General features: G+C 31.1%; 9 protein-coding genes across 12 annotated transcripts in view; 6 read left to right on the forward strand and 3 right to left on the reverse strand.

The window, feature by feature from the left end:
• Nucleotides 1-306: 306 nt before the first annotated feature.
• On the forward strand, nucleotides 307-40,569 carry LOC147807225 (fatty acid synthase-like). 3 transcript variants are annotated; one of them, XM_087168015.1, is made up of 9 exons: nucleotides 307-425; nucleotides 8,524-8,700; nucleotides 11,305-11,460; nucleotides 14,296-14,460; nucleotides 20,572-20,773; nucleotides 22,071-22,193; nucleotides 24,632-24,865; nucleotides 32,164-32,603; nucleotides 40,333-40,569. In XM_087168015.1, the coding sequence occupies exons 1-5, from the start codon at nucleotides 410-412 to the stop codon at nucleotides 20,634-20,636; spliced, it is 579 nt and encodes a 192-aa protein (XP_087024141.1). In that variant the 5' UTR covers nucleotides 307-409; the 3' UTR covers nucleotides 20,637-20,773; nucleotides 22,071-22,193; nucleotides 24,632-24,865; nucleotides 32,164-32,603; nucleotides 40,333-40,569. The 3 variants fall into 3 exon arrangements, with proteins under 3 accessions (XP_087024141.1, XP_087024142.1, XP_087024140.1); XM_087168016.1 differs by lacking the exon at nucleotides 40,333-40,569 and having other exon boundaries at nucleotides 32,164-32,638; XM_087168014.1 differs by lacking the exons at nucleotides 307-425; nucleotides 8,524-8,700; nucleotides 11,305-11,460; nucleotides 14,296-14,460; nucleotides 40,333-40,569 and having other exon boundaries at nucleotides 20,578-20,773; nucleotides 32,164-32,874.
• On the forward strand, nucleotides 26,573-27,832 carry LOC147807226 (protein GVQW3-like). The gene is made up of 2 exons (XM_087168668.1): nucleotides 26,573-27,484; nucleotides 27,522-27,832. The coding sequence occupies exons 1-2, from the start codon at nucleotides 26,783-26,785 to the stop codon at nucleotides 27,570-27,572; spliced, it is 753 nt and encodes a 250-aa protein (XP_087024794.1). The 5' UTR covers nucleotides 26,573-26,782; the 3' UTR covers nucleotides 27,573-27,832.
• Nucleotides 32,959-33,912, reverse strand: LOC147807227 (uncharacterized). The gene has a single exon (XM_087168834.1). The coding sequence runs from the start codon at nucleotides 33,910-33,912 to the stop codon at nucleotides 32,959-32,961; it is 954 nt and encodes a 317-aa protein (XP_087024960.1).
• Nucleotides 34,087-36,570, reverse strand: LOC147807228 (uncharacterized). The gene has a single exon (XM_087168835.1). The coding sequence runs from the start codon at nucleotides 36,568-36,570 to the stop codon at nucleotides 34,087-34,089; it is 2,484 nt and encodes an 827-aa protein (XP_087024961.1).
• Nucleotides 40,457-75,661, forward strand: LOC147807229 (fatty acid synthase-like). The gene is made up of 7 exons (XM_087168836.1): nucleotides 40,457-40,569; nucleotides 42,310-42,507; nucleotides 42,600-42,823; nucleotides 45,577-45,881; nucleotides 68,513-68,868; nucleotides 73,614-73,856; nucleotides 75,588-75,661. Exons 2-7 carry the CDS (start codon nucleotides 42,429-42,431, stop codon nucleotides 75,659-75,661), a joined length of 1,281 nt encoding a protein of 426 aa, XP_087024962.1. The 5' UTR covers nucleotides 40,457-40,569; nucleotides 42,310-42,428.
• A 9,041-nt stretch (nucleotides 75,662-84,702) lies between these two features.
• LOC147807230 (fatty acid synthase-like) lies at nucleotides 84,703-87,513 on the forward strand. Its single transcript, XM_087168837.1, has 2 exons — nucleotides 84,703-84,706; nucleotides 86,309-87,513. Exons 1-2 carry the CDS (start codon nucleotides 84,703-84,705, stop codon nucleotides 87,511-87,513), a joined length of 1,209 nt encoding a protein of 402 aa, XP_087024963.1.
• A 4,745-nt stretch (nucleotides 87,514-92,258) lies between these two features.
• On the forward strand, nucleotides 92,259-121,741 carry LOC122268367 (fatty acid synthase). Its single transcript, XM_087168013.1, has 8 exons — nucleotides 92,259-92,589; nucleotides 94,879-94,998; nucleotides 103,025-103,147; nucleotides 104,878-105,095; nucleotides 110,572-110,922; nucleotides 112,193-112,436; nucleotides 115,104-115,337; nucleotides 118,803-121,741. The coding sequence occupies exons 1-8, from the start codon at nucleotides 92,355-92,357 to the stop codon at nucleotides 119,051-119,053; spliced, it is 1,776 nt and encodes a 591-aa protein (XP_087024139.1). The 5' UTR covers nucleotides 92,259-92,354; the 3' UTR covers nucleotides 119,054-121,741.
• Nucleotides 120,633-140,872, reverse strand: LOC107447202 (uncharacterized). The gene is made up of 9 exons (XM_043049115.3): nucleotides 140,723-140,872; nucleotides 137,569-137,700; nucleotides 136,882-137,004; nucleotides 135,874-136,001; nucleotides 133,655-133,847; nucleotides 128,480-128,863; nucleotides 125,329-125,426; nucleotides 122,336-122,430; nucleotides 120,633-120,805 (listed from the first exon to the last, which is right to left on the reverse strand). The coding sequence occupies exons 1-9, from the start codon at nucleotides 140,870-140,872 to the stop codon at nucleotides 120,723-120,725; spliced, it is 1,386 nt and encodes a 461-aa protein (XP_042905049.2). The 3' UTR covers nucleotides 120,633-120,722.
• Nucleotides 140,873-141,077: 205 nt separating this feature from the next.
• LOC107447217 (uncharacterized) overlaps nucleotides 141,078-144,179 on the forward strand; it is a 19,013-nt gene continuing 15,911 nt past the window's right edge. Inside the window, exon 1 of one of the 2 annotated variants that reach the window (XM_043049117.3) lies at nucleotides 141,078-141,218. The gene's annotated coding sequence lies outside the window, so the exon portion shown is untranslated. Of the gene's footprint in view, nucleotides 141,219-141,328; nucleotides 141,620-144,179 lie in introns of those variants that run through there. The other variant, XM_087168017.1, reaches the window with a different exon arrangement.

The raw sequence follows: 144,179 nt of genomic DNA on the forward strand, positions 1-144,179 counted from the left end.
TTATATAAGTTCCATCTTTTATTCAAATTTAATCCGAAAATCTTCCATACAAGAATAAAATTTTAAATTAAATAAAAAAAAGGGGAGCGGAAGTTGTGATTTTCTGAGGCGAACATGTCACGCGACATTTTGTGTTTTTCACTCGCTTATTTTTTGTTTTGACTAGGGAGGATGGGTACAATTGAACAGTTTCAGAAAGAACATCATATATACTTTTTTTTATTCAAGGTTTCAGCTAAATGTGATCTAATGAGTAGATCTAATTAACCCTAAATTCAATAACATGCTCTAATGGATACACGTAAGAGGAAAAATCCGTAAAAATGATATAAGCACAGCATATATAAGAGTAGCTTATATAATATTTTTAGGCTTTGAAGCACATCTATGTGCTAGAATTATTTTCAATATGTTCCGCAATTTAGGTAAGCACCGTTTACATTACATTTTGAAAATTTTAACGACGGATATTTTAAAATAATATTTCAATGATTTAATTAATATGCTTTATATATTATATAATTATACTTTTACAGGTTAAAAATTACTGAATATAGTTCTTTCCTTTGTTTTTCATTCTTTGGAATTCCTAAGGTTACAGGATTGTCCATAAGGAATAATCTGAAAGGCCGAAATGAAGTCTGTCAGACTGGCTTTCTCATCCTGCGAATATGATCGCTTTTCGAATCAACTGCTAGAGATGATATCAGCTCAGCCCGAGCCCGTTTCTGAAAGTTTTCAGGCTCGAGCGGTCTCGGGCTCGACTCACGCTAAGCGAAGCGGGCTCGGACTCACGCTAAAATGTTCATAATTTTTTTACTGTTTTTAAACAAACATTTTTTACAGTTATTAAGTATAAAAAATATAAAATTTATTAATTAAGTGCGATAAAAATATTTTAATTACTAATTTCCTTGTTTAGGCAACAAGTGCCTAATATTGAAACTGCAAAATTTGGCCTTTACCCGAAGTATATCTCGGGCAGGCTCGATCATAAAGTAATCCTTCGTATATTGGGCTCGGTTAGGCTCGGATTAAAATTCTTCCGTCTAGGTCGGGTTCTAACCTCCAAACGCGGACACGAGCTCAACACTCTCAACTGCGTTGCGATTGCACTCCTATAAAATTATTTTAAACTTAATTATTAAAGAATTATTATAAATCATTAAAGAATTCAGTGTTTTAAGACATTTTTATATCAATTTCCAAATATTTGCACTATCAAATGAGTTCATGGTTCAGTTTTCGAGCTCATCTCTATCAACTGCGCTGCGATTGCACTCCTATAAAATTATTTTAAAATTAATTATTAATGAATTATTATAAATTATTAAAGAATGCAGTGTTTTAAGACATTTTTATATCAATTTCCAAATATTTGCACTATCAAATGAGTTCATGGTTCAGTTTTCGAGCTCATCTCTATCAACTGCGCTGCGATTGCACTCCTTTAAAATTATTTTAAAATTAATTATTAAAGAATTATTATGAATTATTAAAGAATGTAGTGTTTTAAGACATTTTTATATCAATTTCCAAATATTTGCAGTATGAAATGAGTTTATGGTTCAGTTTTATTTATGATAGAAGAACATCAGGAATTCCTCTCAAGTTTGCTCTACGACTCTTATTTTTTTATTATACAGTCATACTAAATTTAATTTTTTTCCAACATTACTATTTATACAGTGCGCAACGAAGAAGAATATCGACCTGAATAACTTTTGTCTAATTATTGGATTTTTCACAAAATAAATGCGAATCTTAACGGTGCAAAGGGGTGACATCAAAAATGCTAATTAATTAACGTAAGTGATACTTTAAGCTACAAACTCAAACACAAAAGCGTACATTTTATGTGCATATAAACAATTTTTTCAACGAATTCGGATTATTGAACATTGAAATGTGATAAGTAGCTGCAATCTGAAAAGTATGGTACCAAAATAGTTTAGTCAGGAGAGCGGTTAAAAGTTAGGACACCTTAGTATTAGCTGTACAGTCGGCAAAAAAAAATATATATATATATATCAACCTGAATAACTTTTGTTCTAATCATCGGATTTTCACGTACTAAGCGTCAATCTTAATGATTCCTGGGGGTGACCTCAAATATGCGAATTGTTGAGTGCTAACCATTAATTAAGTTACGAAATCGGACACAAAAACGTACTTTCTCTGAATAGACATATATAGATATTTTACATATTTGGATTTTTAATCTTCAATATATAAGGGGCAGCCGCAATCTGGGAAATATGGTCCCCATAGTTTGATCAGGAGAACGATTCAAAGTTTGGACCTCTTAATGTTAATTTCACTTTTTGCATTTTTTGCCATATTTTTAAAACTTAAGCAATTTAAAAAAAAATTGCACCCACTCATAATTTACCAAAGATAATTTCCTCCAAAAAATTATTTTTAATGATTATTTATTATTTTTTATTATTTAATTAAATTGAGGATGAAAAAATGTTTAATTATAAGGTATGAATTTTTTTATCATATTAATCTACTTATCTCTCTATTGAGAAATTTAAAGTTCAAACTATTCTTATTTAGTAGAAGCTGAGAAAAATTAAAATTAATTATTTAAAAAAATAATTTGGTGAAAATGAAGAAATATTTTAATTGGGCGATTGATATTAAAATGTGGTTAACTTACGAGGAACTTGACTTACTCGCGCATTGTGTAAAATTTCAATTAAAATATTTTTCGCTAACAGTCGATTGCTAAACTTTTTTTTTATTTCTTCAAATTATAAAATATGAGGTTTCTTTTTTAGTCGACTAAAATTTTATTTGTAATTTAGTAAAGAAGTTTCAATAAAACATTTTATTGAATAAAAACATTTTATTCAACGAATTTCGAGTTTTATAAAAGCATGCTTCTGATAGAATATGAATATACATCAGATTGTGCTTGGATTTAACGTGATTATATTTTATTTTTCAGTTTTTTTCAATATTTGATATAATTTCAATAATATACATACGTATGCTTAGATTTCGAATAATATATTTATCAATTTCTTCAATATATGTTTTATTATCATTTACGAATGCGTAGTCAACTTTTATAAGCATCTTAAAATTTCTCAACATCTTATATGTCGTCTTAATCTTAAAATAAATTTTTTAATCACCTGTCCGCGTGCTTGTTTCGCAGAACTATTTTACCAACTATTTAATTAAATTTTAACATTTTTAAAAATCTTATATTTTTTACGCTACCACGTGTATTATTTTTTCATTAATATACTAATCATTTTTTTACTACAGTAATTATTCAGATTTTCCTTAAAAGTAAAGTTCCTTTTTTAAATTATTGTCAATTTTTTATTAAAAGAAAACTTAGAATTATTGCCTGCTAGCTAAAAGCAAGACCTTGTTAAGAAATTAAAAAATTCTGCTGTTTAAAATTGTTTGATTCAAAACAGCTGATTATTTACTAAGCATACTATTTTTTCGAAAAATAGAGATAAATTATTGATTGTCTTTTTTTTTCGTGTGACTTTAACATAGATGATCTAAAATAGTGTTGATGTTTTACAAGTAACTGCACGGAGTATAAAGATATCGAACATAAAGAGCTTTCGAATACGTTAGCCAAAATTTTTAAGCTGCTTAAAATATTTCAGTATCTTAAATGTCGTCTTAACAACTTAATTGTGAAATTAAACTTTTAATTACCTACCCACGTGTGATTCACAGAACTATCCAACTAATTATTTCATTATATATTTAAATCTCCCTTTATGCTACTACGTATATTTCCCCCCCCCCCCCCGACAATAAATTATTTTGTTTAATTTTTATTGGTACTTAAGTTTTCCTTAAATTAACACTCGCTGTAAGTAATTGCTAATTTTTTTTCGTGTCTCAAAACTATGGCCAGTTAGCGGATAAGATTTTTTAAAAAAAAATTTCTATGTAAAAATTACTCAGTGCTAAGTGTTTCAATGATCGTAGTAAATAACTGCACACTTTTTCTCTAAGATTGAACAAATAAATAATTTATTTATTTGCTTTATTAATTCTTATTTGCTTAGTTTTGTGAAAAGTAAATACATATTAGAGCAACTCAAAAAACGGCAACTGTTTGCTTTGTTTTTTAAATGAACAAATTCTAACCGCGTAAATAACTGCACACCTTTTCTCTAAGATTAAACAAATAAATAATTTATTTATTTGCTTTATCATTTATTATTTGCTTAGTTTCGTGAAAAGTAAATGCATATTAGAGCAACTCAAAAAACCGCAACTGTTTGCTTTGTTTTTTAAATGAACAAATTCTAACCGCGATTTTATTCTGACATTTAAAATTACATATTACGCAGTTAATTTTAAGAAAAAGATCTATTTTTTTTAAAAAAGAAACATGTTGAAAAAATTTACTTTTGTTAAAATTATTTTTCAACTTTAGTATGATTCCCAAGATATTATTATAGCGTAATTTGTTAATAGGAAAATCACTTATTTTTTTAAACAGCAATTACTAAGATTTAATATTTATAAAAAAAAATCCGAAGCCGTGCCAATTTAGGAATCATCATCTGATTTTTTAAAAAAATGCAATAAAAAATACGCAATTTTTGAACTTATTTTGATTAAAAAAAAAAAAAAAATACGTGACAAGAAGGTTAACATACTTTTTACAGAAACTGTGAAAACCAATTTTTCCTTTATTCCGTCATAAAAGAATAAGAATTATATTGCTCCAAAGAACCTACTCAATAATTTCGTTATTTCTAGAATTGTCCTTAAAGCAAAAACGAGAAAAATTTAACTATTATTATTTATCTGAGCTTATTCCATTTCTATAATGATAGCGGTATCAAAGTTAAGGATATACGATGGAAGCCCCATTTACTATTATACTATAAATGCATTAAATCATATAGCTTGAATAATTTATTTTAAGCAAGTTATTTAATAATTTAAAACAAATAAGGGTGTAAAAATAAACTCAATCGAAATATGCCTGAAGTATACCCCAAAATGTATGTAGAATAAACTTTGGAAACGATAAATAAAAAATACCTTTTTAAACAACTTCGAGTAAGACGGAAGCGTTAACTTGTTTAAAATAGTTGTCTTTGAACAATTTCATTTCGATTCCTGGTGCTAGGGGACATTCCATTTTCACATTCTACTTTCGAAATTTCAATCGTAAACATAAACACTTAACACTCAACAATTCCATGAGTTATAGAAAAAAGAAATATTGTAAATTATATAAAACCTTGTAAATGTGCATTAAAATTACTATATCTATATTTTATTTTCCTGGCTCCTTTTTTTTTGTTTCTTCAAACTTTCTTGCCCAGAAGACTCGATTAAAGCTGTAAAAGTGATTATCCTTAAAATTTTGTTTATAACAAATGTAATTTTGTTTGTAATAAATTTTGTTTTTGTTTTTCCTTATAATTTTCGAAATTTTATCTATACAGTAAATTGGATGGACTAACTGCTGCCGGTTATTTTACCATAACTTTAGTGTAATTCTAACAGTGCACATGAAACCCTTATTACTTCTTAACTATTAGTTCTATCAAAACAATATTAATTCTATTCATTTCATTCGAATCAGCATAAAAAAAACTTCAAAACAACACCAAAATTTTCCAAATATCCTTTTATCCCTGTCCTCGCTTCCGCATAACTTTCGGATATAGAATATAAAGTACCCCATTAACTCGAAATTGTGTTCATATCATGTACTCACAAAAGTGAAGATTTTATTGTTTTTGTGAAAAATTATGATACATTTTTACTTTATATCGCTCCACTATTTTAAGTACGTCAAAGTAATTTCATGCTGATGACAAAAATCGCATTTAATTAGATATTTAAAAAATGAGAAGCATTATTCACATATAAAAATATAAAAGATAGTGAATTTCATTAATGTTTTAGTTTCTTTCATATTTGCATTTATACCTGTTATATAAACCAAGAGATCGATATTCTAAAAATAATGTAATAATATTAGAAATAAAACTAAATTATGTGCCCTGACTCTAATCTATGTATTAACAACTTGTCGCTGATACGTTAACAAAAATAAATAGTTGCTTGTGCTCTGCAACAAAATAAAGGTTTTGCAAACTTTTATTTTTACTTATCAATAAATCTAATCACTTGTTTTTTATTTACCCCGATTTAATATTTCGTTCGATATTTTTTTATCCATATTTCTTTTCTTCAACCCTACCGATGAAACGACCCAAAAAAATGACTTAGTCGACAAAATCAATGAATCGGCAAAACTACCCAGTACACTAAAAAAAAAAAAAAAAAATTCACAAAATAACCATGTCGACAAAAGGACTCATTATGCTTAATTATCATCTGAGGATAATCCTTGTTCATTAATGAGCATTGCTTTATTAAAAGCTAGATATCCGTTATAAGCTCCCACTCTAATTGTCAGTTTATTAAACAAAAAAAGAATTAAAAATACAATTTTCAGTTCTAAAATGATTTCTGTATCCAACAATATCGGATTGATGTTTCGTTGATTTATTAATTCAGTATATGTTTCCCCTTGTTTATCTCTTCCTTTACTTGCTATATAAAGATTTGGTTACTGCATTTTTTTATGCCATGCTAATCTATAAAAACCTGTAATAAAATTAAATCAAAACAATCAAACTCAGAAATAAATATGCTTAAGCGGCAACTTGAATACCAAATGTGCAAGTATTCCATTTCTGTAACGTGATGTCTGCAAAAGGAGTAGGATATTTAAAATTTAAAAGAAAAAATGCTTCTTCTCTGGTAATTGCAACATAGGATACTTATTTCGCTTTAGACTAAGTTTTAGAAATTTAGACACGAAAATATTTACTAAATTATGAAGAAAAAGAAATGACGTAAAACCTAACAAACCTAAAAATAGTTTCAGAATTGTGCATGGCAATGAAATAACCCTATCGACGAAATGACAAGTTAATGAAATGTCACTGTCGGCGAAACAACCCTGCCGACAAACAGCTCTGTTGACCTATAGACTTGTCGATAAAATTAACCTGCCGACGAAATGACCCAGTGGATGAAACTACCCTGTCAACGAAATGTCCCTGTCGACGACACAATCATGTGATCGAAACGACCCAGTCGATGGAGCGACAATGTCAACGAAATGACCCTGTCGATGAAACGGCAATGTTGAGGAAACGACCCTGTCGACGAAACAACCTTGACGAAGAAACGACCTTTTCAACGAAATGACCCTGTCAACGAAACGATCCTGTCGACGAAATGACCTTGTCGACGAAACAACCCTGTCGACAAAATGGCCTTTCGGCGAAATGACCTAGTCGGTGAAATGATGTGTCGATGAAGTGGTGTCGTTGAAACGACATGTGGAGGAAATGATTGTCGATGAAAGGAACCAGACTAAAAAAAAATATGTTTATTCAGAGAGAGTGCGTTTTCGTGTATGATTTCGTAACTAAATTAATAGTTAGCGCTAATTAATTATCATATTTGAGGTCACCCCCAGGAATAATTTAGATTGACAGTTTGTTCGTGAAAATCCGATCATTAGAGCGAAAGTTATTCAGAGTGATATCTTTTTTCTGCCAGCTGTACACAGCCAAGTTGCTTCCTAAATTTTGGAAGTGCGTTATCTCAGTTTTTCAAGCTCAAAGTAAACATTTCTATTCACTGAAAACAAGAAACCTTGGAAAATACTTCTCATTAAACGTTATATAAGCATTTGAAAATCCTATAATGCAGAATCGGCAATCTTAATATTCGCAAAGACACTTTTGATCCAGTTTACAATCAAGTCTTACAAAAGCAGCTTAATCGCTATTTGTTGATTAGTTGTTATCGTGTTTTCACTTGTGGTGACTGTGCCAACAGCACTTCTGATTGAGTTCCATGTTTGTTTTGACTGTGAAGAAATTCGTTAAAACAGTGTCTCATACTAATGAGTCAACAGGAAAAGTGAATCAGCACGATGAAAAATACACGAAACCAGAAAGTCGGTTGGAAATCAAAGACAGAAAGTCGGTTGTTTGGAGCAAGATAGTATTGATAAGTTTGAAGCAGTCACATCGAATACTTGGATAAGTTACCAGGAGCTCGATGTGTCCAAAATTTGCAAGACATTTTAGGACCCCAAATCGAGATATTTATTCAGGATACGCAAAAACATACTTTCTCTGAATTAACATACCTTTTTTTTAACGGATTCAAAATATGGGGCTGTAGCCGGGATCTAAAAAATTTAAGTCCAATAGTTAAGGAGCATTCATTAGATTGGATCAGTGTTTCCATTCAAGTTGATGTAGAGGAGCTTTTTTCGATTCATGTTAAAGTTTTGATACGTACTATTTAATAAAGTTTAAGAATAATATTTTTCTAAAGTTGTTATTTGGATGGGATTGACTGGTAGATGGTAAATGAATGAAAAAATAGATGGTGGATGGATGCTGCCATTAAAAAAAGTTAAGGCATTGTGGTAAAAGACACATTCAAACAAATGTAAGTTTTTTCTTCTTCTTGTAGTTCAAGAATGTAAAGAGGATTACCATGAATATTGCGTGGGAGACTTTTATCCTGATGACATTGTCATCAGTGGTATGGCAGGCCGGTTTCCTTGCTGTGATAATATAAAGGAACTCAAAGAAGGCCTTCATACTGGAAAAGAACTTTTACTTTGTGACAATGAAAGAATTCCAATTGGTAAGTTTTAGTTCATAGATTTTCGACCAGGATAACTCACACCGCGATTTCAAATTATTTACTTATTGAATTATAAAATAAATTACGGAACGTAGGCGAATCTCGAAAAACGTAATGGAAAATAATAGTCGATAAAAAAAATTACACAAGTAAATATAATTACGAATTTTTTTTTTAATTACCTACTGATAACATCAAGTTTTGAAAGAATTTCAAATCTTAGTGGTTAATCCGAGGAAGGATTTTTTCTTTTTTTTTTTTCTAGGACTACCTTTCTTTCTTTTCAAAGAAACATTTGTGTTCGTCAAAAGTAAGTCTTCTTATAAATTAAGGCATTATCAATACTGAATTTTTATTGTTTTAAAATACCAAAAATGAATTCATTTTTTGAGACCAGTTATGTTTAGGAATCGGACAGGCTTGGATAGCTGAGTTTTAGATTTCGAAAAATCCTGTCCCTTCATTCTTTAATTGCTTTAAAGCAAGTATTATTGTGTTCTTCGTGAACTGACTCAGCAAACGACTAATTTCTATGTCTATTTCTGCGATTTTGTAGAAATTTTCAGTATATGTGCTTCAAGTATAGTTGGAAAACGAAATCGTATCACCCTTATAACTTTTGAACTATTAGTTGTATTTTCATTCAGTAAAATGTTATAGCTAAAGCTATACCTCGAATAAATGTCCTACAAATATATATAAAACAATTAATGGTAACCACGGTCAAGTATTCTTATTTTTATTCCGAAACATACCGTTTTACCCACTAAATGGGTTAACCCACTCCGAACAAACCCACTAAAATGGGCCACTTTTTAAAAAGGTGACTTTTATAGTATTACCACCGTAACTGTAGAAAGTTTTTTTTTTTAATATTACATTAGGGTGAGCGTTTTTACATTAAAAGGCATTAAATTAAAATAATTTTTTTGAAGAAAGTTATAAATCCGCAATCTAAGGACAAACTTTAAATAATATGAGATATTTAGATAAAATAAATAATTTTCATTAAGTAAATTGTTAGTGATCAAAATATTTTGGAATTGTAAGGTATGAAAATTTTTTATAGATTTGGAATCATCAGATTCTCTTAAAAATCTCAATTCTAATTTTTTATGTTATTTAGTCGATAAAAAATGCTTAAAAAGAATTTAGAAATGAATAATTTCTGAAAAGTTAAAAAAAAAAGTAAAATGGTGCAGCATTTGTGTAGCCAAATAGCATTACTTTAAATTCCACACTATTCGAATTGGCCTCTTGATGAAAATGTTCAATTCTTTTCTTTATTTGTGTAATTAAGAAATTTCCTTTTTTTCTGGAATTTAAAAAAAAATGCAGCTCTGTATTTTATTTTGAAAGTTTGTTTTCTTTAAATTAAGTGATTTAGTGTAAAAATATCGCATCACAATGTGTTTATATCAATTATATAGAGAAAATGTTTCTATTTGAAGACTTTTTAAATATTTTAAGCTCTATAGCGGTGTGGAATGTTTGAAAATACAATTCTTAATGATAAAAGCAATAATATAGAGAATGGCATTTTTACTGGGTGTTTACGTAATTACCAACCTTAACGTCAATTTTTAGATTCCTGGTCAAGACATGCATACAATTGGAATCACAAATCAAAACTAGTGTGGGAAATATAATCATTACAAATTTAATATTAAAAGACCTACAATTGGAATCACAAATCAAAACTAATATGGGAAATATAATCAATACAAACTTAATATTAAAAGACCCACAATTGGAATCACAAATCAAAACTAATATGGGAAATATAATCATTACAAATTTAATATTAAAAGACCTACAATTGGAATCACAAATCAAAACTAATATGGGAAATATAATCATTTCAAATTTAATATTAAAAGACCTACAATTATGACCACCCTCCATCTATAACAATGGGCTCGCCCAGGTTTTCATGGTTTCTAGCCCAGAAACAATGTTTCCATGGGGCACATTAGTACCCATAATCCTCATAGAACAATCCCTGACGTCTGTTAAGCTACTTGAACATAGTTGCAGACCAGGTTCACCCATTCATGGCAACAGTTTTTCCTGCCGGGGATGGTGTTTACCAACAGGATAATGCACCATGTCATAAGGGTCGAATCGTCATGGATTGGTTCGAGGAACATTCCAGTGACTTTCTTGGCCCCCAAATTCACCTGACCTTATTCCAATAGAGCATTTGTGGTCCTGCTTGGAAAACCAAATTCGTGCTGCCGCGCTACCCCCTCGCAATGTGAGGGAATTGAAGGACCAGTTGGTGAGCGCTTGGTAGCAGATACCTCAGACTACCTATCAGCACCTTGTGGAATCAATGCCACGGTGGGTGCTAGCCGTTTTGAGGGCTAAAGGTGGTCCTTCATGTTATTAGCAGGGTGGTCATAATGTAATGGCTCTTCGGTGTAAGTATGCTAGGTAGTTGCTACAGAAAGAAGTAACAAATGACGTTGACAAAAGGTCCAATCAATGGGGTCAAAATCTTCAGTTTGAATAGAAGTAAGGAGTATTTTTATGCCGTTCGGAGATGGGTTGCTTATGTTATTCCAAACTGTTTCTTATTTTTCTCGTATAAATTATTCACAGGTCCATATGAGAATAAAATTGGAGGAACAGGATGTATTAAAAACGTAGATAAATTCGAAGTTGATTTCTTCAGTATGGCACACAATTTAATCAATTCTATGGATCCGGGGAGTAGAAAATTGATGGAAGTAAGTTATGAGGCAATCGCAGATGCTGGTAAGTATATTTTCATTTTAAACTATTACTTCAAACCGTTTAATACTTTTAATTTAGTCAGTAAGCTCCACTATTAAACTAATAGTTTACTTAATTATATTGTTTATCGGTGCGGATTGAGAAAATATTGGTCTAATATCTAAGATATATAATTCTCTTACGTGGCTTCCAAATTTTGGCTGTATTTCTTTTCCGCCGGTGGCAACGTTTGCTTTGTTTTGTTTACGTTACTATTTCTCTTACACGGCGAATCGACCAATGATTGCCGCTAAAAAATGTCACTTGCCAAATCTAGCTGAGGTGGCTCAACATATAGCGCTTTTAAAAACGGAAACTGAAATAACCAGAGGGCATCAGCTGCGACAATCTCATACTATTAAGCTAGGCAGAAGTGGGTAGTCTTTGTCGATAGATCTCTATTTTAGCATTTTGTCGAAAGCGCTTTTTTTTCACGAATTTATATATTACGAATTTATTTGAGGATTTTTGATTTATAAAACGAATTATACTACAGCACATTTCTAATAGGTTTAACGAATTACATGTCATTTATTTGAATTCAAGTTTATTTTAATGACGTAGTATTTACTAAAAAGATGTAAATGTTTTTTAAAAAAAAAGTTTCTATATGGATTTGAATGATTGTTTTGAATTCTTAGAATTTTGTGCATTTTCAATGTACCTAAGTTAGTGGTGAGCGAAGCGAGCTTGGTTTGCGAAGCAAAACATATAAGATTGCGAGCAATTTCCGGGGGTTGGCGAGCGGTAGCGAGCAGGGGGCGCAGCCCACTAGTTTAAGATATTTAGGTTAGAAGAGGTTCGATCAAATTAGTCGAAGAATTGGTTTTTGGTAGAGCCTGAAGATTTAATCAATGAAGAAAATAAATATTTAAATCATTCGCATTTCATTCTGCATTCATTCTCAAATCGTCCGCATTTCAGTGATGAATGAAAAAAATATAAGTATATTCCAAAAATGATTTGATAAGTTATCTGATTGTTTATAAGGTTTTACCTTTATTTTGTTGTTGTTTGTTGCTTATAACCTAAATCAAGGTCTTTATTCTAAGGTTATTCCGTGGGTTTTGAATGGAGTTTATATATTCTCGGTTATTTTCCAGGTATTATTTTCGTTTTGTGTAAAATCTATCCTAAAATGTGTTGTAAAAAGTCGCCGCTGCATATTTGTTAGAAATTTTTTTAAGGAAAGCAGATGAAAAGTTGGTAGTTTTCGAATAACAAAAAACAAACAAAAAAAATCCAAATACTTTTCCAAACAATCCTTTTCCTTTGTTTTCTTTAAAAAAAAATTTGTTAGAAATTCTTGAAACACATTTAAAGATAAACTTAATATAAAATGAACATAATATCTGGAAAATTAACCTGGGATATATAAAATCAATTTTTATAAGTTGCATACAAGATTTTATTTATTAATTTTTTCATGCAGACCCACAGAAAAAAATATGATTTTTAAAATTATTTTATTGTTTGCTATTTATCATTTTTTAATGACCATTTCCCCACGGTTTTATAAATCCTGATATTTTTTACAAGAATGAATACTTAGATTTGGCAAAAATATATTGTTTTAAATAGGCTTCTTTTAATGAAATTAGCTACCAGGTTTATGAAAATAGTGCTTTATAGCTGGTTTTTTTTTGTTCGAAAAATAGTTGCCAGAGTCGCCACGATTTTAGTAGCAAATAGTCACCAGTGGAGACCTTGTATTTGTTTACCCTATTTTCTATTCTTAATTTCCATCCTTCATTATGCGGCATGTAAAAGATCCCTGCAGTGCCTTATTGGCTCTTGGCATTTCCGGCAAAATAAATTATTAGTGCACTTTAGCATCCAAATAGAGTCTCTGTGCTGCCATCTAGTGTGGCAGAAACTAGACGTCCAAATTAACTTGTCCAACGGTAACTCACCCATTGTGGTGGTCCTGAAAGAGTGGATACCACCTCTGGAGAACGCACTAGGTCTGCTCATCGGCAAGACCGATTGTGCAGTTCATTGGAAATAAAATTTCCATCCTTCTGATGCTTTTTATCATCACCCCTTCGAATTTCATATTATATTTTAAAGTAGGTGTTGAACAGCGGATCCAATTCAGAGTTTACGATTATCAATGTTCAACTTCGTAACCTTGTAAATCTGAATCCAATTCAGAAGATAAGGGAACTCTTGAATTAAGCATTGGGAGAAACAAGCAATCTTGGACGACTTTTTGATGGAACTATTACGCGTTTGCGTTGAAGGGGGAGGAAAACCTTGGAAACCTTCCATGGTTAGCCACAAGGCAAAATAATTATAACCCATGACCCATCTACCATGAAGGATATTTTATGTTAACACTGGGGTTTAAGTGAACCGAGAGCAGGATTCGTATAAACCAGCCAACGCTGAGATTCGAACTTGAGTCACTTCAATAGGAGGCTCTTTTCCCTTACCCACCATGGCTCACAAGTATGCTAGAACCCCCGACTCGCAAGTACTCTAACCCATGATCCGTCTACCACAGAAGATATTTTACATCAGCAATGTATTCGGTGCAAGTAGGGTGCGGAATTCGTATCGCTGGGATTCGAACCTGGTTTCCCTCATTGGGAGGCAAGCACTCTGTTCCCTGAGCCACCACGTCTTCTTCTGAACTAGTCATTCTAATTTTGGAACATCCTGGCTTTTTTGCCACTGCTGTCTTATCCAAGTGTAGTAAACCACCTTATTTTTTTAAAAATAACATTTTCTACCTCCCCAAGTAAGTTTGATAGTTTATGCTGAAAAGTAAATTACTTTACTTAATTTTGAAGCAATTTGTTCTTATAATTTCAGGATATGATCTTCCAAGTGTTAGTGGTGCAAATATTGGAGTATATGGGGCGAATGTTAATAACGATTCATTTTATATGGCTTTCAAAACAGATTTGGATTTGGAAAAATATAGTTATAACAGATTTTTAAATTCCAACCGCATATCCTATTTCTTCAATTTGCTAGGTAAGTGAAATAAAAACTGTTTTACAAATATTTTTACCATCAAATATAAGTTTATGAATTTTTATAAAGATAAAAAGAATGAGACATCATAAAAATCGCTTAATTGACAATTTATTTTCCTTACTTAAGGAAATTAATAGGATAGAGGATGTTATATGTTATAACGCAAAGTAATTATGAAAAGTGTAAAATGTTTGTTTCAAAATACATTAATTTATTACTCATATCCAGGTAGGGAAGAGTGGGGTCAATTGTAGCATTTTTTACTTAACTATTTTTAACTAACAAAAAATCCAATATATTATCAGTATTAATTGACAGACGAGTAAAGTAAACTATCCTCTACTAGAAAAAAAAGACCTTATTTTAAATGCTATTATATTAGTTATTAACATTTTTTGACAGTCGTGCACTTGTTACAATTGTCCCCACTTACGGGGTCAATTGTAGTAGTTCATTAATTCAACTTATCGAATTTTCATTGAATTAATTCATTAATTCAATGAAAAACATGGTTAATTAAACATATTATCATAGTAGTGATATATTTTTTTATTGATCAAAATAGTAGTGATATTTTAGGAGTAAAAATAATAATGAGCAGAGACCTAAAGAGTTAAACTTTTAACTTTAAGGGGTTAAAAATTTTAATTTATGCTGTGAAAGGTGACAAATAAATAATGCACATGCAGCATAATATAAATGATATAGGAAACTATTGGTGGTTCTTAAAGAGTTAAGTAATGGTTTGCAAACATAAGATTATTTATTTTCAGCTGTTACAATCGTCCCCAAGACGCCATTTCAGCTTCATTTGTTAAAAACAATGCTAGTTAATTAACAAAACTAATCTTTCCTTTTTTTTAAATTTTAATTAAGGTGTCTACTTACATATTCGGTTAATATTTTTTTTTTGTTTAAACAAAATTAATTACTTTGTTACAATATAATATTCTAATACCAAAAAAAGTACTTACGTAGCGTGAAAATATCTTTTGTGATGTAACTCTTTCAAAACTACATAAAAATGGTTGCCAGCAGGGGTGTACATGTAGATTTATTAAATACACCTTGTGCGCCACCTAAGAACCGAATCCAGAACCCGACACTCGAAATTTTTGCTCTGTTACAATCGTACCCTGTTACAATTGACCACACTATCCCCTACTATTCTTTTTCTGCTAGACAATAATAAAATTTCAAATGAAATTTCATTAATATTTTAAAAATTAAAAAAATGAGTTTTAAAGGAATTTTCAATAATTTTAATTTATGGATATCATCGTAATTTATTTATTTAAAACAATCATTTTCAAAATTTATCAAAGCAAATATGTTTCAAAGTGCTATTTCTTGTATTTAGTACAATGAAAACAAATTACTCTGCAAATTTTTGTCTCTAATTAATAAATTTTTACTTACTTCGCTTATATATTGCATTTTTTATCTAAGGATGTTAATAATCGAATGTTTAACTGTAAAAAAGAGGGTACCATCTTATCAGGAAAGTAAACTTTGTCTTTGTACAGTGGTGACCACATCTTGACCATCATGCTGTAAGTCACAAAACTGTGAAGACTTAACTTTCATGATCCATGTGGCCTACCTAATGCTAACCTTTAATTTTTTGCGAAAAAGCGGTATTAGGATTCCCATTTCCACGTATTCAGAATAAAAGTATTTAAAACATTGAAATTCTAAATTTGTCTAAGCATTCTTCTTTGATTGTTTTTTGATTTACGACTGGAATTTTCATTAAAAAAATAAATATCTGCAAGCATTCTTGAAGAATAGGTAAGATGGAGCCACGAAACGTGGCTCTATCTTACCTATTCTTCAAGAATTCTTGAATGAAATAATCTTTTCTTTTTTTTTAATTTGAATGTTTGCCTTTGATTTTCGCAAAAAGAGGTATTAGGATTTCTATACTACCACTTATTTATAATAAACTTTAAAATATTTAAAATATCAAAATTTTGAATTTGTCTAAACATTTTTCCTTGATTTTCTTTACATTTAAGAATGGAATTTTTATTTAAAAAAAATCTGAAAACATTCTTGAAGAATAGGTAGGATAGAGCCCCGAAACTATCTCGATATCTTATTTTTTAATCCAAATTGCTATAATTTTTTCTTTTTAACTTGAATGCTTATCTTTAATTTTTGCGATAAAGAGGTATTAGGATTTCAACTAGCACCTATTTATAATAAACAATAAAATATTAAAAATATCAAAATTCTGAATTTGTCTAAACATCCTTCTTTGATTATCTTTACATTTAAGAAAGGAATTTTTACTTAAAAAAAATCTGAAAGCATTCTTGAAGAATAAGTAAGATAGAACCCCGAAACTACCTCGATATCTAATTTTTTAATCCGAATTTGCTATGATTTACTTTTTCTTTAACTTGAATGCTTATCTTTAATTTCTGGCAAAAGAGGTATTAGGATTTCAACTCGCACCTATTTATAATAAAAAATAAAATATTTAAAATATCAAAATTCTGAATTTGTCTAAGCATTCTTCTTTGATTGTCTTTACATTTAAGAATAGAGCCCTGAAACTATCTCAAAATCAATTTTTTAAAACTATTGTCTTCGAAAATTCTTTTTAAATCAAACAGGCTTCCATCTCTGTGTATCAAGTGAACTTTTTTTTATCTGAAATTTTAAAATTTGCACCCATATCACTCTCAATGTGGAAATATGGAGGTCAGGTTATTTTTTATATTAGAGGAAAATATTTCTTATTGCATCCGGCATAATTAAGTACTTAAATTTTTCACAGACTCTTTTGAGAACCGAAAATTGTTCCGTAGTATCTGTGCTGTATAAAACACATGTGATGTTTACTAAGTAAAAGTGCTGAATCTGCCTTTTTTATATGGATTAGATTTCTTTTAAAAATAAAGAAATAAAAACTTATTTTTTGCGTTTAAAATGTATTTATCGTGCTGTTAAAATGGGGTGCTAAAACGTGCTATATTTCTTAAAATTCATAGGTGATATATACATACACAGTGTGTTACAAAACTATAAGACTACCCCGAATATAGCTCATTTTTTTGTACATTTCTACACTACATAAAATGAATGAAATGAATAATTTTAAAATAGTGAAGCAATTGAAATAAGTTATACTTTCACAAGTAAATCAAAAAGTGAAAAAAAATTGAGTTAGTTTCACACTGCTACCAGTTTTTTAAACTCTAGAGAATTCATAAATATAGAACCACTTATTTCTTTTTTTAAAATCTTTTTTCTTTGAAAATCATATGTGAATTGCGATTTTGTATCGCAGAAAATAAATGCAAAAAATAATATTATAAAGAAAATTGGAATTGCCTCGTGAAAAAGAATTATCTGATCTAGAAGCTAGAAAAATTTGTCTTTTTAAAAGTTTTAGAAAGTCGGAACGTGAAATACGAACATACTGCTGTTTTTAAGCAAAAGATATTCTTATGGAAAATATATATATATACATATCCGTTGTTGAACAGCGGACCCAATTTTGGGTTTACGACTACTAATGTTCAACTCCGTAGCCTTGTAATTTTGAACCAATCCAGAAGACAAGGAAACTCCTGGATCAGTACCCCAAAGGTATTGACTTGTTATGGGAGCATACAGGACTTTGCGACTCGACAAATTTAACATGCACCAGTCACCATTTACTACACGGGGAGTCTTCGGGGATCGAACCCACGAACTCTTGGACTTGGGCCCAGTGCCCTACCAACCAGGCTATCCCGGCCCTTATGAAAAATATGAAAGATTCGGTAGGAAGTGTAAGTTATCAGTTCGGGTCAATAGATACCCTTTCAAACTTGCAACTTTACTGGCAAAATAACTCAGCAGAGAAGTAGATACCCCCACACAACAGTCTAGTGCACTTTGAAATCAAATTCAAATGTTGTTCTTCGAAGACTAAGAAAAGACTGCTAAAGCATCTTAAACAAGAGAGGTTGAAGTGGGCAAAAGTGGTCGTGACCTGAGATGCTGCTTAGAAAAATATTATTTTTTCCAACAAAATAAGGAAATTACGGTGATAAACACTACTGGAATGAGAACAGAACTTCGCGATTTCTTCGGTAGGTAGATTGGTGGTGAGTCGGAAATGGTGTGGGGGCTTTTGCCTATGGTGGTAAATGCGACATGTAGCGAATTTCTGGAAAAATGGACTCTATTTGTTATCAACAATTACTTTGTCAACCCCTTATACCTTTTCGTCCACATCTAAGAGGCTGGAGATTTCAGCAAGACAATACGCCATGCCATGTGTCCCAACCAACTAAAAATTGTTTTCAGAGAGTAAAAACACGAGGTTCTAAGCCCGCCAAGCTGTATTCCTGATCTTAATTCTACAGACATGGCTAGACAAGTGTATGCAAATAACTGCAATATGATTCTATATATGACCTAGAAGTAGTTATCATGAATAAATGGGACAAAATACCTAAAACTTAGCTTGAAAACTTGGTTGAGTCAATGAAAAATCGAGTCTTTGAAGTTATCCAGAAAAATAGGGGATCAACATCCTTTGAGCTTTGTAAAAAAACTTCCTTTAACCTGTACTTACTTGCAGAACTGGCGCATAAGACCTCGAGTCGTTTTCGCCACACACTCTTCTCTTTAACCAGGCAACGCGCTTCATCCCATCCATAATCCTGCTCTACTAAGATCTTCCTCAATGCATCTTTGCTATGTTAATCTCGGTCTCTCTCTTTTTCACTTTCCGTCAAGCATCCACGAGCTTGCAACATTTGCAGGATTGTTTTTTATGTGTTCTGATTGTTTCTATCAGACTCATTTTACCTGTGGTAATCTTATAATTTTCTAACAGATATTTGAGGGGAAAATTTTGATATTGTTGACAAAATATTTGTATTTATCCATATACCTTGAAAATAATATGCATATATTTTGTTTTTTATTACTTAATTTAATTTTGGAAAATTTCTATTACTTGCAATAAAAGTCACGAAAACCAGAGTAGTCTCATAATTTTGTTGCATATTGTATAGGGTAAACCAACCAGTGAAGGAACCTTTCATATATATTGATTAAAAATAAGAATTTGAAAGTTTTTCTTTAGATTGATTGGTAACAATAGCTTACTGCCAAACAATAGGAAGTCATCTAGCAATGTTTTGGATTACCTGGTCAAATAGACTTCTCTGGAAAAATTTGTGAATTTGTTATTATCTCTGCAACACCTTTTTTCTTTGAGAAAATTATAAGCTGAGTATTTGTATTTATATATTTGAAGTGGAATTTATTTTTCTCACTGTGAAAAAGAGAATTCAAAATATAGTTACTGAAGTTAAGTTTTATTTATTTCAAGCATCATAGCATAAGCAAGTACTGAGATAAGGGGGTGTTTATTTACTGGATTACCAAATGATGAAAAACCAGTGAAGGAACAAGTGTTCCTTTACTGGGTTTTTTTCTAAGTTAATGAAAATAAAATATAAACTTTAGTTTCTTGCACCGTCAGTGATGTTCCGCATCAAAAGTATGTTAAAAATACGGAAAACAACCTATAACCAGTGAGGGAACAGGCATGCTCCTTTACTGGGCATAGATTTCCCAGTGAATGAACAGTATGTGTTAATATGTTGACACTTTAATTTTCAATTCATAATTACAAAAAAAAAAGTTAACATTTTCCAAGTATTTATATGCTGTAATTTCAAGAATAGGCTTGTTTTTAAATATTTGTATGGCTTATAAATTCATAAAGAGCATTAAAAAATAACCCAAATTAAGTGTTCCTTTACTGGGTGTTCATTCACTGGTAGGAGCTGTTCCTTCTCTTGGTCTTTTTACTACTTGTTATTTGAACCTCCAAAACTTTAAAACAATATTATGTAAGTTCTCTACAATTTTTTTGCATAATTTGCTATTAGTAACAAATATGCTGACACTGTCATTTAACTAAAATTACGAATTTTGAAATTAAAATGATTTTTTAAAAGGCAAAGGTGTTCCTTTACTGGTTAGTTTACCCTATATAAATGGGGATGTTATGTAGGCTGCGTAGTTACCTATGTTTGTAGTACCCTATTACTTTATAACATGATTTTATTGTTAGTTTTTAATGCGTTTTAGGTCCAAGTGCAGTAGAAGACACAGGTTTGCTCTTCCTCCTTATCCGCATTTTATTCAGCCTATAAGGCATTACAAAGAGGAGAAATCGATGGAGCAATTGTTAACAGTTCCCAAGTTAACTTATCTCCAGAAATAATTTTTCTTATGAATAAGAATGGTATACTTTCTCCTACGTGTACTTGTAAGCCCTTTGATGAGAGAGGTAAGAGTTAATAGTTATATTTGTGTAATCATACAAAATGGCCAGACTTTAATTATGCAAAAGTGATACCTAATTATCTCAGATTTATCTATTCTAGCATAATGGACTATTATATAAATGATTCCAAGTAACTGAAAAGGAAATATGTATTCGTTTAAAAACTTCCTTGGTTAATTAATACTTTCAAAACCAAATGTAAAGCTCTAATGATATTAAATTAGACCCAAAACTGCTTGACATTATACTGATATAATACAGACGAAAGTTTTCATTATATAAAAAAAATATCACAAATTTTCTATTATTAATTTTTCTTTCAAAAAACATTTTGCTAGAGTACTGAAATTTAGGAAAGATTTTGAATCTTCAAACCTCTCTATATTTCAACTGAGTATCAATTGTTATGAGTTTCTTATAAGAAAAGTTTAAATAGGATTATTTAAAATATTAACAAAAATCGATTTAATTTAATTATTATCCCCTGAAGAAAATATGATTTTATTTCATCTCGAATATTTGGAAGTCCGTTTATTATTTTTATTATTAATAATGTCAAATTTTGCTTTGATTTTAACTTCTGAATTTAAAACAATTATAAGCCTATATTCAAACTTTTAATTACAAATTTTTCAGAATTTTAGATTTTTTTGCTATGAATTTATTTTTTTCACTGAAATTTTCTTAAATTTGTCTGTTTCGAGAAAAATTTAGAACAAACAATATGTAGTCACGATTGAAAATTTATTCAGATAATTATTTTATGTAAATTGAATTGATATTAATGTTGATATAAATATATATTGTGTTATGGTGCGTTGCCCAGCAAAGAAAATAAGTTTAAGAAATAACGCCCACACTTAATATATGAAATATTTTGTTATTTTTAATTTTTTTTTGTCTAAAATAGTTTTAAATCTTTTCAGTGAAAAATAGTTTTAAATCTTTTCGGTCTAAAATAGTTTTAAATTTTTTTCAGTTTATTTTTTTTAGATTTGTCTGATTCGAGATAAATTCAGAACTAACAATTTGTAGGCATGATTAAATTTTCAATCGGGAATTATTTATTCTTGATTTATTATTTCTATTGAAATTTATCCTGAATAAAAAGAAATGAGGAGCAATTATGGGTTAATGAGGCGATGGTGAGGAGCAGAGAACGGAACTTCTTAATCCAAGAAAAAATATTAATATAATTTTTTGCTCACTCAATTCAAATGACGAAAACTTTGAGTGCATGCATAAGAAGTGGATTCACGCTTGCAAATATTTTTGCTTGTTTATTTTTTCTTCCTTTTAGCTAATGGGATTGTTAGAAGTGATGCAGTTGTTGCTATCTTTTTGCAAAAAGCTTGTACAGCTAGACGAGCTTATGCATCTGTTCTTTCCTCTGCATTTTTTACATCTGGTTTTGTGCAAGAAGGTAATTAAAACTTTGATACATAAAATGAAACTTAATTTATCAATATTGCAGCGAAATTTAACTTCAGCATTTTATCAATATTTTTTATAAGCTTAATATCTATGTTTTATCTACCTTATTTGTAATTTCCAATAGCGTATGATGTTTATGAATCTTCCGAATATGTCGTTGATTTTCAGCTAAAGTTTTGATAGTTTTAATTTAATTTAATTGATATTTTTAGATTCTTTGCAGCAAAGAAAATAAAAAAAAATAATACGAATTAGGTCAAAGTATGCAAACTATTAAATAATCGGAGATGAACGCGCAAGAACTCTATCAAATCAATGGCAAGATTAAAACAAAGCCAGCTTGATTACGTGATGAAACTTGAAGTTATTTCAATTAATTGTTTTTCATCTCCTCACTGCTTCCTCCAATTTTCAAAGTATGTTACGAAGATGAGGACAGAACCGACTCAACCAACTTGAAATGCATTATGTTTTACGTGTAAGAGGTGTTTATAAAGATCTGGTTATAAGCACTGTTCATGCTGAGGTATGTCGAATTCTGTCATAGAACATAGTTGTTTTATTCACTATTGCCACGGGGGGGGACCACATAGTGGAGAGAGAAGAATAATGATCGCCAGGTTCCAAACTTTTCATCAGGTGCTCCTTAACGATGTGGCGCAAAAAAGACTTTACCTAAGGTTGATCTCCTGATCAGGAACTTATACTATACTCGGTGAAGACATCTCACGGGACCGCATGGCTAAGTGATTCACAGGAAACAATGAACAATATCTTATCCTTTCTTTATTTCGTCGGGAATCAAAGTTTAAACATAATAAGAGTTCATGACAAGTATATCAATTAAAATTCCAACACGTCCACGTGTCGAGTCCTCCCTGTGTGCTTCAGGGAGTAAAATATTAAATTTATGTAATCAGCATATTTGAGACATCTGCAGTTAAAATTTACGAAATAGATTATTAGCAATTTGTTGAATTTATGGAATTGAAAAAGTAGAATTATATATGAATTATTACGAACTTGAAGCACACAGGGGGGGAAATCAAAAACGCCACTCAAAAAGAGGAAGCAGCAACACACTTGAGAGTTCCACGGGGAATACTGGTCTATCTCCTAAAGATAGCGTCCCCTCCTTAACAGTTGCAAGAATCTCTAAAGACGAGCTAGGAGTCGAGCCCTAGAGATCCTGCAAAGGCAAGGAAGAGGGCGCTCCTGTTGGAGACAGCCCAGTACGTATTGGGAAAAGTAAACATTGTGGTGATCCCATGATCATACCACAACTATGTTTCGTTTTCTAACTTTCGTGTATGAGAATAGTAAATAGCACTTAAAATTTTCACAGTTTGGACTAGCTATAGCACTCAAATCTTCATTAAAGCCCTTTACTTGATAACAATATATGTTTTAAAAATTTTTCATTGCAGTTAAAGCAAAACTTATTTCCGAATAGAATTTGTGGTCAATCGAAATTTTAAAAAAACTTTCCCAGCAGCTATTTATATTTTGCTTAAAAACTGCAACAGGTTACATTACAAGTTTAAAATTTTTAAAATGCTGTTTTTGCAACATAGAAGTTTGCACAAAATTTATCTCTTTTTTTTACCACATAATTGGACTAAGAAAGACAAAACTGAAAAAATAAAAAACAATAAATTAATTAAAAAAAACTGGAAAAGGATTAAAAAGGAGAAAATAATTCTATTTTTGTCATACCTAGAACAAAAATTAACGGCACATCACTTTCGTATTAACATATCTCCATCTAAAGATGAAATTTTTTTTTCTTCAGCGATTTCGGGATTTTGACTTTATGTAGGGGGTAACTTCAATTAGGAAAATATCGCTGGTTCAAAGTTAAAACGACACTTCTGCACTCACTTCTAATGTTATTTGAATGAGAAGTGAGTGCAGAAGTGTCGTTTTAACTTTGAACCAGCGATATGGTACCAATATTAGCAGTGCCGTCGAAAATTTGGTCCCTGCCTCCTTATTTTTCTCTCTGCATATTTAGCCATAACTTGGAAAATTCTAAAGCGAATCGAAGAATTTTTCGCACACAATTTTAAATTTAATTTTAGTAATTTGATGTAAAAAATAATTTTAATAATAAAATATAATTTTACTAGTACCAACATTCTAAATTTCATTTCAAAGCAAATTTGTCGAGCCGTTCTTTCTTCTTGTTAGTGTAATTATTTACTTTGCTGCATGCATTGCAATAGACTAAAAGTCGACAACGCTTAGGGTACTTTAAGTACTTTAAGGGTACTATTATACTATCATATTTAAAGGGTTCTAGTACTAATATTCTAAATTTCATTTCAAAGTAAATTTGCCGAGCTGTTCTTCTTCTTGTTTGTGTAGTGTAATTATTTACTTTACATCATGCATTACAATAGACTAAAAGTTGACAACATTTTTTAGGATTAGGTGCGCCCTCTCATAAAATGCAAGAATATCTCAACAGGCACGCATTGCAATCAGCTAGATTACATCCCGATCAAGTTAATTACATTGAAGCACATGGCACTGGTACAGCAGTAGGGGATCGTATAGAGCTTATGGCTATAGAAAGTGTTTACTGTACGAGTACCAGAAAAAAACCCATTCACGTCGGCTCGGTGAAAAGTAATATCGGTCACACTGAAGCATCCTCTGGTAAGTATTTACTTATCCTTAGCTCCCAAAAAATAAAGCAGTATGATTTGAACAGTCATATCTTGCGCAATTTGGAGCGAATTTTTTTCTTCAAGTTCTAAAACAATAATTTTATTTTGTGTTATTATTTCTTAATTAAAAATTTTGCTTAATTTTATTGGATATTTTTAAAATTATAAAAAAAAAAAAAATAAGAATTTTTATTTTTTATAAAAGTGTCTGAATCTCCATGAATATTTAAGCCAGGTTTATGAAATTTTGTGCAGTTATTGCAAATAGCAACCAAAGCAATCGGTATAAGTTACAAGCTTATTATTTGATTTTCTGGCATAGAGTCTTTAAAAGTATTTGTTTTCTTTCGTAATGTATTGTCAGTCCCTGAAACCTCTAAAAGTTTTAAACCTTATTGCTAAGTATGAAAAATTGCATGAAATAGTTACAAAAAAAATAGTGCGTGGAGTCCCTCCGCGCGGAAGAAGTTAAACTTCGCAACCTGCGACGTTAATTGTAGAAAAATCAGCAGTCGTAAAGGATCACTAGTTCTAGTCAACGACTCTTTTTCCTGCTCCGCTCGCTTCCGTACTCTGTAATCACGGTAATATTGTGCATTTTTCCCTCGTCGACCTCTTGAACCAGTGTAAGTGCTTGTGGTTGCTTCATCGTTTCGCCCTGGAAAATGCATTTGTATTAATAATGTATGTGAATGCGTCATAATACAATTTCAGAAGAGAAAACCTAACAATCAATTGATATTCACAAGAGACGTATCTTGACGTAACCTTAAATCCGTCGCATTGTCCGTGGGATTGTTTTCACTCATTTTTTACTATTATTATCCACTAAATTTGAAAATAAAAAATACTACCCTATTAAATTATATGTGTATCAAAACAAACTAAAAAAATATTTATAGAAAAACAGTACTTTTATGACTTTTATTATTTTTATGCTAGTGAGAACCAAAACAATATGGAAATGAATGGGGAAAAACTGGATCCTACCACGTGATTTCCCGGCCAATAAAAATGTAGCTTTAAGCGTTTAACGCAACCTTGTTGGAAGTCGCATAAGAAGTATAATTTCAATAATCTTAAGTATTTCTTTATAAATTTAAAGAAAATATTAAAAACTGAAAGCGTCGTGTTTCTTCCACTATTGTAGTATATATATATATATATATATATATATATATATATATATATATATATATATATATATATATATATATATATATATATGTTACGGTGAACGACCGAAGTCTCGAAAATGTCATCATCAGTCTCGAAACATCAGTGTTTGGAGTATCGGGCGATACATTTGCCCGGTATACATTTGCTCGGTATACCCTACACTGATGTTTTTTTAAGGTTAAGTGCCACTGCCCGGTATACACCAAGTATCGGGCAAATATATACCGGGTAATAGCACTTGACCTTAAAAAACATCAGTGTATGGTATATCGGGCAAATGTATACCGGGCAGTGGCACTTAACCTTAAAAAACATCAGTGAAGGGTATACCGGGCAAATGTATACCGGGCAGTGGCACTTGAACTTAAAAAACATCAGTGTTGGGTATACCGGGCAGTGGCACTTAACCTTAAGTGGCTCGGTATACCCTACACTGATGTTTTTTTAAGGTGAAGTGCCACTGCCAATATATATATATATATATATATATATATATATATATATATATATATATATATATATACGAGGTATGATCAAAAAGTATCCGACCTTAATTTTTATTGGTCAAACAAACGCAGCTATGGGGGCGGGGCTCGATGTGTGGTTGTGAGCATGCCTAGTGCGTATGCTCATTTTTTTCTACAGCTCCAATACAAGTCAGTCGGCGTCAGGCCATTCATGATTGAACAGGTGCAAGTGAGTGTCGTCGGATTTTATTTTTTTTAAAATGTCAGAAAAAGTCGAACAGCGTTATTGCATAAAATTTTGTTTTAATCTTGGTGATTCGCAAGTGGAAACAATTCGCAAGATTAAACAAGTGTTTGGAAATGGAAAAGCGATGGGCACCACACAGATAAAGGAGTGGTACAACCGCTTCAAAGATGGCCGCTTATCAGTTGAAAGTGAACCACGCTCAGGGAGGCCCTCAACATCGAAAAATGATGCCATCATTGATCAAGTGAGGAACCTGGTGATGCAGAACCGCCGAATCACGATCAGAGAGCTTGTGGACGAGGTGAGTATTAGTTTTGGTTCCATTCAATCAATTTTGACTGACGACTTGGGCCTCAGGAGAGTCTCAGCAAAGTTTGTACCAAAGCTGCTAACATTTGAGCAAAAAAACCTTCGTCTGGAGATCGCACAAGACATGCTGGAAACTGTGAACGGTGATCCCGACTTTATGAACACAGTGATTACAGGTGACGAGTCATGGGTTTATGGATATGACCCAGAAACCAAGGGCCAGTCAACACAGTGGAAGCATCCTTCATCCCCGAGGCCCAAAAAAGCAAGGCAAGTTCGCAGCAATGTCAAGGTCATGCTAACTGCCTTTTTTTACTCCAGTGGCTTAGTACATCACGAGTACGCACCACACGGTACTACAATCACCAAGGAGTACTACCAAGAGGTTCTGCGTCGCCTTCGTGACGCAGTGAGGCGCAAGCGACCGGATCTGTGGGCAACAGGCAGTTGGAAGCTCCATCATGATAACGCTCCCGCACATTCTTCCCATTTAATTCAGAACTTCTTGGCAAAACACAGCACACCAGTGGTTCGTCAACCTCCCTACTCTCCTGACATGGTTCCCTGCGATTTTTGGCTTTTCCCAAAGCTGAAAATGCCACTAAAAGGGACCAGATTTCAGACCAGAGAAGACATTATGCAGAATGCGACAGACCATCTGAGAGCCATACCGAAGGAGGACTTCCAGCGATGCTTTCAACAGTGGCAGAAGCGTTGTGAGAAGTGTGTGGCAGCCCAAGGGGACTACTTTGAAGGGGATTTGTATTAAATAATTATATCATAATAAACGTTTATTTTATGAATAAAAGTCGGATACTTTTTGATCACACCTCGTATATATATATATATATATATATATATATATATACATATTTTTTTTTTTCTACATCTAAGCACTGGAACAAATTACAATAATTAGTTCAGACTATTCCATTTCTTTAAAGCTTTACATTTTCTCGAGTTAAAGTATTTCATGAATACACGAAGAATGATAAATATGAAAAGAATTGAAAGTATACTTTTTTCCGATATGTAAAAGAGGTCAGTTAATATCAGTTGTCATGTCCTTTATATTATAATTTTTTAAAACTAACGTTACCACTGTCACTAAGATTTAAAATTTATATGTTATTGTTACTTATGCAACTTACCAATACTAGCAAGCCTGCTAAGGGATACTAAGGGAATTCAAGGCAGAGAGTCTTGTTTCTTCAGTGGCGCCATCTATGACCAAGAATACGATTTAAGCCACATACATATTGTTTTTACTGGGAAAATCCATTCACACTCATCCACAGATCGTAATTTTGACCTGAACCAAAAAATGATCAATTTCAAATTCAGTAACCTCAGAGGTACTTTATTCGATTTTGTAATTTATAACCGTCATTGAACAGCACTCCAATTTTTTGATTTTGCGACTACTAATGTTCAACTCCACAACCTTGCAATTTCGAACCCAATCCAGATGACAAGGGAACCCCTGGATCAAGTATTGGGACAAATGAGACTTTCTGGAAGACTTTTTGATGGAACTAACCCGCATTTGTGTTGCGGAGCAGAAAACTGCGAAACCCTCCCACAGTTAGCCTGACGGCAAGGGAATTCTAACCCATACACCGTCTATCACTGAGGATATTATACGTCAGCACTGTGTTCGGTGCGAGGCGGGGGCGGAATTTGAATCAGCCTGCCATCGCTGGGATTCGGACAGGGTTCACCTCATTGGAAAGCGAACGCTCTATCCTTTGAGCCACCATGAATCGCCAGAGGTATTGATTTGTTATTGGAACTCTGAGGACTTAGTGACCTGGACAGATTTAATGTTCACCTGTCACCATTTAATACACGAGCATTCTTCCACCGGCTGGATTCGAACTCGCGGTTTGCTCACCATACTTACTAAGATATCCCGGCTATAAAAAAATTTATATATTAGATGTAATTTCATTCATACTTTCTATTGAATAACTACTAGAACATATTTCGGCAATGATAGTTTTGTTAGCAAGTCTGAAAATAAATTTTTTTAACTGTCAATACTCTTTTTCTTACTACATGAGAGCTATTTAAGGAAAAAATAATAATATTACACGCTGTGATTAATAATGATAATTGCTTCCAGAATTTTAAAATATTGACGAAAAATTGCTAGAATTTAAAAATATTTACTCCTTGATAGAGTAACATATTGCCCATTAGTCTGGTTTAGGAAAATGCTTTATCGAAAATTAACCCTTTTGATAAAAAGTTGCTCCACATCGTAAGAATTTATGCTTTTCTTTTTTTCTATCGCTAGCAATATTCCCATTCTGCGAGAGTCTTTCGCAAAGTACATTTCAATCTCTCATAAAAAATGTCATAAATAGATGTTATTAGGAAATTTCGTGGTAATGCTACAGATATTCATGTACAGTGAGCGAAACAACGTCTTTTGTGAGGAAGTTTTAGTTCGCTTACTAATCAATCTAAAACTCGCCTATGCCCGTGACATCAGTTTTCGAAATTTGTTGAATGATTAGACTGTTCTTTGCGAAATAGTGAAATAGATTTGCGGACAAAGCCTTGAGTAAAAAAAAAAGTACGTAACTGTGAATAGGTCAAAACCTAGCATGTGATATGCATGATGGTCATTGTCATATGCTACTTCTGCAAAATAATATGCATAAGGGTTTATGGAAAATATCAAAATTGCAAAACATCTTGTTCAAAAGAGATACACATTGAGGTGTGGACCCCATATTGCCTACATTTTATTTTATCACTGTCGTTGAACAGCCGACCAAATTTTGAATTTACGCCTATGAACTTCCAAGCCTTGTAACTTTGAACCCTATCCAGAAGACAGGGGAACTCTAGAAATAAGTATTGGGAGAAATTTGCCTTCGTGGAGGACTTTTTGATGAAACTAACCAGCATTTGCTTTACATGGAGAGGAAAGCCACTGACACCTCCCACAGTTATCCAGACGGCAAGGGGATACTAACCCATGATCCGTCTATCAGTGAGGATATTTTACGTCAGCACTATGATCGGTGCGAGCCGGGTGTGGAACTCGTATCGACCAGCCATGACTGGGATTCGAACCCAGTTCTCCGCATTAGAAGGCAAATGCTGTAACCTTTAAGCCACCATGGCTTCCTGGTGCTTTTTGAAAATTATTGTCATCCAAACAACTAAAAAACGTCCCTAGCTTTTTAAAGGATATATTACTTCATTATTGTAAGTGAGACCACTCCACCATAAGCAGAAAAAATCTGTTTAAATTTCATCCATTGTCTACACTTTATATTGTCTACAATGATTTTTTTTTAAGTTAAGAATACACACAGTCCCATATACACAGTCCAGTCACATTAGTGTGACCACCTGTCAAAAGCCAGAATAACCACCTTTGGCAGAACGGACCGCTGCGAGACGGGCAGGAAGAAAGTCTCACTAGGTTTACTCTTGGTAGCCCCTTGGTTCATCTGGGCGGTCAGTTGCTCAACAGTTGCACGTCTATTCGTTCGAATGCATCTCCGTAGCTTTCGTTCGCCTCTGTCATCTATAGCCCGTGGTGCACCACATGTGCCACGCCGCTGATTTTGGATAGTGCCATTTTGCCATGCACGGTATACTTTTAACACGGCGGCATGCGAACAGTTCACAAAATCAGCCGTTTCCGAAATGCTTCCACACTTGGCCCGAAAACCAATAATCATGTCCTTTTGAACGTCGGAAATCGCTACGTTTCTACATTACGCCAACGATTGAAATGCTTTCCGATGCCCTAGGACATCATTTATATACACTCCACTGTAATGTGCTGGCCTTCTGTGATGGTTATTTCACGTTGACGTCAAAAGTAGGTCACATTAATGTGACTGGACTGTGTATATAAACCAATTCTCTCTCAATTTTATCATTAACAATGAACATTACAATCACAATTTTGTCATATTATCGGTTGTGTCAGCCGAGATATAGTTACTCGCGTTTTTTTCCACAGTAAAATCCGCGTAATAGCACCAGTGAAATTTACTGACAGTTGCGTGAAATGCAATATCGCCTGCTTCGAAATGGTCGGTTAGATATAGACCGCAAATGAATGTCAATAACATTTATTCATTTTCAAGACTCTTTATTTTTTAGCATTTTTGATTGTTATATATTTTTAGTATTAAGTCATTTTTAGTATTTTTGATCACAGGCAGGCATAGTGACTCTCCCTTGAACTTGCTACTCCCAACATCAATCCCACCGTACCAATGTAAAAATGGATGAAAAACCCTCAACTTTGACTAATTTCGTGGTAATTATTTTTCCTGACACAAAGGAGTTTATTCATGCAAACAGAAATGTAAAAATCAATGCAAACTGGATATCTGGTGCTTTCCATCTGTTGGTGTTTTCAGTGCATAAAGTAAAAGTTGTAATTAAACGAGTGAAACTTCTTCTCAAGAGGTTTAGATTAAAACATTGAAACTTTCACCTCGAAAACGTTTAAACATTGAAGTTAAAAACTAAAGCAAACAACGTTAAAGAGCACAAAATATTCATAAAAAAAGACGGCTGTTTCGGATGCTCAAAGGGCAACCTTCATCAGTGCAACAGAAAGAAATGAGAGAAAGCAGGGTAAATATATAGAAAGGTGACGTCACAAGAGGGTTAGGAGCAACGGCCAATAGGAGGGAAGGGGGAATGGATGACGACGAATAGGAAGCAAGGAACAAAAGTTTTCTCTCATTTCTTTCTGTTGCACTGATGAAGTTTGCCCTTTGAGCATCCGAAACAGCTGTCTGTATTTTATAAATATTTATGTGCTCTTTAACGTTGATTTAGTTTGTATTTTAGCACAAAGGTCGCCCACTTGTGTATTTATTGAAGATAAATGCATCAAAAAGATGCTTTTGTATTGAAAAAAATTGTATGACATCTACCATCGTACCATAGTCAATTCACAGTCAGGTCAGAGGTGGTAGTGAAATAACATCATAGTATGGTCACTATACGCCTCTAACCTAATTGTGATTTTAGTTTCTCCTATTGTGAAAACTTATTTGTTCGCACATTTTGAAATTCTTAAGTCAAGTTTTCTTGCAGGTCTTTGTGGAGTGATAAAAGCAATTTTAGCAATGGAAGAGGGGAATATTGCTCCAAATTATGATTTCAAGAAACCCAACCAAAATGTAAAACCACTACTTAACGGAACCATGAAAGTGGTAGCAGAAGTTACGCCACTTACGTCCCCTTATATTGTAATAAATTCGTTTGGACTTGGAGGAACGATTTCACAAACTATTTTGAAGCAAAACAGTAAAACATATCCAACCAAATATATTTCAAGATCCCGAATTCCACGAATAGCACTCATTTCGGGAACTTGTGAAAGTTCTGTACAATACTTGGTTGATTACATCAAAGACAATGCAGCCTTGCCAGATGAGTTTTTCTCTCTCTTGAATAAGATATCTTTTTGTCACCCACATCTTAAGCCTTACAGGGGTTACATTTTGAGTCAAAGTGAAACATCAAGCATTAAAGTAAGTGACCAGTTTGGTCAGATCAATAGCTCACACACAATTGGACTGTATTAATTTTATACTCATTTATTTTGTACCAGCATTACAGACTCGCTCGTGAGCCCGTTACACATTACACATACACTGCTGCTTCCAGCACTCAATTCTGCAATTAAATTCAATTTACGCTTACAGCGCCATCTATATGTGTAATGGGAAATAACACTCCCCACGATTGAAATTGCAATAAATTTCACACAATCAGCAATATAATGTTATACAGAGAAAAAAAAATATATATGAATCATACAAATAACATTGTGACATAAAGCAGACATTGAGATATAAGACTAAAGCTAATTTTCTATTTGCACAATTACTCTATGGGAAGAATACAAATGTCACGAATATTTCTTTGAAGTTGTTTGCCATTAGGTAAACTTAACTTCACTACTCTTATTTTTGTGTCACGGCCAGGCATCACCTCAACAATTCGTCCTACTAACCATTGCGTAGATGGTAAATTCTCTTCCTTTATCAAACACAGGGTTCCTATTTCTACATTATTCTTTTCAAATTTACATTTATTACGTTCCTGTAAATTATTAAGGTAATCCCTTTTCCACAACTTCCATATTCTCTGACTATACTTATTAATCTTTTGCCAGTTAGAAAGCCTATTCTCAGTTATATCTATTAGTTGGGGTTCAGCGAGTGAGGTGATGGGCCTACCTATCAAGAAATGACCTGGTGATAGAGTTTCAAATTCATCAAACTCCGGTGATAGTGGAGTGAGAGGTCTGGAGTTCAAAACACCTTCGATTTCAGTCAAAATTGTCAAGAATTCTTCTAAAGTTAAATTTTGATTGCTAATTACTCTTTTTAGGTGGAACTTAAACGACTTCACACCATCCTCCCAAATTCCCCCGAAGTTTGGTGACCTTGGTGGGATAAATTTCCAATCAATCCCTTCGTTAGTAAAATAACTGGCTAACGTCTCATCTGGGCAATTTATCAATTTCCTTAACTTCTTAATTTCAATGTTAGCACCGATAAATGTTTTTGCATTATCGGTCATAATTTTTGAACACTTGCCCCGTCTCCCAAAAAAACGTTTTAGACTGGCAATGAACGATTGAGAAGTTAAATCAGTTACAAAATCTAAGTGTATTGCCTTGGTACACAAGCAAATATAAACAGCAACATAAACCTTATTTGTGACCCCTTTTCTCTGGTTTTTGAACTTAATAGAAAATGGGCCACAAAAATCAATTCCCGTGATGTTAAATGGATAATTAGGTCTTGTACGCTCTTTTGGTAGATCAGCCATTATTTGATTACTCATAACAGGTTTGTTTTTAAAACATGTGATACAACTATGTACAATTTTCCTACAATTATTTCTACCGTTAAGAGGCCAGAACTTTTGTCGAACTTGATATAATAATGCTTGTGGTCCCAAGTGCAAATATTTTAAGTGACAATGTCTCAAAATTATGGTGGTTTAAGAATTCTTACCCGGTAAAATGATGGGGAACTTAGAATTAACAGGCAAGTCAGACAGAGATAATCTACCACCAACTCTCATCAGCTTATTTTCATCTAGAAAAACACACAATGAAGACAACTTACTGTTCCTCGGAACAGGCTTACCTTTTTCCAAGTTTTTGATTTCCTCTGGGAACTCACTTCGTTGTAAACATTTTAACAACCAAATTTCAGCTGCATTTAATTCACTTACTAACAAGGGACCAATTTTTCTTGCATCTGGATTTTTACAATTGTAAATGAATCTGAAAAGAAAACTCAATACATGAATAATTTTAGTATAATTGTTAGATAAGGTAAGAATTTTCTCAAAAAGGGAAGCATTATCTATAGAACTTAAAGTCACTAAATGGGAATCACAGTTCTTTTTAAGTTCAACTTGGTACTCTTCTTCATGAACAGTTTGCTCCTCATAAGCGTCAGGAATGTTCTCTTTAAGGAAGTCAGGACCAGACCACCATTTTGCACTGCCAAGAAGAACGTCAACAGTCACACCTCTGCTTAACATGTCAGCGGGATTGTCTCTACTAGGACAGTGGTGCCATGACGTCTGGGCTGTCAAGGCTTGAATCTCTTTTACACGGTTCGCCACAAAAGGTTTCCATCGTTTGGTTGAACTCTGAATCCAGTAGAGTACGATTTTAGCATCAGTCCAGAAAAAGCTTGTTGATTGATGTTTTCGGTCGATTACTTTCTTCACCTCTTTAGCTAATTTTGCTGCTAGCACAGCACCCATGAGTTCCATCCTCGGTAGTGTAATCTTCTTTAAGGGTGCAACTCTGGTTTTAGAAGACACAAGATTGGTAATGATTTGATCTTTGACTCGTATTTTAATGTACACGGCGGCTCCATAGCCCTTGATACTGGCGTCTGAAAATGTGTGGATTTCGACACATAAATTCTCATCACCTGTAGAACTCATCACATGTCTAGGAATTTTAAGATCTTTTAGTTGAGAAACTTCTGTACACCATTTCTTCCACGTTTTAGCAATGTCGGGTGGCAACTCTTCATCCCAGGTGATTTTCCTCTGCCAGATCACTTGAAATAAACATTTAAATCTGATGGTGAAGGGAGTGAAAAAACCTAAAGGGTCAAATATTCTTCCTGCAGCCATTAGCAAAAATCGTTTGGTATTTTTATCCTGTTGAAGAAATTCAAGCAAGCTATCAATCTCCACGGTGATAAAGTCACTAAGTGGATTCCAAGAAAGGCCTAGGACTCGATGCAGACTTCTTTCGAGGTCCTCTGGGTGTAGTAGATCAAATCTTTCTTCATTCAATTTTTTCATAAGATTTTCATCATTCGAAATCCACTTTCTTAGGTTCATTCCAGCATCTCCCATGATTTGTTTCGCTCTTTTAGAAATTTCAAAGGCTGCTTCTTCACTGTCCTCTCCAGCTATCAAATCGTTAACGTATAAACAGTCATCAAGTACTTGTACTGTGGATGGAAACTCTTTACGGTATTTTTCTATATGCTTTTTAATGGTAGCTGCCAACAAAAATGGGCTAGAATTCACTCCAAATATTACTCGCTTGAATCTGTATATCTCTATATGTTTTAGATCCTTTCCAAAAAGAAATCTCACAGCGTCTCTGTCTCTATCATTCAAGGATATCTGGAGGAATGCTTTCTCGATATCAGCCAGAAATGCAATTCTATTTAAACGAAAATGGATCAGAAGATAAAAGATATTTGGATTCAGATTAACCCCTTGAAACAAACAATCATTCAGAGATAATTGTCCGATTCCATGTGCACTAGCATCGAACACTATTCTCATTTTGGTGGTTAACCTCTCCTTTTTATTGACAATCAAATGGGGCAAGTAAAACACAGGCTTATCGTTTGGTTTTGAATGATCCAATACTCTCTCAATTATTCCTTCTCTCAAATAAATTTTTAAAGTTTCGCAATATTCTAAGTATAGTGAATTATCACGATTCATTCTTTTAATCAGGGAGTCAAGTCTCTTCTTTGCAATGTTGAAATTATCATCTAACTCCTGCCAGTTCCTCTTCCAAGGTAAGGTTACCTCGTACTGCTTGTTTTTAAAGCTCACCGTGTCATTAAAGTTCTTTAGGGCTTCGTTTTCGTCGCTGTTTTCATCCTCGTCATTAATGCCAATGGACTCTAGCTCCCAAAATCTACTAATGGACTTTTCTAATTCCGTGTTATCCTTTATTAATCCGCAGTGAACCCTATCATAATTTTTTGTTGGTATGCTCCCACTTACAACGTAACCGAATACCGTATTTTGTAAAATTAACTTTGTATTAGGGGGTTGTATTTGCCCTATCCTCATAATTTCATAAAAATGTTCCGCGCCTATAAATATATCAATAGGACCTGGCATGTTAAAACTTAAATCCGCCAATTTCACATCTCTCAATTCTGGGAAACTGCATTGAATTGGTTTAGATGGGGTAAAATCCATTATTCTTGGAACAACTAAAAAGTTTAAATCTAAATTAAAATTTCCCTCCTCATTTGTAATGGTAGTACTCACTCGTGATTTTATTTCTAATGACAATTCATTTAATCCTGACACTGAGGCATTTATTTTTTCTTTCTTTAAATTGAGTCTATCAGATAATCTTTTGCTGATAAAATTCGAATTCGCACCCACATCAAGCAAACCCCGGCAAGGAATTAAATTGTTTACATTATCTTTTATGTAACAAATAATCGTACTAAGCAAAACACATTTTGATTGTATTGAATTCGAATCGAAACTCGCAGCCGCAAAATATTCTTCGTTTTTGTTTTGATTAACTTCCGCACTTCTACAAGGATTGGTAATAAATTCAGCTGCGGTGGGGGAAAGCACGCTTCGACTAGCAGTCGCCGATGCCTCATACGGTTTTTTCTCAGGAGAGAAATGCAAAGTCACGTGATGACGCCTTTTACAATTCAGGCAAGAATACTTAGATTTGCAATTTGATACTCTGTGGTTATTTCCTAAGCAATTAAAGCATAATTTATTAGTTTTAACAACTTCTACTCGATCGTTTATGGATAAGTTTTTATAAGCAGGGCAGTTATATAATGGATGATTTTCACTACACGATAAAACACATTTAGAAATTTTAGCATCTGACAAGAATACTCGCGAAGCATTTTTTGAGTGGGGAATTTTTACGTTTTCTAAACTATTGACTAATTTTTTTCCCACGCGATGTGTAGTATAGATCGATCTCTTTCGATAATTGAGAGGGTTTGAACCAATCGTCTCCCTGTTTCATACTTATATGGTATGCGGTATCTTTGTCAAGTGTTTGATAGATTTTGTCGGATACGATTAACTCTTTTAATGTTTCGAAATCTGACACCTTCCTTAATTTCAAATAATAATCATAATTTGTTATCAATCGAGACGCGTATTGTACGTGTGTTTCGTTTGGTTGTCGGAATGTATTTTTGAAATGTTCTAAACACGATTGAGGGGTGGGCTCAAATTCTCTTATTACGATTGATTTTACTTTAGAATAATCATTTAACTCGTTATCTTTTATATAAGTAATCACGTTTGTGGCCTTTTCTCCTAGTAAATTTAAAAGAATTTCTGCCTTGTATTTCTCGGGTACGCTTTTAGAGTTAAATGCCCTTTCTAAGGATGAGAAAAAATAACTCCAACCTTCAGGTCTACTAGGAACTTTAACTGTTAGAGTTCGGAGTTCTCAGTTTTGTTTTCGTTTCGCAGTTTAGCAAGTTCTAATTCTGCTTTTGTTCTCTCAAACTTAAATTAACTGTAACAACGATTCCTTTTCTGCTTTTCTATCATTAATTATAGTATTTGCTATGTCAGTAGCAAGTTCAGGCTCTTTAACAAAAGTTTCGTTGTTTTTTATTAAGTTCGTTAGCTCAATAATAGTCATAGTCTCAGTAACATTTTCACCTAACTCAATGGCAATTTGCCTTAAATCCTCTTTTTTCGCTCATTTAAACATAGTTTATATTTATATAAAGTCAATGCACAATTTATCTCAATCAAATTTCAAAACTGGTACGTACCTTTTAAGTGATGAAATTCGTATTTTAATCCATAGGTTTTAACTCACCTCCGTTCTCTGAGGACCATTTGACCAGTTTGGTCAGATCAATAGCTCACACACAATTGGACTGTATTAATTTTATACTCATTTATTTTGTACCAGCATTACAGACTCGCTCGTGAGCCCGTTACACATTACACATACACATACACTGCTGCTTCCAGCACTCAATTCTGCAATTAAATTCAATTTACGCTTACAGCGCCATCTATATGTGTAATGGGAATTAACAGTAAGGTTTTTATCAAATTTGTAAATAATGCTATTTTTTTAAAAACTAAGTGTTAGCATCTGCAACAGAACAAATATCATACTTTTTGTATAAGGTTAGGATTTGGGTCAAATAAAGTTAATTAATACATGTTCAGTAATGAGTGTCCATAGTGTATATTCTTAGAGCTTTTGTGAAAAAGAAAGTCTAAAAATTATACAGGGTCACAACAATGAGGGTAGCAAATTTATATTAAACTACCGAAATCTAATGAATCTCTAATCAGAAGGATGAAGCTGAAAGTGCAAAACCAGTTTCATTGCCGAAGGTAAAAGATATGAGTTGAAAGATGAGTCCTTTATCATTATCTACTTGAAGCGGTTTTAGCACAAATTCAACGAGAGACTTGAAAGTGTCGTAAGTTGTTTCGTCCCATATTTTTATCTCTTCCTGTAATGGGATACCTGCAAGTGACGTAGTGTGGATATCTCGATCCTGATTGGTTGTTGAAACGTAGCATTTGTATACGTTAGCAACTGTTCTTTCCACTCTATTACGAGTAAGCGAAGCCCGTCAAGTATCAATTCTCTTGAGTGACACATTCTAAATTCTTTCCTAAGGAATCTTTCACAAAGATTTCAATTCTACCACCATATATTTATGCAGAGATATAACACAAAGACAGGTACGAAGCCATGTGAAACATAAGCAAACTAGTTATGCATTGAAGTTGCCAGATGCACAAAACAAAAATATATCACGTTTAAAATAAAATACATGAACAAATAATAAATCTAAGTTAAGTAAAAGAAGTAGACGAGTAAGAATTATATTTCAACTAATTCGATGTGCGATAAGAGTCTGTATTTAAAAGCATATCGTGAATTAACATTCTAACTTATGTAGTTCAACTAATTAGTTCAACTTTAATATGCCATTTTGCTCATAAAGATTAGCTAGAGCTGATGTGAAAGGTCACTTGTGTGGGTATGGAGTTCTTCTTCTTGAAGTGCAAGTACCCAATTCTTCATTAACAAGGTTTTTTGAAGCTCTTTCACCAAGGAAAATAAATAAAAAAAACCGCGGTTTAAGTGCTTTATACTTAGAGCAAAGTTATCATTTTACACTATATATAACATCTTGTCGCGAAGAATTATCTAGGCTTTAGAATGGACAAATAGCTTAAATATTTTAAAAGTTATTAAAGATTTTTAAAAATTGTCAATTCGGTGACAATTTTCCACTGAGATAAAAATTATCAAAATCACTGCCTTATTCCCAGTTTTTTTGCTTTTTTTTTTATTCCAGATAATGTAGCATTCGAGTAAGTTAAGTATTAAAAAATTAGGCCTCAAATGCTTTTCATTTTCACTAAACTTTGTCTTTTGTCCAAATTGACGTCGTGCGCCATTTTCAGAATAAGCTTCGAGAGCGCTGGTAATAGATAGGTTAAACTTGACCTAACAGTTATGAGTAACAGCTGCAAACTCACAGCAGTTATGAAAATAGCATATCATTCGCAAAAAAGCTTCATTTCATATTACGGCAGAGCCTTTGAAAAGCAGCCATAAGATTTTTAGGTAGTAGTTCATTTACGTCCCACTAGAGCTGCACAATGGGCTATTGGCGAAGGTCTGGGAAACATCCCTGAGGATGATCCGAAGACATGCCATCTCAATTTTGATCCTCTGCAGAGGGGGTGGCGCCCCCGCTTCGGTAGCCCGACGACCTGCACGGTAGAACAGTTTAACGAGGACCAATACCGCTCACCATCGGTCCCTGCGCAGACTGATCCAAGTGGTCACCCACCCGCACACTGACCGCAGCCAGTGATGCTTGACTTCGGTGATCTGCTGGGAACCGTGTCTTAGCGATCAGTCCACTGCGGGATCTTAAGATTTTCGAAGATCTGAATCAAATGTTCCTGTTTTAGCACTGCATAGAGGAGCAAAGACCAGTATGGTTTCTATATTCTGGCATGGGAGGACAGTGGAGGGGAATGAGCCAACAACTAATGGAAATCGATGTTTTTGCTTCATCCATGAGGAAATGTGCAGAAGTTATAAAGCCTTATGGTTTGGATCTCTTCGAAATAATTAGTTCGGATTCAGATCTACTGGAACAAGATAGGAATATTCTACCAGCATTTGTCGCAACCGCAGCTATACAGGTAAGGATGTTACTGATTTAAAATAGGGTGTTCTGTAATAACAATTATTTACATATATTTTTGGATTTTTCACGAAAAGGAAGTAAAAAAAGATAGAAAATATGTTAGGGGTGGTAAAAGCCATCGAAATTCGCCGAATCACGAGCGCGGAAAAACATCAAAACTAGTTTGATTGTCTGAAGGAACTTTTAGATGTTTATAATAATCGCAATTCAACTCCATTCTACATTTTTCCACAATAAAACTGGATTTTTAGCCCCTGCTTCTCAGTGTAGATCAATACATTTCTATATCAATTATGTTCAAATAGAATAAAAAATTTTAACTTTCCTTTTAAATTTTTATTGATCAAACGCGTGTATCGTAAGAAATGAAATTAATAACTAGAATGATTTATAATATGTTACATTAAACTAATTCGATAAGAAAACAAACAGATAGGCATATTCTGTTAGTGATGTACGCCAGAACATATTATAATCTTTTTTAAATATCAGTACTAAAGAATACTGCTATAACAAAACTTTAAAACATATTCATTTCAATACCTTTAATATCATTTACTTCGCGTACTTACAAACCTATTTGTTACAAAAGCCCTTAATAGTTTGCCATATGTTGAAATATCGCAATATAAAGAGGTTTAAGTTTGCTTTTAACAGTATTTTACTAATTCATTGAAATTCTATTGCATAACATAATAATAAAGAAAATTTTGAAGTTATTTTTCGGACAATTTATGAAGGGCTTGGAATAGCATTCAATGACACTCCCAGACAAATCTGACTTATTTTATTGACTAACCTAGGCAGATGGTCTGGTTGCAAAGTATGTTTTTTATACTGGATAAATTCGGTTTTTGATAATAAAAATCTACTTGGGCAGGTGGTGTACATTTACATATTTCATTGTGCTATAAGGGGCCGGGATAGCCTGGTAGGTAGGGCACTGGGCCCATGTCCGAGAGTTCGTGGGTTCGAACCCCTCCGGCTGAAGACTCCCCGTGTAGTAAATGGTGACTGATGCATGTTAAATGTGTTGGGTCGCGAAGTCCTCCTTGTTCCCATAACAAATCAATACCTCCGGGGGTACTCGATTGGAGATCGTTCGCTCTCTGATTCAGGTCAAAATTACGATCTGTGGATGAATGAATGGATGTATGAATGAGTCCGTCCTATAAACGGGTGTGACGTATGGGTGTGGCAGAAGTCGAATTCTTGGTCACAGATGGCGCCACTGTAAAACAAGAACAATCGCACCCCTCTGCCTAAACAGGCATACGCAACAACAACAACTGTGCTATATTTTTCGAGTTTCTGCCATGTTTTTCCAAAAGAAAATACGGAACTTAAGAAAACAATAAAAAAAATAGTCCTTGTTGAAATAATAACTTCGAATAAAAATAATGTGAAATAAATATTCAAAGAAATAATAATAACTAATAATCGATATTTCCCTAATAATTTTATTGTTTTAGTTGATATTATCATTTGCTATGTTGTGTAATAAGTTCACATGGTGCGGATCATAGGTGTTGCTAATTTTTGACAACTACCATAAACCAAGCATTTCGCTTACATGCAATTATCTTCAGAACTGATCCTAATAACAGAAGTTTAAGTGATTCAAAATTTCCCATCAGACTATATTTTTTTTTAGATAACTTCTAAACGTTTCTTTTTTTCGACTGCAAGGAAATTATTATTAATTTTGACTGCCTAATATTATCTAACATTTTAGATTTCTCTAAGTGACGTTTTACGACACATTGGCATACGGCCTGATGGCTTAACAGGTCACAGCACCGGTGAAGTGGGAGCTATAGTTATGGAGATGGTTGCTGTACTTTAGAAGAAACGATGTTATTGGCTTTGAATAGAGGATTATCAGTTAAAGAAGCAATCAATGAAATTGCTTATGGGTCTATGGCTGTTACAAGTATGATGCAACACTCTTTTCTTTCCATTACTGTTAAAAAATACACATTTGGGCACTTAAATAAAATTGATTATATTTCTGGATTCTCATAGATCTTTCTTGGAAAGAAGCGCTTGAAATGTGTCCAGAAAATGTATTCCCAACCTGTAATAATTCAGATAGCTTGATTACACTTTCCGGACTGAAGAATGACGTCGAAAATTTTGTAGATCAACTTAAGAAGCAGAACCGTTTTGCTAGAATTGTAAATTGTTATGGTTTAGCCTTTCACTCGAAATATATATATCCTGCAGCTGAAAGACTGAGACTCAAAAAAGTAAGTTCAAACCCTTATTTCAGGAATTTCAATCTAATCATTACTTCTTATTTCTCTCTAAAGAACTCGTAAGGGATGTCGCTATTTTGAGTGTTCAGCTTAACGTTACATTTTACTTAGCTGCAGAAAAACTATAATACTTAAATATTTAAAATTAATACTAATTGCTATAGAAGATTGGAAATAAGTTTAATAAAAAAATTTTTTGATTAACAACATAATAATGATTTCAAATAAGTTCACAGTTTAATTTTAACAGAAGCTTTATTGTTTTATCTTTAAGAAGCTCTACTTCAAAAGAGTTAATTTTGCAAGTAACCTTTTTTAAAAAAAAACAAATTCACAAAGATTGCAATTTTTGTCAAATCAAATGAAAAGAGTCTCAAAACTTTCAAGAACTGTGTGTACATTTGTTAGAAATAAGAATAAAGCCATTCTAACTGGTGAAATATTAGTTAATTCTTATAAGTTGGGTTTATTCTTATGAAGTTTTTGCTACAGGGTTTCAAATCTTGGATTTTAATTCATAAATACGAGGGTTGCTATTTATATTTCTGGCCTAATAATGTTGTTGTTCTTGTTGTTGTTCTTCATTTACGTCGCACTAGAGCTGCACAATGGGCTATTGGCGACGGTCTGGGAAACATCCCTGAGGATGATCCGAAGACATGCCATCACAATTTTGATCCTCTGCGGAGGGGACGACACCCCCGCTTCGGTAGCCCGACGACCTGCACGTGAAGTCGAGCACTTTACGGTAGAACAGTTTAGCGAGGACCAATACCGCACACCCTCGGTCCCTACGCAGGCTGATCCAAGTGGTCACCCACCCGCACACTGACCGCAACCAGTGATGCTTGACTTCGGTAATCTGCTGGGAACCGTGTCTTAACGATCAGTCCACTGCGGGACCTGGCCTAATAATGAAAAAACAAATATGTAGGATCGAAATTGTTTTTATTGCTTTTCAAAATATTCTCCATGATGATTAATACACTTTTGCATGCGTTTGAACCAATTTTCAAAGCACTTTTTCCAGTCCGATTGAGGTAACTCCGAAACATGCGTTTTGAATGCATAAACCGCTTCTTCGGGGGTCGAAAATCGTTGTAAACGTAATTTATTTTTGATGTGTGGGAGTAAGAAGAAGTCTTTGGGTGCCAAATCAGGGCTGTACGGCGGATGACCCATCAGTTCGATCTTTCGCTCCGTCAGAAATGCCTTTGTTTGAGTCGATGTGTGAGAGCTCGCATTGTCATGATGAAGAATGATTCGCCTGTTCTTCTGCTTTTTTCGAATTTCTCCGATGACTTCTGGCAAACAAATGGTCGTGTACCATTCAGAATTGACCGTCCTGCGTTGCTCTAACGCCACTGTTGCCACATGACCGTTAATGCCGAAGAAACAGGCAATCATTTGTTTCGATGTGCTTCTTCCTCGAACAACTTTTGTTGGTTTTGCCTCGTCTTGGAAGACCCATACAGTTGATTGCTGTTTTGTTTCCGGCTGATATGCATAGATCCATGATTCGTCACCTGTGTAGATGTTATACACAGCCTTTGATGTACCTTGAACGTATTTTTCCAACATTTCCTTGCACCAATCGACACGAGCCATTTTTTGAGCGTTTGTCAGATTATGTGGGATCCAACGCGAACAAATTTTTTTTACGCTCAAATGTTCACGCACAGCTCAAATGTTCGCGCACAGCATCGATCTTTTCTGGCACAACAACGGATTTTGGACGACCTGCACGGGATTCGTCCTGGATCGAACATCGACCACGATTAAATTCGCTATACCAATTTTTTACAGTGCTGTAGGATGGCGCTTTATCGCTGAATAAAGAATTAAGTTCATCGAAGCACTCTTGTCTTGACAATCCACGTCGAAAGTTATGAAAAATAATGGCACAAAAATGTTCACGATTCAATTCCATTTTTTGAAAGAGAAGAACTTTTCAATTTACTGTCAACAACACAAATGAAGCTATAATGGTGAATCATCTGCTGAATTTATGTTTAAAAATATCAAACTTTCGATTAAAATCGTCTGCGGTCGCCTAGCAACACTTACTGCTGCTAAGGCCAGAAATATAAATAGCAACCCTCGTATTAGCCGGTTTCATTTTATTTTCACTTATATATACTAGCTACCTCCGGCGACCAGTTGGTCGTCGAAGATGGCTTGTATATAATTTAAATTCAGATCAAGAAAGCTTATATAAATTATAGGGAATATACTGAAGTTTACAACCTTCATCTGGCACCGTATTGGAAATTAAAATTTAGTTCTATATGTTTAACCAATGGTTTTGTTTCTTTGTTAATTAATAAATAAAAATTAACTGTTTAATACTGATGTTTGGACAATGTGCATATTTTTCCTTATATCGTAAAGGTTACTCTTAAAATTTGAATTTAGTTTCACATTTCGAATCAATGAAGGCAATAGTTTCATTTATGTTTGTTTATAGGATACAAAATATCGGATACAAATATATCGGATCAAAATATACTCAAATATTGGATACAAAAGCTTAAAAATGAATATTTTGCCACACATTTTTGTTTTTTTCTTAATTATGCATAATATAATCATGAGTATTTTCATTGCTTGTTTGAACAAATGATTACAATTCTTTAAAAAAAGTTGTTAATTCTTTCCGCTCCCAAGTGGAAGTAAAAGTGTTTAAAATTAGATCAGTTCCAATGTAGGCCAGTATATGCTATTAAAAATGATATTTTTTACAGGCTATAAAGGTACCCAAAAGAAGAACGAAACGTTGGCTGAGTACTTCTGTACCTGAAGCTGAGTGGGAACATTCTGAATGCCAAATTGTTGGTGACGATTATTTCGTAAATAATCTTATTTCTACAGTTAAATTCAACGAAGTACTGAAGAAAATTCCTCTAAATGCTATCACTATCGAAATTGGTCCACATGGCTTGCACACACCAACATTAAAAAGAGCTATCGGTGAAAAAGTTACAAGTCTCGCTATGATGAATAGAAATGACCCCAATAGTGTCAGTTTTTTCTTGGAATCCATTGGAAAGTACGTATGATTCTTTTTCTTTTTTGATTTTTTAAGCATTTTTAGATGAGATTAAGAATGTTATATTAATTATTATAATTATTATTATTATTGTTTTGATACATAAAATAAGGAGATTCTGGTTCCAATTTCTAGAAGTTATAACTTAAAACTCGAATCATTATGCATGAGTTACTATTACTCGCATCATTAAATATATTACTATTATTGCGAAACGAGAAATAAACAGATTCTAATACCAATTTTAAGAAGCAATAACTTAAAACTCTCATCAGTAAGTATGACCTACTATTACTAGTATTATTAATTGGAGTTTTAAGTAAACAACTTAATACTCCAATTACTTAGCAATAACTTAAAACTCGCTTTATTATATATTGTTATTATTCGCCTTATTAAATACATTATTATTATTTTTTAAGTATAAAATAGTGAGATTCTAGCATCAATTTCAGGAAGCAATAACTTAAAACTCGAATCATTATGTTTATTTATCGCATCAATAAATACAGGGTGATTCTAAAAAGATGGAAAAAATTTTAGGAAGTGATAGTCAAACAATTTTTATCAAAGAATGCATGGTCGAAAACAAAACGCAAAGGTGCTGGCGCATTTGGAAAGTTTTTTCATGCAAACGAGAAAGCTCCATTCCTATTGCGAGTTACTGCACTGCGTTATTTGTCGCCAAGCTTTCGGCCGCTGCAGGGAAAGTCTGGGTCTGGTTCATTTCATCGACAATCACTTCATCGACAGGCCGTTTCATCGACACCACTTCATCGACAGGCCATTTCATCGACTAGGTCATTTCGTCGACAGGCCGTTTCCTCGACAGGGTTGTTTCATCGACAGGCCACTTCGTCGACAGGGTCATTTCGTCGACAAGTCATTTCGTCGACAGGGTCATTTCGTCGACAGGGTCATTTCGTCGACAGGGTCATTTCATCGACAGGGTCATTTCATCGACCGGGTCATTTCGTCGACAAGTCATTTCATCGACAAGGTCATTTCATCGACAGGGTCATTTCATCGACAGAGTCATTTCGTCGACAAGGTCATTTCATCGACAGGGTCATTTCGTCGACAAGTCATTTCGTCGACGGGGTCATTTCTTCGACTAGTCATTTCATCGACAATGTAGTTTCATCGACAGGGTCATTTCGTCGACAGGGTCATTTCATCGACAGGGTAATTTCGTCGACAAGTCATTTCGTCGACAGGCTCATTTCATCGACAGGGTCATTTCGTCGACTAGTAATTTCATCGACAAGGTCATTTCGTCGACAGGGTCATTTCGTCGACAGGATCATTTCGTCGACAAGTTATTTCATCGACAAGGTAATTTCATCGAGAGGGTCATTTCGTCGACTAGTAATTTCATCGACAAGGTCATTTCGTCGACAGGGTCATTTCGTCGACAGGGTCATTTCGTCGACAAGTTATTTCATCGACAAGGTAATTTCATCGAGAGGGTCATTTCGTCGACAGGGTCATTTCGTCGACAAGTCATTTCGTCGACAGGGTCATTTTATCGACAGGATCATTTCGTCGACAAGTCATTTCGACGACAGGGTCATTTCGTCAACAGGGTTCATTTCGTCGACAATTTCGTCGACAAGGGGAAAGCTAAATTTATTGCTGCAAAAATTGTCAACATTTTTACGTAAATTTTAACAAAAACATAGACTTCAGTCGAATTCTCACAGAAATTAAAATAATCATAGACCTAATTATTATATCTGCATAAGTAGAAAAAAAAATTCTAGGTTTTTTATGATGGATAAGTAATTTCTTAATGCTCACTTTAATTGCTTTAATTGCACTAAATTCACTTTAATTGCTTAATTAGACTTTTTGTTCAGCATCTTTAACATTAGGACAGGAATATGCTTATTCGAACAATCGAACTGAGTCTGAGTTTCGTTACTACTATTTGAGATTTCGAACAACAATAGGAATGCAGACTTGATGTTTAGGTATTTACCGATTGTAGATTCCTACAATATTTAAAGTGCTACTCACCTTACCAAAAAGAAGTAGATGCGTAACGTTGCAAGCGTGTTAGTGCTTGCTCTTCACAAAATGTGTTTTTTCTATGAATAGTGAATTTAATAATAGTATTAATTATTCAATTCTAATCTAATACTATCAAATTATACTATTTTTGAATTATACTATTATTATAATTAAATATTAATAGCATAATTTAATACAAATAATAATAGTAGCAAATAAATGATCAATTAATTCATTTTTTTTTTGCAGGATTTAAATTAGACACATTTTGTTTAAAATAAAATTAACAAAAAGTCAAGCCGGGAATTTAAACGTAAGAATAAATAACTCTTACTCTACAAAAAAGTAAAGAAAAATATTGCAATTAAAATTTGACCAATTTTTTACTAGTATAATTGCTGAAATTTTTGACTGATTTTCTGTACAGGATGAAAACACAATTTTCAAACGCTTACTGACCACTATTAGCACGATTTATCGCCAATCAAAAGTTTGATTATTTTCAGCCTGAACAAGCCAGGAGGCTCAAAACTAAAATACAGAAAAATGAAAATAAAAAATGCATATATATTTAAAATATCAAGTTTGTTCAGTAGACTACAAATGAGAAAAAAACTTTCACGCATAGCAAAAACCGCAAGGGCAAAATTTCACAAAAAATTCTATCAACATTCAAAATTCCACTTTTTTCGTTTTGGTAACAAAAATTCACATTTCTTTTTCAGAACGCATATCAAACATGATATTTAAAAACATTTCCATTTCCGATAACACTTTTTAAAGGTGTTAACCTTAGTGCTGGCCTTTAAAATATATACTCTTTCTGCAAATTTTATTTATTTAAATAAATTTTTATTCTCTGGCAAATCGAAAAGAAAAACATTTTAATATTTGAGTAAAAAAACAAGTTTGCTAAACTTTTTTTAATAAAACATTAATGAGAAAAAAATCAGATGCATATGGATAACTCTCCTCAATTATAAACACAAAAGTCAATTTATTTGTTATATCGTAATAAATTGCGTTTTTTCCTCAAATGTTTTAGATCATAAAAACCAATTAGACAGGTTTCCTCCCCTCCTCTGATTTAGAACCATTTTTATATCATTTCGATTGCATCGCATACCGAGGATGTGGAGTCATTGTGAGTTTTTTTTTTTTTTTTTTACATTAACGAAGTTTATTTTATACGGTACAAGAACTTATAAATGTTTAGGGAACATATAGGATAAAATACATATTAAACTATTAAACACCAAAACATTATAAATAATTAATTAAATAAGGATTAAAATAAACTGGTAATGCGAGATTTGCAATTGCTTTTGCGATGCTAATCTACAATAATGTACATTAAAAATTAATCTTAGAAATAAATGTGTTAAATATGGTTAGAAAAAAAATGTGTAATATACAACTTAAATGTGTAAAATACAACTTAAATGTGTAAAATACAATTAATGTTTCGTCTTTGCAACGTGATGTGAATAGAGGAGTAGGCAATTTTCAAATAAAATGCTTTTTTCTGGCAACCTCACCATACTATTAGGATTTTGCATCAGGCTAGGTTTAAAAAATTTCATCATAAATATACTAAATTACAAAGAAGTGCAAGGGGCATAACGTCTAATGCAAAAAGTCATAAAACTAGTTTCAAAATTACGCATGACTTTGCCTACAAAATAATCTTTTCTTAATATTGTCGACGAAATGACCCCTGTTGACGAAATGACCTTGTCGACGAAGTGACCCTGTCGATGAAATGACCCTGTCGACGAAATGACTTGTCGACGAAATGACCCTGTCGAGGAAATGACCCTGTCGATGAAATGAACCTGTCGACGAAATGACTTGTCGACGAAATGACCCTGTCGACGAAATGACTTGTCGACGAAATGACCTTGTTGACGAAATGACTTGTCGACGAAATGACTTGTCGACGAAATGACTCTGTCGATGAAATGACCCTGTCGACGAAATGACCCTGTCGACGAAATGTCCCTGTCGACGAAATGACCCTGTCGACTAAATGACTAGTCGACGAAATGACCCTGTCGACGAAATGACTAGTCGACGAAATGACCCTGTCGACGAAACGACCCTGTCGACGAAATGACCCTGTCGATGAAGTGACCCTGTCGACGAAATGACCCTGTCGACGAAATGACCCTGTCGACGAAATGACTTGTCGACGAAATGACCCTGTCGATGAAATGACCCTGTCAACGAAATGACTTGTCGACGAAATGACCCTGTCGACGAAGTGGCCTGTCAATGAAACAACCCTGTCGACGAAATGACCTAGTCGATGAAATGGCCTGTCGATGAAGTGGTGTCGATGAAACGGCCTGTCGATGAAGTGGTGTCGATGAAACGGCCTGTCGATGAAGTGATTGTCGATGAAATGAATGCGACTTTGCCGTTGTACCAGCATAGCCGCTTTTGACCACTGTTTGGGACACTTATTGTAATCACATGCCATTAAATTTGCTTTTGTAACTTAACTTCATCGTTCTTTGTGTGTTTTTGCCTCATATAAGAACATAAACTTTGACGCCCTCTAGCGGTTTTGGGTTTTGTTTTCGACCATGCTTTCTTTGATAAAAATTGTTTGTCTGGGTGTGTACTATCACTTCCTAAAATTTTTCCCATCTTTTTAGAATCACCCTGTATATCGTTATTATTACTTTGAAGCCTAAAATAAAGAGATTCTGATATAAATTTTGGGAAGTAATAATTTAAAGCTCTCATCATTAAGTATGACTTATTATCATTCGCCTTATTAAATATATTATTATTATTTTTTAAAGCTTAAAGTAATGAGATTCTTGTATCAATTTCAGAAAACAATGACTTAAATCTAGAATTATTAAGTGTGACTTATTAATCGCATCATTACATATATTATTATTACTTTAAAGCCTAAAATAAAGAAATTTTGGTCTAAATTTTTGGAAGCAATAACTTAAAACTTGAATCATTAAGTATAACTTACAATTCCACACAACATTAAATACATTATTATTATTATTATTATTATGAAACATAAAATAAAGAGATTATGGCATCATAAAATTGGAGTTTTAAGTTAATAACTTAATGAAACCGATTACTTAGAACTAACATAAAACTCGCATCATGAAGTGTGACTTACTATAACTCGCCTCAGTAAATATATTATTATTATTTTTCAAAGCATAAAATAATGAAATTCTAGTATCAATTTCAGGAAACAATAAGTTAAAACTCGAATCATAATGTATGATTTACTGTTATTCGCATCATTAAATTTATTATTATTATTATTTTGAAGCATAAAATAAAGAGATTCTAGTACCAATTTCCGGAAGCAATATGAATCATTAAACAGGACTTTTGCACCCAGTTGTCTCAAAAATAATTGCCGATTTGAAGAATCATTAGAAAATCGAATGTGATATAAATGTTTGATTTGCGGAGTGATGCGCAGGTAGCCAGTCTTTATTCTGAAAAGGTTTCAAAATTAGTTGAAAAGTTTATCAATTGATGGAGCTATTGATGGAAAGAAAAAAACAAAATGATATTTTTCTACATGCCAGACACCTTGAACCATAAATCACAAGCATGATTTTGTCCTCAGGCTACCAAATTTTGTAAACGCATCGTGTAACTATTTCAAAAACATTAATTTAAAGATTTTTCTCTTCAGTATTGCAATGCCTTGGCCAACTTAGATACTGTTAAATTATATCTAAAATTTATGTTTAAAATTAATATCAATAGATGGCGCTGTGCCAATTATTTACTTTCTCATATTTGTTATATTTTAATTCCCTCTTGTGCTGTCCATATGAAATAAACGTTGTGTTCGTTTCTCCTGAGTCATGTTTATTTGGGTATCCAAGTATCTTTAGAGTACAGATTTATTATGGTGCCGAAATCCCTGGAATAGGGGACTTTTTATGGAATTGAAAATTTTTGGAAGAATACTTGGATAAATTAATTTAGAACGATGGCTACGAAAGAAGTGATAGGGAATCAAAAAATGAAACGAACTGTGGTAAGACAGCTAACTACTAAATTGATATCGAAAATTGAAGCGAGTTTTGCAGATGAATCGCAGGATGCTGAAAAAGCAGAACTTTTATTGGATTTAAGTGAGCAACTAAATGCAAAAATGATGGAATTAAAACAATTGGATGAAAAACTGGAATACACTGTTGCTGAACAGGAGTTCGAAAACGAAATAACCACCTGCCAAGAATATCAAGAAAAAAATAGTGACATGGAAAGGTAGGATTCAGAGATTTTTAAATCGATGTTCTTCTAATTCTAAAATTAATATCGAAAGCGATAGAAACGAAACTGTTGTTGTTAAAACTGAATCGAAAATAATGAATCTACCTCGTCTGCAAATAGGAACATTTTACGGAGATTCTACCAAGTGGTTGGATTTTTATAATCAATTTGAAACAGCTATTCATAACAATAACGAATTACGAAAGACTGAAAAATTTGCATATCTGAAATCCTTGCTTGGAGGAAGCGCTCTCGCATCTATATCTGGATTTTCCATTAGTGATCAGAATTATGATTCCTCTATCGAGATTCTGAAAGAGCGTTTTGGAAGAACGGACATTGTGATAAGCTCTCATATGACGAAACTTCTTGCTATTGAACCTATTCGAAATGTTTCTAACTTAAAAGCTCTAAGAAGACTAAATGATGAATGTGAAATACAAATAAGAAGCCTGTCATCATTGAATGTAACTGCAGGAAGTTATGGAAATTTACTATGCCCAATTATTCAGCAGAAACTTCCAGAAGAATTAAATTTTGAATTCAATCGATGTCGAAAATCAGAAAAAGAATTTGATATACAAGAAATTTTAAGTTTTTTGAAAAAGGAAATTAACTGTCGTGAAGCAGCAAGCTTAGTTAGTCACACGAAAAATAATTATAGCCAAGACTTATCCAGATTTGAGCAGAAGGGAAAATCTAACTTTTATCGGAATAAACCTGGAACTGCATCCGCCTTGTCAACAATAAATTATAGATGCATTTTTTGTGACTGTGAAAATCATTCAAAGTATAACTGTAATGTTTTTGATATTGAAAAGAAGCTAGAATTCCTAAGAAGAAAAGGAAGGTGTTTTTTATGTTTCGGAAGAAATCATATGAGCACTCAATGCAGAAACAAATTTTCGTGTAAAAAGTGCAGAGGAAAACATCATGAATCAATCTGTTTAAAATCGGACTTGAATGACAAAGAAGAAGAGAAGGAGCCAAAACCATTAGAAGTAAGTCAAAATTCTTCATCTAAATTCGGATCTAATATAGTTTTACAAACTGTAAATGCTATAGCAGAAGGACCTCAAAATCATTGTTTTGTAAGATGTTTAATTGACGGAGGTTCTCAAATTTCGGTTATAACTAAAGAATTATCCAGAAAATTAAATTTAAAAGTTAAAGGAGAAAAAGAAATGCAAATTCATACATTTGGTGAAAATCACCCGAAAAAATATAAAAACAAAATTGTAGAATTAACTTTAAGAAATATTAATGACCCTGAGAAAAGTATCACTTTTGATTTCATCGAAGTTTCAGTGATTACATCAGCGAACATAAAAATGCCAAGTAATCAAATAAAAAATAAACTGAAGAGCCTTGGAATAACGTTATTAGAGCCTAAGTGGAGTGATTCTAGATTTATGGGTAAAAATGTTTCGATTTTGTTTGGCGCCGACATATTGTGGTCTATTAGTAATGATCGAATTAAAAAAATAAATTATTCTGCGGTTGCACTTGAAACTATTTTCGGATGGTGTGTGCAAGGGAAATTTCCCTCCTCAGACTGTAATGAATTGACGAATGTTATGACTAATCTGACCCTGGAAGAAAATATGAGTATAAACGAGTCCTTGAAAATGTTTTGGGAAACCGAATCAATTGGAATAAAAAATATCTGCGAAGAAAAAGAAACAGAAAAAGCTTTGGAATTATTTTCTTCATCAATCACTCAGAAGGAAAAGAGATATGAAATTAAATTACCGTGGAAGGAGGAAAAAATAAAACTTAAAGATAATTATAAAAATGCAAAATTTCGTTTTTTCAAATTGTTTCAAACATTTAGGAAGAACTTAGAATTATTTGAAGAATATAAAGAAGTTATTCAAGGGCAATTAAAAGAAAAAATAATAGAAAAAATTGGTGATGATTCAAAATCCAGTGACGTAATATACTATATTCCTCATCATGCAGTGATAAGGCCTGAACACGCAACTACAAAATTGAGAATTGTGTATGATGCTTCATCAAAAGAAAAAGAGGAACTTTCTCTCAATGACTGCCTTTTAGATGGACCGAACTTTTTACCGGATTTACTAAAAATTCTCCTGAACTTTAGAAAATATCGAATAATTATGACGTCGGATATAGAGAAGGCATTTCATCAAATTTCTATTTCTCAAGAGGACAGAGATGCCATGCGTTTTCTTTGGCTTGATGATGAGTCGGATTTACAAAATCCTAAAATTACAGTGTACCGATTTTGTAGACTAATTTTTGGAGCCAAGCCAAGTCCATTTTTGCTTGCTGCATGTATTAAGCATCATCTGAAGAAATTTCAAGATATTTATCCTAAGACAGTTCAACTACTAGACAATTCCTTGTATGTCGATGATTTCATCACTGGAGTAGACTCAGAAGACGAGGCTCGTCAAGTCTATCATGAAGCTAAAGCAATTATGAATGAAGCTTCTATGAATTTAACCAAATGGAACTCTAATTCGGAAGAATTAAAGAAAGAATTTCTCCCAGAAAGTAAAACTTTAAAATTAAATATGCCTGAAGCTACATCAAAGGTGCTTGGACTGAGATACTCTTCAGCAGATGATTGTTTTACATTCTCACCAGATGATGTTGTGGATACTCCTTCAGAAAAGAAACTGACTAAACGAACTATTCTTCAGATTTCATCGAGATTGTTCGACCCCTTGGGCTACCTGTCGCCATTTTCCATTCAAGCAAAAATTATGTTTCAAAAACTCTGGCTAGATGGCATTGATTGGGATCAACCGGTGCCAGAAGAAATAAAAGTCAATTGGAACTGCTGGTACAACCAACTACAAGAATTATGTGAAATCAATATACCACGTTGGTATTTTCGATCGAGAGAGACTCCACAGAGTTTAGAAATACATGTATTTTGTGATTCTTCGCAAACTGCATATGGAACTGTTATCTATTTGAGATTCACCGTTTCTAGTGAAATTCGAACAGCGTTTGTTCTAGCCAAAGGAAAGGTAGCTCCTTTGAAGAAAATAACTTTGCCTCGGTTGGAGCTCATGGCTGCAGTTATTGGAGTGCGTTTGTTGAAAGTTGTGCAGGAGCAATTTCCTGATGCAAAAGCTCGTCTATGGACTGACAGCTCAATTGTGCTCAACTGGATTAGAGGATCAGCATATCGTTGGAAAACTTTTGTGAAAAATCGTGTCAGTGAAATAAAAGAAAGTACATCTCCAAGAATGTGGTATCACTGTCCAGGCAGTGATAATCCGGCTGACAAGATAACCCGTGGTGTAAAAATCAAAGATTTAGTGTGTGACAGTGTGTGGGCCTATGGTCCTTCTTGGTTATCCGAATCAGAAGAAAACTGGCCTGATAAAAATTCTTCTGAAATCGCATTACTTTCTTCTTGTGATGAAGAAAGATGTGATATGACACCTGTTGTTAAAAATTGTGAAATTCAACCTATTTTGCGCATTTCAAAGTTCAGTAAAATTCGAAAATTAGTGCGTGTGACATCCTACGTTTTCAGATTTATTAATATTCTGAAGACAAAGCAAAAGTGCACAGGTCCGATTTCTGTACTGGAAACTGAAAAATCTTGGGAATACTGGATTAAAATGTCCCAAGCACAGAGTTTTTATTCAGAAATCCAAAATCTTAAACAAAATAAAAGTGTAGATAAAAATTGTAAATTAGCTAATGTTAATCTCATGCTAGATGATAAAGGTATTCTAAGAGTGAAAACTAGATTAATTAATTCATCTTTAGATGTGTATGAAAAATGTCCAATTGTTCTTTCTAATGATTATTTTGCAAAATTAATTGTTTATGATTGTCATGAAAAAGTATTACATAATGGTGTTAATGAAACTTTAATTCAGGTAAGAAGTAAGTTTTGGATTTTAAAAGGCAGACAATTTGTTAAATCTATTTTGTATAATTGTAGAATTTGTAAAAAATTTACCGCTAAAGGGGGTAAAGAAATTATTTCACCTTTACCTATTGATAGAGTAGAGAAATCTCAACCATTTGAGATTACTGGTGTAGAAATACATGTTATTGAACCACCGATAGATGGCGGAGTTTATCATTAGATTGTAACCGTAACTGCAAACAAAGATTTTGTAAAAAGCAAGCACATCACATTGTAATGTAGTGATGTGCCAATCGATTCATTTAAATGAATCGATTCTTTAGAATCAATTCACTAAAATGAACGGTTATATGAATCGATTCTTTGATTCTTTTTTTAATGGTCCTTATAATGGAAGTCTTTATAAAAGGTGGTCGTACAAATTAGTTTAGACTGTTTTAGTATTTGAATTAGTTGATCTAGGTCAGGGGCTCTGAATATTTTTCTGCCATGGAACTCTAAATAATTAACGTTCTTTCGGCGGAACACCTGATAAAAGTACTATCTCGTGTAGCCGCTGTAACCTTTCCACGGAACCATAGGGCTTTACGGAACACCAATTGGGGACTATTAATTTAGATCTTAGGCTCTAGGGTGCAGAAGCAGAATATTCCAGTTAAGTGATCAGCCGAATGTGGCTAAAAAAAGTGCCAACTAGCGGAGCCCTTGCAATTCTTGACGGAACTCTAGGGTTCCATGGAACACCATCTGGGAACCACTCTTTTACATCTTACACTCTAGGGGGCAGAAGTTGAATGTTCTACTTGGGTGGCTATAAAAGTACTATCTCGTGTAACCGCTGTAACTTTTCCACGGAGCTATTGAGCTTTCCGGAACACCAATTGGGGACCATCAATTTAGATCTTGGGCTCTAGGGTGCAGAAGCAGAATATTCCAGTTACGCGGTCAGTTGAATGTGGCTAAAAAAAGTACCAATTAGAGAAACCCTTGCAATTCTTGGCGGAACTCTAGGGTTCCATGGAACACCATTTGGGAACCACTCTTTTAGATCCTATACTCTAGGGGGCAGAAGTTGAATGTTCTACTTGGGTGGCTATAAAAGTACTATCTCGTGTAACCGCTGTAACTTTTCCACGGAACCATTGAGCTTTCCGGAACACCAAATGGGGACCATCAATTTAGATCTTGGGCTCTAGGGTGCAGAAGCAAAATATTCCAGTTAAGAGGTCAGCCGAATGTGGTTAAAAAAGTACCAATTAGCGAAACCCTTGCAATTCTTGGCGGAACTCTAGGGTTCCATGGAACACCATTTGGGAACCACTCTTTTAGATCCTATACTCTAGGGGGCAGAAGTTGAATGTTCTACTTGGGTGGCTATAAAAGTACTATCTCGTGTAACCGCTGTAACTTTTCCACGGAACCATAGGGCTACCCGGAACACCAATTGGGAACCATTAATCTACATCTTGGGCTCTAGGGTTCAAAAGCAGAATGTTCCACTTGGGTGGTCCAGTTGAATGTGGCTATAAAAAGTACTAACTAGTGGAACCCCTGTAATTCTAAACGGAACCCAAGGGTTCCGCGAAACACCATTTAGGAACTGCTAATCTAGGCAATGCTAATAATTTTTTTAGAATTTTAATATTTTTATTTTTTTTTAATATTTGTTTGATTCATCAATTTTATTAAAAAATAACTATTTTTTTAAAAAAAATTGTTAATATAAAGACCAATAATGAATAATAAAGATATTCGTAAAAAAATAAAACGGTAAATTCACTTATAATAATGAAAAAAATTCAAATTGTATAACGTGAAACAAAATAAAAAAATAGTTAAATTGCGTTTTAAAACTTAAAAAATTAAAACTTGAAAAAGTGAGAGGATATGAATTGATATTCAATAAGTTTGTCTAAAAGTATTCCTAACAAAAAAAAAAAAAAAAAAAAAAAAAAAGGGGGGGAAAAAATAAATAAAATAATTAAAAATATCCCTCCCCCCCAGCAGTAAAAGAATATTTACTCTAAATACTCACTTTTTTCGCAATAAACAGTTTTTCAATCATTAAAAAAACAATTATTTTTTTTATCTTTTCGTTAAAAAAAAAAAAAAAAAAAAAAAATGTTTTTTTTTTTTTTTGAAAATTTTTAGTTACTTGCCCCTTTTCATAACCCCCATCCCTCTGAAGGCATCTTTTAATTTTAGAAAAAAAGATAATAGCGAAAAGAATCGATTCGTTTCTCAAAACAGTTCTTTTAATGTTAAAAGATATAAAACCGCTCAAATGAATCATTTAAACAGTTCAGTGAATCGAATGCAATGTTAAAGTATAGGAAAACGACTCAAAAGAACTGATTGGAAATCCAAATCAACTCTTTGAGCCGATATCAATGTTAAGAGATACGAAACGACTCAAATGAATCGTTTAGAAGTTCAATTCAACTCTTTGAGCCGATTTCAATGTTAAGGGATAGGAAACAGTTCAAAAGAATCGATTCATTTGGCTTTATGATTCTTTTAATGCTAAGAGATAGGCAAACAGTTCAGTGAGTCTTTTATTCGACTCAACTCATTTTCAACCAATCAGAGGATCGTTCATTTGATTCTCGACTCTTTTTGTCTCATTCAACTCATTTTCAACCAATCAGAGATTTGCATTCATACGTAAGTTCATTACCCAATCAGCGCAACGGTTTCATTTTCTATGGCTCTCGCTCCTTGGCATAGAATAAACGATAATATAAAACTGTGCTTTACTTCATATTTACTGAAATTTATAAACTGAAAATTAACCATATTATTGAAAAAATTCGCTCTTTAATATTAAAGGACTGAAAAGTAATATCTGAGCTTTACAGCATTAATATCTTTTTTATTTGAAAGGAAGAATCGAAACTGGAGAAGACAGCTTTTCAGTTGTTGTTGCCATTTTTAAATTGTTGTTTATCAATAGAATTTATTAATTTCGTAGATGAAAAGAAAAAAAAAGAGAGTGATGCATACCTTTCACTGCATCAGAATGCAGTATGCATTGCATTAATAGCATTTTCAATTCCCTTCATCCTTTAAGTGAGTTCATTTTATTAATCACCTCCGGAAACCGGTTGTGCGCAAGCATTGACATTGGGGTCATTCTCATTGGATGCGATTTTTCCGCTTGCGAAAACTCTCACACATACGAGTAACTTATTGGCAAGTTGTTCGCATGTAAATATTTTCAACCAATCAGATTGTCATTCACATGATACTCGAGTGAGAATGTACCTGTGTCTATTCGACTGAGTTGGGATTTTAGCAAGTTCCAATTGTATAAACGAAATGCTGTATCAAATGCATATGCGGATGTTTAGTAAGTGTAAGTACTAACTCTGAATAAGCTTATAAAGTGTAGAGTACAAAATATTGTCAAAAAAAAAAAAAAAAAAAGAATCGATTCTTTTTCAAAAACGAACTTGATGAATCGATTCACAAGAAAGAGTTGATTAAAATATCGATTCGTTCGTTTTTCGCACATCACTATTGTAATGTAGGAGTAGTAATTGTCTACCATTGTACCGTATTCATCATGTTAAAGATTTAAATATATTTTTGTTACTTACCCCTTGGTAATTATTGAGTAGTTTTCCTGTGCCATCAAGAAAACGAGAAAAAGGTTATATTCACTAATAATAGTAATAAATCTTCGGTGTATTTACCCTATTAGAATTGCTTTAATTTGAAAAGCGAAACTGGTGCATCGATGCCGAGAAAGGCAATGCACTGAAGATAAGAATATAATCGAATTTTAGTGGATAAAAGAAAGCCAGAAAAAAGGGGTAAGTTTATTTTGATTGAGAAATATTATATTTGAATATATCATGGATATAGAAAAACTTAAAATGAAAAGAAGAGCTTTGAAAAGTTCTACTACTAAATTTCTCACTAACTTAGATAAAAACTTTGATGATTTGACAATATATGAATTAGAAACATCTTTAGAGCAATTAAGTGAGAAAATGTTGAACATAAAATTAATAAATGAAGAGATAATGAAAGAACTAGATGTTAAAGATATTGAAAAGGAAGTTGAATCCTCTGAAACATATGTAGAAGATTTGATTAACCATAAATGTAAAATTAAACAGAAGATTCAACAAATTAGTGCCACTCCCTCAACTAGTTCTAATTTAAATGGTGTAACTAGATCTCAGACTGTAAATCAAACAGAAGTAAACAAGTGCACGATAAAACTACCGAAATTAACTGTAAACAAATATTTCGGAGATCCAAATTCATGGTTGGAATTTATCGGCCAGTTCGAAAATTCAATTGATAAAAATCCGTATCTTTCAAATATTGAAAAACTAATTTATCTAAAAAGTTTTGTTGGAGGAGCAGCTTCAAAAGCAATTTCGGGATTTTCTTTAACGGATGATAATTATAAAGCAGCCCTTAATTTGTTGAAAGATCGGTTTGGACAGAAAAACTTACTTATAAATGCTCATTTAGGCCAATTATTGAATATTACACCAATAAAACATAACTCTGATACTTTTGGATTGCGAAAATTATTCGATCGAGTAGAAATCGAAATTAGAAATTTAGAATCGCTAGGAATTGATTCGGCATCTTACGGAAATTTATTAACGCCGATAATTTTAAAGGTACTCCCATCGGAAATAACTTTAGACTTTAGTAGGAAAGAGAAGGGGGATAATTGGGATTTAAAAGCCCTTCTAAAATTTTTAAGTGAGGAAATAAAAAGTCGCGAAAAAACCACCGCCATTACAAATATAAAATGTTCGAATTATCAAAAAGAAGATAAATTTAGATCAAGGCCGCACCCACAAAAAGAAATAACATCCGCTCATGAATTATGCGCGACCGCAACGAGAATTAATAAATGTGTATTTTGTAGGGGTGACCATGAATCTGAGAAATGTGATACTCTCACAGTAGAAGAAAGAAAAAATATTTTGATTAAGCAGAGACTTTGCTTTCTTTGCTTGAAACCAAATCATCGATTAATTGATTGTTACAGTAAGAAGAAATGTGTTTTCTGTAATCGGAGACACTCAAAAGCGATTTGCTTTAAGTTAGAGGAAAATAAACAAACAAAAACTTTAAACGATAGAGAGAATTCTAAGGAAAATTTAGAAATTGTTTCGGCCATTTCTTCTTGCGAGAATAAATTAAAACATAAACAAAATTCGAATCCCATTTTATTACAAACTTGTTCAATCATTGCGGAAAATAAAAACAAACAAGAAAATGTTACAATTTTTCTTGATAATGGAAGTCAACGGACTTTCATAACAAATAAATTGGTAAAAAGATTAAATTTGCCAGTAATTAGAAAAGAAAAATTGTCGATTAATTCTTTTGGATCAGAGCAACCCCAAACTAAATTGTTTAATGTAGTTAGCATCCGATTAAGAAATAGGGAAGATCCTAATTATAAAATAGATATAGAAGCCGTAGAAACTGACACTATTTGTGCAACTCAGCTGCCTTCTCCAAACAAAAACATTGTTAAGGATTACGAATTTTTAAAAACAGTTCAACTTGCGGATGATTTTCAAAACGAAACTAAAGATGTTATGATTTTAATCGGATCGGATTTTTATTTTGATATAGTGACTGGCCGAATTCATAGACTTGAAAATAAACTGGTAGCGGTAGAAACAATCTTCGGTTGGTGCATTTACGGGCACATAAATAAAATAAACAATCTAATCGCTATGAACGTAGTTGTTAACCGAGGTGATGAGACTTTAATTAGACAATTTTTTGATCTTGAGTCCATTGGAATTTTGCCTGATTCGCCTATTACTGATAACGAGGAAGAAACAATAGTTCAAGAGTTTGAGTCTTCCATTACATTTGATAAACGTTATAAAATTAAATTGCCCTGGAAATTAGAATTGATTGACAACTTAAAATCAAATTATGATGTTGCCCTTAAGAGACTCCACCATCTTGTACACAAATTCGAAGAGAACCCTTGGTTACTTAATGAATATAGACAAACCATAGAATCATATCTTGCAGAGGGTATTATTGAAGAAATCCCTGACACTCAATATTCAAATGATAAAACTATATTTTATCTTCCCCACAGGGCGGTTATTAAAGAAGAGCGACAAACTACAAAACTTCGAATTGTTTATGATGCATCGTCTCACTCAGCTGAATCCTGTTCGCTAAATGATTGTTTATACACTGGTCCCAAATTAACTAATGATATTTTTGATATTCTAATAAACTTTAGGAACAAAGAGATAGCTTTTGTTGCAGATTTGAAGCAAGCTTTCCTTAATATCGAAATTGTGGAGGAAGATCGAGATGCGACCAGATTTATCTGGATGGAACCTCCCTTTGATGAAGGTAAGATTAAAATTTATCGATTTACTCGTGTTTTATTTGGACTTACTTCTAGTCCCTTCCTTCTTGCGGCAACTATAAAATTTCATTTGAAGAATTATGAAAAAATATATCCTCAAACTATAAAAATTATAAGAGAATCATTGTATGTGGACGATGTGATAGGATGCGAGGATAATGTAGATAAAGCTTTTAGTTTCAGTCAGGAAGCTATTAAAATTTTTGAAGATGCGGGTATGCAACTTAGAAAATGGAATTCAAATTCGAAACCTCTTATAGACTTGTGGGAAACTAATAACATTCAAATAGATCACACCATAGAAAATTCAGACTTAATACCTTCTGAGCATAAAGTACTTGGGATAGGGTGGAATAGTGACACAGACATTTTTTATTTTGATACTAAACATCTTATCAAATTTTTATCTGAAGGGAGACACACAAAAAGATTTTTGCTGAAAGCTGCTGGTCGTATATTCGACCCAATAGGATATTTGAGCCCCTTTGTAGTAACCATAAAGTGTTTAATTCAAGCAGTTTGGTGCGCTGGAATTGATTGGGATGAAGAACTCCCTCAAGAAATTGCTCGTGATTTTCAGGATTGGTGCAATGGTGTTAAAAAATTAAAAGACATTGAAATACCACGTTACTATTTAAGGGATGCTCTTGGAGATAGTATACAGGATATACAGCTTCACATATTTTCTGATGCTAGTTTGAAAGCATACGGCTGTGTCGCGTATTTGAGAATTGTTACAAGTTCAGATAAGATATATACATCATTTGTTGCATCAAAAAGTAGAGTATCTCCCCTCAAAAGTCTATCATTACCCAGACTTGAATTGATGGCTGCCCTATTAGCTGCTCGATTGAGCAATAATTTGGTAAAAAACTTAAAATTTAAACTTACTCAAAAATTTTGGACTGATTCATCCATCACTTACTTCTGGATTAGAGGTTTACCCAACCGATTTAAACCCTTCGTAAAAAACCGCGTAGTTGAGATTCAACAATTAACAGATCCTGAACATTGGTTCCACTGCCCCGGCAAAGAAAACCCGGCAGACTTAGTTTCGAGAGGACTGAAAACATCCGAATTGATTAACAACACTCTTTGGTGGGAAGGACCCCCTTTCCTCAAAAAACGTGTTGACAGTTGGCCTCAGACTTTTGAAACATCCCCGGAAGAAAATCTCCTGGAATTCAGAAAGAAGAAAGAGGAAATTCCAAGTTTCTGCTTTAGTACATCTTCCAATGACCTAAGAATTAATCCGGAGAATTATAGTTGCTTTTTAAAATTTTTGAGGACAATAGCATGGATTAGACGTTTTATTTCAAAGATAAGAAAACAATCTACCACTAAGGGACTACTCACATCATCAGAAATTGAAGAAGCAGAAGAGTTTTGGATCAAATTTGAGCAAAGAAAAACGTACCATTCAGAAATATTGGCCTTAGAAAGTGGAAAAGAAATTGACAAGAATTCTTCCATTAGAAGTTTTGCCCCCTTTTTGGATGATAAAAAGGTTTTAAGAATAGGAGGCAGATTGGAAAATTCGGAATTTGATCTTGAACAAAAACACCCTATCTTACTTCCTAATAAATGTAAATTTACGGAACTGTTGATTAGAAATGAACACGAAGGAATATTTCATGGTGGTGTTTCTGCCACCCTTTCTAAAATTAGAAATCGATTTTGGATCGCTAGAGGTCGGCAGCTTATAAAGAAAATAATAAAGAATTGCATAATATGTCGCAAATATTCAGCTCTACCTGCTAAACAAACAACCAGTCCCCTACCTAAAGATCGAGTTTCAGAATCTCCACCATTCTCAGTTTGCGGGGTGGACTTTGCAGGTCCGATATATGCTAAAACATCGAATACTCCTGAAAAAGCCTATATATGTTTGTTTACTTGCGCAGTAACAAGAGCGTTACACTTAGAATTAGTTTCAAATCTAAGTACAGAAAAGTTTATATTAGCCTTGCGTAGGTTTATTTCCAGACGGGGAATTGTCCAAACCATATATAGCGATAACGCAAAAACCTTTAAAAGCGCAAATAAAGAACTTCAACTCATTTTTAACTTGATTCAAGATCCAAAGATTCAAAATTTTATAGCAAATAAAAGGATCAAGTGGAAATTTATCATGGAACGAGCTGCATGGTGGGGAGGTGTCTATGAGAGATTAGTGAAATCGGTGAAGGAATGCTTACGCAAGACTCTATCTAAATCACTTCTTACTTTTGAGGAATTAACAACAATCTTAACAGATATAGAATCAGTGTTAAACCAACGCCCTTTAAGCTTCGTTTATTCTGACTTAAATGAACCCGAACCTTTGACTCCTGCTCATTTTTTATTGCCTCAGAAGAAAATCGAGCTTCCGTTATATTACACCGGAACTCTTTTTGAACACTCTAATCGTTCTTCCTTAATCAAAAGGAAACTGTTCCAGATGAGACTTTTACAAAATTTTTGGACCAAATGGAAAGAACAGTATGTTCTTCTCTTAAAAACTGCGCATCGGCTGACAACTTCAGAAAGTCAACGGAACCTTCAAGTCCAGGACGTTGTCTTGATCGAAGGAGCCCAAAAGAATAAATTACTTTGGAGCCTTGGAGTAATCGAAGAAGTCTACCCTGGACGGGATGGCAAAGTCCGGAGCTGTCTCGTGAGGATGAATGGAAGTCGGATCAGACATCCCGTTCAACTGTTATATCCTTTTGAAATTTTAAATAATGCTTAAAAATTTGATTCATGTTGAGCTTTAATGTTTTTTTTTCTATTTGTCATTTTTCCTTTAATCTTACTAGATATTATGGACGTCCCCGTCCATGGCGGGGAGTTTGTAGAAATACATGTTATTGAACCACCGATAGATGGCGGAGTTTATCATTAGATTGTAACCGTAACTGCAAACAAAGATTTTGTAAAAAGCAAGCACATCACATTGTAATGTAGGAGTAGTAATTGTCTACCATTGTACCGTATTCATCATGTTAAAGATTTAAATATATTTTTGTTACTTACCCCTTGGTAATTATTGAGTAGTTTTCCTGTGCCATCAAGAAAACGAGAAAAAGGTTATATTCACTAATAATAGTAATAAATCTTCGGTGTATTTACCCTATTAGAATTGCTTTAATTTGAAAAGCGAAAACTGGTATTGATTTTGCAGGACCATTGTATTTAAAAGATAATACTAAAGTGTATATAAGTTTATTTACATGTGCTGTTACTCGTAATATTCATTTAGAATTAATATCTAATTTAAGCACTGAATGTTTTTTGCTATCATTAAGACGATTTTTTGCTCGGAGGGGTATTAGTAAAGTTATATACTCTGATAATGCTAAAACTTTTAAGTCTGCCGATAAAGAACTTAAATATCTGTATAAAATGTGTAAAAATGAAGAAGTGAGTAACTTCTTAGAGAAACATCAATTAGAATGGAAATTCATTGTAGAAGGTGCCCCATGGTGGGGAGGCTTTTGGGAAAGGATTGTTCGATCTGTTAAAAATTGCTTAAAAAAAGTTTTGGGTAAAACTTCTCTTTGTTATGAAGAATTAATTACTGTATTAACTGAGGTAGAATCGGTTATTAACTCTAGGCCATTAACTTATGTTTACAATGATTTACATGAGCCTGACCCCTTAACTCCTTCACATTTTACTGTTGGGTCACGTTTAACTACTTTACCTTCTCCAAATAACCTTAATTTAATGTCAAATAAAGTGGAATTAACTAAAAAGTGGAAATATAGATTACTATTGTTGGATCATTTTTGGAAAAGATTTTTTAAGGAATATTTATTAGAGTTAAGATCTGTTATGTTTTCTAAACAATCAAAAAATTTGAATACTTATAAAGTTGATGATGTTGTTCTCGTGAGAGAAGATAATGTTAAGCGCCATAATTGGAAATTAGGAAGGATTAAAAGTTTGTATACAGGTAGAGATGGAAAAATTAGATCATGTGAGATTCAATTGGAAAACAATGTTGTTAAAAGACCTATTGAAAGACTGTATAATCTAGAAGTGCAATAAATATTTAATGCATCCAATAAATGGATGCATGGTGGGGAGTGTTAAATTATATCTAAAATTTATGTTTAAAATTAATATCAATAGATGGCGCTGTGCCAATTATTTACTTTCTCATATTTGTTATATTTTAATTCCCTCTTGTGCTGTCCATATGAAATAAACGTTGTGTTCGTTTCTCCTGAGTCATGTTTATTTGGGTATCCAAGTATCTTTAGAGTACAGATTTATTAGATACCAATTCTGACTCTTGATGAGAATTAATAACTTTTTCTTTCTAAATAGCACTCAACAAACCACGTTTGCACGAGAAGCCCGGTTGCACGGAAAATTAGTTATTGTCGATAGCAACACGCTTGCATGTTCGAATTTTGTACCATAGACTTTTCAATTCCTATGTTGTTTTTTTTATTTACTAGCTATTTATTCTCAAAACATTAGTGATTAATTAATTTATGAAACACAATTTTACTGAACTTAAACTTAATCTAGATTTGTAACTTAAATGAATATTACAAAAATTCAATTAGAAGAATCAAAGTGATGTTTATGGAAATGTGCTTTACAAAATAGGCAATCCGATGAAAGTGTTTCCAATCGAAATCGTTTCGCAGTGAAATTTATTTCGGTTAGTTGGTAATAAACACCCTGCTAAGTTTTCCCCACCACCCTTGCCACCATTTTCGTAGTTAAAAAATACTATGAAAATTATAATAAATTCTATTGGGTTCATGTTGGTGACAGTTTAACATATCAGAATCTTCTATGTTTACTGACTGAAAAATTATACCATGTGATTTATCTGCCCAATAAGAATTGCTCATCATTTCATGCAGATTTGTATGTACATAGATATTTTGTAGATATAGAAAAATGAGGCTAAAAGGCAAATATTTCAAAATTATTTTAATAGGAATATTACTAAATGCATACAAATAACAAATTCATATTTTAAAGAATTATAAAACTGTTTGATTGACCATTCTCTTAATAGTGTACTTGAAATCTTTGAGAAGCAAACTTAATTAAAAATGTTATCCATTTTAAAATGCCATGTGATATGTTAATAAAAGGTAAGATTAGAAGACAAGGAATTTAGTTAATATGAAATAAAATTAGGAAGCAAGAAAATATAAAAATTTTTTTTAAATAAACAATAATAAACAACGGCAAATATTTAAAGCGAAGCTTTCTATTTCTTTATTTTCTATTGCCGCCCTTTTTCATACGAATGTTAAACTTTTCTGCGCTGTGATAAAATTAAACTTATGCGAACCTTACATTAAAAACTAACCTAACACCCTTTCTTATTCCTACATCCAAAGTAAAACATAATAACTCAAAATTTTACAATTTTGGTGCTCCTCATTCTAATATTATAAAAAACTAGTGGGCTGCGCCTCCTGCTCGCTTCGCTCGCTACTAACTTAGGTACATTGCAAATGCACAAAATTCTAAGAATTCAAAACAATCATTCAAATCCATATAAAAACTATTTTTTTTAAAAAAAATTGCATCTTTTTAGTAAATACTAAGTCATTAAAATAAATTTGAATTCCAATAAATGACATGTAATTCGTTCAACCTATTAGAAATGTGCTATAGTATAATTCGTGATACAAATCAAAAATCGTCAAATAAATTCGTAATATATAAAATCGTGAAAAAAAGCGCTTTCGACAAAATACTAAAATAGAGACCTATCGACAAAGACTACTCACTTCTGCCTAGCTTAATAGTATGAGATTGCCGCAGCTGATGTTCTCTGGTTATTTCAGTTTCCGTTTTTAAAAGCGCTATATGTTGAGCCACCTCACCTAGATTTGGCATGTGACATTTTTAGCGGCAATCATTGGTCGATTCGCCGTGTAAGAGAAATAGTTACGTAAGCAAAACAAAGCAAGCGTTGCCACCGGCGGAAAAGAAATACAGCCGAAATTTGGGAGCCACGTAAGAGAATTATATATATTAGATATAAAAAATTTTAAAAAGTTGGCAGTATATTAAATTAATGATTTTTTTTATTTCTCTCTTCTTAAAACCATTTTTTTTCTTTTATTTTAGAATGTATCAACTTGGACTAGAACCTAAAGTAGAAAAACTTTATCCTCCAGTTCAATTTCCTGTACCACGGAATACACCTTGTATATCCGATTTAATTAGGTGGAATCATTCTATTTCATTCAAAGTTCGAAAGTGGGAACCACAATCGGGTGAAGTCAAGCAAGAGTACAATCTGAGTAGAGAGGATAGTTACTTACTGGATCACTTTATTGATGGAAGATACCTTTTTCCAGGAGCGGGATACATTGTGTTTGCCTGGGAAATGTTTGCGAAAAAGCTTCAAAAACATTTTGAAGATTTGCCAATCATCATAGAAAACTTAAAGCTAACTCGAGCCACAGTCATGAACAAAAAACGTAAGAATAACTTAGTAAATATGAGAGAAATTAAAAACATTTAGTTTTATATGTGTTTTGCGAGCAATAGCACCGAAAAAGAAATGATTGATAGTTAAAAACTAAGTTATGTTAGAACTTATTACAGAAATTTATTAAGTAAAGCATTTAAAATTTATTGTCAGTGCGAAACAAAAACAAATCGAGACTTTCGAAAATGCTTTATTTAAGCAAATAAGGATGGACATCCGATATTAAAATTGATTTCAAGATATCTTATTTTTGTATGCAACATTATACAGATAAATTAGTCCTTTATTATCAATAACTATTTGTGATTTTAACACACGCAAGTGACGATATATATATATATATATATATATATATATATATATATATATATATATATATATATATATATATATATATATATATATATATATATATATATATATATATATATATATATATATATATATATATATATATATATATATATATATATATATATATATATATATATATATATATATATATATATATATATATATATATATATATATATATATATATATATATATATATATATATCAGAGATGAGCATTTGTAATTCAGAATAATGAATAAGGAATCATGAATAATTATATTCAAAATCTTCCTGAATAATGAATACAGATTTATTCAACAGTCAGAAATATTTTGAATAAAGAATAAATCATTCATTATTCTTTTTTCATTAGTCAAGAATAACTGAATAATTTCACTGGTAAACAAAAATGGGCACGTACAACTCTAATTAACTACGATTGTGACTACTACAAATAAAACATACATGGTAATTAATTACTTGTAATTATTTTATAAGTTACAAGTAACGATTTCAGGTAAAAAGTGATTACAATTACCTGTAATCACAACAAAATGCGATAACTGGCATATGGTTACAAGTGACTGAAATTTTTTTTTATAAACAATCAATGTAATCAATATGTACTATTATAATCAGTAATTTTTACCAGCAATCATAATCTAACGATCAATTACAGGCAATCACAGCTATTGTATCACAGGAATCAATTACAGGCAATTACAGCTATGTAATCAATTATTTATAATTGGGATTACTATTTTCAATGTATGAATTTATGTAAGCATAAATGTAATTAACTACGCATAACTGTAATGCATAACTGTAATTACGTGCATATACATATATTAGACATACACATGTTAGTCCGATGATTGTATATATGTGCAATGTATGCATATCTAAATATAATTACAATACAATGTATAAAATTTACGTAAGTTATCTAAATTTCAAAACTTTCATTATTACAACCACTAATAACAACTAAAGCAATTTAAATGATTTAATCAAACGATATTTAAAATCAATTGTCAGTTTTTATTGTTCTATATCATTTAAAAAATATTTGAATAAAAAATCCTTTTCAAGTATTTTTATAAAATATTTAAGGAAATTTACTTTTATCTAACGTAATAATTCATAGTTCTGAAAAATGTTTAAATGGCAAAAAAGCGTTTAATTTTTTAAGTTAAAATTTTATTTAGATATTAAAAATAAGTTTATCGTTTGCTTTCAAAAACTATAAGAAATTGTGTTTTTATAGATGTTGGAACAAAATTTAAAATGAACTTAAGTAACTAAGCTGTCATAAACTACTTTTTAGCACAACTAAGTATAAGAACTTATAAAACAATAATGTTACGCTGGAGCAAGTTAAAATAACATAAAAATAAATATTCATACTTTTCTTAGTTTTATGGTTAAATTCCTAAAATAAGACGTTTAAGAGCATACGATGTTTTGCATCTCGTTATAGACAAAGACATCTCCTTATGGGTAAAGGCACAGCCCAGGTGGGTAAATAGTTCGATTTACATACACTTAATGTGCGTACATACTTTGTAAATACATATATTTCTTGCAGATGCTCACTTTTATTCATTATATGCACTAACGTGCATGCATACATTGGATATACATGCGTATAATGCAAGATGATACAAACATTTTTGCACATACACACGTACACTCATACTTTACACACATATTTTGATGATGTACATAGATAAGTGCGTTCCTACATAAGAACATACAATACACGTACAAACCATATATGTCTGTACATGAATGTTATATGCATAAATATGTACATATATCTTAAGAATAAAAAAGATCTTACGCTCACATACAATGCTCGTACATACCTACATTTATACTATGAATGTACTTTGTTGTATAAAAACACGTATATATATATATATATATATATATATATATATACACCGAAGAACCATTACATTATGACCACCCTCCATCTATAACAATGGGCTCGCCCAGGTCTTCATGATTTCTCGTCCAGGAACAATGTTTTCATGGGGCACATTAGGACCCATAATCCTCATAGAACAATCCCTGACGTCTGTAAGCTACTTGAACATAGTTGCAGACCAGGTTCACCCATTCATGGCAGCAGTTTTTCCTGCGGGGGATGGTATTTACCAACAGGATAATGCACTATGTCATAAGGGTCGAATCATCATGGATTGGTTCGAGGAACATTCCAGTGACTTTCAAGTCATGTCTTGGCCTCCAAATTCACCTGACCTTAATCCAATAGAGCATTTGTGGCCCTACTTGGAAAACCAAATTCATGCTGCCACGCTACTCCCTCGCAATGTGATGAAATTGCAGGACCAGTTGGTGAGCGATTGGTACCAGATACCTCAGACTACCTATCAGCACCTTGTGGTATCAATGACAAGGCGGGTGCTAGCAGTTTTGAGGGCTAAAGGTGGTCCTACATGTTATTAGCAGGGTGGTCATAATGTAACGGCTCTTCGGTATATATATATTGCCTCTACATACGTACATAGAAAGTTATATACATGTTTACATGTATATTATATGCAAAATTATGTACGTGCGATGTATGTACAAAAAGCGTTTTTGCATACATTGTATTTAAATCTGTAAATTCGTACATATATCTTATATGCATATGTACTAACATACATGTACATGCATACGTACAAATAATGAATAAGTTTAAAATATATCTGTGTATGAGCGATTATACGTATGCTACATACACATATGTACGTCTACATGCATACGAACTTACATGCATTGCTCGTACATTAATAAATTGTATTTATATACGTACGTTCATTCTATGTACAGAAAAATATGTTAACACATACAGACATGCATAATTCATGCAAACTGAATAAGCATATAGTATGCAATCGTAATTACTTGTAATCGTATGTTTTAATTACATGTACTCGCAATTACTTGCAATCACGATTGCATGTAATCATAATTATATGTAATCATATATTTTGATTACTCAATCATAATCACATATAATCTTATTCGTGTATTTTTGTACGTATTTTTGTATGTAATTCTACGTTTAAAAGTCCTCATTTAGTAAACCAAACAATAGTAAACTGAACAATTCATTTACATATACAATTTATGCATTTCTTTAAAAGTATTCAAATACCTACAATCCCTATTACAATGTAATCAAACCCACTTGAAAATATGATTACATCTACTTGTGTTGTAATCATATAAATCACATTTTCTTGAATTTAAGATTACCTGCAATTGTTAGATTATGATAACTTATAGTTATGATTTTTGTAGTCTTACTTTATGATTACAAGTAGTCACGATAGCTTGCAATGCCAGGGCTTGATTATTTGCAATTCTGATTATCTGTAATCACTTTTTGTTGTGATTATAAATAATCATAGCCGCTGGTAATAAGAAATAATAATTATTTGTTACTGTGATTACTTGTAATCATGATTATTGCAAGTAGTTGAATTATCTATAATTAATTACATTTGCAATCGATAACTGTAATTGACGCGCAACTTGCAGTGAAAATGGCAAATGCTTGCATTTTTCGCTGGTTATTCGAAATTTTATTCAGAAAAATTAGTCATGACTGATGAATTTATTCATCAATCATTATTCAAAAATGTTCATAATGAATTATGAATAATGACTAAATTTGAATAGGATTAATCATTCAGAATAAGTTTAGTCATGAATAAAATTTCCGTGAATGATGCCCATCACTGATATATATATACATACACACACAAATGTCTCATAGAAAAAGACTAACGAATAATGATTTTTATCAGTATTGTTTTGTTGCATATGTTGGCGCAGTATAATAAACGTTGATGACGGAAAAAAAAATATTCTTAAACATTTAAAGCTTAACCGCAAGCTATTTTTTCCTGTTACAGTTTTCGTACCTTTCAGGACTAGGAACTACCGAATCATATTTCTAATTTTTTTTCTTTCTTTTTTTTATAATATATAGATGGTTACGATACGGATAGTAATTTTAGCTTAGTTTCTCAAGTCACTTATAAATGTACTCTTTATAAATATTGACAACGTATTCAATTCTTACCATTTTCTTATTGCATCGGAATAAATGCAAGTAGTTAAAATTGATTTATATCTAATGATTAAGTAAAAATTTAATATTCTAATTTAGTATGAATTATTTTTAGTTTCTTTAAAAAAAGTCGATCAGTTTAGCAATAAGAGGCCTTATTTAGCGAACACATTAGAAAATTATGTGAACAGGCTGTCATAACCTTGGCAATGCTTTGCCCCAAATTTTTCTTTACTTCCGATGTATCGCAAGCATAATACTTAAGAAAATGATCAACCTTATTTTTCCTTTCCTTCTTGTTTTCAGATACTTTGAAACTGGGATTTGATTTTCACAAGGACAATAGTTTTGAAATTCTTGAAGGAAGCTCTGTTGTTGCAAGCGGGGAAATAAGAAAATGGGAGAGTACTACATTTTCTGAGCCAGAGCCTTTTTACGACTGTGACGAAGCGTCAACTGTTGATGGAACAGATGTGTACAATGATTTAAGATTAAAAGGATACGAATATGGACCTGAATTTCAAGCGATAGCTAAAATGAGTCTTGACGGTACAAATTTTTTTTTCTCCCTCAAATACTACTTAAATTTAAACTTCAGCTGAGATTTATATGTCAATGGGCTGTTTAAATATAATGCTAACACTAGAGGGTTCTCTTCTTTCCCTCTTTCCTTTTCCGAACTCATTGAATTCGCTGTCATTTTTGTTTCGTAATAATGAAAATATTGTCACATCAAAATTTCGTATTCAAACAGAGATTTCGTATCAAATATTTAGTTTCGGAGGGCCGGCCTGGTGCCCGAGTGGTTAGCGTGTCTGACTACGGAGCCACTGGCTACGGGTTCGAATCCCGTTCTAGGCGTGGATGTTTCTTTCTATGTGTTGTCCTCTGTTGCGTGTGATGTGTGAATGTGGCCCACCCTATGAACGGGTATCAGTGGCAGTGTGGCGTGGATATTGTTGCGATCCTCCGTGACTTAGGTTCACAGGTGCCCACTGGGCAACGTTACATGAGCAACACTTCCGGCATCTTCCCAGGTGAAGAACGTAGAAATTCAGTACCTGCCATTAGAAGAAAGAAGAGTTTCGGAGTTCATTGAGACAAAAATTATCTGCATTTCACAAGAGCAGAATGGTCTAACTCAGTGCATTTTTTTAAACTGATATTCACATGGTTGTATGCAGTTTTCCCACATTAATTTTCATACACTTTCGGTAGTATCATCAGGTTAAATTAATAAAAGTTTTAGAAGTATCGTTTTCCTTTAAAATATTTTATATCCTAAACCATTTGGTGTTTGGTGACACTAAGGTTTTAAATTTTCCTTCGAGCTCCATAGTAGGAAGAAGGAAAACATGTTAAAAAAAAGTATTATAAAAAAAGTCTGCAAAAATGGCTGTAGTATACCAGTGTTAAAATAAAAAAATTTAAATTAAATTAATTGCAACGTCACTCAACATAAGTAGTATAAAAGAGGACTCTCCCTGAAAATTTATAAAATTCCCTGCACAAATACTATTACAACTTTTAATAATTAAATGCTGGTGACTGTCAAAGATACCTGGTTCCATTTTTGTTTAATGATCCTATCACGTTATTTTTCTTTCAGTTGAGGATATATGAAACGTAAAGACGACAATTATTTCTTTATATTGTGCAGAAATGAGCTCCAAAGAGTAAATACTTAAAGGCACTGTGCTTTCATTGTGAAGGACTGAAGTTTGATTCTCATTGATGGTTTGATCGATGGGTACCAACTCGCCTGGGTTGTAAAGACCACTTGAAGGCAATGTTGACCATATAGTCACAATAATGTCATTCATCTGGAAATTATGAAGCCTCATTATACATAACTGCTTACAACGAGCGGCCGCATGAATGCTTTACTTAGATAAAAATAGAAGGAGTTTGCAGTTGGCTTATTTTTATTAATAAGGTTTGAAGGGACATTGCTTACCGTAAACACTAAATCCATCCTAGCGAAAAAAATCCCTTGTACATCGCAAGAATGTTTAAATTTACAAAAAAATTTATTTAAAAAAATTACTTAAAAATGAGACTTTTTTTATCTGATTTGTAGACAATTATTGCCTGTTACCACCAAAAACACGCTTAGCTAATTTTTACACAGCCTATAGGTCTAAAAGTTTTACATTTTAAACCTACAAAAAAATTCTACATTCAATCACTTGCATAGCCAAATTAAACAATTTTAAGAAACAACATTCACTAAATATGAATATTGGTTTCATTAAAAATTGTCTGTATTAATTTCTACAGGCTCTAAATATATTTTACAATGGAAGGAAGGCAGATGGATACCATTTTTGGATGCATGCTTAGCTACTTTCTGACAGTGAAAATGACTTCGTTCTACCTACTGGTGCTCTTGCTATCAAAATTGATCCAAATGCTCTGAAGAGGAAACTTGAAACTGATTTAAAACATAAAGGTACTACAATATTTTTCAAAACTTTGTTTAATTCCCTATCTTGTTTTGTACAACGTGTTTGTTAAATCCCTTTCGTGTCGATAAGTGTAGAATCTCACAATCGAAATTTTGGAATAATTTTCATTAGTTGGTAGGCACATAGCACCACTAAACATCCTTGTAATAACGATGTCAATCTCAATCGTTTCACCAATAAAAGCAAAGTTCATTTTACTTTTTATCACCAAGGAAAATTTTTCCTTATTCGAAAATCCGATAAACTAGATCTCTCAAACATTCACTGCGGCTAAGTGCTGTCGAAGTTTGAATCGTTTCTAAACAGACATAGAAGAAAAATTTATCGCCATATTATCAGCAAAAATAAACTCTCGTCAAGCTATAAATTTGGGTAACTTTCCGATTAGCTATGATTTTCAATATTTAACTAGAGATCTGTGCATGTTGCCATGATAAATCACGACTTTTCATAAATAGTTTTCGTAAATACAGTCAATTCGCTATAACTTGAAGTACGATTTCAACTATATACTATATATTTTATTTATACTTTTTATTTACATTTTAATTTTCTTTGACTTTATCCATTTTTTAATTTTTTTCACCTGCCTTTCTTTATGAAGTAACGAGGCGGTTTCTATTTAGATAATGAATTTTTATAAAAGTTCTTTACGACAGAATAAACGTATTGCTGTTTTATATTAACTGTGTCATTTCGGAATCCATTCTTTACATAGTTGTTCATTTACTTTAGGGAACACGCGAAAAATTATACTTTTTCCTTTTGTTTTTGTATCAGAATTTTTGCAAGTTGCAATCGCGCAAACTGGCATTTCGATAATAGTTTTAAATTCTTGTAAATTCACTGCAAAAACTGAGGAAAGTCATTATAGAAAATAACAAATGTCTTAGAATATCTCGCAAAAAGAAATGATCCAATATTAGTTAGAGCTAGTAAGGCCAAACGCTCCGTTCTTGAAGTAAAAGTGCGAGCTTTGCGCCAAAGTGACGTCACTAGAGTGACGTCGGAGGATCGGCGCGGCGAGAGATACTTCAAAGGAGTGAACCAGCCCTTCTATTCTCTTTAGCCCTGTAGCGAGCTGCGAATACTCTGGTCAAAAGCCTCTCAGCCACACTCAATGAGATCCAAGTCTGGATATCTGACTGTACAATTCATTCTCTCAATATCTTGGAATTCAAGATATCCTCAATCATTTCAGCCCTATGAGTAAATCCATAAAAAAGAATCTCCTCTCAACAATCTTAAATAGAGTTCCTAATACTTCGCGGTTATACCTCAGATGGCGCCTTTTTGACACTCAAGGTCATATAAAGAGATCTCCTGAACTGACCTTAACACGGGCGTCAACATAAACCTTAAACACGGGCGCAATTGAACCGTGTGATAAGACTCAATTCAAATCGAACAATGATTCTGGACGAGTTCACATGAATGAACTAGCCTTTTATTAAGGAGTGAAACAAAAAAATATATAAGTCTAATTGTTATGTGTGATGCCAGAATTGGCATACACATATTTATTTTCTATCTTTTAAAATATCCTTCATTACTTAAGCTTATTTTTATTAATAGAATTATATTTAAAATAAATCAAAAACTTAATCTTTTTAAACGAACATAAAATATTTATTTCTTCTCTTCCAGATCAATGTAACGGATACTTTTTTATTTCATTACTAATGCAGACTTATATATTCACTGTCGCCTTTAATCGAAAACAAAAATCTATTTATCTTATTATCTATTATTACTATAAAATCTATTAAATCTATTTTTATTCTAATTTTCCAACGGCTAAATGTTTCGGTTGCATGGTTATAATAATTCACATAAATTTGTTGGCGACTCGTGATCGCCAAGGTATTATTTTAAACCCAATATTGATAGGCTGGTTGGCTTTGTTTTGGCTATGTAATATTTTAATAGATCGCCAATTTTGGATCTCCTACCCATGCTCCTGTGTCCGATCGGAACAAATTACACGTACAGTCGAACTCGTTTATAGCGAGCACAAAGGGACCGTCACATGTACTCGTTAAATCCGAGTGCTCGTAATAAACGGGTCCTTAAGGCAGACGTGCAACCAGAAGAGGGGGGCTTGGGAGGTCAAATGATTGAGTTGACTTAAAATTTAATTAATACTTACTTACTTTAATTACATTAATTAATTTAATTAAATATTTGTCTTAATTTAGTGACAACTAACCCCTCCCCCCAAACCAGCAAAAAATTTCTAGTTGCGCTACAGTCTTAAAGGAAAGGAAATATAAACGGAAAGAAAAATAAAGGAAAAGATTCTTACCAAAACATTTATTTTTTCATTAATCTTCATATTTAAAATAGTTTGTCAGCTTACTTTTAACTCGCGCATTTCATATCATTTTGAAAAAAAGATAAGACAGAAAGACTAAAAAGATGAGAAAAAAGATTGCCAGACAGAAAAATATTGCTCGCTAAAACCGGGTCTTGCTCGTTAAAAGCGACTTCTGTTCTATAGACTTAACATTGATCCAACCAAATATTCTCGTTTCCCGCGTTAAATCCGAGTTCTCGTTAAATCCGAGCTCGTTATAAACGAGTTCGACTGTACTTTTTAATTTGGCTTTTGACTAGGCAGGTTGTGGGGGATTTGTCTCCCATGGCCTGACCTATATTAATATTATTATGCAAAAATTGATTCAACTGAAATTCGTATGGATATATATTCATATATTGTAACTCGAGCTCTGCAAATATATACTACTAAATAAAAGCTTTTTTTATTAATTCTAATCCGGCTCAACTATTATATTCATCATCCCCTGATTTCTGTATTAATCTTCAATTTGTCAATACCTTACACCCTCCTACAGCACCTGCCTATTCCATCTTAGCATTAATGGCACTCTGAATATTCCTATCTTTCCGTCTTCATAAAATTGGTACCCAGATTACAAATCCTATCTTCAAAAAATGGTGCTTAGCTACAAGGAGCGAAATTGGGTTATAAACGCAAAGTTAAGAATCATCGAATCTTCAATTCTTCATTCTTTTAATCTTTACGGCTACTTCATACTGGAGGAGAATGCTATGCTTAGCGGAGAATTTGCAATTCTGCGAATGGAATTGGAATTATGGAATTGGATGAATCTTGACTGTGGAATGGTTTACGATGCTCTATTTCGTCTGATGTTCGACATTTCCCCTCCTACGCTACTCGAAAGAAATATCTATTAATTTATGATTCATCATAAAGAAGAAACTAAATTTGTGTTTCCTTCAACTCTCGTCTTGCTTTTGATTTCGTTTTCATCAGGATTTCATCGAACAGTCATCCGTTACGTATCCTTTCAATTATTTATATTTTATGTTTACAACATTTAATTGAATTTAAAATTTTTGGCATTTGACTTAAAATTTTTTTAGAAGTTAAAAATATAATAGAAAATTTTTAATTTTATTTAATTACAACCTGAAATTTTGTAATTTATCCAGTTAAGCGGCATATTTGATTTTATTATTAGCCTTTTGGTGATGTTTATACAGGTGAAGAATTTATTGAAAATTGAATTATTGTTGGAACTAACTTGAATTCTGAAACGAATATATTTTCAAAGGATTTGAATAATTTAGTTTATATTTTTATTTCAGTGATAAGGATTTGTAATTAATTAATATACAAAACTATTGATAAGTCAAATCAATTTTTCCATATTTTATTTTCTATATAAAAAAAAATCGAATGTTACGTATTTTATTAATGAACATTAACGAAGTTTTCAGTGATTTTAAAGAATTTTTGTATATTCTTAACAATAACATTTAAGAGTTTTTATTATTCCCATTTATTATTTTATTTTATTAAATGATATTTCAGTTAAGATTTTAGATTGCTTATAACTCTTGAATTAAACTATTTTAACGTCTGAACAGAATGATTCAAATATACTTCGGTTTTCAAGGAAAATAATTTTGGTAAATAAGAAGGAATGTTTTTAGACTTCCTTGCGTTTTGTTTTATGGATGTTATGGGAGCTTTCGTGTTTTTGCACCTGATTTTACCAGTAAGCAAACTTTGTTAATTTGAAAAATTTCTTCAACTCTTGTATTCATATAACAGACAATTTCTTCAAAGCAGAACAATAAATGATTATAGTGTTGGTTAGGTGTGATTTGCATGTGAAGTTTCTTTAGGTATCTTGTATTTACAGATCGTGAGGTGTTTGACATTCTACTTATTTATAGATTTATTTTCAAAGATTAATTTCTGTAATCAAATTTTGCTATCTGGAATAACAGAACTTAAAATTTTCGACCATATATTGGTTCTTATAAAGAATTTAAATGTTGTATGATTTAAATGGTCATTTTAACATTATATGTGTTACCGTTAATATTTTGGGTTGATCATTATCAGGAATTGCAATATTACAATAAAAAGAAAATTGATTTTATACTATTTACCATAAATTTATATTCTATATATATTTATATTTCAAGTGCATATTTAAAATTATTGTTGTTTCTTTACAAATGTTATTAAACTAAACCAGAAATGTATCTTAAATAATACTGATAATAATAATGATATATTTTATGAACCCTTATGCACACTTAAATTTTGCAATTTAAATTAGCTTCAAGCTAGTTAAGTTACTTTGAAGTACTCATAAATATCAATAATTAACTATGTTTTTTAAATGTTTCAAATTTCAAAATAAGATAACAATACTTAAATAAGGAATATTGACATCTACACAAAAAGACAATAGGGAATAACATGTTATTAAAATGTATTATAAGGATTAAGCTATCCCAAAGTGATTCTTAATCAGTACTTATAGTAGTGTAACATAATTTCACCCAGATTATTTTAAGAAGTAAAATAATAAACACACAATTACACACTTTTGTTATCTTGGTATGAGTGTTGCGAAATTTGAAAATTAAAGATTTCAGAATCTATATTTTTTCTTTAATAAAATTTTTTTTTTTATTAACTGTCTCATTGTTGCTGTTGTTTTGCATGGAGGCATCTGTGCAGAATGATTTATGGTGATTTTCTTTACTTAGGTGCCAGGTAATTAAAACTCATTAAGTGACATAGAGATATTTTTATAATAATATGAACATAGTAATAAATAATTCATCTAATATTTTTTTTAATTTTACAATAGCTATTATATTGAGCACAAATAGTTTTTCTCTTACATAAGTAAGCCATTTTATTCATTGCAAGTGCATATTCAATAGGGATGATTCAAATAGTTAATCACGAATATTTTGTCTTATCAAAACATAAATAAATCCAGAAATTTTATTATATAATAAAAAAAAAATATTCTATTGATTTGAACAATGCAATTATCGAATATTTTTTAAGTATTTTAATTAATAATTAATTAGGTATTTTAATTAAATAAGTGTCCAACTGAGCTAAATAAATAAATTCATGAAATTCAAAATAATAATTGAGCATTCATATATAATATGACAATAATATTTTCCTTCATTAAAATGAAGTGAATTTTTATAGGTGCAGTAAAAAAAAAAAAAGTAATAATAATAACTTTTATCTTCTTGAATATAATATACAGCCATGATAGTATAAATGTTAATACAATGCATCAAGTATGCAAAAATTCAGGTTAGAATCCTGATCATAGGCTTGAATTCAGAAGTTAATAGGGTTATAAAAAAAAAAAAAAAAAAAAAAAAACTATAAAATTATTTTACCTTGAATTTAATACTAGATAGCTGTGATAGTATAACTGTTAATACATTGTGTCACAAAGATTCAGGTTGGAATCCTGATCACATGTTTTCTAGATCATATTAGTTCGTTCAAAGGTTTAAAAAAAAATATGTTAAATAAAAATATAGATATACATATATATGCTGCATTCTTAGATAATTTTGTCTCTGAAATAATAGAGATGATTTTACCTCTTGAAATATAAGAGATGATAATTTTGCCTCTTGAAATATAAGAGATGATAATTTTGCCCCTTATGAAAAAGGGATGACTAAACCTAGGTAAATAAAATAACAGTCTGATCAACTGTTTATTTAGAGCTAAAATAAAAGCTCATATTTTTTTTGAATGATATGCTCTGCTCAGTATGTTTGTAACAATAAACTAAAGAATTTTATTGACACTTATAATTATTTGAATATTTCATAGTAATAAACATTTTATTAACTTATAATAAGAAATATAGAATATGATATGATAAATTGCATTTATATGTTTAAATATTTTTAAATGCATAGGTATATCAATGTGGAAAAGTATTAATAACAATGAGAAAAAAAAAATATTTGGTAAATGAAATGATTTTGTAAGTTATGTTGTTTGTTACTGATAAAGTTTTCTCAAAAGTCGAGAGAAATTAGAGTATCCTGTCCAGGTGATGACAATGCTCAGCTAATGAAGCATTTTAAATACTCAGCAAATTTTTCATGTATAGCTCAGAACATTTACATATGATATTTAGTAACTTGAGTGTTAAAGGTATATCTTAGAACTACAACTGTATGTTCTAAAATTTTTTGAATAATAATTTTACTTTGATATTTAATTATACATAAGTGTATATTTCATATTTTGTTCCTTGAATATATTATGTTTCAATGCATAAAATTTTTCTTTTGTAATATGGGGGAGATCCAATTTAAAAAAAAAAAAAAATATTTATATATATTTTTTTTCTGTGTCCAGCGGGGATATATGTGATGCCAGAATTGGCATACACATATTTATTTTCTATCTTTTAAAATATCCTTCATTACTTAAGCTTATTTTTATTAATAGAATTATATTTAAAATAAATCAAAAACTTAATCTTTTTAAACGAACATAAAATATTTATTTCTTCTCTTCCAGATCAATGTAACGGATACTTTTTTATTTCATTACTAATGCAGACTTATATATTCACTGTCGCCTTTAATCGAAAACAAAAATCTATTTATAACTTTTTATTCTAATTTTCCAACGGCTAAATGTTTCGGTTGCATGGTTATAATAATTCACATAAATTTGTTGGCGACTCGTGATCGCCAAGGTATTATTTTAAACCCAATATTGATAGGCTGGTTGGCTTTGTTTTGGCTATGTAATATTTTAATAGATCGCCAATTTTGGATCTCCTACCCATGCTCCTGTGTCCGATCGGAACAAATTACACGTACTTTTTAATTTGGCTTTTGACTAGGCAGGTTGTGGGGGATTTGTCTCCCATGGCCTGACCTATATTAATATTATTATGCAAAAATTGATTCAACTGAAATTCGTATGGATATATATTCATATATTGTAACTCGAGCTCTGCAAATATATACTACTAAATAAAAGCTTTTTTTATTAATTCTAATCCGGCTCAACTATTATTTTCATCTTCTTCTGTTTTCATCACCATCTACAATTGGTCAACTGCTCCCAACCTCACCTGATATTCCATCATCACTGAAAATACATCCCAATATAAATGGGCACCCTAATAACTTCTTCATATTATGGTTTAGTGGAGCTTTACTGTCAACCAGAACTGCTCGTCTTTCAGGGATGCATCTGATATCTCTAAATTATAGGGGAGAGATTTTAGAGTTCTGTGCTGTTTAGAGGCCTTCTCCGTCTTTAGTTCTCAGAGGATTGAGTGACCAGCCAGATCTCTAGACCTGAATGTTATAGAGTATGTCTGAGATGGTTTTCGGGAGAATTATTGCAGTAAATAGCTTATTTATATTTCAATTACTTTCGATTAACAAAATTTATTTAATATCATCGATTTCAATAATATTATGGAGGTTTTTTCAGTTTTCTTAAACCAATAAGCACCTTTTCTAAATAAGTTTTCTTCTTATTGCATAGCCTTTCTTTTATTTCAGTACTAAGCGACTTTTAAGTATCTCGAAATTTTAAATCGCGCACTTAAAAATCAAAATAATGTCAACAGAAAATAAAAAATACGTGTAGTCAGAAATCAATACTATGTGCAATATGAGCTATATTGTCTTTTTAAAGGGCAACTAATTCAGATTTTAATAAATTTTTAGTCTGATTATATATATTTAGTCTGATCACTTTCATATTTATTCAGGGGCACTCTTATAGTTGTTTCTATTTTCATATTTTTGAAACTAAGACTCATCCATCATCTTTATGTGTTTAACAAATATAAAAAATACATTTCAATATACTCTTTTCATAAAACTTTTTTGTCAGCATTTGTAATTATTTAGGAACTGAAACAAAAATTCAAGTATCCACGATATTAATTTTTTTTAAAAAACTTGTTAGATGAATAATAAATAACACTTTTAGGAGAATTTGCCATAGGTTTGTTATAAAAAAGTATCTTAGGATATTCCTGTGGGGTTTTTCCTATGGTAAAATTCTGTCATGCACTTTTGCCATAAACGTATGGCAAAATTTTAATAAATTTTTGCCATACGTACGTGGGAAAAATGTATGGTAAAAATCTTCATTTGAATATCTATGATATTTTTTATGTGGCGAATTTCAGCCGTAAAATTATGGTGTGTTATAGCCTCTGATTAAATTTTCCATAGGCTATAGCAACAATTCTTCACAGCCATGGCTGTGAAGAATTGTTGCTATAGCTTGTGGAAGCCTATGCTGCTACTGGAAATTATAGCCTATGTTTAAAATTTAGAAGCTTATCATACAACTATACGTAAGGAGTTTTATGCATAGGCAATAATAAACAAGAGTCATTAAATTACAGGAAGATCCTGGGACTTTCCACAGTGATTAACTACAAAAATAAATATAATAAGAGAAATTTGGGTGAGAGATTTAGTTATTAAATGTATGAGAAAAAGACATTAATTGCGTAAGAAAGCAAGGAACTCTTACCGGACAATACCAGGATAATTTAACTATTTTCAACAAAAATTAATTAGAAAACAATTAAGTCATTATGAGTAATGAAAAAAAATGGAATGAGCTTACAGATTTGTCGGTTCTCTACTGTTCATCAATCCGACAACATCAACGATTGAACACAATATCGTAGAAATGCACAAAATCTAGCATTTGTTGTTAGTGAAATTCACAAAACATTATTGTAGCCGAGAGAGCTAATTTGGTTCTAGAATACCCAATTGTTTATAAAATAGACTAAGTTAAAAAAATAAAAAAAAGCGGAAAATTGTTGTCGAAACTAGTAGGATATTGATTAATTTCAAGAAGTTTAAAAATCAATCCAGCCAGATATTTGAAGAAAAAAATAATAAATTGACCGGGTACAAAAACTAAATGAAATAAAAATAAAAAATAATAAAGAAAAAACCTTCTAAGTTTGTTTGACCGAATAATGTTCTGTCGAGGAATCGGCATCATGCTCATGCCTTGCCGTCGACTTGTCGGCAGTGCAAATGAAGTTGAACTGCTGTTTTTTTGTTGAAACATTCGAAAATAATTTTAAATAACTTTAAATTTCTATAAGGTGGACGAACTTTATTAAACACTAAAATTTTTTTTTTGGTGGATTGGTTTAATTAACTCAGAATTAATTTGGATCGTCGCGGTTGCAGTAAAACACGCCTGCTTCGTTCACCAACTATGTCCACTTTTCCCCATGAATATGAATATGCGTATAGCGTGTTTTCTTTAGTTTGCCATATTGTACTTCCTTTTAATAATACCATGAGACTATGGTGTCCCGCCATATAATAACATGCAAATTCTATGGTTACTATAGGTTTATGGTGTCTTGCCATACAAATTTCTATGGTAACTATAGGCGTATAGTGCCATATGAATGCCATACGAATTTCTGTGGTTACCGTAGGCTTCAGGCATCTTGCCATATAAGTTTCAATGGTTGCCATAGATTACCCTATATTACCATGGGCGTGTATATGGCAAATTTTCCTAAAGGAATTTATTAAATGAGTTTCATATTTTCAAGTAAAAATGTTATATGTGATATTGAAGTTGCCTTCTTCATTTTAAGATTCTCTCCTGTTTCGAAATTTGTGTTAATTATGAATTTAAAAAGTTTAGAAATAAAAATATTTATTTATTAAATTCTTACTTATCTCAATAACGTATTGAATATTGCCGATAAGAAATAAAATAGTAACTGTTTCTTTCTTTCACAGGCATATAAAAATTCATAAAAAAAAAGATTTCCATATGAAAATCAGCAATAATTGACGGGTTTGAGCGAGTTCTCAAAAATTGTACATTTAATTTGTCTTTTTTATTACTTTGCTTAATCATTGTAACATATTATCATAAATGAATGAAATAGCATATGATTTATTTGTTTAGTTATTTTGAACTATACCAACTTACGTCAAACCAAATTTTATAAAAATCTGTCCAGTAGCTCTTGAGATACTTGAATAAATTAAAAAAGTTTCTTAATTTTCGAACACTGGTGTATATTAAAAGGTGATAGAAAAAGTTCTCATTCACCTCAATAAGTTTCTCATACACCTTCTCATAAACATCATCACCTCAATGAATTTAAAATTAATTTTAGTTGGCTTAATCTTATATTTGTTTTTATTTTATAGAGGTACCAGTGAACATCAATCGAAATACGAACATTTGCCGTTCTGTTGGCATAGAAATCGAAAACATATATTTTGAAATAGCATCTCGTCGAATAAAAAGTACCCAACCTACAGTGGAAGCTCATACTTTTATACCATATGAATTCCAACACACAATCGAAGAAGATTGTAAAGTAGATCTTTACCAATACATGCAAACGTGTAATGAGCTGCTAGATATTGTTGGTCAGAAGTCAGAAAATAACGTAGAAAACATAAAATTTCAGTTAAAAAAGCAGGAAGATATTGATGGAAATGTTTTTGAAAAGTTTCCAAGGAACTTAAGTTTTCTGAAATGTTTGAAAGAATTATCAAAAGCAGAAACCTTAGCAGAAAAAACGCCCGTAGAACTTCGTTGTTATTTAAAAGAATTTGGAAATGATCTTTTAAACACAACAATGATCAAAGGATATGGTTTAAAGATTATGTTAGATATAATAGAAGAAAATACGTTTCAAAAGCTGAATATCTGCGAAATAAGTTCCAACTTTACCTCAATCTTGCCCGAGATTGATATTTTAGCAAAGAAAAATTCTTACTTAAAGTTTAAAAGCTACACACTTATATATGAGGACAAAAATTCAGTAGATAAAGACATTTTCTCAAAGAGTGGTATTAATTTATGCCCTTCGTCATTAATATCAAAACTAACCAGTGAGAAGAAAGAAGATGTTGCTGTTTCTTCCTTTTATTGTGGCTCGTCCTCCGAACTAAAGCAACAGATTGAAACATTATGTTCCATCCTATCAAAAAACGGATTTATAATTTTTTACCATAAAGAAAAACTAACCGACCTAGAAAAATTCTTATCAAAGCAGTGTCATGAAAACATTCCTATACAGTCTCGCTCTACCCTGGAGAATATTCTTCATGAAAACAAACTGGAGGTTGTGAGCTGTGCACGTGATATTTTTGAGTCGGCACTGTATCTACTCCGCCCTGCTATATCAGGCGGAAATCACGTCGTCGTAAAAATTACAGAAAGTCATGATTTTCGTTGGGTCGAAGAACTTAAACGACGTATGAAACAGAGTGATAAAGAATATTTATGGCTTGTATCAGAAGATGATTCCAGCAGTGGAATACTTGGACTGGTAAATTGTCTGAAACTAGAACCTGGTGGTGAAAGAATAAGGTTTGTATTAGAAGTACGATATACCTATTGAACAGTCGTGGCCAAAGATCATTGAAAAGAATAATAAAAATAAGACTAACTTAAAATAACCTTAAGAATAAAAGAAAGCTTTAAGTAGAAAAAAATACACTTCATATTTTTTACTGTTAGACAATAGTAGTTGGTTTTTTTTATCTTCAGTCACGACGGTGCATCATCAAGCTCTGATGACACATCTTTTATAACACAAATAAAATCATCAGTACTCAAACATTCAATGAAAAATTTCAACTCATCAGTGGTAAACTGTTAAATACCCTCGATTAATCCGTGGCGCCCCTCAGTTGCGGTTTTCCACTTGCTGAAAGCGGTAGGCCAGAATGGCTATGTTGTTGACGCACTGAACCGTCATTATGGAGAACTGGAGTTCGACCCCCACCCAGTTTCAGATAGATGGGTACCTGCTTGTCTAAGAAATAAAGGCGGCCTATGAGCAGTGCTGGCCACATTGCTACGATCATGCCGTTGGTCACAAAATTGTGAAGTTTTCATTTTCACACTGACTGGTCTTAAAAAACAGCCATCGAGTTTACTTTCGGTAAGTGGCAAAAAGCTGCGCGTCCAATTTTGTCGGGAAAGGGAAAAAATGGTAGTAATTTTGTTTCCAATGTGTTTTTTTTTTTCATACTATATCGGGTGAGACTTAATTCGAGATGATAGGGCCAGTAGTTAAGTACTGATAATGGATTTCAAAAATACAATGTTTGACTTGTATGCATTTACGCATTTGACGTTGCTATTGAGACAAATGAAGTATTTAATCCTGCGTATTTTTACCAGTCACTTGTCAATACAACTAATTATTCAGAATTTTCAAAGATTTTGTAAAATAAAATGTACGACTTTCATTTTGAACATTTTTGCAGTACGAATTTTGTCTCATTTGATTCATCATAAAAATATACATATGAAGCAATATCTTATTTATATAGTTTAGGAGGTTTAGATTCGCAGATTTGAGTACGACAAACATTTTTTTTAACAAAAAGCCATTATTACACCAAAAAGATTATTTTTACCGCCTCGAACTCGGTCAAGCTCAATTTAGTGCAATACATCTATATAAAATACAATACTTTATTTAGATAGATAGCAATCTTAAAACTTTTCTTTTCATGTAAACTACTCCCATCAAAACCAGACGCGTGTGATTGTCCAACTTTTTGAGGAGTATATTTATCAGTTAGCCGCTGGACCAAACTTTTATTTCTTGAATGTCCTATGTACAGTACCTGTTCTGCTTAGAAAAGGTTTTCATTTTCATACTTTTCAAGCATTTAACGTTTCCCTGGGTAGTTTGCTTTCTCATGCTAATGATTTCAGCAATTTTTTCGAGGAATATTCAATGTCCCCTTTGCAGAAGGAAACGCGACTTCCTTTAACTTGTCTCAGACATGATTGCCTCCAAATAATAAATTGAACAATAGTATTATACCATAAAAATCAACACATTACTATTTAGGTAAATACCCTTATGGGTGTTTTCTGGTCTAGAAAGCTTAAAAAACAAGATTTTTGTTACATATTTCGGAATCTTATAGTATGGGTTAAACATAGGCGAAACCGTTTACCCAGGAAACTATCACGGAACTATCACTATTGAAAAATGCGAACATCGGACCAACATTTTCGCGCCGTCAAGCTCTCACGGACGGTAATTAGGCCTAGATACAAAGGCAATTTACTAGGCAATTATGGCAATTTACTGGGAAAATGCATTGACACGAACAGTCAAAACAATAACAAATCGCTAAATTCGCATATTTGGAGCAAGGATGTGGCTTAAATTGCAATTACTTGGCTATGGTTATTTTTCACGACGGTTTCATGGGGATTGCCAATACCATGGATGTCATGGGTATTCGAAGTGGCAACAAGACTTTTTAGGGGCAAAAGGCTCACACTTGGAACAACGTGCGTCTACCTCCAGCAAAGTAGCTAGGTCTGCAGCGAACGAAATGTATAATCTCGAGGAAGGCGTGATGTAGGGTCCAGGAATCGCTGTGTGAGGAGTAAGTTCCGAAAACCAAAGAAAAACGTATAAAAACTTCAGACACGCTTTTTTTTTCTTCAAAAATCAAGTCAATTTTGTTTGGGATTCGGCTTTGCAAAAAAACTACTTGATCTATTTTGATGTAGCTTTGCACGACTAGGCAGAATTTATGAGACTACGGTTGGAATCACCAAAAGAATATATTTCGAAATTCCTTTTTTTTTAATGTACGTTTAAATGCCAAAAAAATTTGACTTTTATCATCTTTTTTTCAAAAGGCAGCTATTTAGTGAAAAAATTATACATTTTTTTGTTTCTAAACCATAGCTACACTCACGCATAATCGTTAATTCTTTATCTTGTCCGTATCAAATTATACAAAATGGAGATCTAGCTACGTGCCCTACCATCTTAGGCATCCTTTTTTTTAATTGTTTCGGGTTGGAAAATAATTAAAATGCTGTTAAAAAGTGATGAAATAAAACCACGTAATAATTATATAAGTTATCCTCTCATTTCACATAAAAAAATTAAAAATGTATTATAATTCAGACCTTTAAACCAGAAAACTCTTTTAAGGTTACATTACTAACATACGAGGTTCCATCTCAAAGTTTCGTTAAGCATTTTTATGACTCAGTGAGAAAATTTACATTTCTTATTCTCGATTTCATGTAGGGTAAACTAACCAGTGAAGGAACACTTAAGCTTCGCTTGTCTTTTAAAAAATCATATTAATTTCAAAATTCGTAATTTTAGTTAAAAGGCGGTGTCAACATATTTGTTACTAATTGCAAATTGTGTAAAAAAAATTGCAGAGAACTTACGTAATATTGTTTCAAAGCTTTGGAGGTTCAAATAACAAGTAGTAAGAAGACCAAGTGAAGGAACAGCTCTTACCAGTGAATGAACACCCAGTAAAGGAACACTTAATTTGGGTTATTTTTAATGCTCTTTATGAATTTATAAGCCATACAAATATTCAAAAACAAGTCTATTCTTGAAATTATAACACATAAATACTTGGAAAATGTTAACTTTTTTTTGTAATCATGAATGGAAAATTAAAGTGTCAACATATTAACACATACTGTTCATTCACTGGGAAATCTATGCCCAGTAAAGGAACATGCCTGTTCCCTCACTGGTTAGAAGTTGTTTTTCGTATTTTTAACATACTTTTGATGCGGAACATCACTAAAGGAACAAGAAAATTAAAGTTCATCTTTTATTTTCATTAACTTAGAAAAAAAAATAAAGGAACATTTGTTCCTTCACTGGCTTTTCATCGTTTGGTGATCCAGTGAATAAACACCCCCTTATCTCAGTACTTTATTATGCTATGATGCTTAAAAAAATAAAATGTAGCTTCAATAACTATATTTTGAATTCTCTTTTTCACAGTGAGAAAAATAAAACTATTACATGCAATTAATCCCACTTCAAATATATAAATACGAACACTCACCTTATAATTTCTTCAAAGAAACAAGGTGTTGCAGAGATAATAACAAATTCAAAAATTTTTCCAGAGAAGTCTATTTGACCAGGTAATCCAAAACATTGCTAGATGACTTCCTATTGTTTGGCAGTAAGCTATTGTTACCAATCAATCTAAAGAAAAACTTTCAGATTCTTATTTTTAATCAATATATATGATATGTTCCTTCACTGGTTGGTTTACCCTATACCAAACTCGACTCCTTTCTTCACCTTTGAGGTTAGATCGACGCCTAGCCTATAAGACAAATCGGGATACTTTTTACTGGAAAACATTGAATGTATCGTTTGAATATTTTTCACTCCTGTAATTTTGTGTTTTTTATTCAGTGTGTTTTTTATGCTAGGTGTATTTGACTGTTTGCTAACACTTTGGAAACCTTGTACGTAAAATGTATGCTCAAATCTGAAAAATCAGGTTTTTCATTAAATGGTTTCTAACATACATTACGAAAATTATTCTTACATTTTATTTAAATTTTACGACGACTTATTAGGAAGCTTTTTTTTATTACTCCTATTTGAATGAATACGTGACCGCAGTACTATGATCTATTTCAATACGTGAGCACATATTTTAAAGTAACGGCTTTTTATCATCAATTATCAATAATATGTCGCATCAATTATCAACAATAGTCGCAGTAACTCTATTATTGAGAAAATGTAGGTAATTGCTTAAAACAAGGCGTAAATTTTTCCGTATCATTTACTACACAGCTGGTCTTATATTACGACAAATACTTGTTATTCGACAAATTTTGAACTTAAAAATTTAATGTAAAAAAGTGGCGAATAGATAAAATAAATCTTGATTATATATATAAAAAAAAAAGATATTTCTATAGCCAGAATCGTCATCTTTGTATATATTAAAAATAACTGTTTTAGTTTATTGCTTTAATTTTTAAAATTATTCTATTGGGAAACACACATAGAATATTAAGAATTGAAACTATATTCCAAATTTATAATGTTTGCTGCCATAATGAATTTTGTTAAATTCAGATGTAATAATATCTGTTTTAGTTGAAGTAAAAACTATAAAGTTAAAGGAATTGTAATGAATTTTCATACGGAAAAAGATTTTATTGAGTCAATTATGGAATCAGCAGAAAGTTGAAAAAATTTCAGTAAAATCTAAATGATTTCAACAAAACTTGAGAAACAGAATATGATTGTATAAGATTTTTTTTGTTGATAATTTCATGCTAGAAAGACTTATTTTTGATTGATGAAATTGAAATGTTGTGGAACTTTCAGATTCATGTCTCGGTCTGGAATTCTCTGGTCGAGATGTGAGAGGACGTCGAATATGTGGACTATTAAAAGGCCGTGGAATGGCAACAACCACCATTGCAAACCCAGCACTTGTTGTAGATGTACCGGACGAGTGGAGTCTAGAGCAAGCCGCTACTGTACCTGTAGTTTATGCTACTGTTTTATATGCCCTAATAATGCGCGGAGGCCTCACTAGAGGACAAAGCATACTCATACATTCCGCAACTGGTGGTATTGGATTAGCAGCTACTCGAATTGCAATTCATTATGACTGCGACATATATGTGACCGTTGGTAAGTAAGATAAGCTTCGAGCGGATTAAACCAATGAATATCAGGGACATGGAGCCAAGAAAACGTTTAGTGCTCCAGCTCCGTTTCTAGATAACACGGTAAAATTCCAGCTCCACTATGGCTGCGGCAATTTTATTGCATAAGTATGGGTTTTTGAGCATCAGATTTTAATTTTAAATTTTTAGTATAAGAATTTAAAAAAAATAATAACTAATCCTCAGCTCACACAGAAAATACAAATTTAACTTAATTCGCAGTTAAGTTATTCGTTTATTCTTAAGAAAATATTAAATATTGTAAATCCTCCTTCGCATTTTATCTTAAATCATTATAAATGTATTTTAATGCCGAGAATAGTCTTCCTATAGTAACTTGGCTTACTGGAAATGCCATTACAATGCGGTTTTTGAGTGTCTGTGAAATCCAATGAAATTGTAACAATCTTAAAGGATGGGAAAATTTAAAGCTCCAAGTCATGTCCCAGCTCCAGAACAATCCAATTTCGGGCTCCTGTTCCCTGATGAATGCACATTGTAGCATTATTATATATGAGTACTATGAAAAGGACCAGTATTATACCGTCTAATTATGCCCAAACTGAAGTAACTTGAATGTAGACAGGTGCCTTTCAATCATGCGTAAGTTGGAGTAAATAGCAATGAGAGTGATTAAAGAAAAATACGTTGTTGTCATCAGCAATCGAGGTACCAATTTTATGGAGGGAGAATCATTGCTAAGACAGCCGTGGACTTATTACGCCTCACTAAAATAGCATGCGCAACTGCTACCCGTTTCGAACTGTTGCAACTGCAAACGAAATGCATAGCTTCAACGGTCTCGGTGTAAAACATAATTACTATGTTGTCCTGATAACATGGAAAGATTCATTCCCGCTAACTGAAAGTTTTTCAGGAAATGAGGAAAACAACTTCCCTTGCTTCAAATAAAAAATATTCTTACTAGGGCTAATATCAATTCTTTTTTGTATTGGATTTAGAGCTTTTTGATTTAATAAAAAATATATTATTTAAATAGATTCAGAAATGCCCCAAGAAGCATTTTGAAAAAATTTCATTCAGTGTATTTTAATTTATCATGGTAGAGTAATTTACGAATGGAATAATGCTTTGTATAATTTCGTTGTTGTTCTTATAAATTTGCTTCTGTTTTATAAATTGAACTTAAACTAGAGTTTTATGGATGGTATTTTCAAAGCATCGAGAGTAATCAATTTTCGGCAGTCATGCATTCAGGTCACTGTATATGTTCTAAAATAAGGCGATACTTGATATTATATTGTAAATTTTACAGCGTTAGTAATATTTTTACAAAAAAAAAATTAGTAGACAGTACAAAATATGCTACTTAACTTCGAAAATAGAATATCAAACACAATACCCACAAAAATACATATACCGCACATAAAAGCTAAAATTATTCATACTGAAATGGCTATTTATATGCAAACAAGACTATATTTTTTAAAATAATAAATAATAATGTAAACATATTTATTAACTTGAATAACAATGTCAAATTCATGCATATGTATGAGTCAGAATTTGATCTGTAAATAACTTCTTAACTATTAGGAACATCGTCTTGGGTTCGGGTTTGATATCATTCGATTCGGAGTAAAAAAATTGCATCGGAAACATCATAACACGAGTATGTTAAGATAGCAACGAGTGTGACTTGGCCCCTTTGCATCCTTCCCTTCAGTAAATTCTAGATAAAGCCTAAAGCTCATCACAAGGGTGTTAATTTCTGGCATTCATCTCGGGCCTACATCACTAATTTTAAAGCAACAACTTCCGGCCATAACTATTTCTGCATTTAATTACTCTGGCAGGGGTCAAGTCTAAGGAAACAGTCTTATTTCGATGATATTTGAATGACTTTTGACATTCAATGCAAATGTCCACTGAACGTATTTATCTGTGAATAGTTATTGTGGAAATAGTAAAACACAGATGCATGGTTAGTGCCATGGTTCATTCATACCGCATAAATATTGTAAGTCCAAAGAATCTTCAGTTTTAAAAAAAAATAACCTTAAACCCCCAAACTTCCCTAAACCTCAAGAAAAAATTTTTTCTTTTCTTTTCAAAAATCAAAAATATGTGTCTAATTGCTTCACATCAAGATCATATCCCAAAAATTTCAACAAATCAGAAATGTCAATTATCCAACCATATCTCTTGTAAAATTCCGGCTCTTTATTTTGGTTAAATGCACTTCTCTCTACTGTAAAAATAACAGCTCAATAATTTCTTTTATAATTTCAAGGTAGTGAACAGAAGAAAAAATATTTATGTCATCTCTTTCCTCAACTGAAGAAGGAAAATATTGCAAGCTCCAGAAACAAAAATTTTGAACTCATGATAAGGGAGAAAACAAAAGGAAAAGGTATGCATGGAGACTGTTTTTCCTAATATTCAAACTAACATATACTTTCAGACAAATATGTTTTAGTTCACGTAAATGTATTAAAGCATGTAAATAAGAATAACAGAGCATGAACAATAAAATGTAAAATAATGATATTTATTCTTTAATAGTTAGATTGTACCTTAAAATAATGGAACTGTCAAAATCTTATAAACTGCTTGGCTTTCTCATTCTTTATAGCTAATTACTCCACCATCCTAATTCGTAAGTTAATTATTTTTCTTTTAATTTTCTCACATTCTAAACACTTTGTTCCTTATGTCCACACTTCTCTAATAGTTAAATTTGGTTATAAGAGAAAAGGTAATGTAAGAACTGGGTAAACTATACGGAAGTAGAGAAAATGGAAGAGGTAACTATTTTTACCAATGCGAGGAACTTGAATGCTACTTTGAATTACAAATAAAATATTTGTATACATAAAGTTCGACTATTTAAAACTACCACCATTTACTTTGGAATTTAAAATGTGTGTCCGTTGTGAAGGCAAGCGACAACTTTGTCTTCGAATCATCACTAAAAAGGAATACCAGACTATCGTCACTCACCCATTTTACTGAAACTCAAACTTTTCTCAGAAAAATCATTTCCGTTTGTTGTACTGTATTACCAGATTCCGAGTCTGAAATCCCCTTAGCTTGACTTTTTTTTCGATATAGAAAAACTTTTTAAGTCCAGATCATTTAAAAAAATTTTTTTAACAGAAAATCGTTTATTATAATCAAGTGGATAAATAAAGTTACATAAGTGACAAAGTAACATAAGTAGTAAAGTAACACGAGTAACATAAGTAACAAACCATGTAACATAAGATTATGAAATCTTTCTTTTATCGTTTTTATGACTTTGAATTTAAATAGGTTACTTGTTCTAAGAATATCTGAATGTTTCCTAAATCATTGTCAAAAAAATTTTAAGAGGAACAAAAACATATTAAAAAGGATTTTTTTAACAGAAAATCGTTTTTTATAATCAAGTGAATAAATAAAGTTACATTAGTAACAAAGTAACATAAGTAACAAAGTAACATAAGTAACATAAGTAACAAAGTAACATAAGTAACAAAGTAACATAAGTAACAAAGTAACATAAGTAGTAAAGTAACATGAGTAACATAAGTAACAAACCATGTAACATAAGATTATGAAATCTTTCTTTTATCGTTTTTAAGACTTTGAATTTAAATAGGTTACTTGTTCTAAGAGCATCTGAATGTTTCCTAAATTATTGTCAAAAAAATTTCAAGAGGGAAAAAAAACATATTAAAAAGGATTTTTTTTAACAGAAAATCGTTTTTTATAATCAAGTTAATAAATAAAGTTACATAAGTAACAAAGTAACATAAGTAACAAAGTAACATAAGAAACAAAGTAACATAAGTAATAAAGTAACATGAGTAACAAAGTAACAAACCATGTAACATAAGATTATGAAATCTTTCTTTTATCGTTTTTATGACTTAGAATTTAAATAGGTTACCTGTTCTAAGAACATCTGACTGTTTCCTAAATTATTGTCAAAAAAATTTCAAGAGGGAAAAAAAACATATTAAAAAGGATTTTATAACTCTGTCGGACAGAGGAGCAATGCGAATCTTCCGATTTACTATACAACATTAAAAATATCTTTTAGATAAAAAAAATCAATTTCTTGCATAATTTCCTCTTAAAATAAGAAATCTGCAATTTTTTGTTTACTGCGCACGATTTTTCCGAAAATTCATATTTTTGTGTGGTGGATGGCACGCAATAAAAACTTACAGGGCAAGGAAATATGATCTCATCGACAGTGAAACTACAGCTAAGTTGGACTTTGACGACATTTTTAGTCGTAAAAGCCGTATCTACCTTCTTGAAGTTTTGAGACTCGCTTCAGACGTATTAGGAATCTAGAAATCCTATAGAATTAACTAGACACTTGGCGGCTTTCCTCTTACCGAAAATGGTTCGTACTGAACCTTTTTGATATATCACTCAAGCACCATTTGTTTATACAGAATCACATATTTTTATCTAAAAGGAAACAACTTTAAATTTCTTGCACAGTGTTTTTGGATACCGTGTTCGAAACTCGATTAGCTTAATTTTTTTTCTCGCACTTGTCTAAATCCTCATCAAGCCAGATAATATTTGAAGTTCAGATAATTTTCGAATAGACATTTAAGTTTTATTTTTACATTGAACAAAAAAATTGTCTGTATTTAATAATTAAGCGAAATATTACGGTAAATATTTATGTCACACTAGAGCAATACAATGGGTTATTGGCTACTGTCTGCGAAAAATCCCCGAGGACAAAGCGGAGACAGCTTGCATTCGTCACATCCCATTTTAAAGCTAAGACACATATGCACACCATCTATCCGTAGATCGTAATTTTGATTTGAACCAGATCACGATCAATCTCCAATCCAGTAGCCCCAGAGGTATCGATTTATTATGAGAACATAGAGGACTTTGTAACCCCGACAGATTTAACATACACCAATCACCACTTTGTTCACGGGAAGCCTTCGGCCGGCTGGGTTAGAGCTCAACATTTCTCGGACATGGGTCCAACAACCTACCAGACGGGCTATCCCGATCCAAAACGAAAGATTACGCGAATTATCATATACAGCATTATTTGCTAAGCTCTTCTTGTTGTAGATTATTCATCATTAATTTATTTTATTTTATTAATTCAAAAAATAAACTAAAGGAAAATTCGAATTTGGACTTGCCGTCCATCAGTTTTCATCGCCGCAGAAATCTTGTGCTTACAGGACTGAATTTAATCAGAATAAACTTGTTTTAGAACCCATTTTTACCCATTGGGAAAATGGATTTTGCTCCAGGTTTTTCATGTCAGCACACTTTTCGACTAGATTAAATTCATCGATTATACAAATATAATCACACAAGAGGGTTAAGCCCCCTGTTCGCTACCGCTCACCAATCCCGATGATTGCTTCGTAATAATTGTTTTTTCCTGCCAGAAAACATTTTTTCTACTAAAGTTAAAAATATTCACTTAACATCTATGTACTAAAAGGAATTCTGTTTACTTACGCTCTTGCGCCTCTACTTCCCACTTCCAAGTATTCGCGATCGCAACGCTCGAGTACGCCGTCTAGCGGGAGCCTGTAAATATCGGACATTAATTTATCACGTTTTCATTTAGTTCCATCAAAGTCATTGACTGAATCAGACGCCATTTTTTAGCAGCAAATAAGAAACAAAATTTCCCTAAGGAAAAGGCCGAAGAACTTGAAAAAAATCTCCAGAATATTAGTAAATCTTTCAGGAACAGAACACGCCAAACATTTGAAGAAAAATTCCTCAATAATTTTTAATTTCTATTATCAACAAACTTGCAACTGATGACTTCCGATTTCGGATACTGTTACAGATGTGTGTATTAAGGTAAAATGCATTTCTTCTGTCTTCAATTCATTACGAATTAAAGTGAAGTCAACATTGCTTTCGTCATTCCAGTGAATAAATATGAATTCAGAACATACAGAATTGTAATAGTTATAGCATATTCTTCTTCGTTATAGAATAGTATATATTTATGTATCCATATAATTCGGAAAACAACAATAAAAAATTATCCAAGTTACTTGAAATAGTGCCATTTGTGCTGATTCTTAATTAATTTAAATCGTTTTCTTGGTAAGTTTTTTTTAATTTTGAAAGAATAAGTTCAACTAGAATTCAGCTATTCTGTTTTTAGCTACATATTCAAATTCATATCAATTATAAAATTTTGCTGTGTAGTATGTTATCTAAAAGTAATGAAGGTATAAACTATGTATCTATTATTTGAGAATAAAGTTTTCAAACAAGGAACTTATCATTTTGGAATTCTCCGGGAATCATAAATCAGGTAAGTGCAATGATTTTTACAATAAAAAATTTGCTTGTAAATATTTTTTTTTCATTTGATGATGGTTCTCTACAGAATGGTTTTTTACGTCTGATTAAGAACTATAAGAATAATAAAAAAAGAAACAATATGAAAGTTTTTATTTCAATGTTAATAATTCTTAAAATCGTTTTTTTTATCCTAAGAATTCTTTATTTTCCGTTTTTTAGTTTATAATTTTTTGATAAAAATTGTTCTCAAAATACTTTTGAAAAATTAAATGGTATAACATTATGTGTTTATGTATACTTCTTGTATATTCCAATGTTTGAAATAATATGATTCAGAAAAGTATGGAATAAAAATTCGGTACTTACGACGTATTAACGCCACCGCCGCTACAGATTTGGCGGTTTTTAAGTGCCGCCAATCTACACTTAAAATTTTTGCGACAGTTCATAAAATAAAACACTTTATTTAAAATCAAAATAGTTAATTGGATTTCGGTGGAAAATGAGCCGATATAGAGTTTAGCATAGATTCAAAACAATCATATCGCCATATGAACTCTGATGAATAAGATTCCAAATGAAATAACATTTCCAAAACGTACGTTTGCCAAGATAAAGTTTTATGTTGTGGGAATTGGTACATTTTCGTTTTTTCGGTAAAATATTTCCCTCCTGAAAAAATAAAATTGCATCTTGTTTTGTTTTTGGCAAATCCCAAAGACGAATATTCGTAACACTAAAAATGGCGACAAAAAAGAATTGTTTTTTTGTTTTTGTTTCGTCAGCATTCTTTATTTTACTTTTCTTAGTTTCTAAATAATGATTTTTATTGAAACTTGAAATTTTTTGATAAAAATTGTTGTCAAAAAACGTTGTTTACAAAATTAAATTTCATAAAATTATGAGGCTTATGTATACTTTTTGTTCATTTTAATTTTTGAACTAATATGATTCTTAAAACTATAGAATGTAAAGTTTAAATGGACCTTTCATGTTATATCATTAAATTTAGTAATACTATTTCTCGGGCATTAGGTTTTAACTCTTATAAGAATATACATATTTTTTTCTGTTAATGTACAAATATTTTTCCGATGTGTTTTGGATATTCCTTCTCTAATAAAAAGAGATACCATTTTGTTTTCGGTTGTACAAGAAAAAAGATCAAGCATTTTTCTTTTTTAAATTTAATAAGCCACATTAAAGAAGGAACGTTGCAATGCTACACGCTACATTAACGACGTCTCCAGAGTAACTGAATGACGGTTCATATGGAAATCGCAGGTAAGCGTCTCATACAACAACGCCCCCTATAGTTCGTTGCGATCGCGAATTACTATGAACAGAAGTGATTTTTTAATTATCATTTTTTTAAAATAACATTGATATTCTTAATACATTATATTGATCAAACAAATTTGATGAGTTCACAACCATAATTTAAAATTTTCACTAATAATAGCAGTACTGAAAAATAACTTTAAATTAGGGATACAAAAATATTTAATGGAAAACAATTCGCGATCGCAACGCTCGAGTACGCCGTCTAGCGGGAGCCTGTAAATATCAGACATTAATTTATCACGTTTTCATTTAGTTCCATCAAAAACATCGGCCATGTCGGACGCCATTTTCTTAGCAGCAAATAAAAATAAAAATTTCCCTAAGGAACAGCTGAAGAACTTGAAAAAACTAACCAGAACATGCCAAACATTGAAGCAGAACACGCCAAGCATTTGAAGAACAATTTCTCAATAATTTTTACCTTTCTATTACCAACAACATAACTAACAATTTCATGATCACTTGCTGTTACAGATGTGTGTATTACGGTAAAATAATTTTTTTCTGTCTTCAATTCATTACAAATTAAAATTAAGTCAACATTGCTTTCGTCATTCCAATAAATAAATGTGAATTCAGAACGTCAAGAACTGCAATAGTTATAGAATTCTTCTTTGTTATAGAACAGTATATATTTCTGTATCTATATAATTCGGAAAACAACAATAAAGAATCAACCAAATTACTTGAAATAGTGTCATTTCTGCTGATGATTAATAAATGTTTTATAGTTTTCTTGGTAAGTATTTCTTAGTTTTGAAAGAATAGATAATTTCAACTAGAATTCAGCTGTTCTGTTTTTAAGCTACATATTCAAATTCATATCGAGATCTTACAATTATAAAATTTTGATGTGTGGTAGGTTATCTAAAAGTAATAAAGGGATAATCTATGCACATATTATTTGAAAATAAAACTTTCAAACGAAGAACATTTCATTTGGAACTCTACGGATTTATAAAGAAGGTAAGTGTTATGATTTTTATAATAAAAAATTAGCTTGTAAAACTTTTTTTTCTTATTTGATGATAGTTCTCTACAGAATGGTTTCTTACGTCTGATTAAGAACTATAAGAATAATAAGAAAAGAAACTATATGAAAGTTTTCATTTCAATGTAAAGAATTCTTAAAATCGTTTTTTATCCTAAGAATTCTTTATTTTCCGTTTTATAGTTTATAATTTTTTGATAAAAATTGTTATCAAAATACTTTTTTTGAAAACATAAATGGTATAACATTATGTGTTTATTTATACTTCTTGCATATTCTAATGTTTCAAGTAATATGATTCAGAAAAGTATGAATAAAAATTCAGTACTTATTTATTAAGGCCACAGCAGCTACAGATTTGGCTGTTTTTAAGTGCCGCCAATCTACACCTAAAATTTTTGTGACAAATCATAAAACGAAACACTTTATTTAAAATCAAAGTAGTTTATCGGATTTCGGTGGACAATGGGCGAAATACTTCTCTCCAGAAAAAATAAAATTGCATCTTGTTCTATTTTTGGCAAATCCCAAAGACGCATTTTCGTAGCACTAAAAAATGGTAACAAAAATCGAAGAACAAATCATTTTGGAATTCTTCTGATTTATAAAGCAGGTAAGTGTTTATAAAATAAAATTTTTATAAAATAAAAAATTTTATTTTAAGTAGTTTCTTTCTTGATGATAGTTTTCTATAGAATGGTTTTCTACGTCCGATTATGAATCAAAAAAGAAAAAGCATGAAAGTTGTTTATTTTAATATAAGGAATTTTTAGAATTGTTTTTTTTTTTTGTTTTGTATCGTAAGCATTCTTTACTTTACGTTTTTCAGTTTCTAAATAGTGATTTTTATTAAAACTTAAAATTTTTTGATAAAATTACTTGTCAAAAACTTTATTTACAAAATTAAATTACATAAAATTATGAAGCTTATGTATAATTTTTGCTTATTTTAATGTTTGAAGTAATATGATTCTTAAAACTATAGAATGTAAAGTTTAAATAGGCCTTTCAGGTTATATCATTAAATTTAGTAAAACTATTTCTCAGGCATTAGGTTTTAACTCTAATAAGATGCATATTTTTTTCTGTTTTTTTACAAATATTTTTCAGATGTGCTTTGGATGTTCCTTCTTTAAAAAAAAAGAGATACCATCTTGTTTTCGGTTGTATAAGAAAGGATATCAAACATTTTTCTTTTTTAAATTTAATAAGCCGCATTAAAGAAGGAACGTTACAATGCTACACGCTACATTAAAGACGTCTCCAGTGTAACTGAATGACGGTTCATATAGAAATCGCAGGTCTGCGTCTCATACAACAACGCCCCCTATAGTTCGTTGCGATCGCGAATACCCTTACGACTTTTGTTAATTTTATGCTGATGACAACCTAAACAATATGGAAAAGAATGGGGGAAAACTGGATCCTACCACGTGATTTTCCGGCCAATAGAAATGCGCCGACAACAATGGAAAACGGTATCAGACCATTATGATTTTATGTTATATAGAGAAATAAAAAGTTGTGAGAGTCATAAATGATCAGACTAACATAAGCATTAATAAAAAAAAACAGCACAAGATAAAATAAAAAATAGTAGTTTGTGTTGACTCGAATTTGAAGAAGAAAACGCAGTGCTATAAGCGAAAGCAGAGAGCACGCCGCACTTTACTATACTCAATACTCAAAATAAAAAATGTAGAAGATAATTTTTCAACTTGAAATTAAAATTGAACTCAGTACCCTTTCTTTGTAAGATTCTTAGTTCGAACTCAAATTATTCTTACAGGTGTAGATTTCGTTCTAAATTCTTTGGCAGATGACAAATTCCAAGCTAGTGTTCGCTGTGTGGCTAAACATGGGCACTTTTTAGAGATCGGAAAGTATGATTTATCACTGAACAGAAATTTAGGTATGTGCTGAATTAGCTTTTTTCAAATTAGAATGGTTTAAAAGTATGTATAATATATCAAGAGCATATATGGCAACGTTACTTTTAAAAAGTAACGAGTAAAAGTACAAGTATTTTTAAAAAAAGTAACGAGTAAAAAGTAAAAAGTTCTTATTTTAAAAAGTAACGAGTAAAAAGTACAAGTAAAAGTACAAGTACTAAACAAAAAAAGTAACGATTTAAAAGTACATTTCTAGGAAATCGAAAATTCAAAGTTACCTGAAATTTCATTGAATAATATTGTTATGTTCTTTAATGTTTTTGCAAAATTGTTGTTATTTATTTAATTATTTTTAATTTTGAAAGTTATGGATATTAATTTATTTTTAAATTCGCAAGAATATTATAATATAATTTTATAATGTAATCGTATAATATAATTTTAAAATCAAATATAGTTTTAATATCAAACTTTTTATGGATTTGCACGAAAAAGAAATTTTATCTATTGACTTTAATTTTTAATTTATTATTTATATTTAATTAAATTACCATTGATTTAAAATTGTTTTACTCTTTAGAAACGCGTTTTAAAAACACAAACATAAACAAAGCAAACAGATAGCTTTGTGATCTTTGAGCTAGTAAAAAATAATTGAATGTGTAGTATAAGTTGAAACAGAAGGTATTTAAACACGAAGTTAGCTGTGAATGCATATATATTGCATTCACAGTTTTTTTTTTTTTTTAAAGAAAGCTTACCGAGTTTTAGAAAAAAGTAACGATTTCATTCGATATTTCCGTTACAAATACTTTTACTTTTTCCCTAAAAAAGTAACGAAAGTACAAGTAAAAGTGCTAAATTTAAAAAGTAACGAAGTACAAGTAAAAGTACGTACTTTTTACTTGTACCGGCGGTACAAGTAACGAAAGTAAAAGTACTGCCATGTATGATCAAGAGTACCAACTGATTGTTGGAAAGTTGCTATTAATTCTAAATATCCACACATAGGTCTTATAAGTACTCTTCCTAGTTTGTCATAAGATAGTAGACATAATTTATATATCGATTTTTAATTCTCATATGGTTTGTTGACATGATTTATAATGATGGTATGATTGACATGATTTAAATCATTTGAATTAAACCATGATTCAATTCGTGATTTAATTCATTCACTTTATTTTTTTTTAAAAATCATCGATTTAAATCAACTGATTTTTTATTTAAAACAATCATTGATTAAAATCGCAATTACGTTTTTTTAGAATAATTTACAAATATATTCTTAAGGTAGCGATTATTTTAAATATGATTTCATTGGTATTGAAGATTTTATCTAGAGAAATACTGGGAGGGTAATGCGTGCAAATTATAGACAAAAAATATATTTAAAAAAAGTTACCAAATGTGGATTAGAATGATTTTAAAATTTTAAATTATTACATTCCATAGGTTGCGGCAAAAATAATTTGCTATTTAAAAAACCAATTTCAATACGACCCCAATTTAGTTTCTCTTTTATTTAATTACAAATGCTTCTAAAACTTATTAGTTTGAGCATATAAATAATGAAGGAAGCTCTACCAAGAATAGTATAGAATAATTTATTTTTTTAGTCGCTGGTCTAATTAAATTTACCCCTGATCTAATAAATTAATTTTTTAAAAATAATATGGTTTTTGCCAACATTGTTTGCATTAAAAAAATGGTTGCATCAATTTTCTATTTTTTTTTCATGTCATTTTAGGTCTAAAAGTATTTCTTAAAAATATTAGTTTCGATGCCATAATGTTGGATGAAGTGCAAGATAGTCCAACAATATTTAAGGTAATAGATCTTTTGAAGAAAGGCATTAGTAGCGGCCTTGTCCAACCGCTCGACACAACTGTTTTTAAACGACATCAAATTGAAAAGGCTTTCAGATATATGTCCAAAGGTACACACGTTGGAAAAGTCCTCGTAAAGGTCAGTCATCGTTTTTTGTTTAGGTCAATAATATTTTTAAGCTATCACTTTTTTACGGAAAGATAGGTAACAAACAGTTTCAACGTACAGTGCGGAAAAAATAACGGACCACCTTGAACAACTTTTGATCTAATAATCGGATTTCCACCTTCTAGGACTCAATCTTCATGCCTCGAGAGGGTGACCTAAAATATGCTAATTAATTATTTCAGACGATATTTTTAATTACTGAATCAGACATGAAAACGTAGTTTTTCTGAAGAAAAAAAAACAGCTTTTTCGCCGGATTTGGATTTTTGACCCCCAAACGGTCAGGAAAGCGACCCAAAGTTTGAATCCCTTAATGTTAATTTTACTTTCTGCGCATTTCGCTATATCTCGAAAACTTTTTAAGCAAATTGAAAATTTTTTACACTCAATTATGAAATTTGTTTATTCAAAGATAATTCCATGCAAAAAATAACGTTTTGTAAATATTTATTACTTTTTATAAATTTATTAAATAACAGTCGAAATTTGCTTTGCATCGTTAGGTAAATAACTTTTTACATCATTTTAATGTATGTAATTTTAATGGCTAGATACAAAATTTGAGCGAAATCAGTCAAATAGCTTCAGTGAAATTGAATTTCAAAAAAGTCAGATACTTAAAATTTGATTTTTCGGGAACTATTCGACCGATTTCGCTCAGATTTTGCATTTTGCCATGTAAAGTTACATTCTTGAAAATGATGCAAAAGATTGCGCAACTTACAACTCAAATATTTTCGATCATTCCTAAATAAAATAATAAAAATTAATATAATAATAAAAATATTTTTTTGCATTGAATTATTGCTGGATAAACGAATATTATAATTATGTATAAAAAAATTTCAATTCGTTAAAAAAGACTTGGAGATATAGCGAAATATGCAAAAAGTAAAATTAACATTAAGGAGTCCAAACTTTGGATCGCTCTCCTGACCAAATTATTGAGACCATATTTCACAGATACTGGTTTTGCCGCACTATAGGGTAAATTAACCAGTGAAGGAACACTTAAGCTTCGCTTGCCTTTTAAAAAATCATAATAATTTCAAAATTCGTAATTTTAGTTAAATGACAGTGTCAACATATTTGTTACTAGTTTCAAATTATGTAAAAAAAATTGCAGAGTACTTACATAATATTGTTTTAAAGTTCTGGAGGTTCAAATAACAAGTAGTAAGAAGACCAAGTGAAGGAACAGTTCTTACCAGCGAAGGAGCACAAAATTTACCAGTAAAGGAACACTTAATTTTGGTTATTTTTTAATGCTCTTTATGAATTTATATGCCATACAAATATCTAAAAACAAGCCTATTCTTGAAATTATAACATACAAATACTTGGAAAATGTTAACTTTTTTTTGTAATCATGAATTGAAAAGTAAAATGTCAACATATAAACCCGTTAACGTGCAACTTAATTTAAAATTGAAATTTTGTTAAAAACTTTTAAAATTATGTTCAAAACACTTAAATTAAATATAATATGCAATTAAACTCCACATCATTAATTTAGGATCCGAGATAATTACTGTCCTATAAATAGAACGCTGGGCGGATATGGAAGTTTTTGAGCACTTAGTACTTCTCCTTTGTTTTTAGTTACTCGATTACGTTTCTGTTCCCAAACAATTGAACTTTAATATTTAATGCAAAATAAAATGAAACACAAATAAATTGGACATTTTTTATTAAATTTAAGCATATTCACACTATTTATGGTAATTTGGAAAAAAATTTGTACATAGAGTTATATTACATTTCATGCAAAATGTAAGAGATTTTCCCGAACAATTTTGTGTTTGACATCGTCTTCGTTTTCCTCTTTTACCAATTTATATGGCCAACTCCATCACGTTTAACAGTGTCTATTACCTTCACTCGAGATGAAATTGTCTAACTTGGTCTACCGATTTGTTTTTGTCCAGTATTGTCTTTTTTTAGATAGGCTATTGCAATATGTCACCTTATTTCTTTGATACTCTTTTTCTCTGCGTTTACCGTGTTGTAAATAACGCAGGTATTTACACCAGCCATGTCTACAATTCGGGTAAACATTTTTCAATACCATTTTTTCCACGGATTTTTATGGTATGTTCCTCTGAGAGCCAATCATGAGAATCTACATGATTGGCTCTGTTTTGTTGTTCTACATGATTGAATCTGTTTTCATTATAATTGTTTAAGAAACATGGCTGCTCGATTTTATTTTTTTCAGCTTTTCCTTTTTCACGCCTTGAAACAGATGTTAGTGGCTCAATTATGTCAAAATTTGTCGCAAGTGTAACGCATTTGCTATCATTCCATTTTACCGCAGTAATTTTATTTTTCACATAAAAAAGTAGAAATCATGTGAATCACGGTAGTCTTTTTGAAAGCGGAATCAATTTCAAGGGGACAATGCTCCATTTTGTCTCTTCTTATTGTTCCTGTTGCTCGAAATCCACTCTTTCTTAAGTCAACTAACAAATTATAGGAAATAAAAAAATTATCAAAATAAACTATATACTATTGGGATCAGTAACTGGTTGAAGTCTTTTTTTTACAACTCGAGATCCCAAGGGCTCTTTTTAAAGAACCACGGTAGAAGCAGCATCAACAACTTCCTTGTCCCAATACAAATCAAAATTATAGCAGTAGCCATTGTTCCCACATAATGCTCACGTCTTATACCCATACCTTATGGGTTTACCTTTAATGTATTGCTTGAAGTAATGATGACCGTAATATCGAATTATCATTTCATCAATAGATAGATGAGTGTCACAAATTCCCCATTTCTAAAAATTTGCGTTCATTTCTGTGATTAATTTTCGAATTTTAAAAGCTCTGTCATTTGTTTGGGGGTTTAGCTTCATTATTATCAGCAAAATGAATCATAGATTTTATTTCTAAGTATCCGTTTCTAGTCATTGAGTTTTTTGCTATAGGAACCATTAAATCTTCTTCATCTGATCAATAGTCAAGTTCACTTGATAGTGTATGATATCCAGAGAAAATCAAAAAACCGATAAATGTTTTTATTCTTCAGTTGTTAAGGAAAAATCTGGTTTGTTTTCGCATTGTTTGGCATAATTTTCTGTTTCTGTTAAAATATGCTCCAAATATGTCGGAAACAAAAATTCTTCAAAAACTTCTACGGGCGATAGACCAGCTAAAGTGCTTACAGCTTTTTCATAGTTTATTTTTGAGGCATTACTTTTATCAGAAAAATTATATTTTGGCGGAACTTTTTTCCAATCTGCTATTAACTCTTTTTTGCCTTTCTTGCGTGTATTTGATCCTGATTCCGAGCAACTTCGCTTTTTACTTTTGTTTGATAAATCTTGCTCTCTACGATCATCATAGTTTTTATAAGGTACATAAATTTTAATTCTACCTACAACGTCTCTTACAGATGAATCAAGAGTTTCAGTGTCGTCAAAACCTTCATCTGTTAATTCATTTACTCCAAATGGCAAAACAACATTTCGGACTCTTAATTCCTCCGAAAATATTTATTCTACAGCTTCCTCTGCAGTTTCAAAAACTTTTTTCCGTGACATCTTGAGCACCTATGAAATAAACTAAATATCAGAAAATGTAACGAATCCGCCCAGCGTCCTATTTTCAGGGCAGTAGTTTAAATTTGTAATTAAAACTAATAAAAGTAAAAATAACTTTAAAACGTTATAAGATATCTGTTAATAGAATATCTTAAATATAAATTCTGAAAAAATATTGAAACTTAAATCAATCAATCTAAAGAAAAACTTTCAAATTCTTATTTTCAATCAATATACATGAAATGTTCCTTCACTGGTTTCTTTACTCTATATATAATTCAATTAATGCCTTACCAAATTTATTATTCAATTAATGCATAAATTAATGTGTGTGGGAGTTTTTTTTTTTTTTTTTTATAAAAAGTGGTAGCACAATTATTCTATGATTAGCTTTTAACTTGTCAAACAAAATATGAGTGCGCTCTATGATGATTTATTGGTTTAAAACTTCTAATTTAGATCTATAAGGACTTTTAAAAAGATCAATATAATGAATGTTTACTTGATATACATATTGAAATAGAAAACTATGATTGGAAAATAACTATCGCTTACAGGATGTCTCAGGATTATTGGGACAGACTTTAAATGCAGGTAGACGACGTTACAAGGTTTCAGAATTGTATAGCAACTCATGGTCGAAAACGTCATGAGAAAGAAGTATGGCAGAAACAAAGAGACACAGGACTGAGATCTTCTGAAATATTAATTGGTCAAAGATATTACATGTGGTATGGTAGATAATATGTGAAACTGTCACAAAAGATGTTCAAAATTTCCACCATTTCTAGCAATGCGTGCGTTACACTGTCGGGCCATTAATGCGCAGACTCGTTCAAATGCACCAGGATTTCGTTGGATAACTGCAACAGCAATGACGATTCTTGCAACAAGATTCATTGCGGAAATCAGAGGTGTTGCGTACACAGCACCTTTCAGTGCACCCCCCCAATACTCTTGTGGACAGCATCACCTGGCGGAGAACGAAGAAGTTTCCAATACAGTGTTTCTATTCAAATCTTAATCCTATTGATGTTCTCCTTCTCTCCTTAAAGTTTGACTTCGCGACCAGCTGGGCAGCCATTCCCTCCTCGGAAGATCAAAATTGTGATTGCATGTCTTCGGATAATCCTCAAGGATGAAACGATGGCTCAGGGGATAGAGCAATCGTCTTCCAATGAGGTGAACTGGGTTCGAATCCCAGCAATGGCTGGTCCATACGAATTCCACACCCTGATGGCACCGGCCTCAGTGCTGACCTAAAACATCAGTGGTAGACGGATCATGGGATAGAGACAGGCATCATTATTAGCAAGCAGACTTATCTTAGTTAATTTTTTTTCTTCAAATAAATAATAGTTCTTTTTTTCAGCTTTCCTTCATTACAGCCACGATTTCCAAATACGTGCTAATTCAAATAATTCTGAAACGCATAGTTGAAAATTTTTTTATCACACTAGTCATTCAAAAGTCAAAATAATACTTGCCTAAATCCTTGTTTAACTTTTGTTATTTTGCTTTAAAATAACTTGCGTAGAATCACAACCATGGAAAAGCCATTGAAAAGTATAGCTGCATAAGTCAAGCTAAATCACTTATTACTTAAACTTAATTGCTGCTCTTAAAAATACTTTAAGGAGACTAAATTTTTTTTTATTTTTATAAACGACAGTTAAGAATTTTTCACTACCAGTTAAAATGTGAAATAATTTTTTTCCTTTAGTATTTTTTTTCCAGTATTTATTTGAATTGGATTTGATGACATGATGGCCCACCAAAATATCATCGGTTGGTTACGATCTCTTTCATATTTTATTTTAAATAAGTCTCAAAACGTTTTTAATATAATTTACGATAAAGAGTGAATCAATTAGTAAATTCTGTGTGACATATCATTTCAGATAAGAGACGAAGAACAATCGAAGGTCACACCTCCAGAAACTTTAATGCTACAAGCTACTCCAAACACATATTTCTATCCAAACAAATCATATATTGTTATTGGAGGTTTCGGTGGCTTTGGAATGGAAGTTACAAAATGGATACTCAAGAGAGGTGGGAAAAAAATAGTCATAACTTCAAGGAAAGGACTCAATGTTGCCCATCGTAGGCTGTGGCTCAAACAATGGAACATAAACGATGTTAGCGTCCAAGTGTCAACACTAGATGTTTCTAAATCCAATGAAGCTGAACAATTGCTAAAGGAAGCTAGTAAACTAGGTGCAGTAGGAGGAATATTTAATTCAGCGGTGGTAAGTAGTACTTTTCATGTAGTTTAATTACGGGATAAATTATTACTATTGTACTCATTTGGTTTATTGGTATGAAAGCCGCCATGATTACGAGACACATGTTATTGGGCTCTACTTACTAACATTCAGAAAAGGATATCATCTTAGACAAATCATCAATCAAATCAAAAGATATCATCATCAATCAAATGATATCACCTTAGACTTTGTTATTTCCCATTAATATATTTTTAAAGCCTATGAAGTTTTTAATCGGCTAATGTTTTTAAGAGTTTAGTGCGGGAGAACAATCCGAAGCTTGCGCCCCCAAATATTAATTCCCCTTTTTGCGCATTTTGTTAAACTCAAAAATATTTTAAGCTAATCCAAAATCTTTTTTTCACACAGTTATAAAATTCGTTTGTCCAATGATATTTCAATGTAAAAAAGAATTTTCAATAGCTATTAATTTTATTGTTTTATTTAGGTTCGACGATGTTTTGGAATTTTTGTAGGTATACAAATTTGTGCACAATTAATTAGGAAATTTTAAATGACAAAATACAAAATTTAAACGAAATCAGTCTAGTAGTAGTTCTGAAAAAAAAAAAAGCATTTGAACAACTTTTTTTTTTTATTTCTTAAGAACTAATTAAGCGATTTAGTTATATTTTTGTATTTTTCCATTTTAACTACGAAATTTTAAGTGGTGAATAGATGTATTTACAATTCATAATTTTTTCGACCATTATGAAATAAAAAAATTATATACAATTATTAAAAATTATTTTGTACCTGGAATTATTTTTAATAAACCATTTATATAATTGTGTAAAAAACTTTTTCGGCTGTTTTAAGACTTACCAAGAAATGACGAAATATGCAAAAAGTAAAATTAACATTGAGGAGCCAAACATTTTGACCGCTTTCTTAACAAAACAATTGTGCCATATTTCAAACATCGTACTTTGATTGTTAAAATTCCAAACATGTTTTATAACAGGTATGTTTAGTTCGAAAAAGTACTTTTTTGCACCTGTACCAATAAATTAGTATATTTCACCAGGTCACTCGTTTGAACCACTAAAATTAGCACTTAATTTGTGCAAATGTGATCATTGGAAGAAAAGTTATTCAGGGTAATATCTTTTCTTTTTCATGCTTTACTTTTCTGCACACTGCATTTCTATACCTTCAAAAGCACTTTCTTTCTTGCAATCAAAATAAGGGTAACATTATAAATGGATTAGATATATAAAAACAATGTTGTTTAATATGGTAATAATTATAGGTATTGAAAGATGCTTTCATAAACAGTCAAAGTCCGGAGACTTTCAAAGATGTTTGTGCCGTTAAAGCTACAGCAACCAAGGTATTAGATAAACTAACTACAAAAATGTGTCCTGATTTAGATTTCTTTGTTTGCTTTTCTTCAATCAGTTCTGGAAGAGGAAATGCTGGTCAGACTAATTATGGTTATGCTAATTCTGTAATGGAACGCATATGCGAAAAGAGGAGAAAATCTGGACTCCATGGTAATTGAGCCTTTTTCTAAACTCTGATTGAAAGGCTAGTCTAGTAGTTAGCCAATGAGCTAGTCTATTATCTTTGACCACTGTTCGGCTTGTTTACTAGTTAGCTTAATGTGTTCCATAGCACCGAATTTTTTAACACTGTTTATTGTAAAAGTGCGCATTTATAAGTAGGGTTTTTTTTACGCCAATTATTACAATTATTATTATTAGATATTAAGTAATATTAACATTCTAGGAATTATAAACTGACTTTGATGTTGTAAAATTGAATTATTTAATGATTGAATTATTTAATTATTCATCATATTTAATTTGAATTATTTAATACATGAAAATAGATATTTTAAATAACACTTTTCATTAGAGAAAAATCAATGTTCTGTCATTTGTTTTGTAGGTACAATGTGTTTAGACCATATTAAGATTAGATAATAAGTATCTTGAGCATTCTTTTCTTGGAATGGAAAATTTAATTTTATACGTTAAAGAACACGCCTTTGAAATTGTTTAAATAAAATGCAGTAATTATTTTTAAATAAATGCATAGTTCTTTCAAACTCTTTTAGTGTCTTTGAATGTTTACTAAGATGCATAAGGTGTTGATAAAGAATATCTCCAACTTATGAAGATAATCATAGCTTATGTCGAAATTCTCCAGCGATTTTTTAAAGTTAATTTGACAGACAGTAAAATTTTTTAAACATTATAAATCACGTTTTATTTTTTTAAAGCATATATAGTTGTCTTTGAGTGGTAGATGTCGTCAATTATTGTTTACTTAAAATATGTTTACCAACTTTAAAGAAGCAACATTGCTTTCGTGAGAGTTCATTTCAGTATAATGAGACAGCCTGATACATAACAATTATGCTACTGGTTTAGTTCCAACAAATTGTACTAAATTTGGAAAATTCCGTGAAGTACTACACTTGTCTAAACGTGGTAGACGTCTCCAGTTATTGTTTACTTAAGTGAGTTTACCAACTTAAAAGAAGCAACATTGCTTTCGTGATAGTTCATTTCTGTATAATGAGACAGCATGATACACAACAATGTTACTGGTCTAGTTCCAACAAACTGTACAGAGTTTGGAAAAATCCATGTAACGTTAAATTTTGGCACTTATGCTATTATAATCAAATTTTTTTACAGTAGTCATTTGTTTTATTCAATTTAGCTTTTGTATAATAATTTAACAAAAAAAAATTGTTTTTTACTATTGAAAAATTACACAAACTGGATGAAAAAATTGTTCCGATAGTGAACTCCAGCTGAGTTTCCTTCTTTTGATTCCGACCTTTTTTTTACAATAATTTTTACAAGATTTTTTTCAAGTAAGTTTATATAACTATTTATTTTTTCATAAAACCATAAATCCTCTTAAAGGCCTTGTTTTTTTTCGAAAGACATGCAAAATTTTTTAAAAATTTCAAAAATTACAAAAGTTATCAATAAAATAATAATAAACAGTAACATAATAAACATAACAGGGTATTCAATAATTACCTGCTTGCGTATTTATTTTCAGAATTCCACCAAACAATAAAAAATATATTTTTTAGAGTCATTCATTAATATTCAAGTCTGGTGAATACAAAAACACATAAATCTACAAATTATTGTTGAGGCTGGGTTAAAATCATCAAATCCTTTTTGTTTACCAAATGAATCCAGAGCTGGAAGCTAATTATTTGAAACACTTGGCAAAACTAGAACATTTTATTACTGAATTATATAATAGAGTGATGTAACAATTTTAGCAGTTGCCATTTTTATCAACCAACTTTCAATTTATCAATTTTTGAATCAATCAAGTTATCAGTCGTTTAAAATAACAGTTAATATTAATAATGCTAGGCATTTGTATTAAAGTATTCCTCAAAATATGGTAAACGTTATAAAATTGAGAAAAGTTTTAAAAAACGACTTGATATCCCATAATTTAAAATATTCATAATTTTTCCACATTTATTTTTAAAAAAATAATAAAAGGCACATGCGCATTTTCGATGAAAAAAATGGCTTTCTGGTGATGACTGGCAAATATTTTTTAAATCGCCATTTTACATTTTGTCACACTCTAGAATAGACTATGGCAGTGTCTCCCAAACTTTTGAGTACCCTTTCTAAATTTTTCGTAACGCTGTGTGCCACGAATAAAAAAATGAATGTATTTTTTAATATAAAAAAATTGCACAAAAGTTAAAAATCACAACTGGCTGTTGATACCACTAATTATTAACTGTTAACACTGCAAAAAATAGCCAATAGAAAAATACGTAATCGTACATTTTCATGGCTAGCTTTGTTTTCAAATAAAATCTTTTGAAATTTTCGTTTGTTGCAAGATATTTCGCATAAGGACGCGTACCCCAGCTAAACTGTTCCCGTACCCCTGGGGGTACGCGTACTTTGGGAAACACTGGACTATGGTGACCATTAATTTTACTCTATCTTCAAAATACCTCCACGTTTCATTTGGCTTTGTTCTCATCTTTTTCGTTCATTTTTCCGCCTTTTTCATTACTGAATCGACAGATTTTGTTTCTTCCATACTAATAATTAATTCCCGGCACCATGAGCTGTATTTTTTGTAAGAATTCTAAAAACAAATATTAAGGGTAGTGATTGCAGAACATCTTGTATTTGGAACCTTTTTTTTTTCAGGACTTGCTATTCAGTGGGGCATCATCGGAGATGTTGGCGTCGTATACCGAGAAAAGAAAAATGACGCAATGGTTGCTGGCGTACGAGCACAAAGCATTCAATCCTGCCTAGATACATTAGATTTGTTCTGTCAAACCGATTATCCTGTGACTTGCAGTTATGTAACTTTAGAAGATTCTGAAAAACCGAAAACTCAAACAGTCGATGTCTTTGATAAAGTAACAAAGCTTATGGGTAAGTTAATTTTTTTACCCCTGTCTTTTGTCCGCATTTCGTATATTTTTAAGAGTTTAGCTGCCAAGCAGGCCCGTAGCCAGGGGGGGGGGACCGTCGAGACAAATCCCCTCCCCCGAAATTCTGGGATTCAAACTTTTTAGTCTTTTTTTGAGCCTCTCAGCAAAAAGAAAAACAAAAACTGTCGAATCAAACCTTTTCCCAGTACACCACCTTCGTTAGTGCATCATCTTCACTTGACCTTGTGGCTCATCTTTCCTTCAGCCATTACATTTATTGCTTGTTATCAATATTGCCTACGTTGCCAATCACCACAGCAACTGCAGAAAGAACTTTTTGTACTCTTAAACGCGTAAAAACAGCAACAAGAAATACTACTAAAGAAGAAAGGCTAATAGAGCTAACTTTATTAAGCATATTTCGGGATATTCCGGTTTGTCCTAAAAAAGTAATCGAAAAATTTTCTTCAAATCCCCGTCGTATGTCTTTGTAAACTTTGTTTACAAATTGATTATAATTATTATGTAATATTAATTGAAAAATAATTATTATGTAATATTTTTTAATTACTAGTTTAACTAGTTAACTTTACATGTCTGAAACTGTCCTTGCTTCTTACCATATCCCCCCCCCCCGAAAAAATATCCTGGCTACGGCCTTGCTGCCAAGTATTTTATTTCCAAAATGTTACAAATGTCATAAACATTAAAGAAATTATTGATTTTATTCTATTTTTTCCATTTCGGAAACATTTAGTATGTTTGGAAGCAACCTCCTCTTGTTATAAAGCAATTATGTGCTCAGCTGTAAATACTTTTATGTAAAAACTTCGTTCGTAATTATAAATAGCAGATCATATAAATGTTTTAATCAACTTTATTAGCCTTAAGACACATTAGTATAAGCATGAATCTTTGCAAAACACAAAGAAAAAGTTCCCGCTTATTACTCGTTCAAATCAACAAAAACGAAAATTATAAGTTAGAAAAACTGTGCAGCAATTTTAGAACATGCAATCTATTTAGGTGCTGAAGTCAACTACTGTCAAACGAAATCAACATAAGGTACAAAAAGACTGAATTATAATTTTTAGTCATGCGCATATCACAAAAACTTATAATAACAAATTTTTTTCATAGTTGTAAGTTATTGATGATAAATAAATTTTTCGTATTTACAGTAAAAGAAAAAAAATAAAACCATCCTGTATTATTTTTATTTTGTGATATTATTTATATATGATCGTGATAGTCCGAAATATGGTGAATATCAACATTCTCGAGCGAGTATCGACATTTACTAATCGTTTTGGCAAATATCCGAAGCACCAGTTATATCCGATTTGATATTTTAATATTTATTGGATATTAAAAATATCCAATGATGAAAGATTAGGAAAAAGATCATTGTAGGGAATACCGGGCTTAAGTTTGCCTGGCCATTATTATATTAACCAGCTGTTATTAATAACCACAACTTTTGCAATGTAAATAGTGCACAATGTTCACGCCCGGCTTATACTTGCCCAAAATTCTCTATATTGATGTTTATTTAGCAGTGGTCGGCAAACTTATTAGCCGAAGAGCCAACTATGAACATTACAACAATTTTTAAAAAAATTGGGAGCCAAATCTGCTTGTTTAGTAAACTTTTATTACACTAAATTTCATACTTAATAAGTATTTATTAATGCGAACAATGTGCTTGCATCTCCTTGGAAAGTTTGAGTAAGTCATGTTGTTGTTTTTAATTTTAGGCATGATTCCAAGTTCTCATCAATCTCAGTTTACTCTTGATAATGTTCATGCTTGAAAAAGATTGTTCGTATATATATGAGGAACGGAAAAGAACAACAAACCCTCAGCTTTTTCAGCTGATCGTGAGAGTCAGGAATACTATTCCAAGCGTTGAAAATGATCGCGTCTTCCCTCTCCAGGTCATTCAAAGCAGTGTGAACTATGATCAAATATTTCCAATTTAACACAAAGACGTTCGAATTTCCATATTTCCTTGTTTTTTTAAATCCAGCAATTGTATTTCAAAGCTACCAATGTCAATTTCAAAAGGAGAAAATTTCAACTCGGTTATCGTAGCATTAAGAGGATTTTTGACAAATGCTAAAGTTGCTCTGCTGTTTTTAAATTCCTGAAACCTGCTGAGAAATGCTTCCCTCATATTAAAAATTATTGTATTAAAATGGTGTTTATCAATAGAGGAATTACTTTCTTGGCGATGCTTCAGCAGGCTCGGAAAGTGAAACAATGTTTCCCTTTCAAAATCCTGAGCAAAAATGGATAATTTGTTTTCGAGTGTTATTACTTCTTCTAACATCGAAAAAATTAAGTTTCCTTTTCCCTGTAGTTTACGATTAAGCTGATTTAGATGAGACTCAACGTCTACCATGAAATAAAAGTTTTGGATCCACTGATCGTCTGTTAGTTCTGGATAGTGAACTCCCTTTTCAAGGACAAATGCTTTAATTTCCGGAGAAAGGATTAATTTCCTGTCGCGAAACGTTTTAAAACGTTCCCTCTTGATAACCAATGCACCCACTCTCCATTTCAAATAAAAATTCTTTGAATTGGCGATGATTAAGAGTTTTAGCTAAAATGGAGTTGATAATGGTAATCACTAATTCCATAACTTCACAAATTTCATCCGGAAATGTTTGCGCACACAGCGCTTCTTGGTGAATGATACAATGGTAAACAAGTATCTCGTGATTAATTTTTTCTTTCAAAATAGCAACAAACCCTTTTCTTACGACGGTCATTCTTTTGGCCCCATCTTTTGAAATCGACACAATTTTATCGAGAGGAATATGATGTTTATCCATACACTCAATTACAGCATTTGCGGTATCTTCTCCACGCGTATGACCTTTGAGTGGCAATAATCCTAAAAGTTTTTCGTTAGCGCCTGAATGAGACATAAATCTTGCAAAAAGTGAAACTTGCGCTGCATCATTTATGTCACAAGACTCGTCAACTGCTATTGATAAAGCCGAAACCAATTTCAGATCTTCGATATGCTGGGTGGTTATATTTGAACAAATTTTAATTATCCTATCTTTAATGGCTTTGGCAGACATTGGTACCTCTTTAATACTTTCAGAATATCTGCTTTGTTCTTAAAATCTCGAATTAGCTCTTCGGATTAATTTATCAAAATAAGATGTAATTTTTTTCCTACCAAGTTTTTTTTTTTAATGAAAATATTACTGCGCCTTACGTGGATATTTATGCCAGAGCCGCACTTAAGAAGCCAAAGAGCCACATGCGGCTCTGGAGCCGCACTTTGCCGACCACTGATTTAGGCGATTGCATGTTATACACAGAATAATTATATGCAAAACAGAAAAAGTGATTATGTGAATGTCGATATTCTCCGAAGACTCTTGACATTCATTAAGTTCGGTCTTTCACAGAAATATACATAAAAATATAATGATTTTCTTGTTTTCAGGGATGACAGAAGTGACAGAGTCTTTTCTTAATCGACCCTTAAAGGAAATGGGCCTTGATTCTTTGTTGAGTGTTGAGATAAAGCAACTGATTGAGAGTGAATTCAATCTAAACATCACGATGCAAGAACTGATCGATATGAAATTCAGGGACATTAAAAATCTCTCTGTCGAAGAATCAAGAAAAGGAGATACCTCACAGACGCCATTATCTTCTGCTGCATCCATTAAACTTTCGCCGGAAGCACAGTAAAGTGAGAGATTTGCTCCCGTAATTTATAGAAAAAATCATCTAAAGATCCTCTTTCTATTTTACTTCACAGTTTTTCAATTAATTTTCTACATAATCCGTCTTCCAATATTCTTTTCTTTTTAAGCCAAATATTAAAAATATTTTACCATACTTAATTGGGTCAGGAATTTCTCATGCAGTGAATCTTCCTAAGTTTCTTGTGAGAGCTTTGGGTTTCACTCACTCACTCTTTTAGCCCAAATTTTGTTTACATATTATTTTGAAGAGGAAAATGTGGTTGGAAGCTAGACAGGATGGTCTCTCAAATCAGGTTTCATATTCCCCTGATTTTCAAGTAAAAATCTTAAACTTTCTAGGTCAGCTTTTTTTTTTTTTGCCCCCCAAAAAGAGTAAATGTTCTAACGTATTTTATTTAAAATATAATTTTTTTAATATATCATCTTGAAAAAATAATTATATTAAATTTATTTTAACAACTTAGCAAGATTTTGTTTTTCATTTTTCAGAATTTTTGATGTTTTGGTACAACATTAATTTTAAAAAATTAAGATTGATGCAGAGAAGATAATATGCTTAGCATGTAGATTATAGTGCTTTTATTGAATAAAAATGTTTTGATGTGTTATTTTAAGTAGCTTTCATCTTTTCCTCCTCTCGACTGCTGTTTGTTTCTCCGCTTTATTTTTCCATTTTAAAAACGGGCGCCATTTTTAGAACTGCTTGAAATAAGTCGACTGTTATTTTCAATTTAATTTGCTTTAGGGGAATGAAGTTTTTAATAAAGTAATATTATTTAAGGGTGTGTGGAAAATTGAAAAGTGGGAAACTGGAATATACAGAGAAAAAAAATTTTAAAAATGTGAAAAAACACTGAAAAAACTATTATTATTTTTTACTGTTTTTTAATAACTTAAGGCAGTAAATATCCTTGTTACACCTGATTATGATTCACAACTTTTCACCTCTTTAGCCCCTAGGGAAAAATTTAACACTTAGAAATATACTTTTTCTTTCCTCTAAATTTGGCCATAAAATTATGGTAAAGTGATTAACATACTGAAGGGGATATTCCCAGAAAACAGAAGGTGTTTGAGGAGATAGGAGAGGTGATTATATTTAAGAATCAGTTGGTCAATCAGGGAACAAAAAGAATATTTTGCAGTGCATTGTCAATCAAATGTGTTCTAAAACTTTTGCTTGCAGCTGGTACCAAAACTACAAACTTCAGCAAAGTCTAACCACAGTACCTAAAAATTAATGTCAATTCAACTTTACTTTGACATGACCCTTTTTAAGCATAGTTTAAAACTGTCAGATGTTTTTAGGGTAAAACTTAGTATTTTTTAAAGAATAAAAGATTGGTGAGTATTTATTTAACACTTTTAGTGTTTTCCTTTTTTAAAGCAAACAATTTGTGATTGCAATTGCATGTAACATAACTTAAACTACAACTATCGTGTCAAAATATTACACAGGTGAACTATGTACTATTTTACAAAAAGGTTTAAATAAGTAGGTAGCAACTTTTATACAATATTAAGAAAACAATTTCTATGAAGAAAAAAAAGGATTAGAATTATTTGAACAAACAACAAGACAGTGAATTTTTATTCAGTAAGAAAAGAAATAATGCATGATAAATTTTTTTACAAAGATTTTTCACCTTTAATCACAACTTATATTGCTTCAAAAGCGATTCTACTTCTGATGAAGAGTGTAATGAGTTCTTAAGACCAAGTAATTTTTTCAAATCTGAAAAATAATATATAAATAATAAATTGAAACAATCATATCTGAATGGAAAAAAATTATTGGAATAGTAAGTTTTAAAGAGCAGAGGAGAAAATAGAAAATAAAATAACTACTTCTTACTGTAGTAGCTTTCTAAATAATTCAATTTTCAAAAACTTCTTCTTAAATCTATCTTCAATAGAATGCTGAATGCAAACTTTATAATGCTAATACATAATTTTTTGATGAAGTAGATATTAGCTTTGGATTAAATCAATATAGATGAACATCATTTTTATGTTTTTCATTTACCCACATTTTACATTACTACACTGTCATAGCAAAAGTCACCAAATAAAATGATTAGTGAAATTAGATAAAACATTTAGTAACATTCTTAGAAACAATAAATATAGAAAAAAATAGTTTTCTGGCTGATATGTTTTAAAGAAATAAATGTTCGAAAGAAAAAAAAAATTTTCCTGCAGTTAAACAATTAAATTCAACTTAAAATTATAAATGCTTTAAACATAGCAAAGTAGCATCCATCTTTAATTTAGCTGTTAATCAGAAGTCTATCAGTTAAATGTAAATTTCTGCTTCCTCACCAAAACTTAAGAATCACTTGTAAGGCAGCCTTTGTATTTAAAAGAGCTAGAAAATCATATTGCCTGGCATGTCTAAGGTATATAAGCATGTAACCAAAAATACTGATTAAGCTTTCCTTAAAATTTTGATGAATACCATCAAATAGCTGAGATATGGTGGATAAACGATATCAAAGTGATAGAGAAACAAAAAAAAAATATTATATTATTTGATAAGACCTAATCATCAGAAATGTTTAATGCATTAGAATTTCATTAGATAAATAAAAATTTAAAAACATTTATTATTCTATTTTACTTCCCTAGTCATGCATATTTTTAATAAAAAAAAAGTTTATGTAAAAAAAAATTAAAATATTATAGTTGATAATGCATTGAGAAAGCTAACACAAAAGAAACTTAAACAAATGTTTTTTAACACACAGCAACTGCTTAAATTTTTTTAATGATATTTGGCTGAGCAGGTGATTTTTTTCATAAAATACTTTTAATGTTTGTCACCTTTTACTATGTGAGTTTTACTTTGAAGATTTGTCTAAAAATAAATAAAAAAAACATAAATTTGCTCAGTATATAAATAAAATTTGTATTTATATTTGCATTTATATTATATTTGTATTTATATTCCTAGCATTTATATTTTAAATAAAAGTGTCAAAGTAGTGATCATGTTGTTAATGTCATCTTTCTTAAATAGATATTCATATTTTTTTCATTAACATGCTTTCAAATAAGATATTTGGGCATTTAAAAGTTTATTAGAACATCCATTTGGTGGACTTACATGCCCAGCAAGGCATGCAAAAATTGTGAGATTTTGAGATTAATTATGCAAAAACTTCACATTTCCCCCATTAACTTAGCATTACTGGAGGAAATTTAAATTAGAGGGAGGTGAGTTTTCTTAAGCTGAATTTATCAATTAATAAAATTTAGAGCTTACCTTTTTTGTCTTGACTCGATAAGAACATAACAAGTGTTTGAAATCTGCCAACTTGAGTAAGGTATTTCAAGTAAACAAATACATCATCTTGATTGCTACAAAAGAAATAAATTACACTTCACTGAAATATATATTGTGTCTTAAATTTTTTTAATACAAGTACATTATTGAAAACCCAATTTAGACAGTTATTATAAACATCAAATTTTTAGAGTAATATATATAGATATATTTTTGTTAATCAGATTTTAATCACACCCATAGGAAACAAAGTAGAAAATTGAATTTTGCATACAAAGTATTTTATGTGAATACATTTTTTCAAAAAGTTCAAATCGCATAGATTGTTTACAAACAAGTTTCAGTTGTAATTCATTCTTTCTCTAAAATATGGAGAGTGCACACAAAAATAAACAGACCACCCTGAATAACTTTTGATCTAATGATCAAATCTTCATGTTCTAAAACTCAATCTTAATTATTCGCAAGGGTGACCTCAAATATGCTAATTAATTAGTACAAATGATATTTTAAGTTAAGAAATTAGACACAAAATGTGTTTTCTCTGAAAAAAAATACATTTTTGTTGTTTATAGATTCAGATTTTGGCCTCCAAAATAAAAAGGAGAAATACAATTTGGAAAATATGGTCCCAATAATTTGGTCAGGAGAGCAGTCCAAAGTTAGGACCCCTTAATATTAATTTCCCTTTTTACATATTTCACCATATATGGAGAAATTTTTAAGTGAATTGAAAAGAATGTGCTCATCCAAAGATAATTCCATGCAATATGTAACAAATAGTATCTATTTACTATTTTTTAATATTTCATTCAATAAGTTAACAAAAATTTTGAATTGTAAGGTATAAAATTTGTTACATAATTTTAAAGAGCGCAATTTTAAATGGAAAAATACAAAATATGAGCAAAATCGGTTAAATTGTTACTAAGTAATCAAATTTTGAAGAAGTGATATTTTTAAAATTCAATTTTTTAGAAACTATTCGATTGATTTTCAGGGATGAGAGTAGTCAGAAAGTAAAAAAGCGGAAATCCAAGAATATATATATATACACACACAAAAATTTGACAAAAAAAGGGCGATTTTTAAACTTGTAAACCATGTGATTATAAATCACGATGATTAATTTTAAAATTGTATGAATATGAATCACATGCATGATTTTAAATTAAGAGAATATGAATCCCGATATGAGGTTTTAAAATAACGTGAATATGAAACTATATATCAAATTTAAAAAATGTGAAAATACAAATCATGATGCGTAATTTTTAGATCACGTAAGTACGAATCTCAATGCATAATTTTTAAATCGCGCGAATACTAAGCTCAATGTCTAATTTTTAAAGCACGTATAAATACGAAAAGCAATGTTTGATACTACAACCGCAAAAACGAATCACAACATTAAATTTCAAGCTAGCGCTAATACAAATCGCTAGATAGGGTTTTAAAAGCGCGTAAATACAAATCACGATATCGGATTTTTAAATCTCGTAAATAAGAATCGCGATGTACGATATTTAAATCGCTTAAATAAGAATCGCAACGCTCAACTTTTAAATCAGGTAAATATGAAAATCAATGTTTGATAATAAAATTGCGTGAATAAGAATTGAGATATTTGCAGAGTTTGGACTTGGGATTTCTAAAAGGCTTGTTTGTATTGTTTTTGTTTAGACATAATAAATAAAAATTTACAAGATTAATTTAATGAGCAAATAAATATTTTCACAGCAATTCAACCTCCATTTTTCCCCCATTTGCTTTCACGCCAGAAAACAAGATGTGGCGACGTCTGAATTAGGAAAATACGAGCTATCCGGCAGACGGATTAAAATACGGAAATTCTTATTTTCTGTGCGTAAAAGCGGGGAAAATAGTTAAAATAAGTAAAAATATGGAAGGGTTAGCAGCTAGGAGGTAGTTTGAATTTTCAGTTTATTTCTGAAAATCGTAAATAAATATGATTATTTTATTTCAACGACTGAATTTTAAAAAAAAGCGGGATATTTATAAAAAGCTGTATAAAGGTCAACCAGTTTTAGCCCAAGGAAATGATTTTTAGAGAAACTTCAGAGGGAGGCATGAGGACTTACTTTCACTCTGCGGAAAATTAAATTCCTCATAAGATATTGTAACTTGTGCAAAAAAAAAAATTTCTGCAGAAATTAGTGGGAGTAATGGAAAAATCTGAAAAAAAGCGGAAACCCTCGAATCCGAGGAAGAATCACATCCCTGGATTTTGCCCAAATTTTGTGTTTTGTCATGTAAAAATACATTCACTAGAATATTAAAAATTTTATACCTTAAAATTCAAATTTTTTGCGACTATTATAAAATAAAATAACAAAAATAGTAAACTCTTACTAAAAGTTATTCTTGCCTGGAATTATCTTTAGCTAAACAAATTTTAAAATTGTGTGCAAGAACATTTCAATTAGCTTAAAAATTTCTTGCGATAAGGCGATATACGTAAAAAGTAAAATTAACATTAAGGGGTTCAAAAATTTAGATTGCTCTCATAGGACCTTATTTCCTAGATTAACAGCTACACCCTATATTTTAGGGGCCAGAAATCTGAATCTGCCCAAAAAAGGTACGTTTAGGAAGAGAAGGCATGTTTTTGTGTCTGATTTTGAAAAAAATCCTCAGCACTAATTAATTAGCATATTTGAGGTTACTCCCACGAATCATTAGGATTGAGTCCTAGAAAGTGAAGATCCGATCATTAGATCAAAAGTTATCTAGGGTGGTCCCTTTATTTTCTTGAACACTGTACATTGCAATAGTAATTAAATACTATTGCAGACAAATTAACTTGCATTTACAACTACGCAGATATTCTCTAAAGAAATTATTTTGATTAAAATAAATCATTTTTTAATAAATAATTCACACCTAATTACAAACAAAATCTTGGTTTTATAAAGTTTATTTGTATAATTGAAGATAATCTTATAGCTTACTCAAGATAGGAAGTTCCTAATGTTTGAAGAATGCCACGAAATATTTCTGCCTCCATGTCATGTTTGAAAACAATAGGCAATCTTTCAGGAGGAAATTGCTTTAAAAAATAGTTTTATTAGTTAAAAGCAGTTAGAAAAGTATATATTTTTATAATAAAATTACCAAAGAAAATAAAGTATAATAAACACTTATTTCATTTGTAAAGCCATATAATTTGAAACGTCCAGATCGTGGTTAGCGTGGGAGCGTGGTTTTTTTCAGGAGCACAATCATCTCTGATTATCTCAACTTAAGCATAATAAAAACAAATTTTATCACAAAATAATAAAATATATTACGTCTAATTTCAGAACTATCTGTTGAGCAGAAAGTTTAACCAGTTTCCAAAATAATTTTATTAAGGGTGCACTCAACTTGTAATAGTTTATGATCAATAAAGGAAGTTTTTATGAAACTGTTGAAAAAGAAAATCAGCATCAATTAGCATTATTCCTGCATTCCAATATTTAATTGAAATTTGTAATATTCTTTAATCAAATAATTCTGGTTTCAATAACCGGGAAACTGAAATACAGTTGATTTATCACCTAATATTTTGTACAAAATAAAAATTTCAGCCAATTATCCCTCAATTCATTTTTTAAGTTCCATGATATTAGTTTATTGTTGGTTGAAATCTGACATTTTTAAAATCAGATATTGAAGAAACAATTCAATAACTATGAAACTACATTACTCCACTTCACAAAATTTGTAACTGAATTGTAAATTCCTCACTATAAAAATTGCTAATTAAGGTTCTTTTCCATAAAGTGACACTCAATTCCCAGAAAATTAAAACAAAATAAATCCTGCGGGTGAAACTATATGCTTGACTCATGCATATATAGGTGGACAGTTTCCAAGTTTATAATTTTTGAGCTTTCAAATTTAGCAATTTTTACTAGATTAAAATGAACAAATGTTGGTTAGAAAATTTAAATCTTCCAACTTTTTAAATAGATTATTTTAAAATCCACACTTGCATTCGTAGAAAATGGGATGTTCTGAATATACACAAAAAAACTAAGGCTTTTAAGATAAAAAGCTAAATATCATGATAAATAAATCTTATCAGGAATGTCTGGACAACTATGAGCCTTGTTATAAGTAACTGGTATAATAATTAATCTTTTTTTTGGTCTTTCATTTTTGCCATCCTGCATTACTAATTAAAAAAATTATGCATTTGGATGAAACAATCATGTAGAAAAAGTACCAGAGATTATTTTTCAAACATTCAGCAAGACACTAACATTATCTCGCGATTTCTTGCGTTAAAGTTCAGGTTCCTCATTACTGCTAGCTTAGATTGTTCCAAAACAAGTTAAGTCAGTTTTAGAAATTAAAGAGAAATAAATCTCGTTTCGTTTGAATATTTAATTGATCATTTTTATTAAAAACACTCATACAATAGATTATTACCAAGCAGATAAAATTTCTTTTTGTATTGGTAACAAAGATCTGTAATATCAAGCAAGGGATGATAAACAAGATAAAAAAGTGACATCTAATATGTCTTTCAAATTTAAGCATATTTCAAATTAATTATCGAGTTATTTCTGGAGTGACAGTTAAAAGATTAAACAAACTAAACATTAAGTTTGGCAGACATGAAAGGTTAAACTAGAATAAACTATATTTTTGTTTTAACTATGTTTATTTATTTACACAAGCAACATAATTTAGTGCTGTATTTTAGCTTTAAAGATGCTTAAAAATTAACACAGGAGATGCGTATTGTTAGCAAAAATCAGCCAGAAATTACTGAGAATTGATTCAACCTAACTTTTATTACTATGCTTCTTTATTTTATTTTCTCTTCTCACATCTTTAATTTTTATACACATAATGAGTTTGTGTTAGAAAACTGCTGTGTCTCCAAACACTGCAATTTATAATAATGTATATAGGAAAATTCCATGAAATTCTTGTTCAAAATGTCATTTTGCAGTAGCTTTAAAATGTAAGAATATCAAATTGAAATGTCAATGATACGTTTAAAATTCAAATATTTCACAGGATGCATAAATCGGATATTTTTAAAACTTAATTTCAAAAACAGTATCAAAATACAGACAAAGCTAGATAAAAATACAGTATTATCTAATGAACAAAGCAATCTGCCATTGCAAAACAATTTGAAAGGATTTGCAAAAACAGCTAGGGGGGGTGGCAAGCACGGGTGATGACTCTAGTAGTATATATAGATGATTGGTAAAATTTTTTGCAACATTTTAAAAACCAGAGATTTATAGCCTATGGTCTGCAGGTTGGAAATTTTGCACAAGGCATTATGACTTATTCCTAGAACTGTTATAATAAAAAAAGGAATAGAATAAATTGTTTTTATACTGTAATCTGTAACACAGTTAATTGGTGATCTAGTCTTTTTCAAATTATCAAGGTCTAATAATTTTATATTAAAAGTTTTATTTATGGCATTAGGTTCAGTGTTTATCAAGAAAAGGCATTTTTTATGCATTAGTACAAATAAAGGATAGAAAATTTCCTACATCAAAAGACATGTAAATAAATAAATATATATATATATATATATATATATATATATATATATATATATATATATATATATATATATATATATATATATATATATATATATATATCCAATTTCAAAATTTTAACCATAACAAGCACATTAATTCATTTAATACTGTATTAGCAACTGAAGGAACACACTTTTTCTATAAACAATATTAAAATAAATGGAAACTTTCAGGGTGAAAGAAAATATTAAATTTATCTGAATTTTTCTTTTCTTTTATTTCTTCTGTATGTCTAATAAATTTTTTAAAAAAGTGTTTTGCAAGTCTGAACTAATTTCATTTTGATTTACTTACATGATATATTTTCATTTATTTTTATTATCTACTTTTGAAAAAATATTTATTATACAGCTATAAGTAATTTCATTCAAATAGAATCTAAAGGCACACTGCCTTTTTACAATTACTGCTTTATTTTAATCTGGGTCCTTAACCTACAATTTTTTTAATTTTTATCACCCACTATCCAAAAATTGTTATACACCCCTGGTAAAAATCAAATGAGAAAAATAAAGAATTGAAAACGACTCTTATTTCTTACTTTTAAATACTGATACTTTAAATCTGGATATTTGGACAGTTTTCTCCAATCGGTTAAAAATTGATAGGCAGCATTGGGTACAGGAGGCAATGTTTGTTCTAATTTCTTCACAATACTTTCTATTTCCCTTAGGTCTTTAACATCTGGCGAATCCTTCAAGGATTTTTGTCTGGTAGGTAGTTGACAAGGACTAGATTGAGTAGTTTTTTTTTCTGGAACTATATAGGAATGGGAAACAGATTGTTTCGAATCCATAACATTTAAGAGACTTTCTAATCGACTGGATGGAGTTTGGATTTCAGTATTTTCTTTAATTTTGATATTTTCTATATCAAGGTTTAATTTTTCTGTGGAACTTTCTTTTGCATCAGAGTTTTCCATTTCCTAAAATACATAATTTTTAATGCAAAATTTAAAAAGTACACAATACATTTATAAAACTTATTTCTTATAATTACTAGAGCATTTACAATTTCAAACATTCTCTAAAATATTTTTGTTTTTGCCAAAACAAATAATGAATAGCAAAATTTTAAAACAAATGTTGAGAATATATTATAAAACTAAAATAAACCAAATTTTCCTTAGTTCCATTAAAACAAAATTTTCTCATAAAAATTTAAATTATTTATAGCGAATATAAATAACTTCTCATTATTCAATATTTGTATTTTTTCAAAAAAATTGTATGAATACAAAATTAAAAATCTATGGAATATTTATAATCCTTTTCTAGTCCAGTTATTAATTTTAAATCAAAAAACAATTTATTAATAATAACCTCGATTAACTTTAAAATAAAATGCAAAACTATTTTTCTTTTCATTATTATTCATTCATTGACAACTATTAAAGTGTAAAACATACTAGAATTCAACTTATACATGAAACTCTCATTTTTATAGTTTATAATGCTCTGTCTTGGCTTACGGAATTCATTCTCCTTCAACACATATTGGTTCGTTACATCATATCAATGAGTTATATTTATTTTTGTTTTATTAGTAACAAAAATTAATTACTAATAACCCAACTCTGGAACCTGCTGTCAGGTGACACAGTAAAACATCATATAATGGTCCAAACCAAATACTACTATGATAAAAACTGAATGCTAAAATTTCTGACTCAAATAATTTTATACATTTAATTAACATATTTTTTTCTGAAATTTAGGAAACAAAAAATTTATTTAGAAACAATTACAGTCGAAATTTCATATAGTTGAGGTTGCTACATTGTGAGTGTACAGAAATAACAAAACTACTTAAATCTTATAAATGTTTAACTTAATTTGACAAAATCATGCTAAACTTAAAAAAGAATCAGGAAACTGACAAAATAATTGATAATAATGTAACATATTATGTTTAACAAGTAGCCAGAAAACCTTTAAATAATAAATGTACAAAAGAGAGCTTTAAATTTTAAGCTAAGTCCAGAAAAAAAGTGAATACTACACATTTTAACTTGAAAATAAACCACATAAGAACACAAACATCAATAAAGAGTAAGTTTTGTTACAAGTTCAGTAATATATAAACGCTATATAAATCATATAGTGACAAACTATGAGTGATTTTCAATATAGAAAAGTTTTTTATTTCAATAGAAATCGATGATAAATGTTACTAATAATATTTGACCTTTTAAGTATCAATTTGAGTGGGGGCTAAGTACAGAGAGTCAAAGGATGGAAAAAATATCAGATGGAATTCTAAGTGAAACTCTTAAGTGCTCTTTACACAAAATGGATTTTGTAAGGTCACTTTCAAAACTCATTACAATAATGCTAAAGATGAATTATTAATGACTGTGGCTCAGAGTTTGGTACATCAAGAATTGAATTTTTGATTTTGAAAAATAATTATTGGCAAAAAATGGCAAGTTTGAATCACAATGGGTGATGAACATTCATTATAATTTATCTATGAAAGAGTTAAAAACAGACATGTAATGGAAAATAGGTGAGGTTTTATTCAAATTAAATACGAAAACGTGTTATTTATCAATTAAAAATAGATTATCTGTTAAGTAAAAACTAATTTAATGAATAAATAAATCAGAATATTATTTTAATACAATAAGAATCAATAAAGCAATAGAAAGCATTATAAAAAAGTTAAATTTTGTATTATTTTATTACAGCACTTGGGACATGCTGAAATTTAATTTTGAGAAATAAAAGTTTTGCTTAAATAGAATTATTTTCATTACTTACACAACATAGATACTTTCATGAGAAATACTGTCTAGTCACTATACTTACATTAACTAACAAATTATAGAAGAAAAAAAAATTTAACTAAAGAAATGAAAAATGGATCAATTTATTCATTTATTTATTTTACATTATTTTTACATGCAGGAAATGTAATGTGCCATATTCACTTTTGCTGTCACACTAAAATAAAATGTTTGTTGAAATTAATAGAAAAGCTTATTTTCTTAATAAATTTATTTGCTGAAAAATAGAGAATAAAAAAACACTAAAGAATGAAAATAACAATATTGAAAATAGTGTTTGGCGAAAGTAAAATAAAGAGTGATTAAAAAACATTCGCTATCAAACAGCTAATTGTCAATAGAAGCATTTCATTTTGAAAGTAAAAAATTATATTAAAGTTTGGTTACCATATTTAATGAATAATTTACTTTAGACAATTTAATCGGTGCTAAAATAACTTCTATAGAAAACGGATTTCATTTACTGGTCTCGTAAATGGAAGGGCATTAGTAATGGTAGCATCTTAAAATGACTAAATGAAAATAGTCTGTGTAATAAAAATTAAAATTATAATAAAGAAATAGTTTAACTTGATTTAGAACTACAAGAGGTGATCAAATGAAAAGGTTCGAAACGTTGTAAAAACGCAACAGTTAAACATTTGCATATTCCGATATGGGAGAACGTAGCGAGACATCTCGAGATGCGATTAGAGTCTCTGACTGGGATCGGAGCATGCGCTGGTGCCCCCATGAGCAAGAGAGAGCAGAGGCTCTTATCAAAAGCGGCGTCCAAATGAGGACTGGATGGCATTCACGTTGCAAAATTCGGCGATTGAGGAGCAGCGAGGTGTTATCCGATTTCCTCGAGCACAGAAAAACCGTTAACTCCTATGTGTACTGTGAGGCACTCTGACGCCTACGCAGGTCCATCAAGAACAAAAGACCGGGGCTGCTCACGGAGAGTGTGGTTCTTCTCCATGATAAAGCGCGTCCACACGTCTCCAGACTCACACACATGGAACTGGCCAAGTTCAAGTGGGAGACGTTGAACCATCCGCCCTACAATCTGGACTAGTCGCCCTGCGATTTCCATGTGTTTGCTCCACCTGGAAGGGAAGCTCTTCAACTCGGACGACATACTCAAGGACGCTGTGAAGGACTGGGTCTCGTCAAGACCACAGGAATTCTGGGAACAAGGAATCCTGCATCTTGTTCATCAGTGGGATCGCTGTGCACAGGCCTATGGTGTATATTTTGAATATAGTCTACATTTGTACCCACCATGTCGTTTCGTACCTTTTCATTTGATCACCCCTTGTAATAATATGAAATTTATTCAAAAGTATGTAAATAAATAATTTTTACACTGAACATCTTTTTCTTAAAAAATTTTTTATTCACACTGATCCCTTTTAAGTCATTAGTTTCAAAAAAGTTAGTGACAAAGTGAGATGAGAATAGCTGCAAGGTGCCTAAAACTTTAAATCTTATTTCAGTCTTTTAATATCATTCTGATGCTATTCAAAAATAAGTTTAAAGTAGGAGTTTATATCATTTTAGACGTAAGTAAGATACAGGTATCTAGTCTTGAATGAAAAAAAAAACTACAGTACAGAACCCGTTATCCGGAAATCAGAAAACTGGAAAACTAAAAAACCAGAACAAAATTCAATACATTTTCCCGCCATTTTTTCAAAAAAAAAAAAAAAAAAAAATTTCCTCATAAGATTTTAGGATTTTTCTTTCTTTTTTGAACCTTACCATCATTTTGGAAATAATCATTAGTGTATTACTTCACCGTTTTTTCTTCTTTTTAAGATAATATCCAAATATTTAATTTTTTTAGTTGGGTTTAACAATAAAAAAAACGGCTTTTTGTAGCGATTAAGAAAACTGGAAAAATCAGTTATCCAGAACAGCGATGGTCCTGATCGTTCCGGATAATCGGTTCCCTACTGTATTATAGTTTTCTTTCCCATTCTTACTTCATACTAGTGACATTCTGACTTCTTGACAGCTATTTCAAAGTTAATTCTAGAATTTGAAAAGTTCTGTAATGAACAAAAACTCTTTCGTCACACTTATTCACAACATAATGAATATTATACCACAGAAAAATATTATGTGACTGTGGTGCTGTGAAACAATTTTAAATTTCACAGGGGTGACACAACTAGGTAAAGTTGGAAGCCCCTATCTAAAATCAATGAAATAAAATTTTTAGACAGACTGTACACCAATAAATCTAAATAAAATAACATAAAAAATCAAAAGTATTAAAATAGCTAAATGTTCGGCAATAAATATTTGTAATGGAAAAAAATCTGTTTTAAACTAAACATTCTAAATCTAAAAGAAGTAGATTAACTGTTTGAAATAACCATACATTGAAAAAATATATAACACTTTTAGTTTTTTCCCCATAAAAAAGTAAACAGTAGAAAAATTTATTTTCATCAAAAAATATTAAAAAAATTAAGAAGCAATATTTATCAAAAATTAATTGAAAGCATTAGAAACTATGCAAATAAAAGATTAATAAAACACATATAAGATAATATATATCTTAAATGAGATAATTTCAAATTAGAATTAGTTTACAAAAAATAAAGAAGTTAAAACCCAATCTCAGTGCTTATGTAAAATAGACCTAGTAAGAGATTTCTTCAAAACAATTAAAACTTGAGAGTTCATGGGGTTTACTGATTAACCTCAACGGACACACTTAAATCTTTGAATGACTAAAGGTGCTGCCACATATACGCTAAGGAAAATCAATAATTACATTTTAGTAAATCTTAAAAGAAACATTGGAGCAAACAGCACAATATAAAATCTAAGAAAGAGTGTTAACGGGTAAAGAAAGAGTATTAACGGGTAAAACGTAAATAAATTTGCTTGAAATTAAAAAGGTATAAATAATAAATTGTGCACGAATCAAATAACCTGTCTCATTTTTTCCAATTCTGTTTGAGCTGATTTATTCTGTGGTTCTAATTCCAAAATTTTTAAATAGTCTTCTTCTGCCAATAAGAATTTTTTTAAAGCTCTTCGAGCTGTAGCTCTCCTCAAATAAGCCTTGATGTATGTAGGATCAAGAGACAGACACACAGTACAATCATCTTCGGCCGAAGCAAATCTATAAAAACAATGTCATGAAGAGTGAGAAAATACTAATTTAAAGGGGAACACTTATGCAAAATTTTTAAAAAATCATTTTTACATTTTGTATAGATTGAAGGAAAATATGCACGTTCAAAAAAATTTACATAAAAAATATACTTTAGAATTCAGATAAATAAAAAATATATAAATTAAAGAACTTGGATGGACTTTTGAGGTGTATCAGAAATAATTTTTTTTTTTTTTTGATGTTATGTTTTAACAAAAAGGAGTTATAAACATTTAGATTATAGATGTTAAGACTGTATATGATGTGTTCCTGAGAAGTGCTTCTATAATATGGCCAGGTTAATCCATGATTTCTTATTCTACAGTATCTAGATTTAAATGACACGATTCAACATACACGAACCCTCCAACATATCAAAAGATGTTTGTTGAGCAATTGTAGAAAAAAGGGAAGAGAACAAAAAGCAATATCTCCCTACCGAAAATTCAATGGGTTTAGCAAAGACCAAAAAGAGCACCACAGTAAACTGAAGCAGACGGACTAAAATTTAGCTCAGTAGAAATAAGACAGAATTATTGATCAACATTAAACAAATAGGCTGTCCGAATGAATTTTCAACTCTAAACTTTATAAGGAAATGATATATTAGAATTCTGTAACACCTAAAACTTAACAATTTTAAATTAAAAGCCAACAAAATAAAATTAGCATAACTAATTTCATTAAACTGTATCTTACTCTATACATTTTGCTGCATTAAGGGGAAGAAAAAAAAACGAGGGAAAACCTACCTGGAATATTGCATTTACAATTGATCATTTTTCAAGAGTCTAAATAAATGTATGATTTATATGAACACTTGGATAACTAGATTTCTGTTCTCTTTTTTTTAAACCTAGCTTTGTAAAGTACAGGGGTCAAATTGATTCAAAGAAGAAAGGACTTTTGAGATGAGAAGGGGTATTGAGAGCATTTAATGCATCATTTCAACTTGGAGTGCCTCTTAACCAGATGAAAAAATCAAAAGATGCTATCTGAAATATTTCACATGGGCAGCAGTATTCTTTCTCGTTTCTTCGTAAAGATAAAAACAGGGGAAAGGAGAATAACTGATTCTTTAGTAGAGAAATAGCTTAGCAATACTTTCAGCCACAGAAGAGGCAATAAATTTTATGTGCTGTAAAAAATGCTAAAAAAGGTAAATATCTTCCAAAAATTGAAAATATACTTTTTTTTCAAACTTAGAAAAAGTGGCGTCTGGTTTGAAGAAATTGAAAATATAGTTTCAGGGCATGAATGACTGTCTCCGTCCAATTACAGGAGTGTTCACCTTGTAGAGAGGGCATATAATGGTTTATTTATAGAAGATTCGCAAGAAATTAAAAATATATATATCATGAGAGCCAACTGTTTTGTCTGTGATAAGAGATTTTACTTCTTTTGTAGCAGGAAAAAGTTTTCTTTTTCTTATCTTACCAGCAAAAAGAAAAGGAAAAAATTTAGTACAATAGGGTGGGAGCATGGAATTGAAGGGATAAACAACCAATGCTGCACATGGGTTGTTTAGTAATCTTGTTCCTGAGCAGATTGGTAGTAACAAATTTTAAGCTGGATGGCTTTCAAGTAGCTACCAGATATAGAACCCTGATTCTATGCAATGACAGCTTAGTGCCTTAACCACTGTGCCATCGCATCTCAGAAGACATCGATGTATTTGGCTGTAATTTTTCAAAACTAAATAAAAATTTTGATTTGAAAAATTTTTTTTGAGTACTATATCACGTTTCCAGTTGTTTTTCACGTATTATAACAAGACGGAAAGTTTCCAGTTCTTAGAATAATCAGCCTAAATTTCAAAATAAACATTCTAACAGCAAAGAGATTTAAACGTAAATTCAATTTGATAGAAATTTTTTTAACAAGTATGATTGAAAAGAAAACTTTTAATATATTTTATCCAATTAAAAATGATGTAGGCACAGCTACACAAATTATCTTCAATTTGGGAAAGCATAAATTGTAGAATACTTACTGTTCTTTTTTTAGAAATGCCATCGCACGATTAGCAGGCAGCAATGCATTTTCTGGATCCAACTCCATACCAATTGTATAACAGTTTATAGCTGAATCGTAACTTCCATTTTTAAAATATTCATTTCCCTATAAATTTCAAAATAGTACTGGTAACGTTTTGTGCAACAAATCTAGCTCAGTTCAAAATTATATGATTGAAACATTAGTCAACAATTGTATTTTATTTTTACATTGTTACATTTGATGTTAAATATAAAAACTATATTTAAAAATAACTAAAAATGATACAGCTTACAAAATAAATTTTTTTAATAAAACAGAATGTTTAAATATTTGATACCTGAAATGCTTACAAGTCTTGATGGTTATAAATTGATTAATTGAGAACAAACACTAAAATCATTAAAATTTAGTCTTAAAGCATGCCCCATTTCAACCAAATTTTTTTTTTCAAGGAATGATTGAAGTGCTTGCTGAATAAAGACAATCAGATATTATATTGAGATCTTAATTATATCTTTCAGAACTACATAAAAGAGATAAATATATTTAGTAATTTTCCATTTAATTCTCCGTCAATTTTTTATTTAACAGTTCCATCTTTGCTCCAGAGACTATTGGAATATTTTAAAGACTGAGAAAATTTATTTACTGAAGAATGTTTCAGGCTGTATATGGATTTCAGTTCATATACATGTTATACATATTAAAAGAATAGAAATAAGAGTTTTTAGTTATGCAATTAAAATCCTGAATATTTTCTGTTACAACAATCATTTTATGTTCGTTTTTGTTTGCCATTTATGAAAGATACAACAGTAACAAATGTATTCTAAGAATAATGTCAGCATCACAAGTAATGAACGTATTATACAGATAAAACCAACTAAAACTGCTGCAAAAATATCAAACATTTTTAAAATGACATTATTTTATCCATCAAAGAAAAGTTTTAATTTTAATAAAAATAGTAGAAAAATGAAATCATCACAATTTAGAATCTCACCTTATCCTTTTTAAGAATCGCTTGCTGCTTTTTTCGTTGTAGATTCAATATTTCTTCAGAATCACTGTCTCCAGAAGAACTTTCTGCTTTTTCATCTTCATCTAATTTTTTTAACTCTGTTTCCTTTAAAAAAAAAAATTATTATTTGTGGAATTATACATGTATTTTTTCATTTTAGTCTATACACTTCAAAAAAAAATATATATTATTTTTCCTTATTATATAGTATTAATATTATATTCATAATTTTAAAAAAAATAGTCAACAGAATAGTCAGCATATATGGAAAAAATTTATATATTTTCACTTTTTACCTAATATAATTAATTGCATCAAATTAGTCTTGAGTTAAAAATTTATTTTTCTTTAATATATGTAATTCAGAGTTTAAAAAAATGAGCCTGTATTTATCTAATTTGTTTAAAAGTCTATAATTTACAATTTTTCATTTCAAAATATGTTTTCAGGGAAACTCTTAACTTGATATTTTCCCACTTTAAATAAAGATATATTTCTTTAACATCATTTATAATACCAGAACATTAATTTACATTATACTCAAGCGATTTTTTTAAATTATCAATATTTCCAATCTTAGACAAAAATTAAACTGAGCAGTAAAACCTAAAGAAGGCCAAATTATACAATAACACTATAATAAATAGATTTTAATGTAAATATCAGTACCACATCAAACTTTTCCCATGCTTTGTAGTTAAAACTTTTTATTCTCGCAGAATCATCAGATTTCTTTTTATCTTTTTTGTGTTTGCTTTTCCTTTTAGATCTTGCTAAAGTATTTCTTACTGGAGGAATGTTCTAAAAACATAAAAAAAGTCATCATCAAAGATTTATTAATAAAATTGAAAAATAAGTTTTTTAATGAAAAAAAATTTACATTAGATTCTCCTAAATAGAATTTGCATCTCTAAAAGTATACAAGATAGTAACATAGAGTATGAAATATTAATAATTTACTATAACCAAAGAGAGAATGAAAACAAAGTTTCATTTATCTCATGTTAACATTGTTATCATGGAGAATAGAATCGTACATATTTTCTACTGTATAAGTCAACATATCTTTACACATAACAAATAAAAACAAAAAGTATAGAAAAAAAAAACAATTTGAAAAAAAATATGAAGATTATTTTCATGCACGGTAAAATTTTTCAGGTGATAAACTAAAATCCCATGTGTGAAATATACCAATAAATGTACTGGCGTATTTACTGCATGGGATTAGTATTGATGAATTCTGATCATAATGTTGTCTAGAACTCAATGAAAATAAATAATTTTGGAATTAAAAGAAAATAATTTTGGATGAGGCTACATATAAAAAAAATTGGTAGATCTGAGTAATCCTATCAATAGCATATATATATATATATATATATTATAGGATATATTTTAACTAAGACATACCCGAAAAGAATTTGGTGTTGGAACCTATACCAAAATAAACATTTACACAGATAAAATGCTACAAATTAAAAAAAAAAAAAAATTAAATAAATTTTAAAAAAAGTAAAATTTAAAAAAAAAATAATAATTAAAAAAACAGAAGAGAATATATGTGGATGTAGCTGGAAGTTACTGCCAGGCAAAACTAAAAAATCAAAAAAATTTATAGCAAATACATGGGCAGTGGGAGTTTTGATGAAAGCGCAAACATGGAGTGATATGGGAATTCAGAACCTAACGTAAATAAATTGCAAACAAGAAAACAATGTGAATTTTCCCACTTATAGTATTTCATACTTTTAAAACCATTTACAACAATAGTTTACTTTACTGAAATAGTATAATGTAAGTGATACAAAATTGTAACTAGAATTTAGTTTTTAATTAATGAATTATTAAAATGTCAGCAATGGTACACACTAAGATAAATCAATCAATATTTCACTTTCAAAACGCTTCACAAAATTATTCCTAGAGAAAGAATATTGTTTTGAAGAAAGTTGAAGCAAAAAATTTTTAGAACATTGTTTATTAGACTTGGTTAAGATAAACGAGAAAAAATATTTGATATGATTTAAGAGAACATGTTTAGGAACAGGTTAGGATAGAATGGTACGTTAATCATCTTACTGAATATTAAAAATAAATATCTATTAAATCATTTCTGAATAACACCAGGTTATGGAGTTAACTTAATGATAAAATAGAAATTTTCATCATAATCTATATCTTTAACTAATGACGAAACAATGCAATGCCCAGTTCTTGATGTGGATATCGTCTTCAGATACCATGGCTTGGGTGTGAGGATCTACCTATACTTTCTTAAATAGTGTCTACGTATTCTGAATTAACTTCATTGAAAATATTTTAATATTGATACAGTCGAACTGGTTTATAACGAGCACAAAGGGAAAAAACATGTACTCGTTAAATCCGAGTGCTCGTAATAAACGGGTCCTTAAGGCAGGCGTGCAAATAGAAGTGGGGGGGGGGCTTGGGAGGAAAATGATTAAGTTTACTTAAAATTTAATTAATACTTACTTACTTTAATTACATTAATTAATTTAATTAAACACTTTTCTTAATTTAATGACAACTAACCCCTTCCCCCAAACGAACTAAGAATATCCAAATTGTTCAGCAAATTTTTCTGCTTGCACTTTTAGAATTGGTCCACTCACAGGTAAATCAGCACTACGTTGTACCTTCATCCATTTCAATAACGCTTCGTCCAAATCCTTTTTCGAACACTTCCTCAGTCGTTTACAATCTGTTTTATTTTGGTTGTATGAATCCATTAAGTTGCCTTTGTTTTTTAGCAGTGTGAAAACAGTAGATGAAAACAATCCATACCTTTTGCAGATTTCGACTTTTTTTAACACCGTCATCCAACTCCCGTAAACTTTTTACTTTTTCGTCAACCGATAAAGCTTTAAATTAGAGCGATAAGGGCAATTAAGTTTCAGTTCGCGGTTTTTTTTTTTTTTTTTTGATTTCTCGCACATTTCTTATCATTTAAAAAAAAAAAAGATGAGACAGAAAGACTAGAAAAAAGATTGCAAGACAGAAAAATATTGCTCGCTAAAACCGGGTCTTGCTCGTTAAAAGCGACTTCTGTTCCATAGATTTAACATTGATCCAACCAAATATTCTCGTTTCCCTCGGTAAATCAGAGTTCTCGTTAAATCCGAGCTCGTTATAAACGAGTTCGACTGTACTTGTTATACGATATGAGTTGTAAAAGTTATATTCTTCAATTTGGTCTGTTTTCAACATTTGTTTTTTTTCTTCATTTTTAACATGTTACAGCCGAATTAATGCCAAAAATTAGGACAACTTTTTTTGGCACAAATCACAAAAATCCTTCCTTGGTAAGCCTCCAATATTGATTTCATCATTATTCATCTCAGACTTGTACCAATCTCAGACTTGTACCAATAGCAAACTTTGAGATATATCCAGATTGTTATCTGCTAGTGCCAATTATAATCCTTAAAGGGATTTTAAACTCGAAAATATTTTTAAAAATGAGTAAAACATGTAGAGGGAGCCAACTCCGATTTGTAGGAAACTACAAATCGAACCGTTCGAGTTGGCCCCCTTCTATGATTTTTTTAAAAAGTTCCCTACGTAAAACAGCATGGAGGTTGCCAAAACTTAACTATTATTTTGGTGTAAATACGGATTCCTATACTATGTACAACAAACATGTTATCTTCTAAATTATTTTAGAATAGAACGTAAGAAAAAGAACATTTAAGAAGCTTAGCTCCACTTAGCTAAATTATGTTCATTACTTTATAAAAAAAAACAGTAATATATTTCAGTATACTCAAATATGATTAAAAGTAGTTCAAAATATTTTTACATCTTCTTCAGTTATCTTGAGTAGTTTCAATTCTTCCTCTTTTTTTCTCATGTCCTTTTCCCAACTTTCTAAATCTTTCAAATAATTTTGAAGTTCCTCAGAGTTTTCTCGAACTTGTTGTTGAATTTTAAATGAATTTTCGACACTCATTATATCTTAAGATGAAAATTTCGCACGTACAAAGAAATTCAAGAAACAACTGAAAACTGTAGTTGTTTTTGTTTGTTTAAAAACAAAAGCAATGCACTGTAAAGACAGTTAAGGTTACACTGTGAAAAATGATTGGTAAAAATATTACATGCTCAGTTATTAGTTATGTCATCTAAATGAACGCAAGTTGGCAGTGATTTACGGACCCTTGATGAAGCAAAATAGGTGGACTTCTACCTCCTCACCATAAAGAATAAAAATAAATAAATTACGTGTTTCCATTCGCCGTGTTCATTATAAATTGTCGCTTCTGCAAAATCTTTTTTTTTTTTTTAAAAGTTTATAAGTGAGTACAATTTCTTAGTTTCTAAAATTTTGCTAATTTGAATGCATGCGGCTGATTTTTTTTAATACTGTTTATTTTGTATATCAACAGTAATAGTTTACCCTGTTTAAAAATAAAGCAATACATTTTTATGTGCACAATCGTAATAATAAAAATAAACGTGTTAAATACTCTCCCATCCAGCAGATGTTCCCATATAGATGCTTGCTTATGCTGCCAAAATTGCCATGTGAAAGTCAAACTACGTGGTTATTGTGCTTGAAATAAATGTATATAAATAATATCTATGCATAGTAGCTTCTTTCGAGTAAGCTCTATTGTGGTATTTTTTCCCCTCTCCAGTTTTGGCTTTCATGTACTGGGTTATCTCTAAAACTTGTAAAATGAAGCAATCTCAAAAGGTACAACTCGTTGCTACCCTTGTGCAAGTACAAAAACATTATTTCACATTGAAATTTTCTTGCTCATATTTTATCCTTTAAAAGAAAAACTTATGTTGTTTCCATGTGTTGAGTTATGTTTTTAATCCTTAAATTGATTTTTTAGTAAGCTAAAGAGGTTGAAACTTATTATTGGCAATCAAAATGGACTATAGCAAAACTCTCTACATTCTCTCAATTATGATACGTTAATTTCTCTCTTTATTTTCAAATAGATTAAGCACTTCTAAGTTAGGAAACTAAGTGAAACTTAAAACTACATCGAACATAGTTCTAAAAGAAAGCAACGAGTAAATTTAAAAAATATATTTGTGACAATTAAGTACGAAAAATATTAAGAAAAGAGAATATATCATAGTACATTCCTATACAACTGAGGAGAGGGAAAGGGAGAAGATCAAGACATGGAACTTGTCTTCTCACATGGCGCATTCAATTGTGGGGTCGCAATTCATATGTTTGACTTCTCTTAAGTACCTATCATTCACATATATATGCAGACCAAAAGAACATATTATTGTAGATACATCACATATGTTTGTAGACCTTAAGATTATGACTGTGCTACCCCAAACCCTATCACACATCAATAGGTATGTATCTGTAAATGAACAACCAATCAGACAAAGAAATAATAATACACAGAATAAAATTAATAGATAGAAATGTTCACTTGCAGTTTTTCAAATCAAATAAAGACAAAAATTAAGGGAAAGGAGATATCATTAAGAATAATTATTTTTGTATTTGAATCAAATTTGGCACGAATTGTGATTTCTTTAAATATTACAAACTAAGCAGTGAATAATTGTTATTTTTGTTCAAGCTTAACATCCTAAAATTTTAAAGATAAATTTTAATTTGTCAGCCGGATATCCAATGAGGTGTAAATTAGTTTAAATCAGAATGCATGAAAGAAAAAAAATTCTTGCTAGTTTCTCTGGCAATCAAGTCTTTCCTCAGTATTGGTATACAGTAACTATATATTCAATTTTTAAAAACACTTGTATTCAAATAAACATGAAACTAAATGGTTGTAATTGTAGTTTGTTTATTGTGAGCAAATAATTTTAAATACAATGGATAATAATTGTTTAAGAGTTAAACAACTCTCTTACCTACTTTTAATCTCTAATTTTATTTACTGATTGTCTTTCCCAAGATGCCCCCATTTGGGTGGAGTTAAATTAAAACTTATTGTCTAATTTAATTTACAGTAATTTAAATACTTCATCCTTCCATTATTTCTTTAAAGAATCTTTTAAAAGAATCCCCTCCAAAAAAAATATATTTAGGAAAATATTTTAGACTTATTTTGTTTAAATTATGATAACACTGATTTGATACGTACAGAACAACTGATATATATATTCAATACTAAAGCATGTACCAAAGAAATGCTGATAAATGTAGAAAACTGTTTGGTTGTATTCAAGCATTTCAACTATATTATATTTTAATTTCTCAATTTTATCAATTTTTTTATCAGTTCCCCCCTCCTCCCCCCAATTTGAACTGTATGAATTATTTTTTAACTATTTTCTAATTACAATAGTTTTTAAATAGGAATTAAATATTGAAATTTACTTCCGCTTCGATTTTACCAAAAATTACTGGACTATAAAATTATTAAATTTTTGTACAAAAGGAATTCTTTTAATCGATTAAAAATTTATGAAAATACATATATTATAACACCACATAATAGTATCGAAAAAAACTAATAAAACATATGATTTACAATTGCATCTGTTTAAAAAGTGAACTCCTCTTCTTCGTATCCTATTTATCTCTCCTTGCTTAAAGTAGAAAAGTTTAGTTTCTAGCCTAAAATTCAGCATCAGTCCTTGTGAAAAGATCTTGCAAAAAAAAAAAAAAAAAAGAAAGAAGTCCATGTGAAAAAATTATTGAAAAGAGATGTAAGAAAACCCTTTACTCCTTTCCCTTTTTTAGCTAATATTCTGAATCCAAAATACAATAGAAAAAGAAGACTTTCTAAATACATGAAGAAAGAGGCAGAGGATTGGGTTTCTATGAAAAGTGCTGAATGGCTAATTCTAGTGTTGTGTTTCAGAATAAAAGATCTAGTGTGTACCCACACTCATTATTTAATGAAAGTGTGGTGGAGAAAACAAAATAATTTGCCCATTTTATGATTCAATTAGCTGGCTGTCCAGCAAGCTCAGCAGCTATTGAATGCAGGTTTTCTACATGTGGAGTTTGGTCCAAACTGCGAAACAATTTAGGTCTCGAAAAAGCTTGTTGAAGTTTATAAGCATTTAATGAGTAAAGCGACTGACCAAAAGAGACTGTTACAGAACTTTTAACTAAATATGGTATTCATTTTATTTTTACTTTACCGATATATCATTAATTAATATAAATTACAGAATTTTCTTATAAAATTAATATGTGTTATTGAGATTAAAATACTTTGGTGAAATACAAAGAGTGTTCCATTTTTGCTATGTTAACATATTTTGTATTCTTTAAAATATAATATATTTCCATAAAAGAAAAA

This window comes from Parasteatoda tepidariorum, chromosome 7 (genome assembly GCF_982258835.1).
Source record: "Parasteatoda tepidariorum strain Cologne lab strain chromosome 7, Ptep-v5.0, whole genome shotgun sequence".
Lineage (NCBI taxonomy): Eukaryota > Metazoa > Arthropoda > Arachnida > Araneae > Theridiidae > Parasteatoda > Parasteatoda tepidariorum.

What these genes read in the sequence shown, in the direction of transcription:
- LOC147807225 (XM_087168014.1), top strand. Translation starts at nt 20,716, where the DNA reads ATGAATAAGAATGGTATACTTTCTCCTACGTGTACTTGTAAGCCCTTT. An exon ending in ATCTGGTTTTGTGCAAGAAG is followed by an intron (nt 22,194 to 24,631) that starts GTAATTAAAACT and finishes AACATTTTTTAG; the next exon opens with GATTAGGTGCGCCCTCTCAT. An exon ending in TCACACTGAAGCATCCTCTG is followed by an intron (nt 24,866 to 32,163) that starts GTAAGTATTTAC and finishes GTTTTCTTGCAG; the next exon opens with GTCTTTGTGGAGTGATAAAA.
- LOC147807226 (XM_087168668.1), top strand. Translation starts at nt 26,783, where the DNA reads ATGTCAGAAAAAGTCGAACAGCGTTATTGCATAAAATTTTGTTTTAAT. An exon ending in TTCTGCGTCGCCTTCGTGAC is followed by an intron (nt 27,485 to 27,521) that starts GCAGTGAGGCGC and finishes TGTGGGCAACAG; the next exon opens with GCAGTTGGAAGCTCCATCAT.
- LOC147807227 (XM_087168834.1), bottom strand. Translation starts at nt 33,912, where the DNA reads ATGGCTGATCTACCAAAAGAGCGTACAAGACCTAATTATCCATTTAAC.
- LOC147807228 (XM_087168835.1), bottom strand. Translation starts at nt 36,570, where the DNA reads ATGGATTTTACCCCATCTAAACCAATTCAATGCAGTTTCCCAGAATTG.
- LOC147807229 (XM_087168836.1), top strand. Translation starts at nt 42,429, where the DNA reads ATGTTATTGGCTTTGAATAGAGGATTATCAGTTAAAGAAGCAATCAAT. An exon ending in TGGGTCTATGGCTGTTACAA is followed by an intron (nt 42,508 to 42,599) that starts GTATGATGCAAC and finishes GGATTCTCATAG; the next exon opens with ATCTTTCTTGGAAAGAAGCG. An exon ending in AGCTAAAATGAGTCTTGACG is followed by an intron (nt 73,857 to 75,587) that starts GTACAAATTTTT and finishes TAATTTCTACAG; the next exon opens with GCTCTAAATATATTTTACAA.
- LOC122268367 (XM_087168013.1), top strand. Translation starts at nt 92,355, where the DNA reads ATGGCAACAACCACCATTGCAAACCCAGCACTTGTTGTAGATGTACCG. An exon ending in CGACATATATGTGACCGTTG is followed by an intron (nt 92,590 to 94,878) that starts GTAAGTAAGATA and finishes TATAATTTCAAG; the next exon opens with GTAGTGAACAGAAGAAAAAA. An exon ending in GAGAAAATCTGGACTCCATG is followed by an intron (nt 112,437 to 115,103) that starts GTAATTGAGCCT and finishes TTTTTTTTTCAG; the next exon opens with GACTTGCTATTCAGTGGGGC.
- LOC107447202 (XM_043049115.3), bottom strand. Translation starts at nt 140,872, where the DNA reads ATGAGTGTCGAAAATTCATTTAAAATTCAACAACAAGTTCGAGAAAAC. An exon ending in TAAAGTATCAGTATTTAAAA is followed by an intron (nt 125,427 to 128,479) that starts GTAAGAAATAAG and finishes TATTTTTTAAAG; the next exon opens with CAATTTCCTCCTGAAAGATT. An exon ending in ATCGAGTCAAGACAAAAAAG is followed by an intron (nt 120,806 to 122,335) that starts GTAAGCTCTAAA and finishes ATTATTTTTCAG; the next exon opens with ATTTGAAAAAATTACTTGGT.